Genomic DNA, 139334 nt, shown 5'->3' on the forward strand with positions numbered 1-139334 from the left:
ATTCTGGCAAGAAGGAGATACAGACAACACATAAGCAATTTTGCATACACGATATATACATATATATATACACATATATATATATATGTACATATGTATATATAATAGAATGCATAGGGAGAAACATATTGGGCTTCCAACCCTCCTGGTTTAGCTCCTCCTGGCTCTTAGCTCCTCCATCTCTGGCACGGCTTTGCAGGGTCCTCAGGCCATTCAATCTCCCAGGAGTCAGCAGCACGTTCAACACCACAGCCTTGGTCTCAGTAGTCAAAAACGTCTCAGTTCCTCACCACCACTGCTAACATTATCCCCACATCTCCTCCTACTTCAGGGAAAATCAAACTGAAAAAACCCTACCTCACCCCAACCAATCCTACCCTTAAAAGGGGATAAATTAAACTAGAAGCAAAATCCATTATTGTTCCCAAGAACAAAGAGCTTACAAACAAAACAAAGCCTACCTTTCTGGTAGAGGGCCAGGGAAGAAAGCAGCATGAGCACAGTATTCAGGTCAAAAACTTGTATTCGAGGAAAAATGCAAATAATCACTAAGGACAACACATGTAACTCTAGCACCCAAAGAAAATGCCCTTGACCAGTGCTGTCCAATAGAAATACAATGCAAGCTACAAATGTGAGTCTTTTTTGTCATTTTAAATCTTCTGACAGCCCATAAAAAGGAAAACAGGTGTGGGGCGACTGGATGGCTCAGTCACTTAAGCATCCGACTTCAACTCAGGCATGATCTAGCAATTCGTGAGTTCAAGCCCTGCATTGGGCTCTGTGCTGACAGCTCAGAGCCTGGAGTCTGCTTCAGATTCTGTCTCCCTCTCTTTCTGCCTCTCCCCCCCCCCCCCCCACCATCTCTCTCTCTCAAAAATAAATAAACATTTTTAAAAAAGTAAAACTGGGGCGCCTGGGTGGCGCAGTCGGTTAAGCGTCCGACTTCAGCCAGGTCACGATCTCGCGGTCCGTGAGTTCGAGCCCCGCGTCAGGCTCTGGGCTGATGGCTCAGAGCCTGGAGCCTGTTTCCGATTCTGTGTCTCCCTCTCTCTCTGCCCCTCCCCCGTTCATGCTCTGTCTCTCTCTGTCCCAAAAATAAATAAACGTTGAAAAAAAAAAAGTAAAAAAAAAAAAAAGTAAAACAGGTGCAATTAGTTTAATAGTACATTTTCTCTAACCCAACATATCTACAGTATTATCTTTTCAACACATTACCAATATAAACATTATTAATAAGGTATTTTACATTCTTTATTTCCATACTGAGTCTTCAAAATTTGTATATATTTTATACTTATAGCACATCTCAATTTGGACTACATACATTTCAAGTACTCAGTAGCCACATGCGGCTAGGGACCACCTTATCAGACAGTGCAGCTCTAGAAAAAATACTCATTAAATTACCTTTTCCATGTACATTAAAGCTAATGTTCCCCAGAATTGAAGCTTCTAGACGTCTCAATGGCTGTGACCAAGAAGCTATATTCCAGCACCCTTCACTGTTAGTCCTGGAGACACAGCCCTAGGTACAATGAACCACAAGTGAACATAGTTAACTGATTAAGAGAATATATATATATATATATACACATACACACACACACACACATACATACACATATACACACACAATGCAATGCAAGCAGGAACAAAATGATCAGCCTTGGTGGGGAAAATGCTATGTTTGCTTTGTGCCAAGTCATCTGTCCATCCATCCGTTCAACACTTACTGGGCCTACAATGTGCCAGAATTCTACATGCTAGTATCCTGCCTTCAGGGAGTTTATAGTCTTTTAGGGGAGAAGTTGAGAGGCAGAATTAAATAAAAAATAAACAAGTTCATTTAAAATAGCAGTTTTGCTATGAAGAAAATAAAACAGGAAAATACCGTTAAGTGGAAGAGAGGACTACTTTAGCTAATAGGGCAGAGGCTTCTCTGAGAAGGTGGCATTGAAGCTGAAAGTAAAGTAACGGGGACAAGAGTGGAGAAGAATGTTTCATATAGAGAAAACAGGGCAAAGAAGGTAGAAAGAAGTTTGGCATGTTTGCCAAACAGAGAGAACGCCAATGTGGTTAGAGAATAGTTAACAAGAAGAGTAGGAGATGTGGTCATAAACATAGCCAGGGGCCAGACCACTTAAGGCCTAAAGAAAAGGGTAAGGAGTTTGGATGTTATTCTAGGAAGAAATCAATAAAGCATTCTAAGGTGGGGGAAGGATCATCTGACTTACATTTTAAAAAGTCTGTGTGTGGGGAATGGTCAAATCCCTGCATGTTTTGGGGGGTGGTTTAAGAGTGGAAGTGGGGAGACTAGTTGGCAGGCTGCTGCCCCAGACAAGGCGAGAGTTGACGTGGCATGGAGTAGGCTGGTAGGGGTAGAAGTAGTGAAAAGTCAGATTTAGAAGACACTTCCAATTTATCACCAATTCCAGTCAGCTCTACCTTCAAAATTAGATTATATAAATTAGGTTATATTTTGAATCTATAGGACGTGCTGATGAGTTACATGTGAGATGAAAAAAAGAAAGGATGGCTAACAAAGAGGATATAGTTAAGCATACAGTTGAAATGGTAGTGCCAGTTATGGAGATGGGGAGCCGAAACAGGAGCAAAGCCTGCCCCTCCTGGATTTCCAATCTTGGTAAACAGAACCACCACCCAATCAGAAACCTGAGTTTCATCCAAGTTTCTACTGCCTTATCCAATCACCAAATCTGTCCCCTCCTTTCCATCCCCACTGACTTGGACAGTTTGCTAGACCAAATTACTCACCAAAACTATTAAAATTGCCTTAATAATCTCCAGTTTTAAACTCCAACCTAATGTGAAACCTACAAATTGTTCCTCTGCTTACAATTCTCCCACAATCTTTCTGAAGAGTAATTTGGCATTACCTATCAAAGTTTAAAATGAACATGCCCTTTGGTTGGCTCTCCTTTAGGATTCCATCCTACAGAAATACTTGAAAAATGAAAAGAATGAGGTTACTTTAATAGTGAAAAACTAGATACTAACTAAACGCCATTCAGTAAGGAAACTGTTACATAAACCATCATACAACTGTATTATAAAATTCTATCTGGTCTTTATTTTTAAAAATGAAGCAGATCTAAATATATTGACATGAAAAGATATCCAAGATACTTCAAAAGCAACTGGCAACATGTATGTGGTTGCATTTACTTAAAAAGCATTACAGCGAATCGGGGGGTATCGTGTGCATGTTGTTTCTAAAGGCCTAGAAAAGGTCTGGGATACACACATTAAACTATCGATAATGGTTATCTCGGTAGTGCGATGGGGATGGGCTTGGGGGGGGGTTCTTTTTAAAAAACTATATATTTATTATTGGATGAGTTTTTAAATAATTATTATATTTATATAACAACAACAAAACCGTACAACCATCCTGTGTGCCTTAACATGATTCAAGGCACTTTAGGACCTGGCACCAGCCTTCTTTTCAGACTAGTTTCTCAGACTTATTTCCATTAGGTGGGCGATAATGTACTTTTGTGTGGTGGGAAATGTGGGTTGATTGTTGAAACTGGGTTGTGTACTAGGCCTATCTGCTTTGCAAATGGAAGAAGAAAGGCATCCTCTAGTACTCAGAAGGATGTGAAGCTCTTTCTTAACAGAAGTTAAGAGACTCGTTTCTTTCCTTCAGGGCACACCATAATTACTTCATTCCTTCAGCTCTTCAAAGGAAGAAATAAAATTTCATGACTCTTCTCAATCCATTTGCTTTTACATGGCTTAGGAGTACCTGTACTTATCTTGTTCAGTTTGCTACTTTTAGAATATTAAAAGCCAACAGAATAGACAGTAAATTTACCATAATACCAATTCCTTTCTGAAAAATCTTCATTTCCCCAAGAAATTTTTAGGTATTTAAAGAAAAACAAAGTGATAGTAGCCCAGCTAGAGATCTACTAGAGATAACACACGTGAAATAGCTTTGGTGGAAACGAAATGCTAAATAAATAGAAGGTGGAATAGGGCCAATTTCTAAATTCTAAAGATTTTCATATTTTGTTTTTTGATTTCCACTTCTTTTTTCTTTTTTTTTTTTTTTTTAAAGTTTTTTATTTATTTTTGGGACAGAGAGAGACAGAGCATGAACGGGGGAGGGGCAGAGAGAGAGGGAGACACAGAATCGGAAACAGGCTCCAGGCTCTGAGCCATCAGCCCAGAGCCCGACACGGGGCTCGAACTCACGGACCGCGAGATCGTGACCTGGCTGAAGTCGGACGCTTAACCGACTGCGCCACCCAGGCGCCCCTGATTTCCACTTCTTAATTACTTATTTTAAGCTCAGGAATAAAGAGAACAAAAAGGTACATATTTAAGTCTTTCTCTTGTCCTGGCTGGGAATCTAGCCATAGAACCAACTGGTACAAGACAGAATGAACTGCTCTTCCCAATCTTGTTCCATTCAGTGTCCAATTCTCTCAAAACAATACCAAAAATTGTTATGAAATATTCAATTATTTCCTCCTCAGTCATTCAGATGATTAGAAGTGAAGTACCAAAGAAAAACCTAGTTACTAATGTTTAGGATGAAGTTGGCTACATTTTAAATACTAAACCTGCCAACTACACCAGTCCCTCATTTGATATATCCTTCACCTGGTTTGAATTGCTGTTGCTCATCAGAAGGCTTTTTGGTTTTTGTTATTAGGCCTCATTTAAAAATCTATTATCTACCACTTACCTCCATAAGATATCAGAGCAGAAAGGAATCACTGTGATCCTAGCATAATCCTCTCATTATTGACAGCTGAGAAACTGGCCCAGAAAGACTGCCTCAGGTAACAATGTCACTCTGTGTGTCTGTTTAATTGGAGCTGGGACTAGAACCTACTCTTCTGAGGTCCAGGCAAGCCAAATTGGATTGATTTATTATTTAAAAAAATTTTTTTAGTTTATTTTTCTATTTTGAGAGAGACAGAGACAGCACAAGTGGGGGAGGGGCAGAGAGAGGGGAGATAGAGAATCCCAAGCAGGCTCCACACTCTCAGCGCAGAGCCCAATAAGGGGCTCAAACTCACCAAATCATGAGATCATGACCTGAGCCAAAATCGAGAGTTGGCTGCTTAACTGACTGAGCCTCCCAGGCACCCCTGGAAAAAAATTTTTAGGTAATTTAAACTTAATACTCCTTAAGTATTAGCAATATTCCATAAGTACTATTTGGGGAAAGCAGGCAAGTAAATAAGAAAAAGGTTTCAGGGGCGCCTGGGTGGCTCAGTCAGTTGAGTGTCCGACTTCAGCTCAGGTCATGACCTCGTGGTCCCTGAGTTCAAACCCCACGTCGGGCTCTGTGCTGACGCTCAGAGTCTGGAGCCTGCTTCAGATTCTGTGTCTCCCTCTCTTTCTGCCCTTCCCCTGCTCATGCTCTGTCAAAAGAAAGAAAGAAAGAGAAAGAAAGAGAGGAAGGAAGGAAGAGAGAAAGAAAGAAAGAGGCTTCAACTTCAAGGGCAGATAGAATTAAAGCAGTTTTCTACCAGATATAAGGTAATGGATCATCTGAAGGCCAAGATTGTTATTCATCATTGTTATTCATTTGACTTTTGGCAAAGTATAATTAATAATATTTTTTAGTGTAGTGGAAAAAGAAAACTGTTCCTTTTAGAGCCAATTAACCTTTTATGCTGACACTTAGCAATGGGAAGATGGCCCATTGGTTAGGGAACCATCTTGGATAGGCCACTTTGGATATAAGCGCTTTCAAGGCACTACTTGAAATAGGAATAAAACAAGTAAGTTATTTTCTCTAATACATTTATAACTTTCCAAGACCTTTGGAAAAAAAGGTGTGATGAAGAGAGGGAAACAGGAAGCTGAAATTTCAGCAAGATTTGAAGGCAGGACTTGGGATGAGACAGGTAAGGATGGCAGAAACTCTTTAAGAACAAGGATATATATGATCTACTCTTATATTTGACACTGCAGTGCTGAGATAAAATGCCCTCTCATTGCCCATCTCCTTCCCACTACTGTAAAAACTTGAGTGAGTATATGCTACATGGACTTGTGTTGCTGGCACTGTGGGAGTTGGTATAGGTGGTGTGGAGGAGATGTGGAGAAGCCAGGAAAGCAGGGAGGCAGAGCAGGAGAATATAAACCACACTAGCCCCCTCCACAACTCTCCCCACCAGAAAAAGAGAAACGATATTGTAAGAAGTATCCCATAATATTACAATAAAAGTGTTCTTTATTTAAATCTTAATGGACAGTGAAAGGTTGGGACACCTGGGCAGCTGATACTAGAGTTATAATAACTCACTCAGAGACGATGAGTTCCTGGCCAATCCTTATTACAGGCTGTTGAATGTAACAATTCCAGCCATCCTTAGGTCAACAGACACTGACTACATCTATCAACCAACTTTGCTGGTGAGCCTGCCCTTACTACAGCTTCAGAGGCTGATAATTGGCAGGGCTCCCACGTTTGGTCATGCTGTCACTGACTGGCTTTTCTCACCAGATTACTGTGCAATTCAACACACATAAATCTGTCCAATGAAATAATATCAAACTCTATCGAATCCCTGTGTATATTATAGAAATAGGGGGTAATGTCCAAAATGTTACACATTAAATTATATTTTCCTATTAATTTTGGGCATAAAATCAGAGATATTTCTCTAAGGAAATGATAAACCCAGGATTTTAAAAAAGTAAGTCACACCTAAAAATCCTAGTCTAACATAAAGTTTGCTTTTGTCACTCTATTTCTTTAATTCTACTGCATATTTTCTACAAGAGCTTCTTTAAATGTCCACTTGATTCTTTTTACAAAATGGGAATATCTTTTCCACTATAACCCATAGACCACAGTAACTGTCATCGCTTATTATACGTATCTTTGAATACAAATATCTACCTCATAGGTTGTTATAAAGGATTAAATGAGTTAACAGATGTAAAGCACATAGTAAGTATTATATGTTAGATACTTTCTTCTTTACACATACACATGTAGAAAACCAGAATCCTTCTATACTTAACACATAATGAATATCTTTGCCTATCAATACATTCTCTTTAATGGCTACAGAACTTCATGAAAAAATGATTTAATTCCTGATCGATGCATATTTAATATATTTATGTATCTATATTTTATTTCAAACACTGCTGCACTAGATACTTATTCATACTTGTGTCTTCACTTGTGACATTCTTTTGTAACACAAATTACACACACACACACACACACACACACACACACAAAGAAAGAACTAGGCCTTGAGTTATGCTTAAAGATACAGCATAGATACAGCAGAGGAGGAAATAAAGTCTGAAGACTGAGAAAGAATAGCCAATGAACTAAGGAGATCCAAGACAGCATAATGGCTAGGATGTGAAAATGTTTCAAGGAGAAAAGATGGATTACTGAGAAATAAAGGGCTGTTACACTGGACAAAGCCATTTCAGTGTAGTATAGGGCAAAACACAGACTGTAAGAAGGAGAGGAAAGAAATATGCAACTAGTCTATGATTCTTTAAGAGGCTGGTAGATAACAGGAAAGAAAAACTAGAACAGTAGCTCTCAAAAGTAGAACATGCAAGTTAGATTCAAGAAAAAATAGCAAGAAACAATCATTCATTGAAATAAAGAGCTGACAGTTCACTTACAACTATGTTTTAAAACACCTGATTAGGGGCACCTGGCTGGCTCAGTCGAAGAGTGTGTGACTCTTGATCTTGGGGTCTGCGAGTTCAAGCCCTATGTTGGGTATAGAAATTACTTAAATAAAAACAAGTAAGCAAAAAACAGACACACAGACCAATGGAATAGAATAGAAACCCCAGAACTAGACCCACAAACGTATGGCCAACTCATCTTTGACAAAGCAGGAAAGAACATCCAATGGAAAAAAGACAGCCTCTTTAACAAATGGTGCTGGGAGAACTGGACAGCAACATGCAGAAGGTTGAAACTAGACCACTTTCTCACACCATTTACAAAAATAAACTCAAAATGGATAAAGGACCTAAATGTGAGACAGGAAACCATCAAAACCTTAGAGGAGAAAGCAGGAAAAGACCTCTCTGACCTCAGCCATAGCAATCTCTTACTCGACACATCCCCAAAGGCAAGGGAATTAAAAGCAAAAGTGAATTACTGGGACCTTATGAAGATAAAAAGCTTCTGCACAGCAAAGGAAACAACCAACAAAACTAAAAGGCAACCAACGGAATGGGAAAAGATATTTGCAAATGACATATCGGACAAAGGGCTAGTATCTAAAATCTATAAAGAGCTCACCAAACTCCACACCCAAAAAACAAATAACCCAGTGAAGAAATGGGCAGAAAACATGAATAGACACTTCTCTAAAGAAGACATCCAGATGGCCAACAGGCACATGAAAAGATGTTCAGCGTCGCTCCTTATCAGGGAAATACAAATCAAAACCACACTCAGGTATCACCTCACGCCAGTCAGAGTGGCCAAAATGAACAAATCAGGAGACTATAGATGCTGGAGAGGATGTGGAGAAACGGGAACCCTCTTGCACTGTTGGTGGGAATGCAAATTGGTGCAGCCGCTCTGGAAAGCAGTGTGGAGGTTCCTCAGAAAATTAAAAATAGACCTACCCTATGACCCAGCAATAGCACTGCTAGGAATTTACCCAAGGGATACAGGAGTACTGATGCATAGGGGCACTTGTACCCCAATGTTCATAGCAGCACTCTCAACAATAGCCAAATTATGGAAAGAGCCTAAATGTCCATCAACTGATGAATGGATAAAGAAATTGTGGTTTATATACACAATGGAATACTACGTGGCAATGAGAAAAAATGAAATATGGCCTTTTGTAGCAACGTGGATGGAACTGGAGAGTGTGATGCTAAGTGAAATAAGCCATACAGAGAAAGACAGATACCATATGGTTTCACTCTTATGTGGATCCTGAGAAACTTAACAGGAACCCATGGGGGAGGGGAAGGAAAAAAAAAAAAAAAAAAAAGAGGTTAGAGTGGGAGAGAGCCAAAGCATAAGAGACTCTTAAAAACTGAGAACAAACTGAGGGTTGATGGGGGGTGGGAGGGAGGGGAGGGTGGGTGATGGGTATTGAGGAGGGCACCTTTTGGGATGAGCACTGGGTGTTGTATGGAAACCAATTTGTCAATAAATTTCATAAAAAAAAAAAAAAAACCAAATAAGCAAGTAAATAAATAAATAAATAACCTGATTAATATTTTACTTAAATGAACTTATTCCTAGAACTATGAAAGTTTAAAAACAATGTTTAAAAGGATAAGAATAGGACCATATATACAAGATACATACATAAAAGTCATTCTTAAGGCAGCTTATTGCCAGAAAAAACTTAGACCACATACAACTGTATCTGTTATTTGAAAGAGAACTATTAAGAGAAAAAAGTCTGAAACACTGTTTTAATGGGAAGAGTATTCATTTTAATTATGCTCCAAGATGTTACAGAGCTAGAAATTAACAAATTTTGGTCGGTATAAAATAGATTTATTGTCAATATTCAATCATTAATACAACCCAAGTAAATGAAACATCACTTCATACAAGGCTCAGATACTCTAAAATCTATCTTCACACGTGTACTATAATATGATAAATACTTAAAAATTATAATGCAAGGAAAAATATTACAAAAAAAATACAACTGCTATAGACCCTTGCATGAATATTCTTTATTTTTAAAGTTCTGCCTTAGGGAATAATACCATGCTATACATCAGAACCAAAAGTAAGCTACATTCCTTGAGGTTACAATGTTCAACGATGCACTAGATGTATTCTAAAACACCATGTCGGACAAGAATCAAAAGAGAGACAAAGAAGGCCTTCAATGATGTTAAGAAAGGAAAAAAAAGAGAGGAGTAATAATTTTTATATGCTGATTTCTGCTGGAATGGCCTCATTCAACAATTTATACCACTGTAGAAGATAGGAAAAAGAAGGGAACCAGTCTCAGCTTTCCATAAAGGATGTCCAAATCAGCACAAATTCAGGCAATTCTAAAAGGCACTGTTCCCAATGCTCTCCACTCTTCAACCCTGTACAGGAACTCGTCCTATATCCATGTTTTTTTTTCCTAATTTCACAAGGGCTTACCAAGTATACATTCTGTTTTCTATCATCCAACAGCCAAACCAAAAGGCATGAAGCAAAACAACACACTATCAGTCAAGTCAGCTCGAAAGACACAAATTTTCATCGGAGTCTTATATATTGACTCCAATCCTCAACTGTGTGGCAATAAGAAGTTATAAGATTTTTTTTTCTGTCACTCATCATTGATTCGCCTGTTGCCAAACTTCTTGGCAGCAATACCAGGAACTGTTGGGAATCCTTGGTGAGAACAAAACGGAGGTGATCAGTGAATTCATATAACCTATCATAGTGGGCTTCTACAGGCAGACAGGAAGACTGCCTGCATTCATTTCAGAAGGGGAGAAAAATGGGGCAAAGATTAGGTAAATTTGAAATACAGCAAGGTATTAATACTGTAGTAATAACAGGGAAGGAAATGCTTATAGCCAACCTACCTTTGGGGAAGCTTCTGGCATAAAAATCAAACTTTCTCTCCCATTATTCTTGAGCTCTTTACTTCAAGAAAGGCAGAACACCACTTAAACACTTTTCTTCAAAGGTGGGGAATTTCTTTTTGAAATTAGCATTGGAGAAAGGAAGAAAAGATAGGGAAAGCTCACTCAAAGAGGTCCTCAAACATGCGCTGTCCCATTGCTATGTATGCTTCCTTCTCCTCTGGTGTCATCTGGGCCACTAGCTCTGGCCGCTGGCTCACTTCACTGTAGGAGAATGGTCGGCCAGCCACCATAACAACGGGGTCATCTGCTACTTCCTCAAACTCATCGTCCTCCTCGTCGTCCTCGTCCCGATGATGTACTGCCACAGCTGCTGGTCGAGGTGGGGAGTCATCGTCTGACTCACTGGTCTCACTCTCCGAGTCACTGCCATTGGCAGCAGTGACAGGAGCAGCCGCCCCCACTGAGCCTGCTGTGGCAGAGGGGGTCTTCTTCTCATGAATGAGCAGTGCTCGCATGACCTCCTCGTTATCATCTGGCCCTGCACGGCCCTCCTCACGCTCCTGAAACGCATCTATATCTATGCCACCTGGAAGGAAAAACCCAGAAAATCAATATCCTTAAATATACAAGGCATTCCTTTATAACTAATAAAATATGTAATATTTTAATATTTAAATACATTATTATAAAGTAACACAGACTTCACTGGTTCCAGTTTTTGAACAACTGTCCATAAGAGATTCAAAATGTTTCTCACAAACTGGAATTTAAGTAGCATGGTTTAAGTGCATGGGTTCTAAGAGTAACACAGTCTGGATTCAAATCCTCATTCTTTTACATGCAAGCTACACTGCTTTGGGCAAGTTTTTAGTCTCTGAACTTTGGTACCTTTTCCTGTAAAATGGAGTGATAAAAACATCTATCTTACAGGGCTTTGGATAAGAACAAATGTAATTATGTCTGTGAAGGAACAAGCACAGTAGCTGGCAAAATAGGAAATCACAAACGTGGCTTCTCATCTTGCTTAGAAAGCAAAAGCCAAAAGCTTTACAATGGTCTTTAAAGTCCTATGTTATCTGGAACCTCTCCTGCTCATTTACTTACCTTTTCTCTTTCCCTTTGCTCATTCTACTCCTGCCATAGTAGCCCCCATGGTATTCCCTGCACATACCACACTCACTCCTACCTTAGGGCCTTTGTACTGCCTGTTTCCTCTACCTGGGATATTTTTCCTCTATGTATCTACATAGCTGAATCTTTCATATCTTTTATGTTTTCATTCAAATGTTGCCTTCTTTTAATTCACCCCATCCTATACTCCCAATGCTTTCTTCTTTTCCCCATAGCACTTATTTTCCAACATACTAATTTATGTCTATTGTCTTTGTCACCTCCTTTCCCAGGATGTAGGTTCTCCACAAGCAGATATTTACTTTTTTTATTCAATGATATATTCCATGCACCCAGAATACGGCCTATCACTTCTTAGGCACTGAATTAATATTTGATGAATTGGTGAATAAATGCAGCTTTATTTTTCTGAAACAAACTAAGGGTACTTTGAACTCTTTATAAAAAGGAATCTAGTCTTAGGAACAAAGCTCCTCTCACCACATACCTATCACTTTGTGTACACATCATGAAAAATTACACATAAAAAAATTAAAGAAAAACATTTGTATTCTGTATTCTGAATACCAAATATACTACCATTTAAAAAATATAAAAGAATTAGGGACACCTAGGTGGCTCAGTTGGTTGGGTGTCCAACTCTTGATTTTGGCTAAGGTTGTGATCTCATGGTTCATGGGATTGAGCCCCACATTGCAGAGCCCACTTGGGAATTTATCTCTCTCTCTGCCCCTTCCCCTGTTTGTGGGTGCACTCTCTCTCTCAAAATAAATAAATAAACATTAAAAAAATTGGGGCGCCTGGGTGGCTCAATTGGTTAAGCGTCCGATTTCAGCTCTGGTCGTGATCTCACGGTTCACGGGTTCGAGCCCCACATCGGGCTCTGTGCTAACAGCTCAGAGACTAGAGCCTGCTTCAGATTCTGTGTCTCCCTCTCTCTGCCCTTCCCCTGCTCACACTCTGTCTCTCTCTCTCTCAAAAATAAAATAAACATTAAAAAAGTTTTTTTAAATAATAAAACATAAAAGGATTAAAAATATTCTTTGGAACCTAACTCTCTGATTCAAATCTTGACTCTAACAGTTATTAGCTGTATGATTTTGGCCAAGTTACTTCATCTCTCTCTGCTTCAATTTTCTCAAGTAAAGAGAGGGAAAAAATAATAGTATATCGTCACTGGATAATTTTTGGGATTAAGTGAATATCTTAATATCTGTGAAGCCATTAGAATAAACTTGGCACTTGGATTAGTGTTATCTATCATCATCATCAACAACAAAAAGCCCAGAAATGGGGCACCTGGGTGGCTCAGTCAGTTAAGTGTCTGACTTGGCCTCAGGTTATGATCTCATATTCACGAGTTTGAGCCCCTCATTGGGCTCCACACTGACAATGTGGAGCCTGCTTGGGATTCTCTGTCTCCCTTTCTGCCCCTCCCCCAACTGTGTATACACGTATGCTCTCTCTCTGTCAAAGCAAATAAATAAACTTAAAAAAAAAAAAAAAGCCCAGAAATGACCAACTCCGGCCATGAATGAAGTGAAAGCATCTTCTCATTAACACACTAGGATGGATTAGTGTAACCCTGGACAATTTAGAAAGTGTAGAACTCCTGAGAGAAGAGAATAGGCAACTAAGAGACAGAAAGGGAAACAGGAACTGAGAAGTTAAAAGTTCAAGTTAGAGAAAGTTCAAGAAAAGTTCAAGAAGTTCCAAGTTAGAGAAAATAGGCTTCTGGTATCATGGATGTAAAAATGAGAATTAAAGTCAAACTTCACTACTTTAAAACACTGCTGAAGGCTGAGGCTCCCCCCCGCCCACAGAGTCCTTACTGCCAATGCAGTATTTCGATAGGAAAAAAAAGACAAGGAATTGTCTCTAAAGCAATCATTGCTTTGATAAGAATTTTCCAATAAGCTTAATATTATTACCAACATAGGATTTTGATTAATGTTTAAAGTAAATATAAAATTAGGGGCAAAGCAATTTAGTTTCATAAACTAAATAGTCACATCTAAAAGATTTATGACAAGGGTCTTGAGAGGTTTGGGGGAAAAAAGGAACCATTCTGTTACAGATGAAGACAGAAAGAAAATAAGGATAAATGAGCAAATTTCTGGATGGTAAAGTAGAAACACTAGTTCCAAGCACAGTCTTATTTAATAGAGTTATAAATTACAAAGAAGATGTATATAACAGGAAATTGTCAAGTTCACTGATGATGCTAAGCAATTCTGGATGCTTAAAGGCCAAACTAGTGGCAAAAAAAACACACATAAGAGGAGCTGAAAGTTGTATAAATGGCAGAAAACTGGCGGATTTCTTTCTATACTGGCAAGTGTAAAAAATCTGCCCACAAAAAAATAATCTAAAAGATACTGAAAGACCTGGTCCAAGCTATCTGATACAGGGCAAGGGAGGGTCTTTAAAAATCCCTGCACATGTTTCTGAAGTTGTTGGTCTTAATATGCTTCTAGACACAGAGCAACAAGCATCAGGTAAAAATCAGGATACTGGAAGTAAAACTCAAATCATTAATGATGAATCTATGCATGGACAACATATTTTGTTCTGGTCGCTGGATATTAAGTATATTATGGTTGGAAAAGGCCCAGAAAAAGACAATTAAAATAAAACAAAAAATGTAGATGAAGGTGGAATGGGGGAAGAGGACTATTTATAAGGAAAGCAGCTTTCAGTATACTAATGAGCACCTGATAGAATCTATAAAATTCTGAAAGATATTAAAATGACTTGAAGTCCGAGGAAAATTAAGTGTTGGACAAGGGGCGCCTGGGTGGCTCAGTCAGTTAAGTATCCAACTTCAGCTCTGGTCATGAGCTCACAGTTCATGAGTTTAAGTCCCCCATAGGGCTCTGTGCTGACAGCTAAGAGTCTGAAGCCTGCTTCAGATTCTGTGTCTCCCTCTCTCTCTGCCCATCCCCTGCTCACACTTGGTCTCTCTCTCTCTCTCTCTCTCTAAGATAAAATAAACACTTTAAAAAAGTGTTGGACAAAGAAGACTCACTTCACACTCACTAGACAGAGCCTATTCTGTCATAAAACTTAAAGAAGACAAATTTAGACATCTTAGTATCCTATTTTATATAGGAAAAAATATTGACAAGTCTGAATTGGGTAAACTATGACTTTTTAAAGGCCTTTATGATTCAAATTCTATCATTCTAGGAACTGAACACATCGAATGTTAAGCTTGTGAGACTTATTTTATTCAATTTTGTTTCTAAGTTCAAAGAAAAGGTTTGGTAGCTTTAAGAACAGGCAGGAGGCCAAGTTGGAGAAAACGAGACTCCTCAGTAGTTCACAGCCTCACTCCTATATAATCTAAAACAATTTGAATCAAAATAACTAAACACCAGAGCCAAGCTAATCAGCAGGAAGGAGCTAGAGAGTGCCCTATCGTTCCCAAGGAAAACTTTTTTCCAACTAGAATTCAAACACCAAAGAGAATCACAGTAGAGGTATTACCTGATTTTACCATCACCACCCAACTCCACACTACTTTTTTAATTATTTGCATACACAGTATGCTATAATTAGTAAAGAAATGCAAATCATAAAGGGAAAAGAGGTTAGAGAAATACCAAAACACAAGAGGTTTTCAGTTACTGATAATTCTTTACCATTACAGAACAATACTCAGATGATATGTTAGAAATGATGCATAACCTGGGAATAGAATCACATAGATTCTAATGCTGATGAAACATAACCAGAGGTACAGACTCCTTTTCATCTCTGCTTCCCAGTTTCTGAGTAATCTTTGTCCAGTCTGAGTCTTGTATTTTCTATATACTCCCAAACATCACCACCCAAAGTCTTTGAATCCTTAAAGTTTTAAAAAGTAAAATGCCGTAATTTTCAAACTGCTGGTTATTATGTAATTTTCAACCCTTTACGGATCACTGAGATTTCTAAAATCTAATATGGAGTTCTGTCAATCTTCTTGGATGGTAAGAATCCATAATCCTTTACTCAGGTAGCTTCTTTTTATATATTTCAGGTAGCACAAACTTTTATATATTTCAGGTAGCACAAACTCCTTAGTGTTCATGAGGAGACAACATATAAGAGTCTGGACTAGTGTATAGTTTTGGCTCCCAATTCAGAGAAATAAAAATGCAGAAGTTAGGGCAACAAGAGAATAAAGAAGAGGTGAATTTGTCCACTTTGAACATAATAGCACTTTTCCACAAAATTAAGACAATGAAATGGTAATTTCTTAAATCTGAAAATGGAGATTTAAAAAGGGTCTACTTATCATTTCAACTAAGTTGAAGGGTAATACAAATATATATTTGTTGGTTTTAATGCTTATTGCTGAATTTCTTACTTCCTGCTATAATGCACGTTTTATAAAACAAACATAACGAATTACCAATAAAACTAAGAACTGCCCACTAAGTCAAGTTCATTTTCTACTGAACCCAAGATATTCATTTTACTGACTTCTACTCTTACCTTCCTTCATCTCTTCAGAATTATATGCTCCTTGGACAGTGCTCTCTCTCAACCAAATGGGTCTCTCTTTGGCAGATTTCCCCTCTAGTGAGGCTCGATGATCTTCTTGGTCATCCATGTTAATGACAACATTCTGAGTGTATAAGTCCTCATAGGAGGGACCTTTGGTGGCCCATGCTTCCCGGTGGTGCCCACCTGCCAGGCCAGCAGCTCCAGCAGTGGTTGCTGCACGGTCCTTGCTATAAAAAAGATTAGAAGAGGGCAGAAAGAAGAAAAAGTAAAGTTTTGGTGTTGGAAAACAAGTGCAGTTGCGGGGGGAGGTGGGGTGGTTACTGAAGAATTACAAATAAATGCTATCTAGCAATCATGCACACATGCTTAAACAATTCTGAGAAAACTCTTATAACTCAGTGTATCATATTTGTATTTAACTTCCTCAAACACTAGATCATCTGATATATATACAAATTAATAAGGTTTCATAATTTAAGATATCTCAGTAAATCTACTTAAGGAGAAGAGACAATAATAAAGGTGACATAATCCACTTAAAGACACTAGTCTGGCAAAAATCCCTGTTATACCTTTCATGAGTACTTTGTTTAAAAACAAAAAAAAAAACCCAAACAAACAAAACATGTTACATTTTTAAAACACTCTCTCACCTGAACCAAGAATGATTCAAAGTGGTTCTGTGTGTTTTTCCTCTGTGTGTGCCGAGAAGCTAGCAAAGTATTCTACAAAACCAGCCTCAACTTAGAATTAATGTTCCCCTCTTGCTATTCACCAAATAAGGCATATCATTATGCACAATTAACTTCTTTTCTACTGAGTTGTATCTTTCCATTTCTGTACCTATGCTGACTCTTGTATCCATCCCCAACCATTATTTCTACCCTGCAGTAACCATGATCTATTTCTCAGTCTATTTTGTTTTGCTTTTTACTTCTGCCACCCATGATCTTCTTAGCCTGTTCCAGGCCTGATCATTCCTTATCTTTCTCTAGTCACTGATGTTATCTCCTATTAGTTAAGTTTTCAGTCTTTCTGCTATTCCCTGTTTTATCTGCTTGTTTCACTTTCAGTCCATTCCACATTCTTTTGAATGTACTTGATTGTGTGTCTAGGCTTATGCCTGGTCTTTCTCTGCCTGCTACTGATACTTTTTTTGCATCAGCTTCTATGCATAGAACTCCCTCCATCTCTGTTTAGAAAGCTATGTTTTATCCCTATGAACTATCTTCATGTTTCATGAACTACCTGCTTATTTAGTGCCTGCTCTGTATCTTTTCTGACACCTTTTGCTGTATTCCCTCAAGTATCTATTGACAGATTCTTGTAGCCCATTTTTCCTTTACTTCTCTTCCATTTTCCTCTGAATCTCTTCCATGGATCCTAGACTGTGTGGAGCCCTGTCTCATCTCAGCCTAATGAACACTTCTTCATTGGCTTTATGTCCTGTATTTCTCTCTCTCAGAAATCATTCACTATTTTCCCTTCTCTTTGGTCCTACATCATTTCTGCTTACTACATTGCTCTTCTTCCTGGGCCCGCTAACATCTACTTGAGTTTTTTGTTTGTTTTGTTTTGTTTTGACTACATGCTTATGCGAGATTTCTGTGATGTAGATCTCTGCTTGGCCCATTACATCTCAACCTAGGAACACTGTGTCTAATCACCCTCTGGAGGTAATCATGGGCTTATTCTATCCCTCCTGTTCTCCCTCTGGATATTTACAAGCTCACTGCCACTTTTGCTATCAAAAAAATGTGCTCTTTCCAGTTGTCCAAACCATTCTGATCCGTGCCTCTGGCTGTGCCATTCTGTCTCACAGACTTTGTCCCAGTTATCTGCTCTCCCACTCTGACTCTGGGGCTACTAGGCATCTCTCTGTACCCAATCTGTCTATTTGCACCTTGTAGTTTAAAAGTCTTGTTACGGTTGCAATTAACTGGTTTCTTCCTACCTTTTCTTTCTTACTGCATTCATCTAATATTACTTTTTGCACTCTTTACTATGTATGTCTCAATTTAATCCATATCTGTTCCTAGTCACTCTCATAGCTATCTCCTTCCTAGTTCCATGTTGTCTTCTAAAAGGCTATGTCACTGCCTCCGCTATAATCTGACTCTGCTTGCTCTGGTATATAAGTTGCTTTTTGAATTTTGGTCTCCCTTGTGCATATACTTTCCTTTCTCATCTCTTCTCTCTTCTCTGAATACAATGATCTTCATTTATATGTTTCTGTGCTCCCTCTATATTCTGACCCTCTCCTTTCTCACTTAGTTTCCTGGACTCCTTTTAATGTCTCTTCTGTCCTTAGCGAAAATCCTTATCTTGCTGTACTGAGCCGGTCTGTCCCAAACGTGCCTCCCTGAGCTAGCCTTATGCCTTTTCTGTCTCCACGCACTCAATTTTTCTCTAGCTCTGGTCTGGCCAACTATATCCCTGCCCTTATCTGTCTCCTTCATCCAGACTCTTAGATGACTTACTCTTTCTGAAGCTATTGTTTCTTGCTATAAAATCTAGAATACATAGTATTCATCTATGCTCTATCTTTAGCATTAAGTCTGAAACCTATCTTCTGAAGGTCAACAAGTATTCAGTACTTGAGTAGAGAAGAACAAGAAGAGTGAAGGAAAAGAAGAGGACATTTAAAACAAATATTAGCAGGAGATTACTTTTAAAAAGTCTTTGTTTTCAGTACTTCATTGTAGAAACTAAATATCGGTTTTACTCCAGTTTGAAGCAGGAAGTATTTGACCACAAGTTAAACCAATTTTTAAATTTGGAAAACATTTTTTAAAAGGTATTTTTAACCAGAGAGAATTGACTGTACAGATTTTTATCTCTACCTTCACCACAGTTACAGACAAATCTAAATTATCAGCAAATGTGACACTAAAGAAAACCCAGATGAGACAGGTAGGTTCACCTCTTCTGCATATTTAAATTTCGTCTATGGAAAAAATGTACACATTCTACTTAAAGATGACAAAAGTGACAATTCAGTTTTGAATCTTTTTACATTATCTAAGAAATTTTAGAACTTTCAAGACATATAACTCACTCGGGTGAGGGAGGACTATTATTTCAAACTAAAATTTTAAAGATCTTCAAGGTGACTGTTAGGTAACATGACAAAAAAAAAAAAAAAGAGATTACTGAAAAGAATTCCACTTAAGAAAGACAGAAAGACTTTAAATATCACCAATGGGTTGACTTGCTAAAGGGCTATAACCGTCCATCAGCTCTTAGGTTAAGTCTACCCACAGCCCTTCACAGGGGCCTTCAGTTTTCTAACCTGGGGATAAGCTAGAATTTAGTTGGTTACAGATCAGTAACCAAACTAAATTGTCTTTTTTTTTTTTAATCAATGAATTACTATCATCTCTGAGCGCTCATGCCACTCTACTGATGTTTCTTTTCTTATGCCTAAGGCAAAACAGCTATTACAGAACCGTTATCCTCCAAAACAGATCCTACAGTACAGAAATGCTAAATCCATACCCCTTTCAAGATGTCATATCCAGGCAGTGGAGTTTGTCAAATGCGTGGTGAGGCCATCTCCACCAGGGTAACACCTTTTAACCTAGTTCCAATGGTCCTTCTCCTGACCACATGGAAACAACTGGACTTAGTTCTGGCTGGCAGTTCCAGATATCCCATTCTATCTCTCTTGCCTGCCCCCATTTCTGCCTTTCTTCTCTAGTGACCAACCTGTTGGAGAGCCTTTCCTGATCATTTATTTCCTTTATTTCCTGATCCTTCTTCATCCCTGAAGTAACCATCATTCCTAAGGAGAAACCAGGTGACTAGATACAGAGCTGCTGTTGGGCCTCTAGCATCACTGTACCACTAAGATTTGTCTCTGGTATGGAGTGAGGGATATCTAAATAAATGTCCTGGAATGGAGGTGAATTGCAGTAGGAGGGGAATATTAGAGGCATGATGTCAGTGGTGGTGGTGAAAGAATGCTATCATAGTGGGAAAGCATCTTCATAAACAGGAAAATAACTGTACTCAGAGGAGGAAGCACAAGAATAATCTGCAGATAGAATTACATTGTGTAGAAAACAATTAGAGAATGTTGAGGTATATTTCAACATGAAATAACCCACAGGCTTAGAAAATTACGCTTTTGCAAAATCAATTTGCCTCATAGGCTTCTGCATCAGAGTTACAGTATTACAGAAGTCAACAGAAAAAGATATACAAAATAAATACTTGATAAGAGACCAAAGGCCAGTAACAAAAATTTAAGGCTATCTGTGATGTGGATGATACTAGTTGCCTACCAATTGTGGTTTCTCTCTTTGCTTATTGGTCTTATTCAAATACAGATGGCTGTTTGCTCCAAAGGACTCAGGGGCCTTCCCCAGCCCTAGGAGGTAAACCTTAACTAGTCTAAATACCAATCATGTGATCTCACTACCTTTGCCAGATTCTGGTTTAGAAATATACATATAAATAATTCTGGCTAGTGAGATGTTAGGATAGGGTAGGATGAAGGTTGTACTCTGGGAAAGCCTTCTTCAATCTTAAATTAGGACACCAGGAAGAAACAGTCTCTCTTTCTACATTTGGACATTTTCTTCTACATGTGATACCTATAAAGACACAGCCATCTTAGGCTAGCTCCCCTCATGGTTCCATGAGGACAACCAATAGGCCGAGTACAGCAGAGTATAAACATAGATCCTTGAGGATATAACCGAGCTGTGAAATTAATTGAACTGTACTACCTCAGCACTTCTGGTCACACTAGACAGATTTTTCTTACTGAATGTTCAAGCTACTTTTTGTTTGGTTTTCCATAATCACAGGTAAAGGCATCCTAACTGACCCATGATGCCAGACTAGAAAATTAGTAACAACATATAAATACAAAAGTTTCTATACAATTGGATTGTTTTTTAACTATCCAAAAGAAACTCAATTTGCTCAGGACTCCAGAACTGGCTTTTCTATAATATTAGCACCAGAGCATATAAAATACTGAGAGCACTCCTGAACAGCATACAGTTATAATTGCTACGCAAGGGTATAAACTCTAAGGCCTTAGGTGGACACTAGAAAGAAGAAAGAAATGCGGTAGAGTAGGAAAACACCCCCTAACTCCAATTCACATTTATGATTTTCTTATAAGAATATAAACCACTTTCTGCAGTATGCCAAAACTAAGGTTGCTTCTGTAATTCAAACATTAAGGTATACTAATAAAAACAGGGAGCCACAGTAAAAAGTATTAACACATTAAAAAGAAGGTATTATCTCATATGTCACACCTACTATACTTTACTTTCAAAGAAGTTGCATTGAAAACTAAGGAAGGCAAGAAATGTAAGGTTAAAATGCTTCAAAGAAAAAAAAAAGCTGGGGCACCTGGGTGGCTCAGTCGGTTAAGCATCCGACTTCAGCTTAGGTCATGATCTCATGGTTAGTGGGTTCGAGCCCCACATTGGGCTCTGTGCTGATAGCTCAGAGCCTGGAGCCTGCTTCAGATTCTGTGTCTCCCTCTCTCTCTGCCCCTCCCCTTCTCGTGCTCTGTGTGTCTCTCTCTCTCAAAAATAAATAAATATTTTAAAAAGTTTAAAAAAAAAAAGAAAAAACAAATGCTGTATTCTTTAAAGAACTTCATCCTTCAGAACTTGGCTAGGAAAATTCAAATATCCCCAAGAGGCACCACCAATTTAGGATTAGCTAACAACTGGCTGAGTTGCAGCAGGTCAAAGCCGAGTGAACAGTTGAAGTCAAACTTGACTATTTAAAGATTTTGCCTAAGGCCCACACTGCTCTGCATTCAGTACAAACAACTTTCATCACGGGCACAATAAGACAAATGTGGTAGAGCTGAGAATCTATGTAACATGCGTCTTTAGTCTCCTGGGTAGATTACTTACTCACCTCTGCTCCCCAAAGTACAGGTGGTTAAAACAAGGGCAAACTTAAAAGTGTTCTTCGTAAGAGCACAGGGCCTACATTCACTCACCTTTGTTTTAAGGCTGGTATTTCTGTGGGTTCTGGCTCAAGTATTTCATAGGCTAAGTTCACATCCTCTGTTTCCCGAAGCAAAGCATAAATGGGCTCAATTTGTTCATTAAATCTTGCCAAAAGTGTGCGTGCATCTTTTTTGGGCATTGCTGATTCATCTTCTTCTACCTCTGTATGGCAAAAAGTACAGCGGAAAGTTCCTACAGAGAAAACAAAAGTCTCAGGTCAGGCAAGATAAATTCTCAAGACTAGCCTTTAGCAAACAGTTTATATCTCCATCCCCCTCTAGCATGTTATTATTAAAACCTTCAAATACAGAGAAGTTGAAAGAATTTTATAGTGAACATCCCTGTGCCCACCAACGAGATTCTACAATCAACATTTATCATGTATCTTTCCATCTATCATTTTTTAAATCCATTTTAAAGTAATTTCACCTTTAAATGCAGCACAGCAAAGTTTTTAATCATATTTATAACATGTTTACACTTATTTTAACTTAAAACCAAAATCTTTACAACTGACCACTGAAACCTGCACCCTTCTCCAACAGCTTTCCTTTTGCACATTACAAACTGGGGCCTGCATTATGAGGAAAGCCAGGTAAATATCTAAAGCCAAGTCTCTAGGCATCCTGTACATTGTCAGAGGCTATTTCTTCAAACTTATTAACCATTTGTATCTAACAAATTTAACCTATCCCTTTCCAAATTAAAGTTCAAGAAGTCTTTATTTTTCTTATTTCTATATCCCTCACATTGAACTTGTAACTAAATTAGTAGTAATTCCTTAGAATTCCTTAGAACATCTCAGATTTTTCATTTCTGCTGTCATTTCACTAATCTAGGCCCCCACGACTCAGCCTGAAATAGCTGCCTTGATCTGGTCTTTGGCCCCCCCACCCCCACGTTCTTGACTCTCCAACTCCAAGAACTTTCGTCCTATGCCACCACTTTTGTCCTCTCATCCTCCTGCTCTTCTTAAAGTCTATCCAGTGTCTGAATTTCTAAAGTCCACAGCATCCAATCTAAATTTCTCATCCTAATACTCAAACCCTGTATAATTTGACCCCAAAACATCAAAACCCAACCACAGTCCTTGACCTGCCAAGTAAATTCAAACACTTGAGAGATGATATCCTAGACATTAATATTTATTTTATTTGTATAGTGCTTTCTGTATATAAAATGCTTCCGTGTACACTTTTTGATCTTATACTAATTCTCTAAAGTGATATCAGAACTGAGGCTCTGAGGAGTTTTGTGACTGGTCTGAAGTCACACAGCCAATAAAAGTAGTTACAGCAGCTGTTGTATATACCTTGTACTTACTAAATTATTGCCAACACTGTAAGGCTAGTGTAATTATTGACCATTTAAATCTAAAATTCAGAGATTCTAAGGTGTTAAGTAACTCGCTCAAGATCAGACAACTACTAATTGTGTGTAGGGGGCAGGATTCAAACCCAAACTATTATGCTGAAACTTATATTCTTACACTACATAACAGTCCACACCACTAATCCCACTTGGATCTCCAGTTTGGTTCTTATCCCCAAAGCCAGAGATATGCATCCTTCATTTCTAACCCAATTTATTTGCGGGATTAAGAGAGATCACCTATGTCCTTAGTGCCTGGTGCACAGTAAGCACACAAACATTTAGTTTTAAAAAGCTCTGTATGTGATTGATACATAACCCCCTCCAACCCCTCTTTTCCTGGTAAGGAATAAGTAAACTAGGTATCTCTGCCTCAACATAACACTAGATCCTACTGACATATTTCAAGTAGAATAAGTTTCTTTGCTGCTCCTCACACACAAACAGCCAATATCATGTAAATTCTTTGTTTACATACCCTGTCTAAAATACTCTTCATCCATCTTCCTACTGCCAAAATGGTACCCGATCTTTTACATCTATTCCAAATAAATGAGAAAGAGAAACAAAAGCAGCTCCTCACAGCTGGGACATGGCCTAGCACTCATAGCTAGGTTGTGATATTTTTCTGTCAAACAGAATCTCACAGATCACCAACATCAGACAAGGTCTTCTGTGTCCATGATGGGAGTGAGGCAAAACCAAGCCTGTCTGAGTCTGAGTCTGAGTACAGACAAAAGCAAGGTCTCTGTACAACCATAAAAAAATCCCAGCTAACATGAATGAATGCTTCTTTACCAATTACACTTCTAGCTTCACCCTGTCCTCTTCTCCTAGAAAAGATTTCTTAAAACACCCAATCACAGAATTATCCCTACTCTTTAACAGCACCCAAAGCAAAGCAAAGCAAACCAAACCCCCACCATTTCCCTAATCCTCCCCAAATTACCTAACAAAAACCCAAATTCTCTAAGTCTGTCCAGCTTGGTCTTACTGAGACACTCCAGGTTCCTCATGATGTATGGATTCCCTTGCTACAGAAAGCATCAATAAACCCAACTTTGTTTACCTATGGGTGTGCACCTGATGGTCTTTGACTAATGGACACCAGAATAAAGACTCTAGCTTAAGTAACTAGACAAGGATACTATTTACCAATTAAAGAAAGAGAGAAAGAACAGGGTTTTTTTTGCTTTGTAGGGAAAAGATTAAAAGTTGCTTTTTATATCTGAATCCATATATACCAATGGCCATCAAAATGGATATGTTAGAAGCCAACTTATAATAACTGCTTAGAGCTCAAGAATGGGGGTTAGAAATTCTGACAGGAGAATCAACAACATGGAGGTAACTAAAGCCATTAAGCAGATCTGAGTAGCCAAAAAGGGTAATAGGAGGGAGCAGCATAGAAAGTCAAGGTATAAACCCAAGGAAAGAAGAAGCCTTGAGACAAATGGTACAACCAGAGGGACAGGACAGTGTTTCAAGGAGGAAATGGTGTGGTGTTAATTTTTCAAGATCAACAAGAATAGAAAACCAGCTTTTACATTTAGTAACAAAGGATAATGAGTAACCTTAGCTAGAGAGGTTTTAGTTGGTATGCTCTCTTATTCTCTGACTATTCCTGGCTGCTTCAGCCTCTTCTCTTCAACAGAAATATAAATATAAACTATGTGAAAGTGAAAAATCATTTAAGTGAGGTCTAAAATCAGCTCTCAAATACTTGAATTAAAAAAAAAAAAAGAAAACCACACTCAGGGCACCTGGGTGGCTCAGTTGGTTGGGTGCCCCACTTCAGCTCAGGTCATGATCTTGCAGTCTGTGAGTTCAAGCCCCACATTGGGGTCTGTGCTGACAGCTCAGAGCCCGGAGCCTGCTTTGGATTCTGTTGTCTCCCTCTCTCTCTGCCCCTCCTCCGCTCACACTCTGTCTCTCTCAAAAATAAATAAACATTTAAAACAAAAGTTAAGGGGAAAAAACACACTGATGTAGGACTTCCATCACTGTTGAAAGACTGGCACTTACAGAGACCACCACTGAGAACTAGAGAATACTGCAGAAAAATTATCTAATTCAGTAGCTTTCAAAAATACTTTTAAAGGAAAAAATCCCCTTCCGTAAGTCAAGAAGTACCTAACAGATAAACCTAAAAGCAAGTGCTCTGGTGAGGCGCAGAAAGACATTTAAGACAAATGGGAACACTATAAATCCTCTCAATGTATGTCTTCAAAGCATCACTACCCAGCCTCCTCAATGTCTTGCACCAGACACTTTGTTTACTCTGCTGGGAATGTTTTCCCTCCACATAGTCAAATGGCTAGTCTCCTAACTTAACTTCAGGTCTTTACTTAAACGTCACCTCAGTGAGGCCTTCCTTAGCCAACTGTATCTAACATTTCACCACTGCCCTATCCTTTTTTTTTTTAATTGTTTTTCTCCTTTTAATGTTTATTTTTGAGAGAGAGAGTGTGGGGGAGGGGCAGAGAGAGAGGGAGACACAGAATCCGAAGCAGGCTCCAGGCTCTGAGCTGTCAGCACAGAGCCTGATGCAGGGCTCAAACTCACAAACCACAAGATCATGACCTGAGCTGAAGTCGGATGCTTAACTGACTGAGCCACCCAGGCGCCCCATGCCCTATCCTTTTTTTCCCCTTAACATTTGTCACCATCCAACACATATTATTTATCTAGTTTATTAGATTATTTATCATTAAAATTATCATGTTACAACCAAAGTTTTTAAAAAAATCCTCACAAATATCCCATTTCTTTTGAAGACAGCATATATATTCCAAACTTCAGCTTCAAGTAAACAAATCAACACGCTTGTCAGTGTAGCTCCTCCATATAAAATAGCAATGCTTTTATTTGGGGAAAAGAGAAAGAAAAAAAGATTACGGTTATAGAATATAATTTCAGAATAACAGTCTTTTAACCCCCCTAAATGGGGGGAAAGAGAAGACAGTATGTAGCCATAAGGAATTCTAGCCTCACCCAGGTAAGTTTCCAGAGCCAGGCTTAATTGAAACCAAGATTTAACAAGAGTTATTTACAGCAGGGCTATTTTGCAGTTCTGAAAAGAGTGCCTTTTATATTACTGTCGAGAACTGTGGAAGATCTGAGATTTTTACCCTACTTGTAAGCTACCAAGTTACCCTGTGGTTTCATGGATGCTGGAGAAAGACATAAGACTTCTAGGTCAGAAACAAAGAACTTTATCACTCATGGCAATAGCAATAGCCAGTGTCAGCTTTTGTGCCAATTCCCTGAGCCCCAATTCCCACTGGGTGATGCAAAGAGGGCCAGGTGACAACTGTACAGGCAGTGGGTTATGTTACAGGAGACTCGGAAGTTCCTGAACTATTTTATATTGGGCAAAAACATGCCTGTCCTCTGCTCTAGAGGGTGATGCTATATTTATTATCTTGGACACTAAGAAAGCATGGTGTGGAGAAAGACTCTATTTTTATTATTCTGAACAATAAGCAAACTTACCCTTGCTAAGGAGAGAAGCAATATATATTCCAAGGCTGCTCACTATATAAACATCCATGGAAAAAATAGTCCCAAAAAAAGGCGGTTGGTACCTCTGCTTGGAAGACATGCATATCGTGACAAAATCATGAAGTACTGTTTCCCAACAATTATCATGTCTGGCAAACATTACAAGAGGAAGAGTTGCCTGACATCTTGAGTCCTATGTTTACCACAAAACACAGTTGTAAACAAGAACCAGCCTGTCAAAAGCCAGATCTGGCATCCAAGAAGAAAAATAAGAAATTCTGTATTTTATGGGAAAAGACTTAAGACTACCTTAACATACCAGCAGCATTTTTATAAATTTCAGGACACATTAAAAAATGCAAATCAACTTTCCAAAAATCAGAGGTGGCAGTGGAGGAGGTTCGTGGGGGGTTACTTAGTACACTTAGTAGAAGGGTATTTCTGAGTGGGTGGTGGTAAACACACATTGACACAAAATCTACCCTCAAGAAGCTTAAAGTTTAGTAGAGATGAAAGATATCTGGAGATAAACATCTGGGATCAGTGTGAAAATAAAGCACATTAAGTGTCCGGGAGTTCAAAGAACTATGACTTCTAGCTGAGAGCACAATGGAAGGTGGACCGTTTAAGGTAGAATTTACAAGAAAAGCAATTGTTACAGAGATCAAGGGAAGGGGAGGAGAACAGGACATTCTAGATCATAAGAGAAGGTAGTTGAAAATAATACTCAACTGTAGTTTCAGTATAGTTAGGAATAGAGGTAATAAGAAGAATGGTAAAAAACAGAATTAACAAGATAAACTAGGGTGGTCATAGTGAATCTTAAATGCCAAGCTTCATTATGACTTTATTCTTGAGTAATAGGAAAGTGATCAAAAGATTTTGAGAAAGAACATGAGATCGTCAAAACTGACATTTATAAATATTGATCTTAGTGGCTTGAGATGGTCTTCCAACAAGCAGCCAGTTCTTAACTGAGTGTTAACATAAAAATTATTTTTAAATAATAATAATTTTTAAATAATACCCAGGCTCTGCCAAGAGATGCTGACTCAATAGGTCTGGAGTGTGCTCGGGAATATAAATTTTAAGAGTTCCACAAGGAATTTTAACAAATACTCCTGGTGGAGAGCTGCTGTTAAATAATCAATATGATAAATACCCAACTCTTCTTGTAACTGGACCACTCTGCACTATGTAGTGTGTACAGAAGGTACTACTTAAGCGTGAGAGAAGAAACAAGTTGAAACTCAGAGCTCTGTACCACCTTTCCTTTCAAGACCAAGGCAAAAATTGGCAACAGCGAACCAAGCTACAGAAGAGGGAACATGCAAGCAAGATTTAAGAATGTGGCAAGAGGGTGAAATGAGTCCTCAAAGACTCTTAGGCAAAGCATAATAAATGATGGGATTAGGAGAAAAATAAGAGTTCAGTGATAACACATTTGATCATCTACTCTTAGAAACCACAAAAGAACAAAGACAACTATTCACAAATATTCCCATGTGTTCATCACAGCCAAGTCTGTGACAACAGTATTTTCCAAATAGAACATATGAGGGAATAAAGACTCAGAGTCTCAAGTTTACCAGGTCATAACTTAAAAATAAAAATCACTCAGCTTGGATTCAAATATAAATTTCTGACTCAAAAAACTAAACGAACTTCACCATCCTGAATTACGTGTCCCTTTCCCTACCTTCTATTATCCCCGCTGGCTACAATTGAGCAAACTTCCTCCAGGTACATACATAGGCTCTAATTTCTTAAAATACAAAACAGAAGGAGAGAAGATTTGTAACAAATAATTTATTTAACAAACATTAAGTGCCTATCACATGCTAAGCACTTACTCAGCTAAGTCTTTTTTCTTCTTTTTTTTCTTTTTTTTAATGTTTATTTTTGAAAGAGAGACAGAGCGCGAGCAGGGGTGGTCAGAGGCAGCCCTAGACACAGAATTAGAGCCCAGAGCCCCATTCGGGGCTTGAACTCACGAGCAGTGAGATCATGACCAGAGCTGAAGTCAGACACTTAACCAGACTGAACCACCCAGATGCCCCTACTCAGCTGAGTCTTAATGCATCAGCTTCACCAGAGAATCAAAACACATCCAGTTGTAGATAACTAAAAGGAATCGAAAGTAGGGAGGAAAAGGTCTTTTACAAATAGATATTTCAAAACTATATTTTAGGGTTGTCTATTTTGTAGTACATGAATGACTCAATTCTATGACTCAGGGCTCTTCTAATGAAGTTATCACCCCAAAATGAGAAAAGAAATGGAGACCTAACTGTGGGCATGAGAGGGAGGAGGAGGAAGAAGGGAAAGAAGTGGTTTATATCATTTTAACTTTCTCCCAAAATAACAAAATGTAAAAACAAATATGAATTGAGGGCAGGGGAAAGGGTTAGGGAGGGGAGAGAAGGGCTGGAAACAAAAGAAAAAAAAAAACAAAATTCAAACAACGTTTTTCTTTTGCTCAACACAGGAGAAAATTTATTATGCTGGCCAACGTCTTCCACTTAACTGCTTCCAACACATTACTCATTTTAGCAAACATCATACTTATTTTAATTATGTGAGTATTCAACTAAGGGTACAGTAAATACAAATAAAACCAAAGTGAAAAAAATGTTTATCTTCCTTAGTCTGAAAAAAAGAAAATGTTTTAGAAATGTATCATAATTGAGGAAAAGGGCAGAAGATATGAGTCAACTCCCTAAACAATTAGACATTATTTAGGATTATGTTTTTTCCTTCTTCATTCTGGTATACATCATCAGTTTAATGCCCAGAATTCACTGTCAAAGATTTGCCATAGTATTAATTGCAAATGGAATATTATTCAGCTATTTTTCTATTAAAAAAATTTTTTAAAGTCCAATTGCTTTGATATAGCACAGGTGCTGCAACACTGAAGCAGGAGTCATGTTGCAGCCCTCAAGGGGCTAGTCATGTTGCAAGTCATGTTGCAAATCCTCAAGGCTAGCCAAGGAAACAGAGATCAGGTGGGTATCTGCTGTGCACAGCCCTCACCGCACAGCCCTCACCCCAGCACAGTGGGACTGATGTCCAAAAGATTTCCTACCTTTTGGCCTTCCTAAGTCTAGGAAGCTGCTTTTGTAGAGCTCACATTGTAGTGAGGAATTAGTCAAGACAAAAAAAAATAATAAATAACATGAGGTGTTGATAAGTATAATAAAGAAAAAGCAAGAAAAGAGGATAAAGATAAAGGAGGGCAATGGAAAGGGGTATGCTCTATTACATATGAAACTTGAGGAAGGCCCCTCTGATACAGCAAGTGAGATGAGGTTTGAAACATGTAATGGAGCCAGCCAGTCATGCAGATATTTGGCAAGAGAAAATAGCATGAAAAAGGCAAGTAAGTTGTGTTAAGGACTGTGACTTTTCTGAATGAGGGGAGAAGCCTTTGGAGGGTTGTGAACAGAAGAGTGATAGAGTCTAATATGCTTTTTAAGAAGGGTCACTGGCTACTATGACAATCAGTCCAAATGGGCAGCAAGAATGAAAGCAAGAAGACTAAGAATGGTGCGAAATCTAAGCAAGAGATAATGGCTAAGATAACTTTTCTGGACAATCCTGTGAAAAAACTAAATAAGGTCCTTTCTCACTCAAAAAACTTCCAGGAAAAAACAAAATAAAATAAGGGGCAATTAACAGTTCCATGTTAAAACCAAGTAACTAGTGAGATAAAGAGGAAACTACAAAACTTCAAGACATATCACTAACATATGGGATTAATTTTACCACAATGTAAGAATCCAACCACCATATACCCTAGGAAGCATATTTGGGCAGTTTCCCTTCCCACTGAATATTTTATGGATTACGTATACATGGGGAAAGGGAGTGAACTGGAAGCTTGGGAAAATAAAACTGACAAAAAATGTAAATATTATTCTCCATTATGCCATAAAGTGTTTCTGAAGATAGCATAAACAAAGCATATTTTCTACATGAACACTACTATAAACCAATAGTTTCAATTCTTAACCAAGGGCTTTCAAATTAACCCAAAGTGACCAACATTATCCTCTAAAAGAAATGATAAAACCCTAGCCTCTATATACTTTAAAATATCAACTATTCGGGGCACCTGGGTGGCTCAGTCGGTGGAACATCCAACTTAGGTTCAGGTCATGAACTCACGGTTCGTGAGTTCGAGTCCCCATGTCAGGCTCTGTGCTGACAGCTCGGAGCCTGGAGCCTGCTTCGGATCCTGTGTCTCCCTCTCTCTCTGCCCCTCCCCAACTTGCGTTCTGTCTGTCTGTCTGTCTCTCTCTCTCAAAAATAAACATTAAAAAAAAATTCGTTTTAAATATCAACTATTCTCCAAACCAAAGGGTGCTCTGAAATTAGAGTTGAGAGGTTTCTCAACCATATATGGTATAGAAAAGACTGAACTTACCATTTTCCACATGCTAAAAAAAAAGGCCTAGAATGATTATAGGATTCACCCAAGCGAATAATTACTAACATCATAACCCAAGACTAGAACTCAAGACTCTGGAATCCTAAAACATTGTCATTTTACTGTTTTATAGCCATTGCTTAAAAAAACTAAACAAAACTTATGAAAATGACATGGCAACTGAACACACTAATTTTGCAAAAGGACCCAATGTAATAAGTATCTTAAAAAACCCTGACAATACTATCAGAAGTTGACCAATATTTATTAACCATAAGCTGTTAAAACGACAACATACTTAATCACTTAAAAAAAAAAGAATCACTTTGCTTTCTTACATTTCAAAAGGGGTTGAGGCAGTCAGGTGGGGTTGGGGTGTGAGGGAGAACTGGAAGGGTAACCACAAAACAATAGTTGTTAACACAATGAAAGGTGGTGTGAGTGGGGACTGGGTCGAGTGGAAGCGCACAGAGTGGAAAACCTAGATGTGCCATTTTATTTGACATATTTTTCTACTATTTGGATCCTTAATATGTTTACATTAACATATTAGTTATGTATTTTTAGAAGAAAGGAAACAAATGTTATTTTTAATCCTCCAAAACACTCAACTCCCTCTTAACTAATATGCAAAAGTCACACACTCTTGGGTTATTCTTTGAAAGCATCAAGTCCTTTGTTATAACTTTTATAACTCAAAATATTCAGAGGCAAATGCATTAAAATGTTAGTCTCAAAAATCACCTTTTATTCTAATTTCTAAACTTTATTTCATAAAGCAAATTTCTTCAGTTTAATTGGGCAAGGGGAAATGTATGGAAAAAGGAACTGCTATTATAAAATAGCAACAGACATAACAAGAACATAGTTATATATTTCCTATAATTATTTGACCTTTAATAAAAAGGTACTTAAAAAACTATCCTTTAACAACTCACTGCAGAACATGTATTAACGCTGTAAAATACTCACTGCTTTGCATGCAGAAGAAAAAAAAGCAATTTTAACAAATTTTTTAATTCAGAAGATCTCAAACATATTTGTGATGTATCTAGTAAAACCCCACACTCTATAACTCAACTTATCAATGAAACTGGCTTCTGTCCTTCCATAAATGGGCACTTGTAGATTTGGTATAATCATACAATATTCTCAGATTCTGGAACTCACTATGAAGGGGAAAAAATATACTATGCCTGGGAGGGAAAACAGCAAATTGAAGTATAGTACTTACATAAATACTAAAGTCTGCAATAAATTATCTAAATTAGGCTTAAATCGAATCCATCTCAACATGCAGTGAGCAGGCAAAAAAATCTGTGGTTTTGATACAATTCTTTGAAAGACCATAATCAATAGGATATTATATGCCAGCATCAAACTAAAGTGCAACTTTTCACAAATTAGCTTCCATATAATCAGCATCAAAATACAAGAAGGATACAACTCACCAAAAGTTTCATTTAAGAAAAAAGCCCTCAAATCCTCATGATCAAAGCAACATAATTTTTTTTTTAATCAGACCTAAAGGTTTTGAAGAGGTGAGAGGGGTAAAAGAGAGAAGACACTTGTTTCTTTACTATCTTTTTGTAACTTTCTGTAAATTGCTTTTATTTTTTAACTTAATAATCGCCTCCCCTTACCCAAAACAAATCCACACTTCTGAGTTTTCCAGTATGCTTTTCTAATGAAACTGTCCTGGGCAAGATTCCAAATCAGCAAATGAGTCAAATAATCCTAGAAATATTTGTGTGTGTGTGTGGTTGGTTGTGTTATTAGCATCTCAGGAATTGAAAATACTGCTTATAAGACATCTCCTGTCCTAAGTAGAAAGAGGTAAGGACAGGAAAAAGTAGCCTGCTGTATGAATATAAACATCATTAACAAGTCTTAAGGAGTCTCACAAATACAGGACCCTAACAGTTGCAAAATATTGGTTAAGGAAATTGAGGAATTTTAATGATATGGGGATCAAGAAACTGATCTGCTTATAAACCAAAAAACTTTACCTGCAGTCACAAGGCAAGAAAGGACTCATGATTTAACCCCAAATTTATATATGAAGATCCCAAGTAGATACGGAGTTTACTTGATATTCCAAGTGACCAGAGACAGTGGAACATTGTAGCTGTTTTTAAGAGTTATTTACCAGACACTTATTTTCTTTCACAGTTAGTTATTAAAGACTCCTTTAACACTAATCCGTCTCTTCTAATACTATTAATACTAATGTATCTCTATTTTCATGGAGCCACACAAAACAAGCTGAATATTCTTTCCTGATACTCAACCTACAACATCCTAGAAATCTATACAGCCCCAGATTTATTACTTGGTACGATCCTCCAAACCCTAGAGTACAGCACAGGCATGTGTAAGTGTACCCACACACACATCATTAGATGAGTTGAGCCAGAAAAATTAATCTCTAAATTCCTATTTCTAAAAACGTATTATATACATAGTTATAAGATTCTTTTTTTAATTTATTCAAAAGTTTATTTAAAATGTGATTCTCGGGGTGCCTGGGTGGCTCAGTTGGTTGAGCGTCCAACTTCGGCTCAGGTCATGATCTCACAGTCCGTGAGTTCGAGCCCCACGTCAGGCTCTTGTGCTGACAGCTCAGAGCCTGGAGCATGCTTCGGATTCTGTGTCTCCTTCTCTCTCTGCCCTTCCCCACTTGTGACCTCTCAAAAATAAATAAATGTAAAAAAAAAATTTTTTTTAATAATAAAAAAATAAATAAATAAAATGTGATTCTCAGTCTCTAGGTAAATTCAGTAATAGGGGCTTCCAAACTATTTCTAATTCAAACACTTAATTTATCTCCTTGGGGCGCCTAGGTGGCTCAGTCGGTTAAGCATCCAACTTCAGCTCAGGCCATGATCTCTCGGTTCATTAGTTCAAGCCCTGTATCAGGGTGTCTGCCATTGCACAGAGCCCGCTTTGGACCCTCTGCCTCTCTCTCTCTCTCTCTGTCTGCCCTTCCCCTGCTTGTATGTGCCCTCTCTCTCTCTCTCTCTCCCAAAAATAAACATTAAAAAATTTTGTTTTTAATTTACATCCTACTGATCCCCGACAAAACTACAGTGCCACATATGCCTTTAAAGAAATACAAAAACCAGGGGCGCCTGGGTGGCTTAGTCAGTTAAGCATTTGCCTCTTGATATCTGCTCAGGTCATGCATGATCTCATGGTTAGTGGGTTCGAGTCCCACATTGGGCTCTGTGCTGAGAGTCAGAGTCTGGAGCCTGCTTCAGATTTTGTGTCTCCCTCTCTCTCTGCCCCTCCCTGCTCTCTCTCTCAAAAATAAACATTAAAAAAATGTTTTAAAAAGAAGTATAAAAACTATATTCTTTCACTCACTATTCCCACTACTGAGAATTCTTCTCAAGGAAAAACTTAAACATTAAAATGCTATATACATAAAAGTGTTCAAAGCATCATATCTATATTAACAAAATATAGATAAAAACAAAGTGCCCAAAAGGGGTGGAAAGGAAAATGAGGGGGGAAAATATCACACCTAGTAAAGCATATTTTGAACACTAGATAGAAACAGGAGAGTTTGGTACATTAAGGAACCAAGAGATTACAAACTATTCTTGGTTACCATTATAATTATAGGTCATATGCAAAAGGATAGTGGTTTGCAGGTAATTTTTTTTCTCTTCAAAATTTCCTCTGGCATTATGGCTGCATTAATTTTTAAATGAAAAATATAAAACTACTTCCATATCATCGAATCTTAAAGGAGAATACAATCTTCCCCTTCCTTTTGGGGAAGCTTGTTGCTGACTTTAACTTAGAAGGGCCATTAACTGAGGTGCCTGGGTGGCACAGTTGGTTACGCGTATGACTCTTGATTTTGGCTCAGGTCGTGATCTCATGGTTTGTGAGATGTAGCCCTACAACAGGCTCTGCACTGACAGGTGCAGAGCCTGCTTGGGATTCTCTCTCTCCCTCACTCTTTGCCCCTCCACTGTGCGTGAGCACGTACCCTCTCTCTCTTAAAATAAATAAACTTTAAAAAAAAAGTGCCATTAGCTAAATCACCCATGGTTGAGACTACTAAAGTAGAAATAGAAATACTAAATCTACCTACATGGCCAGAAAGCTTGCTAAATCTAAAAGATGCTATTTTGCTGATTTGAGGGATTTCATGTCATATGGTCTTTGTTTTGATTACATAAAATTCCCATATTTCACTAAAACAGCTGGTTTTGCCTGATTAAGCTTCTGAAACCAGAGACTAATGGGCAAAGGCTAAGCCATTCCATTTTAATGAAATAAAGTATCTATACATACTGTAACGGAAAAACCTTAGCCTTTTTTCTTTCCATGTAGCAAGAAGCCCAGTTCTTCCCTACTGTGTATTCCTTCCCTGTGTGTCTCCTTTACTAGTCACACACAACACTTCACTTCTGACACTTCTGGTCCCCAAATGTGTGGAGGTTTTACCCCAAGTAATTCCCTGTGACACCAGCTGGATGTCCTAACATTCAACTCAGTTATGGCTACCTGGAGAGAGCATCAGAACCCACAGGCTGAGGGCTTAGTCCTACAATACTGTCCCCTCACCCCAACTTCAGATGCCAGTCACAAGCCCAAGTTACCATGGGTGCTTCTGACCAACCAGCTATAGATAGAAAGTTCCAACGAACAAGCTCCTCCTTGGATTCAGTTAATTTGCTAGAGCAGCACACAGAATTCAGGGATATACTTACTTATGTTTACCAGTTTATTAAAGGATATGATAAAGGATACAGATGAATATCCAGATGGAAAAGATGTGTAGGGCCAACTATTTAGCAAAGCATACCAGGCTTCCCTGTCCTCTCGGAGTGCATCACTCTCCCTGCACCTCTACATGTTCACTAACCTGAAAGATCCCTGAATCCCATACTACTGAGATTTTTATGGAAGCTTCCTCATGCATGGATGATCACTCATCAACTCCATGTTCAGCCCTTCTCCCTTCTCAAGAGAATACGGGGTGGGGCTGAAAATTCCAGGCTTGGTCTTAGCTTGGTCTGTGACCAGCCCTCATCCAGGAGCCATCCAGGACCCACCCAGAGTGACCTCATTAGGACAAAAGACACTCTTATTACCCAGGAAATCACATGGGTTTCAGGAGCCTGTGTCAGAAACAGGGGTCAAAAGCCAAATATTAGAATAAAAGATGCTATTTGTGCTCTTATTACTTAGGAAATGATAAGAGTTTTAGCAGCTCTGCACAAGGACCTGGGAGCAGAGAGCTCACACAGACCAAGCATCAAACATTTGGGGAGAGTTCAACCCAAGAATACTAATGGCAAAATCTAAATGGGAAATATGGAAAGAACCTAGAATCTTTAGGGAAAAGAGAAATGGGGTAAGGAAAGGCTACGAACTGAAGCAAAAAGATCACTGGCTTATGTGAATAAACAATGGTAAAACAATTCTTGCTGAATTCAGAATTTCCTGAGCCTAGAACTTCTGGATACTCATCTAGGAGTCATTATCCTTTGTCCAGTGGCAGGGAGCTGCCCATACACTTGAGTTAAAAACTTTTTTCATGGAAATAATTAAGTCTAGAAAGCTTCAAATCTAATTCCTGAATGCCCCCTAATTACTGATATAAACCACAGTTCAACCTAATAATTGTTGAGATGGAAATGGAGACAAATGCCTATCAGATTCCCCCATCATTTACTCAGAAATATCATCAATCTCCAATAACAACCTGGAAGAAATAGAATAGCTTTGTACAAGACTGGGCTTGAATGAAAACTATAATTCTATCAATTTAAAGAGAGCATAAATATTACAATAGAAAAAGTTCCCTCCTTCTCCTCTGATACACATACCAAATGTTTATTTCCCATCTTCTTTAAAATGGGGGTGGGGCATGAATAAAACAGAGGAAGGGAGCAAAGAGAAAAAGAGACCAAGATTTCTCAGGGGAATGTATAACCAAGGGATGATGTCAAGGCATTACTAGTGAAAAAACAAAACACCAGAACTGACACAAAAACTGGGGCCTAATATCACCCAATCAGCACATTCTCTCCTTAAAGGCAAAGTCCACATGAAAAACCAAATTATAATCAAAAAGCAGGTATATTTTCAGAATGAAGTTCCCCAATGACTAAAAATTTTCAATCATGATACCTTAAGACACCTTCACTAGGGAGACATAAATGGCAATTAAGTTGACTGTACTGTCTGATCAGTGACTCAATATCCTTGATTCAAATAATCTTGACTATATTTTGATATTAGGCCATCTCCCACACAGTCCAACTATTGCTGACAACTAGTTTCATTCAGACACTAACCCTAAGTGAAATACAAAGAGCATTATAGATCAATCTCCTACATACTGATTTATAAGTAGTGGAAATACTTCCCTTTAGAAAGTCTCATGAAATTAAATAAGTATCATATGAATAAATGTAGAAGCACATTACTTTAGATTACCCTCTCTGAGGGACTGGATTACACCTACTACTGTAGTCAAGAGTGACAAAGACAACCACTGTAACACCAATATCTGCCGAGAATCACAAAACCAAAACCCAGAGCTCCTTTAAGAAATCTGCTAGAGCGAATGGAAAAAATGATGAGAATTTTCTAGTCTATTCTGAAAGAGCTCCAGATACATTTTATAACATTCCTCTATAGCACACTCAAGCAATTCTTATATTCAGGGTGGTTGAAATTTTCTTACAACCAAGATCTCTTCCTAGTTAAGCCCTTTCAAGGTAAACAGGCTCTGACAAATTAAACATTTAATACAAATGTGACTTCTTTAAATTACTTTTCATCTAAAATGACTGCTTCACAATAAATAAGAAAAGTCACCGGCTATTTCTAGTTCTTTAGGTTAATAATCTTAATTGATATTTGGATTATTTCTCGTTAAGAAATAATTGCAAAATTCTCTTAAATAGACAATACATAACATATACAAAAATTAGAAAATTAAACATACATAAATCTTTTTTTTCTTGCAATAGAACATTTCATGTGTGAAAGTTTACATTTTTCAGATAGTTTTTTAAAAGGCAGATCTATGAACTAAAAAGTACCCTATACTCCTGAATTCTACCATAACAAGGGGACAATCTAACTTACCAGCATTGGCTCTCTCTATAGATTTTTGCCTCTAGAAAATAATACAAAGTTAATCCACCGAATAATTACCAAAACTGTAGACTCTTTTCCAGTTTACAAATGACAACAAGACAAAATTACTATACAACCCAGCACTTTAAAGTTTCTGATGTTGGGGCACTTGGGTGGCTCAGTCAGTTAAGTGTCTGACTTCGGCTCAGGTCATGATCTCACTGTTCAGAGTTTGAGCTCCACATCAGGCTCTGTGCTGATGGCCCAGAGCCTGGAGCCTATTTCAGATTCTGTGTCTCCCTCTCTCCCTCTGCCTCTCCCCCAGTCGTGGTGTCTCTCTCTCTCTCAAAATAAATAAACATTAAAAAAAAAATTTAAGTTCCTGATGTTAACACTAGGCATATTGTGTTTTTTAGAAAATGCATGTTTTACAATCCTGTGTTGATAAGAAAAATCCTTAAAACCTAAAGAATTTAATTAGATGAAGCAAATTACAGATCATGTTGACAATTCTCTTCCACTAATAAACCTGCAAAAGGTGCCCCTCTTATTTCATCTGGCTGACCCTGATCTTTTAGGTCTCAGCCAGTACTTCTTCCAGAGGCCTTCCCCAAATGCAGATTAGAGGCCCTAAATACTCCTAATAGAACTTTGTACTTCCACTAACAAAGCATTTAGATACATTGTATTATAACTTTCTGGCAGTGACTGATACAAGTAGACATTCAAATAAATGTTGAAGGAAGAGGTCAAAGAGGTCAGAATGGCTTCAAAGTGATAGAGAAGCCAACCCTTCAGATTAGGCTACAGCTACAAATAAGGGGTTGAGGGTGGGAGCAGAGGTAGGAGGGCCATGGGTGATAGAGGACACTTCCTTGTGAATGAAAAAGGCAAGCTTCTAAAAGTAGTATGACAGTCAAACAAGAAAGTAAGACTAAGAATGACCATACACGGACTTACGAATCCGTTCAATTTTATAATGATATGCATGATTGGTTCAAAAATTAAACCAGGGACGCCCGGTGGCTCAGTCGGTTAAGCATCTGACTCTTGGTTTCAGCTCAGGTCATCTCACAGTTCATGGGATTGAGCTCCACCTAGGGCCCCAGCTCCACATCGGGCTCCACACTCTCAGCACAGACCCTGCTTGGATTTCTCTCTCTTCCTCTCTCTCTGCCCTTCCCCAGTTTGCATGCATTCTCTCTCTCCCTCTCTCAAAATAAATAAATAAGCTTTTTTAAAAAATTAGATAAACCAATTTAAGAAATACATAGTTTATTTTTTAAAATTACTTAAAAGGAAGATTCATAAATTGGAAAAAAATCTCACCTGTCATAGGATCAAAGAGCTGATTAGCTTCTAAGTCCGTAAAAGTACTACTACAGACAGGACATTTGAAGGAAGCCCGGTTGGTGGAATCTCTCTCATCAGTTTCAATCCTCCTTCTCATGTGGTCCAATTTATATTTTACCACGTTAACAAGAGTACGATAATTAATAAAGTAGTAGTTATGGCGAGTGGTTTTCCCATCTGCAGCAGTCTCTACCCTCATTCTGCATTTGATGAACTTATCTCCCTTTAAATTATTCAAAACTGATCGAAGTTGCTTCCGATCAAACTTGAGCAGCTCCAACATATCCTCCTCTTTCACACAGGGGTTCCGGATCAAGATGTCCAAGGCCAAAGCATGCTCAATGCCATAAAACCCCCGGATCACGTACTTGGCTAGCCTCTTCAATGCTGCAGGAACCTCGGTGAGGACATCTGGGTCTGCCATCTTTAGCAGCAAACTTCAACTTTAAATAAACCAAATTCAGAAAAAAAAAAAAAAAAGGGATCAGAAGGACATAGTAATCATTTTAAATCTAGAATTATCAACCCAATAGGGAGCTGGTAGTTACCACCCTTTGAAGTGCCACAAAGGTATCTGAGACATTGTTTCAAGACTTATAGGGGCGCCTGGGTGGCTCAGTCTGTTAAGCATCTGACTTTGGCTCATGTCATGATCTCGCGGTCTGAGTTCGAGCCCTGTGTCGGGCTCTGTGCTGACAGCTCACAGCCTGGAGCCTGTTTCAGATTCTGTGTCACCCTCTCTCTCTGACCCTCCCCCATTCATGCTCTGTCTCTCTCTGTCTCAAAAATAAATAAATGTTAAAAAAAAAAATTAAGAAAAAGACTTATAAAGCCTAAGCATTTAACAGAAAACAAGATTTTCCTTTACAGTACACAGATTATACTTTAAAAGCTTCACATATTCCTTAAATGGTCATTTTCATGATCTACTGTGCTTGATTCTAAAAAGAAACTTATTACCAATAGCAATGTTGTATTATATCAAGCCCACTTTATTTCAGAAAAAGAAACAAAAAAGATAAATGAAGCCTTACTATTCTTAATGCTATAATCTTTGGGAATGCTGGGAAACCCCTGAAAAATCTATCAGCATATCCTTAAAGTGTCTTTATTTCTTTTCTTGAGAAAAATTTTCCTACCAAAATCTATTCTAGGAGGTTTTACATAGTCATGCTTTCACAATAAAATCACAATAAACCAATAAACACATAAGTAATCACCAGATGGGTGTTTGGCAAAATTACTGTTATAAATCTGAAAGAAATTAACACTTGGATCCAGATAGCTTTACCAACCTTGCAAAGTTAAATCTGATGATCAGTTGAGTAAACAGTCAAAAAAAACAAAACAAAAACAAAAACAACTCAAGATATCTTTAAATACTGGATCCCTTCTTGCAGGACGAAGTACCCAGTTCTCACGTCATGACCCATAAGGCTATCTTCTACAAGCCCACACTGGCATGGGCTAGATTTTCACGTGGCTGTTAAAAAGCCTGTGCATTGGAATTCAGTTAGCCTGAGATTTAGTAGCTGTGTGATCCTGAGCAAATTCCTTAAAACAACTTCAAGCCACATTTTACTCTCTGAGAAATAAGGATATTAATTACCTCAGTGAGGTTATTGTGGTGAATAAATAAGAATGTGAAGCAATATGTGTATTAGGAAACACTTGTTGATAAGGGTAGCTCCCATGTTGGTTTAATCATTAAATCAATACGTGACAGCCAGGCTATCCACACTATGTCAACATTTCCCTACACTATAGGGAAATTTTTAAGAGGCTATTGAACTCTTTCAATAGAGAATCACATTCTTTTATTAATATTAGTTTCGATTGAACCTTTTGTTTATAATCAGTGGTTATCAACAGAATCAGATTTAATACCTTTTTTAGAAGAAATGTCTTTATATCCACAGTACTATACTATCAAGGTATTCCTAAACAACCAATCTATACACATATTTTGGGGGGGGGGGAATATAATGCCCTATGTGTAATAAAGGAAAGATAAAAGGAAAGTCAGTTACAGTATTTCAGATTGTAAATAATCAGGCAGGAATGACTATATATAAGAGACAAAGCAGGACCTAGATCCAAACCTATTGTAGTCCTAAAACATTCCTGTCATCCCAAGGCTGAAGGATGCTGAGCAAGTACCTGAGTTGAACACAAAAGTAGTATCATAGCATACTACCAGATGTATTTTGTTCTCCTTTCCAATTTGACCCCAGTTTTTTGTTTGCTTTGTTTTACACGCTCAACAGTTGGCAACAGATACAGCCTCTAAAATATCTAACAAACGAAAAATGGCAGACAAATGTCAAAATAAATTACTTTTCCAGTATTATTTCCTACTGTTATATTGCCCTCCCTGACCTCCCACTCCATAAGCTCCATATTCTAGACCAATGGTTCTCAACCCTGGCTGTAAAGCAGAATCATCTGGGGAGCATTTAAAAACACCCATCCTGGGCCCCATTCCCAGATATTTTGTTTCAGCTGGTCTGGGAGAGCCAGGTTAGGCATAGTGTTATTTTATTTATTCTGTTATAACCTGTTATTTATTCTGTGTTCCAACACACAAAGTCTCTGACCACTGTTCCTGACAAATTTGGTGAGTGGCTACTACATGTCCCCCCAGTACACATTATCATTTTGCCTGTCTCCTTTGCCTGAAACACCTTAGTGGGCCCTACAGATTTAAGCAGGGAGTGACATGAGGGACTCTGCAGTACAATAGTTTTGGTTTAGAATCCCGGCTCCACCATTTCCTACTGGTGACGTTGGAAAATTCTGTTTCCTCATCTATAAGTGATTGATAGCACCCTCCTCATAGATTTGAAGTACAGATTACCTGAGATAATTCATGTAAAGTGTTCTGCTTTCAGGGCTAAAAACAGAAAAGTGCCATTAAATACGGGCATTGATAATAATACCCTCTAATTAGAAAAGTGACTCTTGTAACAATATGAGAAATGGGCATAAGTATTGAAGATGGAGCCACTGCAAAGCTATTAAGAGCCATGGTAACCAAGCCTAAACTAAGGAAGAAAGGACAGGATGAATGAAACTTACTACAAAAACAAAATTAAAAGAATCTGATAATTTATTGGAAATGAGTTACAGAGTGGGAAAATTTTAAATAGCTATTTGGGTTTGTTTGTTTGTTTGTTTGTTTGACAACACTTTTTATTGTGGTAAAATACACATAACACAAAATTTAGCAATTAACCATTTTGAAGTATACAGTTCAGTGGTATTAAATATATTCATACTGTGGCACAACTATCCCCACCCTCCATCTCCATAACTCTTTGCATCTTGTAAAACTGAAATACTGAACCCATTAAACAACATGCTTAATATTATTAAATAATGACATATAGTTATGTGCTTTGAGCCAGTGTAGCTAGGAAGAGAACACTACTACTAAGAAAAATGAGTTAACACCTGAAAGAGGAACAGGTTTGGAAGAAATGAGGCATTCACTTTTAGATGCTTGTCTTTGAGGATATACCACAGAATATTCTGTGAAGATGTCCAGCAGGTAGCTGAACAAATGAAACTGGGGCTCAGGAAAGAAGTCATGCTGTTCCAGCTTATGCAAAATCTCTACATTCTAAAATCATCCTTCCTGACATTTTGTTCTCTCCTCTATCATTTCTACTTCCCCACTTAAGCTGAATCTCCTACTCAGTCTCTGGATTTATCATGTTACTTAAGTCAGAGGTCTCAAACTGGCAGCCTCTGTCACATTGTTTGACCCAAAGAACGTTTTGAAGATTTTCTGAATTAGTCATCAACACTGAAAAATCGTGAGATTTCACATAAATTTCAACTTTAAGCTTGAAAGTTGGAAATATCTGAGGAAAAAAGTGAGATCATGTTCCCACAGGGAAACAACCTGAAGCTGAAGAACAGTTGATGGTTTTAAACAGGGAAGGAGCTTGGCTGGCCTCTGGAGACTTTTGAATGTGTGACCTTTCGGCACCAACCTGTTTCTTCTTTTTTAGCCTCACAGTCCATCAGTCACCTCCCAGCCTCACATACCTCCCTAACACAGTCCAGACCCCCAAGGGCAAGTTGGTTTGGTCTTTGAACAATGTATTCTTATCATACATTTAGCCAGGCACAGAGTTGGAGAAACAAAGTTGAAATGCATCCCTTCTCTGCACTGTTGACCCTTGTCAGCCTCATCCCCAGCCACACTGGCATTCTCTCAATTCCAATTCCATAAGCCACACATGCTTTCTCCACTTCCAGGCCTTTGCACATACTGTTCATTCTGCCCACAAAGCTAAGCTCAACTCCCTTCTCCTAATCATCTTTCACATATAAAATGACGTTTCTCAGGGAGACATTCCCAGATTCCCCCGAGTAGCTTAAATGTTCCCCTTTCACACACAGCGCTTCCCCTTTACTTCTCGCAGTAAATAGATTTGTACTGTCTTCATGTCCGTCTCTGAGACCAGGGCCTTTATCTTGTTCACCACTTTCTAGCACCCAGCACAGCTAGTCTAGCACTTTCATAAAACTTCCAGGAAGTCTCCTAAGCACGTGTTCAAAATGCCCACCCTGCCAGCTTCCCCCAATTCACTTCCTCCACTGCTGCTTCCAGAGTAGAAAAAGACTACTGAAAACCCTCTCCTTTAACCTCAAATGGTTTTAAGCAGGCGGTGACAGGATTGAAATTCGCTGTTTTAAAAGGTTATGCTACAGGATGTAAAACAAAGGAGAAAGGAGCGGATGTGGGAATCCAATTAGATTATTTCAGCGTACCACTATTCCGGTTCTAGAAAACCATGGATCCTATACGTCTGTGCTTTTTTTCAGTTACCATGTTCCATGGCACTTTCCATACCTTCGTACATAAAGCGGCATAATCACCGCAAAAACTGCAACCGGCTGCCCTCCACGAGCTCGGTTCTGAGCTCGGTTCTGTAATGTTCACTCCTCCCCGCTGAGAGCCCCCGAGCCCCTAAATTCCCTCGGACTGTGCCAGGTGAGTCCTGGGGCCACACTCGGCGCAGCCAAGCCCGTCCTACCCGAGGTCGCACACGGGCCGCTCCGGGGTCAATGGTTCTTTGGAGGACCACGTCAAGGGAATAGCTAAGGGGATGCGGGTAGCTAAGGAGAAAGGAGAGAAAAGGGGGAGAAACCCTGAAATGCGACGCCGGACGAGGGAATCGAGAACAAGGAACAGGGAGCAAGGTTTACCAAAACGAATCTTCGAACACTCCCACTACAGCTTCCCTCAGCGCCTCAACTACCGGCTTAAACGAGCCACGCCACTAGTGCGACAAAGACAATTCCTTATTCCTGCGACCAGCTTTGGAACCCACCCACCACTTTTAACCGTACCGGCCAATCAGCACAGTGAGGCCTCAGATCAAGACAGTCACACCCCCGATTAGCCAATGAAATTGAAGACTCTCTCTTCCATACCCAGCTCTGGTTGGCCTACCATCCCGGAACAGGCGTTAACTCCGGGCTGTGGCAAGATGGCGTCCCTGGATCGGGTGAAGGTACTGGTATTGGGAGACTCAGGTGAGCGGCTTAATCCACCTCTAGAGTTCCTGACACTGTTGAGTTATCTGATAACCCTCTTCCTTCGCTACTCCCCCGCTTCTCCAACGAACTGGCTCTGACCGTGGCTGAAAGCCCTCTCAAGGTCTAAAAACTACACTTCCCAGAGGACTTTGCTCTGACGAAGGTGGCGTTGCAGGTGGGGGGCGCGGAGCCCCGACCTTTCTCCGCCTTCGCAGCTTTCCAAGCCGGTCTCCCGGGCGACCGCATCCTAGCTTGTATTGCCGATTCCTTTGTTTTAAGAGATATGCAAACATTGAGTATTGTATTGGGCGCTGTAAGAAAGATACAGAAGCTGGGATCGTGCCTTCAAGAGATTTTGTTCATTACGGAATTCAAACATGCACTAAGAAAAATGACACTGTTCCAACTGCTTTACAGATATTAACTCATTTAATCTGAGACCAGCCCTATTAACCCCATTTTACAGATGAGAAAAGTGAAGAGGAGAGATAAATGACAGAAGCTGTTTGAACCCAGAGTCTACGCACTTAAACACTAAGTCATGTTATGAAATGAAATATTGGGTTGTAGTCCTGTTTTAGTCCTGTTTTACTCTCAGCTGTGCTTCTTAATTTCTTTGTTCTCTTTAATCCTAATTGAAAACCTATTATGTACTAGGTTGTAAGAAAAAGAGCAATTAAGATAAGGCTATATTATGAAACAGCTAGGATTTAATGCTGAGCTCAATTTAATCCTAGTGTTAAAATTCTTCTTTTGACACCTTGGACTTTTGAGAACTAGAAGTGAGGTCTGCATTTCCCCCTCTCACCTCACTACCATTCTCTTTCTTACCATAACTTCCAGCCCTGTGCTCATTAAGAACTTGGAATAAATGCTAACCTTGCATTTCGTGGATGTCCTTTTCTGGAGTTGACCTCTGAATGTGTGCTGTAAGCAAAGACATTATGCAAAATGCATGGAAGATATACCATGGAGAGGATACACCCTAAACAACTTGAAAACTAGCCTTACAGGGGTGCCTGGGTGGCGCAGTCGGTTAAGCGTCCGACTTCAGCCAGGTCACGATCTCGCGGTCCATGAGTTCGAGCCCCGCGTCGGGCTCTGGGCTGATGGCTCAGAGCCTGGAGCCTGTTTCCGATTCTGTGTCTCCCTCTCTCTCTGCCCCTCCCCCGTTCATGCTCTGTCTCTCTCTGTCCCAAAAATAAATAAACATTGAAAAAAAAATCAAAAAAAAAAAAAAAGAAAACTAGCCTTACAGACTGTAAACAGTTGTGGTGGAGAGGAGGAAGTTAAGAATGTTTCCACATTGCCTGAAGATTATTTGCATTCCAAAATGTTTTATAGATAGCATTATTTAATATCCCCTTAAGAAAGTTGCATTATGAAATTCTTTTCATATAATCCAAGTTATCAACTCCAGTTCTTTAGCTTGAAGTGATGCTGAAGTTAATGAAGTCACTCAGCTAGTAATAATGGTCTAATGGGACTTGGCAAGAGTATAACCAAGTAGAATTTGAGACAAATTCAGAGCTAACGTGGTTCATGATGTATAAAGTGGGCTTTCTCCCTCATTTTTAATTCACTTTTCTATCACATCTAACCAACGCTTGATGCTCCATATTGTTGGAATTAGTTTTTTTCTTTTTCACAAAAATACTTAAGTACCTGCTACATAGCAGGCACTATAGTAAGTGCTGAGGCTGTAACTGTGAAATCGATGCATTACATAACAGGGTTGAATTGGCTGCTGCATTAAATGTGGAAAAATGATCAGGCAATTAGTAAGCTTTTCTTTTTCCTGATAGCCTGGTTGTAAAACAGAAGACACAGTCACGCCCACTTGATTGATCTTGTCACACATTCACGGACATTAGGCTATGTATGGAAAGTCGGTTATTGCCTTTTTGTCATTTCCCTTTTAACACTGATTTAATAACAGGTAAGGATATGCTTTTTACACTTCATCTGCCTTTGTATTCAGACTTCAAAGTTTATTTTTGAATAAAGTCTTATTTCCCCTGTGAAATGTTGAGGATTTCACAAACATATAAAAGAATGACTTGAAATGTAGAGATTTGTTTTATATCCCCTAGAGATAGTTGATAATTTAGTTAGGAATCCTGAAAGTCTCACTAATACACACATACGTTTTTCCTCTTTGTTCTTTCAGAGATAAGAGATAAGCTTGACACATTACCAGCAACTATATTTGGAACTGGCATTTATTTAATTATATTGGACTTTTTCCCCTAAGCAAATCAAGGGCATTCTTTTGATCTAATTTGATTCTAATGGTAAAAGCATAGAATTAGTACCTCCCAAAATTCTTAAAGAAATGAATAGTCAGCCAAGTTTCTTGGCACTTCAGTAATTCTTACTGCTGACAATCTATCCAGGGTTAGTCAACTCTTCCCACCCAAAGCAGTTAATTCATGGAGAGCTATACAATATTAACTGCATAGAGATGTTTGCTGACACAGTTAAGCTTAACTAGAAGCTCAAACCTTGCATCAGGCTGGTAACCAAGCGTGTAGATATATGTCTCCAACATAGACAACCTACATGGAAACACCAATCAACAATATGCCCTAAAGGTCACAGATGTCAAATGCAGTGCAGTAAATACAAAGACAGAGCCAAATTTGGGTACTCAAAAATCTAAAAGTCTGTGTTGAAAAAAATAAAAAGAATTAAAAGGAAACCTGAGAAAATGTTTGATTCAACTGCATGAGACAGCTAATATATAAAGAGGTTATGTAAATTGATAACCCTAAACCCATTAGATAAACGGGCAGAGAACATCAACAGATAATTTCGTAAGAGAGGAAAGACAACTGATTAACAAAGATTGTAATGGATATTTTTACCAGAAGGTAAAGAAATGCAGACTAAAGCAAGATGTCACTTTTTTTTTTTTCTCAAATTAACATAGATGAAAAAGCAACAACATACATACTCTTGAGGTGCAACAGGATCTGCAGGTTTATATGTATGGCTGGTGGCAGAGTAACCAGATGAAAGTTGTCAACATATATCAAGAACTTTAAATGTTCATTTCACTTCTGGAAGGGTATACTATGGAAATCATTTTAATTTGAAACAAAAATTTAAACAAGTCTTTTCTTAGCATAGTGAAAAGTTCAAAACATATCTAATAATGAGGGAATGGTTAAGTAAATTGTTATGTCTACTCTCTGAACTACTATGGAGACATTAAAAATGTTTCTGAAGGGATACCTGGTTGGCTCAATCAGTTGACCATCCGACTTCAGCTCAAATCATGATCTCAAGGTTCTTGAGTTTAAGCCCCACATCTGGCTGGCTAGCAGTCTGTCAACGCAGAGCCCGCTTCGGATCCTCTGTTCCCCCTCCCTGCCCTTGCGCTCTCTCAAAAATAAATAATTTTTTTAAATGTTTATGAAGATTCTGTAATAACATGGAAAAATTTAACCCCTAAATAAATATTAATTAAGGCACTGTTCTGGAGACTGGAGATGAAAACAATGTGTAAAACCTAGTCCCAACCCTCAAAGAACTTAAACTGAGTGAATAAAAACTATAAACAAAGAAGTGTAATAATGTGTTTTTTAAGTGCTTTGTAGAAAAATGTACAGGGCACACAGGAGACCCAGAGGATGGTGGATAGTGTGCTTAGTTCTACCTCTGTGTAGTTCAAGAAAACTTTGTAACTAGAAAGATGCTGAGTCTTGAAAGATTAATTCACCAGGCCAATTTGGGAGCGAAAATGAATGAGCAGGATGGGGAGAATATTTCAGACCAAACCAGCTATGTAAACAAAGGCGGGTATTGTCTTTAAGTTCACCATGTATATATTCACAATAACAACCTACTTTTAGAAACCCCCTGCTAATGGTATTAAATAAACCTACATGTTGCTTATAGGGCTCTTCAGGCCATTTTTCCTTTTTTAAAATTCATTCCAGATTGTCTGTAAATATAACTCTTTATAATAAAAAATAAACATAATTAATAGGTTCATACACAGTAATGCCCACAAACAGGTGGTCTAAATTTTTGCTACAACTAGTGTTACATAAAGATTCACCAGCTATGCTTGTTACAGTGGCATCCCAAAATGCTGTTAATTGAATGAGTGACTCTACATACAGGTATACAGAAGAACTCATTCTCTTTCTTCTTCATCTAGATCTCCATATGCTAGTTCTAGCATTAATAACTACATTATCTTGAACCCAGTGGGTCTACAAGAAAATAAAGTTCTGCCTTAAGGTAAAGGACCATGATGTAGAAGAGGGAATAGAGTAGTTCTATTTTCCCAAAGGGTCAAGTCTGAGCCAGGTTGTTGACTGCCTTTTAAAAATCACTATATAGGAGAACTACAGGGTCTAAATATGAAATTGTGAAATGGTGAATCCCTGTCACAATATTCAAGCACAATTTGAGAGAACCACTGTCTTTAACCATCTTCTCTGTATCAATAAAGCTTATTAAGTGGTTGGTATGGTATGACCACCCTTCAGCCAACCATACTTTACCTATCATTATTACTGCATATGCTCAGTCTTACTTTTGTCATAATGGATATTTCAGCATGTCTCTTACATGACTAGAGTTCTTAAATCTTTTACAGGTGTTGGGAAATCTTCACTGGTTCATCTTCTGTGCCAAAATCAAGTACTGGGAAATCCATCATGGACTGTGGGCTGCTCAGTAGATGTCAGAGTATGTGTTTCCGATATTTTAGTTTTTCTTTAGTCATATTAAAGATCAGTCCTTCAAACTACATGATCAAATTATAGTACTGTAGTCAAAACTGATACTAATAGCTAGACTTTATTAACTACCTACTCTGCGTTAGATACTATGCCAAATGCCTTGTATGTCTTTTCTTATTTAATCTTTTTTAAACTGAGACATAACTGGAGAAACTAAGACATGGAGAAGTAAACTACCTTGATCAAATTCACTCAGTGCAAAAAAAGCAGAGTTAAGATTGGATCCTAGACTTAACCCAGTCTATGGCCATACCACCCTGAATGCACCTGATCTCTATCTATCTAAATAGTCTTAATCCAGAGACTTCTGTGTTAATTACTGTGTTATATACCCAGAGTTCACTTAACATGCTCCATAAATAATTCTATCTAATCCTTTGGCACTAAGACTGACAACTTGGGGCTAGAAATATAAAGTCAAAAGCTTCTGGAGCCTTATGTCTGGGTCTTCTTCTCTTCCACTTCACATTTAGCAAACTTGGGTGCAGTTTCCTAACTCTCTATCTTCCCAGATACTGTTGGTCTTTGCTAATCCCAACTAGTCCTGTCCAAGTGTCTCTTCTGCTAGCATACATCTCTCCATTGACTTAAGAAATGAAAAGGGAAGGAATTGTTCAATTGAATTAGTTCAATTGACAGTTATTTTCCTTCAGTTCTTTGAAGCTGTTGTCCCACAGACTGTGACTTATATTTCTAGTGATTGGAAATCTTTTGTCAGCCTAATTATTATTCCTTTTTAAGGTAATTTCTTCTCTCTAGTTGCTTTTAAAAGATTTTTTTTTATGTTCTGTAGTTTTGCTAACTTATGTCTAGGTATGTGTTCATTTTTAGTCATCCTGTCATAAGGTTGTGCCTCTCCTGTCTGTCTTTATTTTTCAAATTTTTTAGCCACTATCTGTTGTCTTCCCTCATTCACTCTGTCTTCTCCTTTTGAACTTGTATTAGATTTTTTTTAATGTTTTATTTATTTTTGAGACACAAAGAGACAGAGCATGAGCAGGGGAGGGGCAGAGAGAGAGGGAGACACAGACTCCGAAGCAGCTCCAGGCTCCGAGCCGTCAGCACAGAGCCCGACGCGGGGCTGGAACTCACGAACCGTGAGATCGTGACCTGAGCCGAAGTCGGACGCCCAACCAACTGAGCCACCCAGGTGCCCCAGAACTTGTATTAGGTTTTTATTCTCTGTGTCTTTTAATTGTACTTACATGTTTTCTATTTTTTGTTTCTCCTTTGTGTGTTCTGGATCATGTATTCATATCATTAAGAATTTTGGGGGGCGCCTCGGTTAAGCGTCTGACTTCGGCTCAGGTCATGATCTCAGATTCGTGAATTTGAGCCCCGCATAGGGCTCTGTGCTGACAGCTCAGAGCCTGGAGCCTGCTTCAGATTCTGTGTCTCCCTCTGTCTCCACCCCTCCCCCACTCACACTCTGTCTCCATCTCTCTCTCAAAAAATAAATAAACATTAAAAAAAATGTTTAAAAAAGAATCCCTTCAATTATGTCTAATCTGCTTTTCAATATATCCACCAAGTTTTTCATCTCAGTAACTATAATTTTTTATTTCTAGATATTCCTTTTGGTTCCTTTTCAAATGTCAAAATCTTTCAAAATATCCTGACCTTTCATTATGGTTTTACTTTTTATTTTATTAACATAGTATTTTATGGTTTCTTTTGGATTGTTTTATTTTTTCTGAGTGGGTGATAGATATTCAACTTGCTGTGTATGCTGACTATACCTCATGAAAATGTATGTCTTTGTATGGTTTATAATTCTTTGAAGATGATCACATCTTCAGCAGGATATTTTTTTTTCTTCTTCCCTGTGGAAATTTTGTGTGCTTGTTGTGTGAAAGTACAGTACCTTTTCATTTCTGTTGCTGCCAGAGCCCTAGGGATTTCAAGGGTACTTACAATTTTACAGCTAGGAGTCTCCATGCCACCTAGATAATGTATATTCTTTAAGTTTCCGATTCTAGTACAGTCCTGTGGTTTTCATTTTTTGTGGACCCTCTATCTGTTCTGTACCACCCCTACCTGAAGTCCCTGACAGAAAGTTTTTCCTACTTTCCTGAACCAGTGGACAGTTCTTCCTACTCTCTTTGACTGGGCAGCTCACCAAGGGTCCAGATTTCATGAAGGGAACTGTAGTCTGGTCTTTGTCACCCACTCATATATATTCTGCCTTAGAAGCCAGAAAACAGGGGCACCTGGGTAGCTCAGTCAGTTAAGCATCCAACTTCATCTCGGGTCATGATCATGAGATTGAGACCCATGTCGGGCTCTGCATTGACAGCACAGAGCCTGCTTCAGATTGTCTGTCTCCCTCTCTCTCTACCTCTCTCTCTCAGCCTCTCTCTGTCTTTCTTTCTCTCTCAAAAATAAATAAACATTAAAAAAAAAAAAAAAGCCAGAAAACAGATCTCTATTCCTGGATGGACACTAAAACTCCAGGGACCAGCCCCTGAAGCTGTCTCCTCTGAATCTGGGTCAGTTCCCACTTCTCACTCTAATTTTAAGTTCTTCATTTCTGGCATCTCAGGATTTCCCTTTATTTTCTTGAACTTGTCCTCTTTATTTTATAAAAATATTTCTATGGCATTTCTGTGAATTTGAAGTCAGAGGGGACCTGTATGTGTCATTTCAGCCTGCTATGTTCCCAAATTCTTGGATATAGGAGAAAAACAAATACTAGATAATGAGTTCATTTGGCAGCTTGCCAATAGCAAGTTCTGGACCGAATTTCCTTTTGGACTTTTCACAATCCCTTTCTGTGGGAAAGCATAATATTGAAAAGAAACTTAGATTTAAACTCCCACTTCCTGGGTCAGTTCCCATATTGCCTTTTGCTTCCTCAAGAGTGACTTTGGAGTAATCAGTTTACTTCTCTGAGCCTTAGTTTATCCTCTACAGAATATAGGTAAATAATGCCTGCTTTAGCTAGCCTTCAGGTTTGTAGGTTATGTTATACTGTGACTGATTTTACTGGAATGAGTCTGGTACTAACTGACTCCTATAAAGCCAGGCTGGCCTGAACTGCATTATTGTTGAAGAATAGGGCATATGGAGGTGAAAGTTATAACTCTTCACTGTGTCTTGAGCTAGTTGGTCTCTGTCTTTCATCTTTGAGAAGAATGCATTTCTTGAATGACAACATAAGTGAAAGGCATTTGTAAATGATAATCTTAAGGAAAGTTGTCATAGACATGTAATGTTTTTTGACTACTGTTTTGACTACTGTTGTAATAAAGTAAACAGTTCTTCCCTCTAGCAAGAATGATTAAATCTGATAAAAACCGTTACCTAAATAGCTTGGAATACTTTCTTCTGTAGCAGCTTTTGTATTGCAGTTATAGCTTCTATGTTATTGAAACCAGAGAGAGGGTATCTCCAGAATCCAGGTAGATGTGTTAATACACTCTTTTCAAAACTCTTAGAAACAATTGCCTATTTTAGCTCATTTTACATCTAAGAGCTTACTAAAAATAGAGATAATAAAGGTGATAATGTAATTGTTTAATTCAAGTATTGGGTGAAACTAATGAGCTTAATGTATGTACTCAGTAATTACTAACATTTTGGATTTAGTATGCATTGGAGAGGTATTCATAACTGAATTGAAGGGAAAAGGGAAAAGTTTTATTTTACAGTGTTCTTCATTCATGACTGTCTTCTAATTTTGTTGCCCCAAGTCTAATGGGACTAATATAAATGCATGGCTACTCTTAATCATGAAAACAAGACTTACAGAATTTTAATCTTTTCGCAAATTATAAATAAGGAAATTGACGTGTAATTTATTGTTCATTTTAATGGGATTTTAACTCTCTAATTTACACATTGCATACAATCAATATTTATTGACTTCCTCTTTGGGCAGCATAATAATGTGCAAGCACTGAGGAGAAATTTAAAAAGAAAAGACAATCTCTATCCTCACTAAGAATGTGAAGTAGGATCTAGTAGGTGGCACAAAGTTCATATATATGAATAATTTTAAAAATAACATACTGGGGTGCCTGGGTGGCTCAGTCGGTTAAGTGTCTGACTTCAGCTCAGGTCATGATCTCATGGTTCGTGGGTTCGAGCCCCTCATCGGGCTCTGTGCTGACAGCTTGCTCAGAGCCTGGAGCCTGCTTCGGATTCCGTGCCTTCTTCTGTCTCTGTCCTTCTGCCTCTTTTGCACGCTGTCTCTTTCTGCCTCTCAAAAATAAATAAATGTTAAAAAAAATTTTTTTAAAGAAATAAATAACAATAGTACTGAATGATGGCTTACTTTGCCTAAGCACCGATTTTACAAACTAATTCAAGTGATTCCCACAACAACCCTTCCAGATAGGTGCTCTTAGTGCCCCTATTTGATACATGAAGCAGTAGAGGCACAGAGGTGTTAAATGTCTTGTCCAAGGTCACATTGCTAGTTAGTGATGGGTTGGAATTCAACCCCAGGTGGTCTGGTTCAAGAGCCTGTGCTCTTGAGCACTATTCTGTACTGCCTCATGTTCCAGAATGGTATTAAGAAAAAAGTATTCTGCTGTTAAATACAGTAACCACTAGACTAATTGTGGCAATTTAAATTTAAATTAAATTAAATTAAAATTTTAGGGGCGCCTGGGTGGCGCAGTCGGTTAAGCGTCCGACTTCAGCCAGGTCACGATCTCGCGGTCCGGGAGTTCGAGCCCCGCGTCGGGCTCTGGGCTGATGGCTCAGAGCCTGGAGCCTGTTTCCGATGCTGTGTCTCCCTCTCTCTCTGCCCCTCCCCCGTTCATGCTCTGTCTCTCTCTGTCCCAAAAATAAATAAACGTTGAAAAAAATAAAAAATAAAATAAAATAAAATAAAATAAAATTTTAGTTCCTCAGTTAAACAAACTAGCAACATTTGACCTGCCCAATAGTAACATGTTGCCAGTGGTTACTGTATTGGACATTTCCATCATTGCCGAACATTCTGAGACAGCACTGATAGACAACATTTATAGAGAAGGTTAAGTGTTAATAGCAGTTCAAGAGAAAAAGTTCAGGTGCTTGTAAAGAATGGAAAATTATATTGAGTGTCAATGATTGAACAGGTGGCCTGGACAATGGACAAATGGACTGACTATTCCTCAAGAAGGGGGATATATATTATAGGTGAAAGAGAACTAAATGATAATAAATTCACTACTGGACATGATGAAGGGAAGTATCTATGAGCTCTCCAACTGAAACTGTCCAGAAGGCATTCAGAGATGAGGTAGGGAAGCTTAAGAGAGAATTCTAAATTGGACTCATCTATATAGATATAATCCCAGACCGTGAGAGATGGTGAGTTTTTCCAAAAAGCAAATTTAGAAAGAGAAGACCTGAGAGAAAACCTTGGGGTATATTTGGAGAGTTGAAGATGAGAAGAGAGGTCAGAGAAAGATTGATCAAAGAGGTAACAAGATAGCCAAGATGATGAAATACCACAAGAGTAAATGGAGATGAGAATTTCATGAAGGAGAGAATGAGTTTTGATATGAAATGCTATAGAGGTGTAAGAACTGAGAGAGAGGGAAAAAATGATGATGATGAAGTCAATCCTGACCTTTGACCTTTGACCTTGCAATGGAAAGTTAGTAGTAGAAACCAAATGATGTGAGTAGGCAAAGAGGAAATAGAGACAAGTTTAAATCCATCTTTCACAAAGTTTAGAGGTTAAATAAGGGAGTGAATGGGTACAGAATAGAAGGGAAAGCAACAGTCTTTTTTTTAAATAGGGGAAATGAGCTTGGCTAAAGGAAAAATAAGATTACTAGAAAGGAAGAGGCAATTAGCAGTAACCTTTATATTTTTCATTCATCCATTTGTTCCTTTAGTACATATATTACATGCCTCCCGAGTTTCAGACACTGCAAGGAATTGGAAGTATAGCAGCAAATTAGACAAGTTTGGCAGTATACTTTTTTGATGGTACATGACAAGGTAGGGGTCCCCAAACTCCTCCCCTTCTTTGGGGGGTCTGGAATGGAAACTGTATAGAGGTCAGAAGATTCTCAGTGTGTTGGGGAATGGGTTGGGCCAAGGACTTCCCAGCAGCTGAGGGCCTCTCTCTTCTTGCTTTCATTGGTGCTGGTGGTCCAGGGAGCTCTTACTCCTTAGAGCCCATGTGGACCATAAGGTCTACCACCCATTGCCATAGCCAAATTCATTGTCATACCAGGAAATGAGCTTGACAAAGTGGTGATTGAAGGCAATGCCAGCCCAGCATTGGAAGAGTGGGTGTCACTGTTAAAGTTGCAGGAGACAACCTGGTCCTCAGTGTAGCCCCAGATGCCCTTGAGGGGTCCTCTGATCCCTGCTTCCCCACCTTCTTGATGTCATTGTGTTTGGCAGGTTTCTCTAGGTGGCAGGTCAAATCCATGACTAACACGCTGAGGGTAGGGACATGGAAGGCCATGCCAGTGAGTTTCCCATTCAGCTCAGGGATGACCTTACCCATAGCCTTGGTGGTGCCAATAGAAGCAGTTATGGTATTCTGTGCAGCCCCGTGGCCATCATGCCACAGCTTCTTAGAGGGACCACCCATGGTCTTCTGGGTGGCAGTGATGGCATGCACTATGGTCATGTGTCCCTCCATGATCCCACAGTTGTCACAGATGACCTTGGCCAGAGGTGCAAAGTAGTTGGTGGTGCAGGAGGCATTGCTAACAATCTTGAGGGAGTTGTCGTATTTCTCATGGTTCATGCCCATCACAAACTTGGGCACATCAGCAGAAGGGGCAGAGATGATGACCCTCTTGGCCCTATCCTTCAAGTGAGCCCCAGCTTTCTCCATGGTGATGAAGACCCAGTGGACTCCACAACATACTCAGCATCAGCATCACTCCATTTGATGTTAGCGATATCTTGCTCCTAGAAGACAGAATTAGGCTTTTCATTGATGGCAAGTTTCCCATTCTCAGCCTTGACTGTGCTGTTGAGTTTGCCATGGGTGGAATCATACTGGAACATGTCCATGTTGTTAAGGTCAACGAAGGGGTCATTGATGACAACAGTATCCACTTTGCCAGAGTTAAAAGGAACCGTGGTGACCAGGCGCCCAATATGGCCAAATCCATTTACTCCAGGCTTCACCATTGTGTCTCAGGGATGTGGCTGGCACTGCATCAGAAGATGTTGCTGTCTGTCAAAGGGGGAAGAGCAGGGGCACCTGGATGGCTCAGTTGGTTAAGCGCCTGACTCCTGGTTTCGGCTCAGGTCATGATCTTACAGTTTGTGCAGAGCCCGCTTGGGGTTCTCTCTCTCTCCCTCTCTCTGCCCCTCCCCTGCTCATGCTCTCTCTCTCTCTTTCTCTCAAAATAAATAAATAAATAATAAATAAATAAATAAACTTAAATTTTTTTTTTAAATAAAAGGGTGGAGGAAGAGCAGAGAGCCTCTTCATGCTTTATAAAAGTTACAAATAATAGGGGCACCTGGGTGGCTCAGTTGGTTGGGCATCTGACTTCAGCTCAGGTCATGATCTCACAGCTAATGGGTTTGAGCCCCGCATCTGGCTCTGTGCTGACAGCTCAGAGCCTGGAGCCTGTTTTGGATTCTGTGTCTCCCTCTCTCTCTCTGCCCCTCCCCAACTTATGCTCTGTCTCTCTCTCCATCAAAAAATAACTAAACCTTAAAAAAATTTAAATAAAAGTTACAAGTAATAGGTAAACTCCTCAAATGAGGTAAAGCCTTTCGTACTTAGTCTTGATATAGTTTTTTTTTTTTTAATTTTTTTTTCCAACGTTTATTTATTTTTTGGGGGACAGAGAGAGACAGAGCATGAACGGGGGAGGGGCAGAGAGAGAGGGAGACACAGAATCGGAAACAGGCTCCAGGCTCTGAGCCATCAGCCCAGAGCCTGACGCGGGGCTCGAACTCACGGACCGCGAGATCGTGACCTGGCTGAAGTCGGACGCTTAACCGACTGCGCCACCCAGGCGCCCCAGTCTTGATATAGTTTTTAATAAAAAATCAAAAGGTGAGTAAATGAGAAGTACCAAAGTGACAGCAGCATTGAGGAGTCTGGTTCCTTTTCCCACTTAATTAGCAGCATATACTGTTGCTACATTTTGAGAAAACCCTTGCTTGCATAGCTGTCAAGTCTTTAATGACTTAAAGTATCAGATACTTGATGACCTGATTTAAATATAAAACATATTTCTTATAATTTGCCATTACTCTCAGTCATGCTGGGCTCTTAGCATTGCACCAATTGACCACTTACTGTATCCAGAGCAATACTTGTTGTAATGTCAAGTTTTCCCTTGGAGACCACTCACCCATATGAAAGATATGTCATAGCTACAAACTATAAGCCACTGGTTTAAAATTCTTAGGACTCATTCCATTTGAATTAAGTTAAGCTAAATATTAGTTGAGCAAGTTGGAAAGGAAGAAGGGTACCTTCTCTTGTAATTCTGGAAGGAGACAATGAAAGAATTGATTAGGGAAGGTATTCTGTGGTAGGAAAGAGTATAGATGAGGACATCCATGTGGCTTGGGAGTGAGGATATGTAGCCAGAGCAAGCTGGCTAACAGACCTAGTACATTGCAAGACTAAGAGGGCATGCTACATATGTATTACATGATTGCTATTCTTGGAAGTCACTGTACAGTCTTTTAGGGGAGGCAACATTAGACATTTGAAATAATTTTAGAGAAAAAAAGTGATGTCCTTCATTGATTGCCAAACTTAATTATATGTCAGAATGACCTAGGGATCTGTCTGTAAAAGTACAGATTTTTGAGCCCCATCCCAGAAGCTTCAGGGACAGTCTAAGAATCTAATTTTTGTTTAAGAAATCAAAAATGCAACTTGAATCTAATTTTTAACAAGGTTTCTATTCGTTCTGATTTAGTTCATTTTCAGAATTGTACTTGAGAAGCACTGGAATTCAGTCAAATAAGAAATCCAATGTAATAAACCCTTGGAAGATGAAATATTCTGAATTTATTCATTGATTTAAACAAACATATCCAAGCATCTAATATGTGCCAGGTATTATGCTATTTTCTTGGTCTACCAATATGAATAATGCATGACTTCTTCCCTTAGGCTTACAGTCTAATAGAATATACATCAACAGATAAATTATACAATATGGTTAGTGAAATGATAGATGGATAATAACTTCTTACCAGGGTGTTATGGGAGCAAATATAGTATCTAACTGGCTCTGGTTGGTTTTAGATGGGGAAAGGAGGCAGAATCAAGAAAGGTTCACTAAAGTGAAGCAGCTTTTCAATAACAGATAATTGACCCTTTCCAGTGGCTTAGCTTGGAAATATTTATAAAATATACATTTCCCTGTGTTTTCAAACAAATCTCACAGAGTTAAACTTTCTTTTAATGTTTATTTATTTCTTTGTTTTGAGAGGGGAAGAGTGGAGAGAGAGGAGCAGAGAGAGAGAGAGAGAGAGAGGGAGAAAATCCCAAGAGAATCCCACTGTCAGTGCAGAGCCCAATGCGGGGCTCAGTCTCATGAACCATGAGATCATGACCTGAGCCAAAATAAAGAGTTGGATGCTTCACTGGTAATCCACCGATGCCCCTAGTTTAACTTTTTTATTGATGACTTAGCATGATCACATATTATCAGTTCTTTCACCATACAGCAAAATAGTGATACCTTTTATCACAATATACAGGAGTAATTTTCATCATCCACAGGGCTGCACAACTGCTATGATTTTGTTATTCTCATTTTTTTGTCCTATCCTCTTTGTTGTCAATCTGATAATGGTCTTCTCTTGTCAATGTGACGGTATGTAGAGTATCTTACTTAAATTTTTCCTTAAAAGTATTTGGACAAAAATACGTGAATAAGTAAAAAGTGTGATGCATTCTGTTAAATATATGAGTTTTAGTACATTTTATGACATCTATTTTTAACCACTTAGCTATCTTGCTTTTTATTATTTCACAGCCACTAAGTGTATATAATACAACTTCATTTTATAGGCAAAGAAACTGAGGATCAAAAATATCAGGGATAATCAGTGGCAATCAAGAGTATAATCTAGGCCTCCTGATAACCAAAATAGTTCCATTTTATAAAATCAGCAGTTCTTAACTAGGGGTTATGGCAAAATCATTTGGAGAATGGTTCAAATTATGCATGAGCTAAATCCCAAAGGTCCTGATTCAGTAAGTCTGGCTTATTCTTTTTTTTTTTTTTTTCTTTAAGGACTTTTTTCTCTCTCTTTTTTTTTTTTCATTGTTACCGAGGTATAATTAACACATAAAATTGTAAGATATTTAAAGTGTATATCGTTGGTGATTTGATAGACATCATGAAAAGATTCTTCTCATCTACGTAGTTAACACATCTGTCACGTACTTGCTCACTTATTTATTTATGTATTTATTTGGAACATTTAAGTTCTACTCTCTTAGCTTATTTCAGTTATATAATGCAAAGTTATCAATTATAGTTACCATGTTTTAAATTAGATCCTAAGATCTATTCATCTTATAAACTCTGTTCCTTTTTCCCAATCTTTACCCATTCCCAACTCCTGGCAACTACATTTCTACTGTCTGTTTCTAGAAGTTTGACTTTTTATTTAGATTCCACATGTAAGTAGTGCCATGCACGATTTGTCTTTATCTGACTCTTTTCACTTAGCGTAATTCCCTTGAGGCCCATCCATGTATTTGCAAACGGCAGGATTTCCTTTCCTCCTGGCTGAATAATATTCCAGTGTCTATGTATGTGTATGTACACACCATATCTTCTTTATCAATCATCCATTGATTGACATGCACTTAGATTGTTTTCATACCTTGGCTATTGTGCAGTGAACATGAGAGTCCAGATATCTCTTCAATATCCTGTTTTCATTTCTTTTGAATAAATCCCCAGAAGTGGCATTACTGGATTATGTGGTAGTTTAGTTTTATTTTTAATTTTTTAAGGAACTTCCATACTGTTTTTCATAGTCGTCGTACTAATATACATTCCTACCAGCAGTGCACAAGAGCTTTTTTTCATCCACATCCTTGCCCACACTTGTTATCTCTTATCTTTTTTTGTTTTTAAATTTTTTTTAATTTATTTTGAGAGAAAGATCAAGAGAGCGGCAGAGAGAGAGAGAGAGAGAGAGAGAGAGAGAGAGAATCCCAGGCAGGCTCCACACTGTCAGTGCAGAGCCGGACATGGGGCTCAAACCCACGAACCTTGAGATCATGACCTGAGCCAAAGTCAGTAGTCAGATGCTTAACTAATTGAGCCACCCAGGCACCTGATCTCTTGTCTTTTTTATGACAGTCATTCTAACGGGTGTGAGGTGATACCTCATTGTAGTTTTTGATTTGTATTTCCCTGATTAGTGATGTCGAGGACTTATTCATGTACTTGTTGGCCATTGTATGTCTTTTTTGGAAAAATGTCTCTTCAGTTCCTTTGATCTATTTAAATCAGATTGCTTGTTTTTTTGCTATTTAGTTGTGTGCGTTCTTATATATTTTGGACATTAACCCCTATCAGATATATGATTGGCATGTATTTTCTCCCATTCCATAGATTGCCTTTTCACTTTTTTGATGGTTTCCTTTGCTGTGTAGAAGCTCTTTCATTTGATGTAGTTCCACTTGCTTATATTTCCTTTTGTTGGAACATATATTTTTTTAAAAATTCTTGGAAGATTCTGATGCACACCTCCCAACCACCACACTATAATCTGGCTCTTAGCTATATTCTAATACATATAGTTCCCATATATCAGAATCTATTTCTGAATAGTTATATAGTATAGTCAATAAATGGCTGTAGAGTCTAGATCATGAGAAAGGGAGAGACTTTATTTTTTTTATTAATGTTTATTTTTGAGAGAAAAGGAGAGAGAGAGAGAGACACAGAGTGTGAGTGGAGGAGGCACAGAGAGAGGGAGACACAGAATCTGAAGCAGGCTCCAGGTTCTGAGCATCAGCACAGAGCCCGACATGGGGCTCAAACTCACAAACTGTGAGGTCATGACCTACGCTGAAGTCTGATGCTTAACCAACTAAGCCACCTAGGTGCTCCTGAGGAAGGAGAGACTTTAGAGTTTACTCTAAGAATGTCTCCTAGAGGGTTTTTAGCAGAAGGGGATGTGATCTAACTTGCATTTAAAAGGATCATGCTAATTACTATATGAAAAACAAATGGGAAGAGGGGTGCAAAAGGGGGAGAAATGAGTAGGCAAGGCTGTAGTGGGGAGATCATTTAGGAGATGATTGCATTAATTGAGGCAAAGAGATGGATCAAGGCTTTGACCTGGATGCTAATAGTGGAGATGGTGAGAAATGAACTGATTTTTGATATATTTTTAAGACAAAAGCAATAGGATTTTCTGACAAATCAGATATGCAGTATGAAATGAGTTAAAGATCACTCTTAAGTTTTTGGTCCTTTGAGTAATGGGAAGGATGGAATTGCCTTTTACTGGGAGAAGAATAGTCTTAAGAGGAAGATCAGGAAATTATTTTCAGATATGTTAAATTTGAGGTGCCTGTTAGACATCCAAATTGTAGTCTAGTGGATATGGTAGCCTGAAGTTCAAGGGACTAGTCCAGGATGGATATAAATTTGGAATTCATCAACATAATAATGACATTTAAAATCATAAGATTAGGGGCGCCTGGGTGGCGCAGTCGGTTAAGCGTCCGACTTCAGCCAGGTCACGATCTCGCGGTCCGTGAGTTCGAGCCCCGCGTCAGGCTCTGGGCTGATGGCTCAGAGCTTGGAGCCTGTTTCCGATGCTGTGTCTCCCTCTCTCTCTGCCCCTCCCCCGTTCATGCTCTGTCTCTCTCTGTCCCAAAAATAAATAAACGTTGAAAAAAAAAAATTTTAAATCATAAGATTAAATGAAGTTGTCAAGAGAGCCAGTATTGATAAAGAAAAGAGATCCAAGAACTAAACCTTGGGATGCTCCAACAATTAGGGAGGTAAAGATCACCCCAATGGAGACTGAAAAGGATTAGCCAGTGAAATGGGAAGAAAACCAGGAGAGCACAATAACCTGGAAGCTATGTACTTCAAAGCCAAAGAGTAATTATTTGTATCAGTTGGGAAGGTAAGATGAAAACTGCTCATTCGTTGATCTTTGGATTTAGCAATGTGGAAGCCATTGGTGACCTTGACAAGGAATGTTTTAGTGGAGTGATTGGTGCACAAGTGTGACAGGAATGAGTTCAAAAGAGAATGTAAGGAAAAGAATTAGAGACTTGAGAATAGACACCTCTCTGGAGAACTTTTGCTGTAAAAAGGAATAGAGAAGTGGTATGGTAGCTGGAAGAGGACTTGAGTTCAAGAGAAGCTTATTTTAAGATGGGAAAAATTATGGCATGTTTGTATGCTGATAGGACTTATTCAACAGAGAGGGAATATTTGATGATAAAAAAGGAGAATTGATAGAACTACACCTTTGATAAGAAAAGGGACATAGGATCTCAGGCATAAAGAAGAAGGGGATTTGGCCTTGGGGACACAGAGTTTCTCTGTAATGGCTGGAGGAAAAGCAGATTATATGGGCACAGATGCGGGGAGGTGGATAGATATGTGAAGAACAGGCTGTCGAAATTCTCTTCCGATTGCTTCTGTCTCAGGAAGCAAGGTTCTTACCTGTTCTTAAGGATAGGGAAAAGATTTTGGAAATTTGAAAAAGAAGAGAAATTGTGAAATAGTTATCTAGGAAAGGAAAAGAGGAAATGGACTATGAAACTTATTAAAGGGCAGCCCCAAAGGTAGACTGGAATTTAAAATGAATCCAGTCAGCTTGAATGTGTATTTTTCTGAGTTTCACATTCAGCTAAGCTGGGTTACAGGCATGGAATTGGAGAAAAGGTGGATATAGTCAAGGTTGGAATTTGGTCAGATGAACACAGTGCAAGAGAGGGGCAAAGGAGTGACTGAAGTGATGAATTATGGCATTTATCCACAGGAAGTGAAGATTTGGAAATGGAGGGAGAGCTGTAAATGTTAGGATTGTTGTATGAGAGAGTATTAGAGGGAGGACTCTTGAAAGACAGGTGGTGATCAGAGAGAGGTGGTATGAGAATGATACGAAAGAGCCATGCTGAAATGGAATGTCCAGTACTTTAAACTGGAATGAGGGTGCTCCTAGTGTCTTTAGTGGTTATAATAATTATTTTGATGGATTGATTTGTTAGGTTCATGACTACAAAGAAGGAACCCCAGAAGAGAAGACCTACTATATAGAATTATGGGATGTTGGAGGCTCTGTGGGCAGTGCCAGCAGTGTGAAAAGCACAAGAGCAGTGTTCTACAACTCTGTAAATGGTAAAGCATTTTTTATTTCTACTATATATTAATGGTCTAGGAGTACAGATAATCAGATAATAGAATATGCTATGGGATGCTAGACACATCTTATTTTAAGGAAGATCTAATGTACTGACAGCTCTTTAAGTCTGCATATCACATTTTATTTTTTTCTTAATGTTTATTTATTTTTGAGAGAGAGAGATACCTGGAGCAGACTTCCAGGTGGAGGTGTATAATCGAGGACATAACTGGAATGCACAAAGCACCTACTGTGTCAAGGGACTAAACCACTGAGAGCTATAATTTACCTATAGAGTTTTTTTTTCTTCTGCCCCTTTCTTAGTTCATTTTTTTAAAGCACTTTTTTTTTTCTTTTACTGTGAAATATAATCCCAACTTGTCTTTGATGTACAAGATTTGGTGTTTCACGGGGCACCTGGGTGGCTCAGTCAGTTAAGTGTCTGACTTCGGCTCAGGCCATGGTCTCACAGTTTGTGAGTTTGAGCCCCATGTTGGGCTCTGTGCTGACAGCTCAGAGCCTGGAGCCTGCTTCTGATTCTCTGTCCCTATCTCTGTGCTCCTCCCCTGTTCATGTTCTGTCTCTCCCTCTCTCTCTCTCAAAAATAAATAAACATTAAAGAAAAAATTAAGAAAAAAAAGATTTGCCATCTCACCCTTTTCCTTCTGGTAGATGCTTAGCTCTTAATTGCACCTCATTTATACTATGCTTAGATCACATTCAATATTAGGTAAACATTGCAATTATTCAGTACCTTCTTCGTTCTTATAGCCCCCTTTCAATATCTTATCTTCCCATATCATAAGGTGTTGTGGATACTACAACAAGAAGTAGAGATGGCCATTGAATACATACTATAAAATACAGGATGAGTTGTGTTCGTTCAGACCTGAAGTGTCACAATCTATTTGAAGAAACAAAACATTCATAAATGGAACAAAACAGTTACAAGATGGTGACACTAATATATGATATTGTCATGCAAGAAAATACATGATAATGGCATATATTAATAGAATGTATATAAATGAGAAAAACAGTAAGGTAAGACTGGTGTAGTGTTCAGTGACTTCTTAGAGAACAGAAGAGAAGGAAATGAGGCCTGGTTTAGATCTAGAATCAAGTGATAAACTTGGATTATATCAATCAAATGACTTGACAAAGTTGCTACCACTCTGATCTGGCAAAGCAGGTTTGGATATACGACACTTTTGCCGTTTAGATCTTTTTGAGAAAGAGTTAAGATCAAAATTATAAATACATAATAAAGACCATTTAAATCCTAGAAACTATGGAGTTCTGAGTTGTGAACTTACTAAGTGCTGAAGAAGTCCATCTAAATCCATATTTATTTATCTTTTTTATACCTACTATTCATTAGTGATTTGTCTCTTCCTTGAATATTATTGAAATAGTTGCATATATATTATGTTAATAATATATGTTAATTTGCATATATGACAAAACTGAGATATATTCCTCTTTCTTAAAGTTTAAAAAGAAATCCCTGTTAAGAAAGGCCAATTTTTATGGTCTTTCACCTTAGCTCTGGAACATTTCTCTTAGTAGAAGCACTGAAGATTCTTTACTCCATCTACCATCCTTGGTTTCTCAAGAAACAGAGCAGAAGGATCACTCCATTCAAATGCACAGTCTTTACTCTTAACAGTTACTTTCTTCCCTCAAACCCTACCTTTCTCCCACTGTGATGAACTAGGCTGGTGGTCCCTGAAGGAAACCTGTAAAGTGTCTGTGCCCCTTTTGAAGGTTAGAACATATTCTGATTAACTGTCACACCGACTTCTTTCCTTTGGGCTCCACTGTGGCCCTTATAGCCCATAATCTACCAAGAAAGAACTTTCAGCTCATTGGAAAATAAAGAAAAAGGGTGCTCAAATGTCCTTAAAAGCTCAAAAGCCTTAAAGAGAGAGCCTCCAAAAATAAACTCCTCCCTATTCAGCTAATAGCTCATCTAGGCCTTTGTAATCCTTGCATCTCCCAACCAAAAGCCTCACCCATAATTTTTTGAGATTTATATCTGGGAAGTTAGGGAGAGGAGAAAAAGCCACTCCTTTGACTTAATTCTGCTTTCCCCCAATCTTTTGCTGTTAGTTACCTGAGTTCAAATTCTGCCTAACTCACTTACCATGTGATTTAGAGCAAGTTGCTCAGCCTCTCTGAGCTTTAGTTTCCACACGTGTACAATGAAGATGATAATTCTTACCTAACATGAGGGATGTTCTGAAATCAAATTATAGAACACATATAAGGCACAATGTGTAGCATATAAGTGCTGAGTAGATATTAGCTATATCCTTTAATGGTAGCTCTTTTTAAATCTATCCTGTATCATGTGTCCTTAATGCCTAATAGAACCCATTATTGAGGAAAGTAGAGTGAGTACAATTGAATACAGGGCAAGTGTCAGATCTGTATTTCTCTATTTGTTCCAGATGCCAGGAGGATACAGATTTATCTGAGCAAGCTGTAACTTGCACAAGCACGTTATTTGCACAAATGTCTGTAAAAATCGGAGAAGCCAAATAGTTCTAACTTTTCTGCCCTTCTTTTTCAAATTGACATATCTCACATCTTGAAGACAGAGGAATCATCAATTTCACATCATCTCTTCATAGTAGAATCTAGGTAACATAGGAAATGGTTGAGGGTTTGAAAATCTGTAGTCTTCTAACCACATGATGATACTCTAAACTCTACTATGCATTTTCCTCTTTTGTCTACCTGCTCTGCATTTTTGTCTGCTATACCTGATTCTATTTAATTGTATTTCTGAACCTCATTACATTTTGTTATTTTTCTCAATCTCTCAGAAGTCCACCTATTTTCTACTATTCATACTTTTTGACTGGCTTTTCCTACCTTCTTCTAGTGACATAGTTCTTTTGCTCTATTAACTAAGTATCTCATAGATATCAAGCTTTCATAGCTAGTCATTAATTCAAAGAACTAAAAGATTAGACTTTTGAGTTAATTAGGCTCAGGTGATTTACATTTTGTCAGCTGCAAAATAGCAATTATATCAAATTAAATAAATACATTTTTAATAAATTTTTATTATTTAATATTTTATTAAGTAGTGGTGTATGTGTGATATCTATGATGGTACTATGCACAGTGCCGAAACAATTAGCTTTTGTAGGAATATAATTTCTTAAATACTTGAAATAGTTTTGATTCCTTTCATTGATGAGGTAGTTCTATAGTTAGGACCAGGCAGAAGAAGCACTCATCAAGTGTTTAATAAAGAAAAGCAGACCTGGAGCCTGTTTCCGATTCTGTGTCTCCCTCTCTTTCTGCCCCTCCCCCGTTCATGCTCTGTCTCTCTGTCCCAAAAATAAATAAACGTTGGAAAAAAAAAAAAAAAGAAAAAAAAAAAAAGCAGAAAAGACATTCTAAAAGTTTACTGACATTTTGCCAGCCCCTATAGAATTAAAAAGGGTTATATAACTGACAAAGAAAATTTTGTAATTAATGATTTGTAGAAATTTGTAGAGCAAATTTTAAATTAATTGTGCCTGTGTTTGTTAATCATCCTAGAATGCTAGGTTTATTCAGCAACCTTGTATTTACTTAGCCTCACTTTGCCAGTTGTAAAGTGAAGAGAAATTGTTGGAGTATTGACGTGAGTTTCTTTGATTATTTTAGGTATTATTTTAGTACATGACTTAACAAATAAGAAGTCATCCCAAAACTTGTATCGTTGGTCATTGGAAGCTCTCAACAGGGATTTGGTGCCAACTGGAGTGTTGGTAACAAATGGGTAAGCCCAGATTACTTCACTTTTAGTGTGAAATGTTACATCAATCACAGGAATATACCTAACACAGTAACACTTTGTAAGATGTCTGATTCGAAATTTTTTTTCTCTCCGTCTATAGATTGTCTTTTTATTCTCTTACCAGTTATCTTTCAAGCATTAGTTTTTCGTCTTGATGCAGTCTGATTTCTCAATTTTTTCTTTTACATATTGTGCTTTGGGTATCAAGTCTTAACAACTCTTTGCCTAATCTCAGATTATACAGGTTTTCTCCTGTTTCTTTTAGAAACTTTGTTGTTGAAAGTTTATCTTTAGATCTGTGACCTGGTTTGAATAAGTTATGACGTGTGGGGTTTTGATTGAGGTTGACTTTTGTATATGAATATCCGGTTTTTCCAACACCATTGGTTCAAAAGATTATCCTTTCTCCATTGAATGGCTTTTACTCCTTTGCCAAAAATCAGTTGACCATATTTATATGGTTCTATTTCAAGACTCTCTGATTCTGTACAATTGGTCTGTGTGTCTGTCCCTTCACCAATATGACATTGTCTTCATGATTGTAACATTATAGTAAGTCTTAAAAGTATATAATGTGGTTCCTTTTTCAGAATTGGTTAGCTCTTCTAGTTCATTTGCTTTTCCATATAAATTTGAAACCAACTTTCTATATTGACAAAAATTCAGCTTGGATTTTGATTGAATTGCATTTAATCTATAAATCAAATTGGAAAGAAATTTTGTTGCATGTTTCAATCCATGAACACAGTATGTCTCTCCATTTATTTTTCAAAGCAAATTCTAGACATTGTATCATATCGTCTATATATACTTCTGTGTATAACTTTAAATGATAAGGACTTTTTTAATATAACCAAAATATAATTGTTCCACATAAAATTTAATAATGATTCCTTACTATTAAATATTATTTTAATTCCCCATATGTCTCATAAATGTTGATTTGCTCAAAATAGTATCTAGATAAGATCTCTTCATTGTATTTTGTTTGTTAAGTACCTTTTAATCTTACATTCCCCTTCCCCCCCCCCCCCCTTTTTTTTTTCTTTTGCACTCTGGCAGTTTGTCTGTGAAAGATAGTTTGCTTGTCCTGTAGAGTTTCTTGTATTCTGGATTTTGTTGACTATATCCGTGTAATGTCTGTTTACCTTGTTTTTCTGAATCCTAAATCTTCGCTAAAATGATAGTTAAGGGGCGCCTGAGTGGCGCAGTCGGTTAAGCGTCCGACTTCAGCCAGGTCACGATCTCGCGGTCCGTGAGTTCGAGCCCCGCGTCGGGCTCTGGGCTGATGGCTCAGAGCCTGGAGCCTGTTTCCGATTCTGTGTCTCCCTCTCTCTCTGCCCCTCCCCCGTTCATGCTCTGTCTCTCTCTGTCCCAAAAATAAATAAACGTTGAAAAAAAAATTTTTTTTTAAATAAAAATAAAATAAAATAAAATAAAATAAAATAAAATGATAGTTAAATATAAAAAGATGGTCTAAAAGATGCAGGGGTTTTTGTTTTTTGTTTTTGCCTAAGTGGTATTATACATATAATTACAGTACCTGGTTGTCTGTCTCTTTGTGATGTTGACTTGTTACCAGCCGTATCCATCCATGATAAAATTCCCCATCTGTTTTTTATCTAATGTTTTTTTTTTTTTAAAAAAAGAGGTTTCAAGATCAAATTTCAAATTGGATATAAGATTCAATGAAAAAGCGAATAAAAAGAAAAGCTAAAAAGAGAAACAAGAGAATAAGTTAAATGTATATGGCACCATACATATGTTATGTTACATATAGAATACATGTATATGTTGATGCACAATATATATATTATGTGCGATGTATGTATGTTATGTTATATGTACAAGTATTTGTTAATGTACAAAGATTATACAAGACTGCAAGTGACAGAGATAGATGTCTATCAAAAATGATGACTGATAAAATACATACAAAAGTTTGTATGTGAGCCAGAGTTAGTATCAGAAATACTCCTAAAGGAGGACACTCTGAAAATTTTATTCTGTAATAAACCAGATTTCAATTTTGGGCTATGTCTCCTAAATCAATGTCAGTGTTGGTAAGAAAATCAAAGGCCTTGAACTCAAGCTATTATTGGCTTGATGCAGTAAATACAACGATAATATTTTTAAGGAATGGCAGGCTACATAGTTGAAAACACTTGTGTTCCAAGGCTAGGTGGTAACTGAAGCACTGTAAGATTATTGTGAAGGGCGAAAAGATGTGGTAATTTTGCACACACACACTATACACCCCCAGTTTAGATTATTTAAAGAGAAAGACAAATAATGTCAAAGGAAGAAGAAAAGCTAGGCTCAACTGGGTTGTATTGATTGTATTGTGCAATATTGATTTGCTGTCATAAAGTGTCTGCAACCAGATTTTGCTGACTATTGTAAATTGAGCTTATAACATGTCAGGAATCCAAGTCTGTTTTATTTCTCATATGTGAATAGAATTTAAATTAATTGAACAACATTGGCTCTAAATTCCTTTCAGTAATAGAAGGAACACCACTCTGTCCTTTGGGTAAAAATTGAAAAAAAAAAGAAAAAAAGGATTGTAATAGCCAGTCACCCAAGACCACTAACCATGAGTGATCCATATTGTCTGTTCTCTCTTTCCCATGACTCTTGTGTCAGCACAAACAACTATTTGGCTTTTAATTCTTTCCTTTTACTTTTCGTTTTGCATTTCAGCTGTTTCTTTTCCTTTTCCATTTGTTGAATCCATCTTGTCCCAGGCATAGCATCATCTGTGGTCAATTTTTCTGGCCTTCAGCACCCTTGTTTCTTATTTTCCTGAAATGATCTATTTTTCTTTACTATTCATAGACAAAAATATGTATGGTAGGTATAGAGCTTATGCATGCCCAGAAGCTTGTCATTTTCCCCTCTGGCAAAGGTTTGAGTGCCATGCTAGGTTCTTGCATTTTCATTCCATTGAGGTTTGAATTCACTCTGTGCATCTACCTAGAAAAATTCCTGAGCTGTTAGCCTGAGAATACAGAACTTTGGGAGAGGTCAAGTTAACCTACTTTCATATACCTGGTGGACATTCAGTTATTCAAGTAGTGTATAAAGATTCATGGAAACAAAATTTGAGTAGTTAGATGAATAGTTGGAACTCTATAGATGGTGAGGATGGATTGATAAATGAATAAGTATTTGGAAGAAATTGGGAGAAAAGTAGGTTTATAGGTGATGGGTAAGCGAGAGTCAGTGAAATCTCAGTAAAATAGTGTAAGCTACTTACATTTAAACATTACACATCTACATCAGAAGGGTAAATTCTATTCACCTCTTCATTATTATTCATTACAGGGATTATGACCGGGAACAGTTTGCTGACAACCAAATCCCTCTGTTGGTAATAGGGACTAAACTGGATCAGATTCATGAAGCCAAGCGCCATGAAGTTTTAACTAGGACTGCTTTCCTAGCTGAGGATTTCAATGCAGAAGAAATTAATCTGGTATGTGTTTTCACTCATGCATTTTTGTGTTATCGTTAGGCAAAGCCAAAATTGAAGACTTAGGTCATATATTCTCATGAAAGAAGCTTTATACTTACTATCAGTCATTTGGGTTCTGATCCAATATGTAGTGAAAATTGGAATCAACATAGACTGTCAGATAGGGAACAGTCGACTCAACCTTCTTATATGCTGATCTGTGGGAATGTTCAAACTTTGTTCTATGAATAATGTAAACCCTGGGCTTTTTCTTGAAAAGATTTTTTAAGATCATACCAAAATCAAAATAATTAAATTAAGGTAACAAAGGTCACTGACATCTTGATTATTCTTGCTTTAGAAAAGCCTCTCAGCTTCTTAAACTACAGACTTTAACTTCAAGAGCATAGAAATAGATAAATGAGAAAACTACAAACTGTGTAAACTAGGAGTGCTTCATGAGCAGTAATTAATACAAACTTGTATGTATACAGAGCACTGAGTTTCTTCCTGAGAAAATTTAGCTCAGTTTGAACTGGATGCTAAAAAGGCTAAGAGAAGTTTTCACATAAGCCAGATAATGTTGCCCAGAGAAGAATCCTGGCCAGCAGCTTCAGTCATGGTTTATATGTCATTATTCACAAGTAGGATTTCTGCAACATATTCACTGCACTGGCGATTCCAGACATATGGTGCTAGTTGTGGTTTAATAATACTAATGACTAGGGGCTCCTGAGTAGCTCAGTTGGTTAAGTGTCTGACTTTGGCTCAGGTCATAATCTTGTAGTTCAGGAGTTCAAGCCCTGCGTTGGGCTCTGTGCTGACAGCTCAGAGCCTGGAGCCTGCTTTGGATTCTGTCTCCCTCTCTCTCTGACCCACCCCTGCTCACCTTGTTTCTGTCTCTCTCTCAAAAATAAATAAATAAATAAATAAATAAACATTAAAAAAATTTTTTTAAATAATAATGACTGTAATTTACTGAGCATTTATTACATGCCACGTACCGTTCTAGTGTTTTATGTACATTATCTCATGTTTGTCTTCACATCAACACTGTAAGGTAGGTACTGTAATTAACTCCATTTTAAAGATGCATATTAGAACCAGAGAGAGGTAACTAGGCCGTGGTTATACAGACAGGTCAAACCAGGCACTCTGACTCCAGAGCCAGTGCTCTGCAATTGAGCCTGTCTTCCACTTAATTATTCTCCAACTAACGTTTAGAATCTTGGAACTGAAAAAGCTCTTAGAAATCATCTAACTCACTAATTACCCAAACCTGACTATATATTTATACTATCAATGTAGCTGTGAAAAAATTTGAATAAGTGTTCCACCACTGGAGCTTTTTGTTCATAATATCTGACAGGAGGACCAGGGCTCTATAGTTTTAGCTAATGACTCAGGTCATTCTGATGCCCTTACTCCAAATCAACAGTTGTGAACACTGGTTGGTTCAAACCAACCTCTACCCCATAACTGAATCCACTTCTGCCTGCCATTCTGTTATTTTTACATTCTGCTTTGTGGTGGGGTGCCTTATTTTTCTCACCTGCCACCATGGAATAGTCACTGTCAATGCCCCAGCTAGTTGAACTGGACCATGATATTTCAGAGGATTTCTGCTACAGAGGATATATAATGTCCTTGTTGCAGAAGTGTTGAAGTTACTTTGTTTCAACATTATTTCCAGTGGGAAATTTGCCATTGAATATACTTAATTTGGTCCAGTAATTACTTTCCATATATTTTGGAATCTATCTGTTTGTAGTGCCTGTGGGTTTTTGTGACAATCACCCAGGTATGTATTTTTCCTACTTTACTTGCAAAGGCAGCACCATCTTTTAATTGTTAACAAGTTATAAAGGTACTCAAGTGGTGGTACTTTGGCACACATGATCTCCACAGAGTTCACATACAGCATACTTTTGCCCTGTTATCAATGTACAGCTTCAAGAATACAACAGAAACAAGAGGGTTTTGAGGATTCAGGGCAGAAAAATGAGGAGGAAAATTTGATAGGAGTTTCAAAAAGAGATAGCAGTCAGAAAGACTCAGCAAGTAGATATTAAGCCTCAAGTAAAAATGTAATGTAACAATATTAGTTACAATATTGAATTCACTTAAAACTGTTTTAAAAAGTAAGAATCAACGTAAATGTATATATCAAAGGTGGAATCAAAGTTACTATCTTGTGCCTGAAAAAAAGTAAATTGGTTTAAATTATAAAAAGGGAAATGATTACTTATTTTTTAAAATCCTGTTAGGCTTATTGTGTCTAGGACAGATTTTCTCTGTTGTGTGTTTACTTCAAAGTGATTATATTGAAGCATCTTCCCTAGTTTCCTTCCCTTCCTTTCTCAAGTTTTGACAAGCTATTTTAAAGCTATTAATCTTTGGTATTTGCCCCCAGCCATGATCAATGGCAGATGGCTCTTTCAACTCTAAAATTGGCATCCTAAAATCATAGGGTTTCTCTAGCCCGGTCAATGTAAAACCGTGAGCCTTAGAATTAAGCTTTGTTTGCTGTTTGATTTAGTTTTTGTATTTAGCACTATAGCTCTATCTTGAATCATCTCTGAAGTCTTTTGACATTGTGATGACTATGTAATCAATATCCATTTTGGAAAACATGTCTAACATAAGTCTACCTAAGGTTTGTGTCTCATATGCCCCAACTGCTGTATAAATGTGTTTATACATTTTTTCAAGTACAACAGTTTCCACGATGATGTTTCAGTCTCTTTACCCCATACATGGAATTAACGTTCATTATGTTAGGTGCTTTTGTGCCTGAAAATTCAATCCGATAGCATTTTCTTAGAATGAAGAGAGAACTAATATTTCAGTATCTGCTATGTATGTGCCAGACATGCATTATCTTATATAACTTTCACAAAAATCCTGTGGGGTAAGTATTGTTATGTTATCTTCATTTCACAAATTAGTAAGCTCAAGTTGAAAGGCTTAGTAACCTAACCAATGCTACACAGTCTAGAAATGTTGGGACAGATATTCAGATTCAAAACTTGCTGGCTAATTTACTGGTTTTTGTAGTACTCTATGATTTTTGAAAAGCTTGTTATAGTCTCTTTTTTGGTGTGGTTTTGGAAAATGCATTATAGTTTCCAGCCAAAATGAAAAATGTGAGTCTTGAAGTGTTATATATGAGTGAAAGAGGTGATTATTACACAGTTTACTACAAAGGAATCATGTGGGTTTAGAGATTACATACAAAACACAATAAATGCAACAGTAATTGCAGTAATTGCCCAAGGGACATAGACCATCTACAACTGAAAGACAAATGCCATTTTTGTAAAGGAGCCTGTCTGATACCCTTATAGTTTGGCCTTAGGTGGCATTTGAGGTAAAAATCAAAGTGCTCTATCTCTTGAGGTGGCAAGTTAATGATGACAAGCAAAGGCAGCTTGACACTGGAATTCCAGGCAAAGAATAATAAACCTTCTGAGATCTTTACTGATTATTGTAATTTACTAGTTATTTCATTGTAATGTTCCAAATTGTTTTGTCTCTTCTGGGCCCCATTTTTTTTCCTATTTATCAAAATCCTGTTAAATAGTAATAGATTGTTACTTAATAATAAACCTACTGTTTATTTTTTATTATCAAAAAATATATTTATTGTTTATTATTATCTTTATGGCTTACCAAGAGATGTAGTACTTTGCATTCAATGAGTGAGAAATCCCTGGCAACTGTTTTGTTTGTTCTTTGCTCCTCTAACTCCTGTTTTCATGATTCCCGCTTTGTGTATGAACTATATACTACTTGATTAGATGATGCTGTTGAGTAACTCGTACTAAAAAATGAAGTGTTGTTTTTATTGGCTCTATTTCTGCTTTTAGGGTAAATGTAGGTAGGTCACATGATTAGTGTCTTGGTTTTCTTATTAGTAAGATTAGCAATCCTCTTTTCCTTTATGAATTATTTGATGGTGAATACATTGGTTCAGTGTGCTCTATATAGCATAAATGACAAAAAGCGCCCTTATCTTCCTTTAGCACTTTCCGCTTAGCTTTGTGCATTGTAATTTGAAAATTACTTGAATATTTCATGAGAGTGTTATGCCTAACATTTTACTATAGAAAAGTGCAACAGGAACAGTAGTGACTAACAAGAAGCTGATGTTTCCTGACATATGTGGATCTTATGTTTTATCTTCTAGGATTGCACAAATCCACGGTACCTCGCTGCAGGTTCTTCCAATGCTGTCAAGCTCAGTAGGTTTTTTGATAAGGTAATAGCTTCAATTAAGTTATTTTTAAACTTAATTTATATATTATGAGAGTTTAAAGTTTTTGGAGAATGCTTTGCCCTTTTATTCCTTCATCCTGAACTTCATAGCCTGAACATTTGTGTTGATCTCTCTTATCTGTTGATATAATTGCTCAAGGCCTGCTGACGTATTTATTTTATCACTAGTGTTCTCTAAGCAAAGGATGAAAGCTACTGGATTTAAATGAGTTATTTTAAAAGAAACCTAATTTCCCTCCTTAAAACATATTACGTTTTCCTGTTTTCCAGCTCTTCTTGTATTTATTCACATCCCCTCAGCCCCCACAAAAGGCACTGAACCCAGGAGATTCTGCCTAAAGCCCTGCGTTCTTTTTGCTCTCCCAGCTGTTGTTATTCTCCACATAAATGTTATTATTACTTTTAGGGTATGTCATCTTCTTGATTCCGTAATTTTCCCTATCAGAAACCTTTGCATTCAAGTATTGACTCTTGCTAGCATCATCTTATTGTCCTGAACTGGAATGAAAATGTAGAATGACTCAGCATACTGGTAATTTAGAGCACTGTTTGTCCTTCCTTCGCAAGGCCATGGGGCTCCATTGCACATAGTATTGACCAAGTTTAAGTCGTTTGCCTCATGTTGACATTGCGTAAAGTAAAAGAATGTATTTCTGTATGTATTATTGAAAAAGATTGATTCGTGTATTACATTTCCTTTTAAGAGGACAAGAAAAACATTTCCCTCCTCATAGCTCTTCTTTGTGAATCATTTTTCTTTTATCTATTTAGGGATCTAATATTTGGCCCTTTTGTCCATTATGTCATAACAAGATAAGCCCCACACCCCTACCCGTTTAATACGAGAACTGTTTGCTTCATTGCAGAACTTCCCAGCTGGAGTGTGGCAAATATGGTACAAGTGTGCCGAGATAGTGATGCCCTCAGTTGAAGCAGCCAGAGCCCCCCAGGCTAACTGATCGGCAGCCTCTTTCATTTAACCCAGTGTGCTGTACAAATATTAGCATTTTCTAAACGTGCCATAACATGAAAAATGTTGGGAAGCAGTGCAAGGAACTGGATTTTCCCTCCACATGATTTTCAAGCTTCAAACATAAGAACTTCCATTTAGTTTAGATCCATGGCCTCCATCAGATACACTGTTCTGCCCCGAGAGAAACAACTTACAGATCTTTGTCTGACACAGAAAGATCCTACAATATATTGCTTAATTTGTTAATAATTTATTAATTTGAAAATTGATGAAGGGGATAGAAAGCTACAAACTTTCAGCTGAAAATTGAGTAAGTCACAAGGATGAAGAGTACAGGATAGAAAATACAGTCAATAATATTGTAATATGGTGACAGATGGTACCTACACTTATTGTAGTGAGCATTTTGTAATGTAATAATTGTTGAATCACTATGTTATATACCTGAAACAACTATAGTATGTCAACCATACATCAATAAAAAATAAAAAATGTTTTAAATGTTAATAAGTTAGACTCTAGAGAAACAATGGGTTATAGACTAGCGTGACCTGAGTTGTCAGGCAAGACTTTATTTTAAAAAAATCAGAGGGAACTTGGTTCATTTTAAGAAGAGAACAATATTTGGTAAGAGAAAGACACTGCAAGTTGAGAGTAGGGAATTAGGAGCAAAAGCAAAAAGTAGCATCATTCTTCATCACCACAGTGAAAGGTATATGGATCAGGAAGTTGGCCAGACCTCCAGACTAACATGGTTGCCTCAAAACACGGGACCTGGCAACTAAATTTTGCCCAGTTTTCTACCATATCTTCCAGAATTTAGTATAAAGATTTATTTACCAAGAGGGAATCTAGCTCCTTCTCCTGACTCCCTTTAGTAGTAATTCTTCCCCACTCTAGAATGATAGGGTTTTCCTGACCTGCTGTGGAGGAGTCAGCCTTTTCTTGGTTTTTGTGGGATCCAGTATTTTGATATATGTGCTAATCACAAGCCAGGTTTTCTACCTCTGTGGCCAGTGAATGCAACCTACACTGGGTCTCTTGTGGCTAAAAGTAACCCATAGTCTCAACGGTAGAAAGAATCCAGATGATTTGGTTGTCAAGCCAGTGAGATCAAGGTGGCACAGCCCTGGAAGGAGACGCCATGCTCTTATTCAGGGGAATTCTTAGCTTCATAATTCTGGATTCCAGTGTTTTAGAGAGTTAATCTGCATTTAATCTGTATTCTTATCCAATTGGCTTTTCTTAATCACAACAGCTCTGTGTAAAGAAAATCATACCGCCTTCACAAACAGTGCAGTTTCTCAAGTGTTAGAACAGAATTCATTATTTTTTAAAATTATTTTCTATCATCTGAAAACATGGTACTCTTAAATTATATTAGGGCATGTATTTTTGAGAGGTTTTTTTTTCAATAGTAGCGATGGATTTGTGTGGATACATCCACTGCATTACCGCATTTTTCCTGCTGACCAAATACAGTTCTGAAACTACTGAATTAAGGATGCAGATTAAGTCCATAGAAAGAAGCTAATTGAATGCCTTTGATGTTGTGTCATCTGTCTCCATTGAGGACCTACCAAATTTATCACTGCGTTTACTCAAGGGATGTGGCAGTTCACTACATTACACAGACTTGGCTATAAGGAATACCTGTACTATTGTAGTAGTAAAAGTGTTCTGCTTTTATCTTATGGGTTCTGTTTTGTATCTTTGAGCTAACTGCTAGGAAACTTTGAGCCAGATTTGCTTCCGTACACTTGGAACTGCATGAGTTATTATCCCATTCTCTTATGATTTAGCCATTTTTGTGGATTCATTTAATTTTTAATCTATTATTAATGCCTTTGGGAATAAGGCAAGCTTTTATGGAAATATGCCCACAATCCTGATCTTACTAGCATGAGATTTAACTTATTGTACTAGATGTCCATAACTATTGAAAAAACTCTTCATTTGGGTATATGCCTTTTCGTCCCATTAGTGTTAACCACAGTGAACCACTTTTGCTAAGCCCTGAAATCTTTATTTGTTTCTCACAGGTCATAGAGAAGAGATACTTTCTAAGGGAAGGTAATCAGGTCTGTATCTATTCTTGACAAAGTGGGCTCTTAAATTTGAAGAGAGGTGATTTCCAAATTTATTTTCAGAAGTGGCTTAAAAAAGGGTGAGGCGGGGGGGGGGGGGGGATCCTTTGTAGGCAAAAGCATTTTCTTCTGTCCTGCTAAATACAAAAGCAAAAATATCAGATTAAGGGAAAATAAGGTTCTAAGAAACAAAAAGAATGCAGGGATAAGGTTATATTATAAAATCATAGGAGAAAATCATTTGCTTAAGACTCCAGAGGGTACATATCCCAGACCTATCACAATGTAGACAATTCATGTAAAAGTCCAGTAGGCGGATGTTATGAGATTCACCTTCATCTTCCCTGATTTAGATGACACTATCACCAATTTGTTGGCAAATGTTTTCCATTTTGGGAACATTTATTTTATTATTTGAGTAAAAGCTCAGAGAGATGATTCTGTAAGGGACAACAGGGTGACATAAAGAAACAGAAAATAAAGGGAAAAATTTATAAGGCTATTAGCACTTGAACTCTGCTTGCTTGAGACTTAACGTGATTATCTTTCTTGCCAACAGATTCCAGGCTTTCCTGATCGAAAAAGGTTTGGGGGAGGAACGTTAAAGAGCCTTCATTATGACTGAATTACACCCATCCTGGAAGAGTGAGCAAGCGGTGGCAGTTCTGCACAGCTTTCTTCTTGCTGTGTTGATTATTAATATTTCAGCCTTTTAACAGAATCATCCTAAAATGCCACCCTTCAGCCTCACCCTTTAATGGAAAGCTGAAAGGAAGTGACAGCGTGGGAGGTCCAAACTTTGTCCCCATTCTGTTCCTCACCTTTCTGTCCCTGTTTATAGATTATGTAAAAGCCTTGTGGAAATATGAGATGTTGTCAAAATGATGCAGTAAATGAGCAGTGACAGAGTGCTACAGAAAAAATTTACTCTTCCCAGAATTGGAAGGTTTTTTATAGGTCTGTAACTTTCCCACACTCCTTGCTGAAGGCTTAATTAAGTACTTCAAAAATGTATCTCTGTTGTTTTACCTTCTTGAGGGGAAAGGTTATGTTAACCAGCCCTGGGTTGTCCACCCCAAACAATCTCTGTCGTTTTCAAAGAAGCAAAATGGTGTTATTTAATTGTCTCCACTCTCATCACACACAAGGATGCCTAATAATAGCAGCCCTTGTCTCCCTCTCCTCTCCTTTGCAAATGGTTCAGTGGCTAGAAGAGGCAGACTAATAGCTGGAGTTAAATATAAATAGATTAATAATACGTAGAGAACAGCAGTACCAGCAAAGGAGAATTCTCCGAGAAATTGACAGCTCACTGAATCCTTCACTCTGGGTTACAGATGTCTGCACTGTCTTATTGTTTTCTATTTGGAAATAGGCAGGGTGAAATCTAAGACCTGTTCAAGGGCAGTAAGAGAGATTTACAGCCTCTACTGTTTTTATTTTTTTAAAGGAAAAGTCAACTCCTGAAATGTCTCTTAACTATAGTCGGTAAACTAAGAATGTTATTTTCTGTGTCAACAATGTATTTATGGAGAGAAGTAAAAATAAGTTCTACAGCAACACATTTACATGAATTATGGACTAGGATTCTTAGATTTCATAATCCAACATTTTGTGAGGGTGGTGGTGTATGTGCGCGTATGCATAATTGTTCATCGTTCCTTTTTTTACCCATCTTTTTTGCTTGTTTAATTCTCTCTGCCCTGGTTCTTCTTTAATATATAGACCTGGTTTCCAAAAACTGCAATTTGCTGCCTTATTCAGCACCACCTTTTTACCCATAACCGCTCTCTGGCTCTGAGGCAGGTCTTTGCAGTCCTGATTTTGCTCCATATTAGAAAAAAATAGTAAGTATACACTTTCAGCTCCTCATTTTAAAACTAGGCAAAAAACACTAAGTTCACTTTCTATTCCATTTTAATTAAATTTCAGAAGTACTTTGGAAATCAAGGTATGCTACCAGAAGATCTTAAAATAAGAAGGTTAGCCAGTGCTTTTAGAAAGGCAGTTGTAGGAATTTGGGGAAGGATTTTTAAAGCACTTTTGATCAGCTAGCATATTCTCCAGTCTGTCTTCATATCCTCAGCCATAAAACCGAGGCCTGATTTCTTTTTTGACACAAAGTAGAGCTATGCAAATCAGGATCTGTACGTGGAGTATGGCACAAGCGAGTTGTGACAGAGGCTGCACAAATGCATGCACAAAGACCCAACTAAAGCTCTTTGTAAACAATAAATTAAAAAAAATTATACATACATTCTGAAAAAATAAAAGAATAATACAACGACACAGAAGCGAAAATACATATAACCCTTTCCTTCTCTCCCCTTTCTTCCTCTTTCTTTCCCTTAATTAAAAAAACCTCTCTCAATTTCTTTATTTTCTCCCTTGCTAAAAAATAAAAATAACCCATCACTGATGCCTTTCAGGGTCAGCCTTGAAAACTTAGCAGTACCCCTCAACTCCATTTCTTCTTGCTTGTGAGGCTTGACTGAATTATAGTTTTCTGAGAAAAAATAATTTTTAATAATCTAAGGTAAATTTGTTGCAAAGTATTAGTAGCAGCAAAACAAGGCTGTTTGCCAAGATGAATGTTATTAGCCAAAGTTCTTGAAAATGAATGTTTTGAAGAATAATTTTTGCTGGGATTTCCTGAGATCCGCTCATCAAAATTGCTTTTGGATAATCAACAAATGTAAATACCAAAATACTTCCTAAAGAGTATTAATTAAATCTTTAATTTTCTTGATGGAACAGGTAATTAGCAATAGAGGTTCTTTTGGGTTTTTTTTTCCTGTTGTGATTTAGATGTCTAACCAATGTTGTTATTTATCATGGAGGCAACCAGACGTGAAGGCATACAGTCATTCATCTGTCGCTCAGGTGGCAGGGCCCTTCGTTGAAATCCAGCCCAAGATTTGGGTTGACCTCTCCACTTCTGTGCTCTGAAAAGAATTGGTGCTCCCAAAGGGGTTGATCCGTATCACTTTATCTTAGGTTCTCAGAAGTCCCTAAACTTGAGGCATCCATAACATAATCCGTGACAGTGCCTTGACACTGCTATTTTTCTGTCCATTCTGAAAATGGACTGTGTGGAACTGATGTGCTGGGCCATCAGACGGAGATGAAGAGCTCCTCACTGCTGCTATGACCAGAGCTTTTGAGTGTCCATTTCAATAGTATATGCCATAGCACCCAACCTAGGGAGGACCTTGTGTGGGTTTTTAATAAATGTTGTTCAATTGAAATTTTTAAAGCACAGGTAGCATCTATTTTAAGAAGTTTGAAGGTCTAACAGGATGTCTGCATTGATTTAATATCTGTTAAAATTCAGAGGAGGATACTGTTTGCGGGGAAGGAGGAGAAGGAAATAAAAAATCCATTCTTCTGTAGTCCCCAGACTGAGTGAAATCACTATGGTAGGAGAGGAAAGGTTCCAGGCAATCTAGCCCTAGGAGAACCCTGAGCCTCAAATATTCCACAGTATGTTTGCCTGATGCAAAATTGGAGCCGAAGCCTACCAGGGCTGCTCCATAGAGTAGGAAGGGGGTCCGACTTCCAGTTACTATTAGTACCTCCATTTAAGGACTTAAAGCAGTGGCTTTCGGACTCAAATGTGCATAAAAATCCTCTGAAGTGCTTAAAAATGCAGATTCTGGGATTTTATCAGCCCCCCTCTCCTTGCCCAATTCTATGTATATAGGATAGAGCCAGGATTTTGTATTTTTAACAGACAAACCAGGTGATTCTGCAGTGAGTGGCCTGGGATCCACACTCTGAGAAAGATAATAAACTCCTATCATAGAGAATATGCAGAATGTACTTAATGGCACCATTATATAGTTCATCAAAGTTCATCTTGGGCTTCCTTAAATGATTTCGCCTTCATGAGCTGAGCCACTCTTCCCTCTCAAGGTGATACATGCCACAGCAATCATGACATGATTGTCCCATTCTCTATTGGCAAAACAGGAGATGTTTGTTTTTAATGTACTACTGTAATTTTTACTACCACCATTGTTCTGCATTCCAGGTGTATTTATTTCTAATAAGATGCCTTGCCATCTCATACACGGTCCCTCCCTTGTACCACATTTGTTTTCTCAGCTGGCTAATCACTAAGCCTTACCAAGGTCATCAGTAAGTATTGGTGAAGGATGAAACCCCTGCGTTCCCACAAAGACATAAAATCTTGCTCAGTACCAGCAAGTACATTTATCAATTCCATCTTTTTTTTTTTGGAGACCCTCTAACTGTAACTTCTCTAACTCCATCCTGGGGTGATTGCTCTCCAGACCTGTCACACTCCTTCACATTACCGTGTAACACTACCCCAGCTCCCAGGATGAAATGTTTGCCACTTTCTCGGTGTGGATCTGTGGTCTTCCAACTGGGATGGGTACACATGTCCCCTCCAAGAGGTGCATGGACACAGATAGTTTTAGGGGAATCATTTTCCAGGTCATCCATCTCCATTATGTATGTTAAAATTGTTCTTGTGAATGCAGCTCAGTGCTAGTTCTTACTTCCCACCTGTGCTTTCTTTCTCAATTGTCCTTTTCCCACAGTGGAAAAGGAATATCTTGCTTATGTAGGAATGTGGTATATTGGCCCAGGGTGTAAATGTCTTAGGATGCCAATAAAAGGACAATTCTAAATATTAGTTTTATTTAAGGACTTTGTTCCACTCACAATTATTAAAAAAAAAAAAAAATGCAGACCTCTCAAGGAAGCGGTTCCTGAGTTCCTGAGAACACAGCGAAGAGAGTTTTGGTAAGAAATAACCAAGGCTATGGCACATTTCTTCATGGCAAGTCTTCTTGCTTGGTCTATCAAAATATCAAAATAACATTTTTGTGAAAAATAATTATACAGGCAAAGGAATATAAAATTAACATTTATTTTCTCAACCCTTTCTAAGTAAAATGAGTTAGAAAAGGCACATCTAAGTGAAAAGATAACATTTAATTAAAGTCATTGATTCCAATAGCTGGGTAACCAAGCCTTTTCCAATCAGATTCCCAATTATTTCCTTGCAAAAAAATTAAAGGAGAACCTGAGTTGTTGATAGGTTACTAAAAATGATGTTTATGATAGATTGCTATGTGATTTTTGATATTTGATTCAGGAGAAGTGAGGTAATAAAATTCCTTCCATTCATATCTACTTATCTATGTGAATGAATTTTCTTAACATGTCTTAAAACCAAAAAGTAAGATTAAATGATGTTGAATCATGTCTTATTCTGGAAATAAGAACTATAAATGAGAATTACTAATTCGTGGATATACGAACTAATGGGGGAGGCATCCACTTATTAAAAGAAGCATTTCTGGAAAGACTTTACCTTTTATATTTAATATTTATCAAAATATCCAGTATGTATGGATTACTGTCCTAGAGAAGAATCTTTCCAGTCTGCTATCTGGAGGGTGAAACGTTTCCTGATAGCATTCTCAGGAAGTGCAGTGGAAGAAGGAGGCTGGAGGTTTCATCACTTACCTACACGTGGTTTTGGTCCTACTCCACAATCTGGTGGTGTGAATCTGGAACTCCTCTGACTTTTCTTCTGAAGCTTCTGCAGAGGGTAAACCTAATTTCTACTAGAATCTGGGAGAAGCAGATACCTGCTGTCTCCACTTCCTGGTCCTTTTCAAATTCTCCCCCTCACGCATTCCCTGTATTGTTTCACCGAATCTATCCTCCTCTACTGGTTTTTAGCATCTTTGTTCTTGTTGCTCACAACTTTGACAGCGTGACTCTGTTCTGATCCAGTGTGTGTTTGCCTTGTCCCTACACAACCTTCTCCCTCCACTGGGTGTCTTTTTGACACCTGCCCAGATGGCATCCCTCAATCCCTGCTTCAGATGTCTGCCAAACTTTCCCTTCCCGGTCTTCCCTCACTAGACCTCTCCACTCTGCCCTAAACACAGCTCTTTGAATGCACTGCCCTTCCACTTTTCTGTGTTTGCACACACTCTTTCCTCTGCTCAATGCCCTATCCAACTCATCCTATGAAGCTTGGCTCAGTTATCGCCTCCTTTGGGAAGCCTTCCCTGCCCTCCTGCTCAGGACTAGGTGCCCTTCAATCCCTCCTGTAGCACCCTGGGCTCGTCTCTGTCACAGCAGATACGGTTCTCTGTTGTTATAGCCTGTTTATTTCAGCCTTCTCCAGTATGCTGCACTAGTAGAGAACAGGACTGAGTTAGTCATCTTTGTATCTCCTACATCTCACACAGTCTGGCACATAGGAGGTCCTCAATAATTGTAAGATAAAGAAATGAGTGTGTGATTACATTAATTAAAGTGGAAAACCATCAGACCTCAAATCAGAGCTGTTGCTGAGTTTTATTTATTCTCCTATCCCTTGTGTGTTATAAAGCACAGTGCCTGGCACATAGTTATACAAAGCAAATACTTGTTTTATGGAATCACATTTATAAAAACAAAAAAGAAACACAGTTAAGTCAGGAGAAATCCATAAAGTTTGGTGATAGGTTATTCAATTTCAAATATTTTCAAGCTCCTGAAAGTAATTTTCGTCCAGTCAAGGATCTGTGACCACTTTCTTACTCTTTCAGAAATCTCCTACACCCTAGGAAAGAGTTTAAACGCTTCTTGAATTTGCCTTCAAAGCTGATTCAATGGAAAGAACATAGGAAGCCTATGGAAAAATAAAGCAGTAAAGTTTTTCCCTTGTCTTTTATTGACTCCCATTCATTTTTTTCCCTCTAACCACCAAAGACTCACTTCCAGGATAGATAGATTGAAGACAAAGTACTCATAAACTCAGATGTAAGAAATATTTTTTCTGGAATTCATTTTTGATTTTGAGTCTGCATACTGCAGGAGTAACAAAAACTTAGCCTCAGTAAAACCAGGGCCTCCCCCAACACATACCACTTCCTCCAGGGTTTGTATATAAATTCCAGGGAAGCAAGCTTATGTAATACCACAGTGTCATCTGTCTATGCTCACATATGCTGAGATGTCCTATAACTGTCTGGAACTCAGGCATCAATCCACACAGGTTGGTTTGCTACCAACCTGTCATTTTTTTCTGGCCCTCTCTGTGCTAACACCTCATACACAGGCAAATCATCTGCTGCTACTGCAGTATGTTGGAGCCTGGGGACCTCTGGCGGTAACTTAGACCCATTTAATATAGAGCAGAGGGTCTAAGCTGATGGCCCATGACCTTTTCAAATCTGCGTGTATGTTTTTTATATCAGTGTATCAGTTATCTCACCAAACCACCCCATTAAATACCATAAAATACACCATTCCATTTGCCCACAATTCTGTGAGTCAGCAATTTGGACTAGGTCTTGCTGGGGGTTCTTCTGCCATTTTCACCTGGGATCATTCATGTGTCTCCAGTTATATGACAACCAGACTGCATCATTCAATATGTCCGGCAGTTGGTGCTGGACTAACTTCTCTCTTCATGTGGTTTCTCATTCTCAAGGAGATTGGCCCAGCTTCTCTGCATGGTAATTTCAAGTAGTAAGAAATGGACAAATCCTAAGGCACAAGCACTATTCACGCCCCTGCTTGTGTTGTGCTTGCTATTAACAAAAGTAAGATTCAAGGAGGTAAGAAAAAGACTACATCTCTTTATGTGAAGAGCAGCGAAGTCCAACATTACAAAAGAGCATGCATACAAGGATGGGAGAAAATTATGGACATTTTTGCAATCTACCACAATGGTTTTATCTAGTCATTCATTCATTCATTCGCGTGTTTGTTCTAGTTTCCAGTGTTTTTGTTTTTTTTTTTTAATTTTTTTTTCAACGTTTATTTATTTTTGGGACAGAGAGAGACAGAGCATGAACGGGGGAGGGGCAGAGAGAGAGAGGGAGACACAGAATCGGAAACAGGCTCCAGGCTCTGAGCCATCAGCCCAGAGCCCGACGCGGGGCTCGAACTCCCGGACCGCGAGATCGTGACCTGGCTGAAGTCGGACGCTTAACCGACTGCGCCATCCAGGGCGCCCCATGAAGCTCCAATTTTTAAACACTGGAAACTAGGGGCGCCTGGGTGGCGCAGTCGGTTAAGCGTCCGACTTCAGCCAGGTCACGATCTCGCGGTCCGGGAGTTCGAGCCCCGCGTCGGGCTCTGGGCTGATGGCTCAGAGCCTGGAGCCTGTTTCCGATTCTGTGTCTCCCTCTCTCTCTCTGCCCCTCCCCCGTTCATGCTCTGTCTCTCTCTGTCCCAAAAATAAATAAACGTTGAAAAAAAAAAAAATTGGAGCTTCATTTAGAAGTCTTATCTTGAAATACCACCTAGCCTACATTTCCTGCCTGGTCTGTTGCACTTAAGTTTGTGATGATAAAGCCTAGTTTACAAGACTGTTCTTGTGAAATTAAATGAGATAATTTCTATGGAAACACCTGGCATGAACAGGCACTCAATATATAGTTTCTTTCTTCCTGAGTACAATTAGCCACAAAGTGGATATCTAACCATGGCTAAGGAGAATAGCCAAGATGAAGGGCAGGGGAGTCATGGAAAAGGTGGCTGGAAAGTAATTTCTTGGTCCGCTTTTAGAAGGATAAAGGTATTAGAAAACAAGATTTTTAAAGAATTTATTTTAAGAAACCACTAAATATATTTAAGAAATGAAAGGAACAATAGCAAACATCTCCGTTTGCTTTAAGTGAAGCAAAGCACTTCAGACTCTGGACAGTTCACCCAGCTCATCCCTTGGGGGCACCTCTGGACAGCTGTCCAGACTCAGTCCCTGTTTCAAGCAGCTGTGTGTAAACACCTGTGCCAGAGCACAATTCATTTTGTCACTGCCCAGCAGAGAATGAATACCCTGCCCTGTTCCTTCCAGACCTGAGTCAGGACTGAGAGAAGCCTCTGCCTCACACAGCATGCCTTAACTACCATGGTTCCTTTCCCAGAGAGCTTTCCATTCTCTGTCTTCAGTAATAAGCCTCCTTCTTTTCACTGGGACATATAATTGGCTAATCTTTACCTCGGCTGGAGAGGAGATAGGCTCTGCAAACTCTTCCAGAAACAGCCTAGATTTAGTGAAAACCAAAGACAATTGTGTAAGCAGTTTGAAAACAAGCATGCTGGACTTTCTCCCTAGTTGATCAGTTAGGCAATATTTGTGGCTAGTTTGAGCCGCCTGCTAACCAGTGAGCACGGTGAAGTGGTGGGAATAACATTCAGAGGGTGGATTGGAGGAGAAACAGAAGCATTTTAGCTTCATACCCTCTCTGGGCCTGTGTTTCCTGAAGTCATCACACCTGCAGCAGAGGGAAAATGGCCGAGTTGAAGGTAAGAGACTATCTGCCAAGTTTGCTGTGGCTTCTTCAGCCAGAATTTATGGAAGCTTCTGAGAACCCCAGAGTGTCAGAGTCAGGAAGGACCTAGAGAGGCCATGTTCTAAACCCCTGTGTTCAGAGGTTTTGCCATGGTGTCCACAGGCATGGCTGGAGCTGGGGGTGTTGATGGAAAGGTGGTAAAGAAAAGAGATGAAGCCTTCATTGTCCATCTTTTGCCTTTGTTCATTTCAAATATTGTCTTGGGAATCTGTAGACATCATAAGGGCTCCCCGCCCTCCCCCCCCCCAACGACCATGGGCAGACATATATCTCACTGCCTGCTTCCCAGCCCCTACTCCCTGATATCTTCCTGTTGCTACAGCTTCCTGGACTGCCTCCAGCCAACCAATTAGATCTGCCGTATCTATTCAGTTATTTTGAGGATCCACAATTGGCCCTTGGCCAATAGAAGCCCTAGCAATTCCTCTAGGAAGTAATTCCTTTTTATTATTTAATGTACAATTGAAAAATATGTGTGGGTTATGTGCTATTAATGAATTCACTCATATTGTAATCCTCAAAATAGATCTGAGATGTAGGCACTCTTGTTTCTATTTAACCAAAAAGGAAAAGAAAGTTTGGAGAGATTAAGTGACTTGCCCAAGGTCACTGCTTATAGGCGACAGAGACTAGATCAGAACCTGGTTTGTCAGAATCCAAATCCCAAGTTCCAAAAGGAGATTTAGTGACATCTACTGGACCGTGTGCCTTAAGTCCAGGGAAGGGGACTGTTTTCCCAGTGTCTAAAACCACACCTAGTGTCCAGCCTGGGCTATATCAGTGCCCAACACATGCATGTGGAACTGAGGAGAACTTTCCAGAACTTGACTCAAGTCAGGTGAGCCACACTCCGGGCTTCTTTCAGGAATTCAGAATTTGAACACTTTCCTAATGCCCTTCAACTGATGCTGAGTTTGAAGAATCAAACATCGCCCCAGTTGATAGGGATCCTGAAAACACACAACACTGAAGTAAACGTTTGTTTCTTTACCTTCTTGTGTGACCAAGAGTTGGAAATGCTGAGAAAGAACTCTCTTTCATTCAGCAAATATTATGTGTTAGTACTGATGCCACAGGTTGATACTGTAAAGGAACCGAGTCTGGGCTAGGTGGGGTCAAGAGAAACCTCTTGAAGAAGGCTGTTCCTCAGCTGAGTCGTAAGAGAGAAGTAGAAATTGGCTAAATGAAAAGAGGTGGGGGGCAGAGAAAAAACAAGTGCAAAGGCACGGCATACACAGACAGCCCAGCATATTCTGGGAGCCAAGAGAGTTTCAGCTAAATTTGAGCTGCTGCAGGGACAGCCAAGTTGACATACCCAGGAGGCAGTGGGATGTATGGATCTGGATCTCAGGAGAGGGGGTAGGACCAGGTTAATAGATACAGGAGGTCATTCTATCAATGGTGGCAGCTGAAGTTCTGGGAAAGGGAGAGTGCATAAGAATTTTGTTTCCTGATGAAAATCCTATGGGAGAGTTCAGCAGGGGCTGGAAACATCCTTACCATTTATAAATAAATTATATCTAAAATCCTATCCTGCTGAAATTTTTAGCAACTTATTATGCACAGCACCAGCAGACCAATGTAAATTGCATGCTGGTCTTTGTTCTCAATTTCAAAGGCTTTCTTCCCTGCCTGCTGTCTAATCTGCAGGAGCAAAGGTTAGCTCTAGAGATCAGGAATCCAAACACAGAAAACCAGATTGCATCATTCTAATCAATAAACATTACATAAGTTAAAAAATATACTTCTCAGCTTTTATGTCTTCATTTTAACGGATATATCAACACAAAGCCTAAAAGAAATCACATTTATGTAAAAGCAGCACAACTGGGGGAAGAAAATTCAAAAGAGAAAATAATAAGGTTAAATTTCAAACAGACTATTCCACATTCTTAAGTCCCTTCACTTCTACAAGTCTTGATTTCCTCATTTCTAAAATGAAGAGCTGTTCAATATCCAGATTTTGGGCCCCACTACCAAATATTTTCGTTCACTAGGTCTGGGTGTGTGTTTGATAAATTTCTGGAGGTGATTCTAATGATTAGCCAGAGATGGGTCCCACTAATATTGTGATTGTATTTGTTTCCTGTTTCTGTTGTAACAAATTACCACAAATCTAGTGGCTTAAAACCACACATATTTATTCTCCTACCGTTCTGGAAGTCAGAACTGTGAAATCAGTTTCCCAGGGCTAAACTCAAGCTTCCCCAAGCTGCCTGCATTCCGTGATTGAGTCTCCATCTTCAAAGCACATCACTCCAGCCTCTGCCTGTCACTGCACTGCCTTTTCCTCTTCTGTAGCTGTATATCCCTCCACCTCCCTGTACTAAGGCACTTGTGATTACATTTGGGGCGCACCCAAATCATCCAGGATAATCCCTCATCTCAAGATTTGTACTTCACTCACATCCTCAAAGTCTCTTTGAGTGTAGGAAGTTCCCAGGGATTCAGACATGGATATCATTGAAGGTCATTATTCAGCTCTACCACAATAACCTGCAAGTTCCCAACAATCTCTGTTCTCTGTTCCCAGCACAGTTCATTAGAAATACTGGACTCTTGCCACAGGAACAAGGTAGCTATCGTTCCATCTCCACCCTGACTTCTCTCTCCTTCCTTTATGCTCAGTGAAAGGCAGTGAGGTGCACCATCTGCCCGTCCCATCAGGGCATTACCCAGAATCAGAGTTGGGAGAAAGCACCTCATAAGCCTACTCTGACACAGAGTACGTCCCAGGGACCAGGCGAGGATTAAAAAGTGGTATGGTAGGCAGCTGCCAGACAACTGAAGTTATATGGAGCTCGCTAATTTGTTCTTTTGTTTAGAAAGGATTCATATCATTCTCTTGGAGAAAAGTGAGATCATTTTTTTATGTTGGATCAAGTTATTCAGAAATCTGGACTGAAGAAAACATACAAACTCACTTGCTTAATGTTAGATTTTCTTTTCTTCTTGCATAAGGAATATTTGTACACAGTCACTGAACCAGCTGGAGTTGCACACTTGGATTTTCACAGCTGATATAAGCAGAGTTCAGATTCTGCCCTTGATCTCAGCAGCTTGGGAAAGCACCTGCTGAATACTGCTTCCTGAAGTCAAATACCTTCGGCAGTAAGGGACATGGCATTTGAAAGCTCTAATAAACTCATCTGTAAATTCTTCTCTCGGAGGATTAGGAAAACCGACTGACTGGAGAGTGAGTCAGCATTTTCCGCCTCCTCGTCAGCCAATGCACCACAGCTAAGATGCAGAAACAGGCTCAGAACTCACACCTCTCTCAGAGCTGGGTGGCTCCCTTCCAAACCACCAGCTGTTCTTTCTACTTTCTTTTCTATTTTTTAAAGCAGTCAGAAGCAAATGCTTCAGAACTACATATACTAAGTCTCTTTTCCCTTGTGCCAAAAATACACAGAACCCTGGACTCTGTTCTGAGACCAGCAGTTGCAAAGAATGGGGAAGGTTAATAAGTAAACCCGCCCATGACTGGAGAAGGTTCAGCTGTATGCCTTAACACTTAAGACTCCCCGGCCTCTCTTGCAGAGAGAAACAATGTGGCAGTTGAACAAAGAAAGTAAGGGCACTGTCATGCTCAATGGCTTGCTTCAGTCACAGATTGGTCTAAAATTCCATTCCACAGAATTGAAGATAATTTGGGGTCATTACCATTTCTCAGCAACTCCAATTCATTCCTGTTGACAGTGAGCGTGAGGCCCATTCTAAGAGAAGAAAATTGTACTCAGTGGAGAGTCGCAGTGCTCTACCATTTCCCCAAAGAAATCAGTCCAAACTGCATGTCGCTGCAGTTAACCTATCTGTGTATAATATAACTCAGTGTTTTTAGTGCTGATAGATTTTCCAAAGTACAAAAAAAAAAAAAAATTGTGTCTGGAGGCAAAAAGAATAATTTCACTTCCATTGCTTTCTAGGTCATAACATTTCACATTTGATATTCCTTCCAAATATAGCAGTTATTGGCCTGATCATTGCTCACACATCCAGGCATATTGCATTCAGCTCATCCATCTCCATGCTGCTGAGAACTCTGGAGGGCTCACCCTCCACCCACTAGCATCCTTCTTATATCTTTTAAAGACATGTGCTCAGATGGTGGCATTTCACTCAGAGAGCAAGGCTGCACTTTCATTATCCAGAGCTAAAATTAAGTCCGTTTATTAGGAACAACTATGGGCAGAAAATAGCCATTTTTAAATATTTGAGTTAGAGAAAAGGGGGTTCTAACCCCACCTACAGCAGCATACATACACTCAGAATAGGCTTTAAGTGAAAGGCTAAATCAAACAATAGGTATCTATTGAGTACCCTCTGGTAAATCAGGCACAGGGCACATCCAGGCGAACAAGACTGCTACAGATTTCTTGGGGCTTACCAACTTGCAGAGAAGCCAGACAGACAGTGAACAAGAGCTCACAGGTATGCTAAGTGCTGTAAGAATAAATTTCAGGGGCTCCCATACTTTACTTTGTTGAGAAAGTCTTTAACTTTTTTCCCCTCTAGGTATAAAGGAAACGGCCGGCAATCAAATAGACTCCATTGTACCACTGTGGACAGACTCTGGTCTGGCACTTGTGAAAGCCACCCATATCTCCAGATTTTGTTTCCATGTAGCCACAAAAATACAAATATGTACACAAGTGTTCCATAGATGAATCAGAAAATATAGGCTTCTGCCTCTCAGCAAGGCTAGTTTGGAGATCTTTCCCTCAAGCGTTCTGCTGTAGACTGGATCCACATGCCTATTTTTAGTTGCTTGTTTCAGAGCATGGAGGGGAATGGAGCGCCACACACAGGGAGGTTGCAGTCTAGGCCCAGCAAGATCCTACTAATCTGGAGTTGAGGTGATGCCTAGTTATCTCCTTTCTCCAGAACTCCCTGGCAGAAAGATAATTAAAGAACCTGTTCTTGGGGTGGAATAATTAAGAACAAACCCACAAATCAACTAAGTATAGCTAAGGGTGGAAAGTCTATGCAATATTCAGGAGTCTTCTCCTAATTAATTGGTGGTCTTTTTTTTTAATTAAAAAAAAATTTTAATGTTTATTTTATTTTTGACAGAGAGACAGAGAGACAGAGAGACAGAGCATGAGTGGGGGGAGGGGCAGAGAGAGAGGGACACATAGAATCTGAAATAGGCTCTAGGCTCTGAGCTGTCAGCACAGAGCCTGATGCGGAGCTCAAACTCACAGACCTTGAGACCATGACCTGAGCCAAAGTCGGACGCTTAGCCAACTGAGCCACCCAGAAGCCCCTAATTGGTGGTCTTTAAAATTCACACAGAGCATATTTTCTTTCCTAGATGGTCCACATGCCAAGACATAGTAAACATATTACATATGGAACATCATACACAAACACATGTCCTTATAGAAATTCTTACCTTCATTAGACTATCAATGTTGTGAAATGCTCTTTAAATACTTTAATGACAGCCTTCGTATCTTTGTCATATGCAGTACATTTCTGGATTCGGGAATGAATGTGCCTCAGAGGACCCTCGCTGCCCAGGTGCTCTGCCAGAAGGACAGGTATGGATGAATAGAATATCAGCTTAGAGAGCTCTGATTTGTAGGAATGAATAACCAGCCCTCAGGCCAAAGTGCATCTACTCACCATTGTTCCTGAGAACTGTCTAGGAGTTTCACAACTCATTAAGATACTTGGGATACACAACAATGCCAATACAAAGATTAAAGTGGGATGGTGGTTACCTATGGCAAAGCACGCAATCTGAAATAGCAAGACTAACTGTAAGACTTTCAGGAGGATCCCCTAGGCTCAAGGTTAAGAGGACTTCCTTATAGTTCTCTTAAATGGCATGAGTTATGACAATGATGAGAAAATAATCAGTCCTAAAAATGGATCCACAAAGATGTTTACACTAGTGTTGGTTACAATAACAAAAGTATGGCATACAAAATATTTTCAAAAATTTTAAAGAATATTTTATGGCATGAAAAAATTGTTCATGATATAGTGTTTCTTCCACCAAAAAAAATTTCGTGATCATTATAGGACTACACACATCATCCATCATTGGATCCTTATTTTGGAGGATAAGAATGGAAGGAAATGTACCAGTGTGACAACATTGGGTTATTTCTGGATGGTGAGATCATGGGTTATATTTTATAAATGTTCTGTATTACACATGTATTGCTTTTCTAAACACGAGGAAAGTCACCTAAACAGTTGTTACAAAAAGTATATATGGGTTGAAGATGGTCTTGTGCAGTGGACCAGAGCATCCTCATCCAGGACAGAATTCCCCCACTGAATTGTTTGCAGGAAGGTGAGATGCTTTTCTGATTGGAGTGATGTTGTTTATTGCCTCCTTTGTTTTAGAACAATCCTCAAGTCTGCCCTTATAACCTGTATGCTGAGCAGCTCTCAGGATCGGCTTTCACTTGTCCACGGAGCACAAATAAGAGAAGGTACAGGATTAGATTAATTCTGACCTGAAGGCTGTGGGATTTATGACTAGTACTTAGTGCTGGCTCCTACATCTGGGCCATCCCTTCCCAGGGCTGCCAAAGATTCTGCTTTTCACAGGCTGTACTCTGGGTAATTGTGAGGGGAGGGCTTGTCTCCAGCTAGGATCAAGTCACTGGTGGAAAAAAGTAAGGAAGCAGCTGCACAGAGTCTTGGAAAACATGTCCAGCTCCATTTACAAATTATCACTTGTCTCCAAAGGAAAATGTCCCCAGTAGGTGCAAGGGTGGCTAAGTTAGTTGAGCATACGACTTTGGCTCAGGTCATGATCTCGCGGTTCAGGGGTTCAAACCCCGCGTCAGGCTCTGTGCTGACAGTTCAGAGCCTGGAGCCTGCTTCAGATTCTGTGTCTCCTTTTTGTGCCCCTCCCCCACTCATGCGCGCGCGTGCGCTCTCTCTCTCAAAAATAAGTAAACTAAAAAAATATTTTTTAAAAGAAAAGAAAATGTCCCCAGTAAACTGGCCTTCCCCAAAGGGTTGTCCAGTTGAGTTTTCAATTTTGATTTGTTTATTTGTTTTTAAATAATGAGTAACTCAAAATTACAGATGATTCAGTGTAATATCTTCTTCAGCTGACTAGAAATATTATTTCTTTGCATGAAAATATTGGATAACTAACCTCGGGCAGTTGAAAGGTCATCTATTATGGCCTCTTGTGGTTTGAATTAATAAGGTTTTTACTCTTTGGAATTTGCCTTTGCTGGAAACCAGCACATTCATTAGCAAAATGTGTCATGTTGCATGCTTCCTCTAATCCCACAAGCCAGGTCAATGAACTCACTCCCTTGATTTACTCCCATGGGGCAGGTTGAACACAATAGATGTTGTGGTTTGGGGAGGCAGTAAGTGTCATACTTAAACAAGTAGTGTCGAACTATAGGAATGTCAGGCTAGGGCATCTGTGGAGAGGAGTGCTCCTAATTTTGGAGACTTGGGGAGGAGGGCAGTTGGTCTGGTACTGCTTAGTGGATGGGATTGGCTTTACCTCCACAGTCTCCTCCTAGGGAGCAAATGAGGTAGTGACTACGACAGCACAATGGACCACACGAACGATAGGTTTTTGTCTTTAGTGGTTAATTATGCCCACTCTGAAGTCAGGTCCCCTGAGTTTAAATCATGCCTCCTTCTCCTTTAAGCTGTGTGACCTTGAGCAAGTCATCTACCCCCTCAGAGCCTATGGTTCCTCATTTGTCAAAGAGATGACGATAGTACCTATTTCATAGTTGTGGTGAGGATTAAAGGAAAGAGTGCATATAAAGTACTTAGCACACTGCCTGGCACATGGTGAGTGCTCAATTAACACTAATTATTCCAATCACCATTACTGTCAGCATAGTAGTATTTCTCCCTCCAATACAGGGTACCCCTAGGAGGCTGTCAGAGAACTGAGTGTGAGCTATGGCAAGTGCTATGCTACTACGTCTATCCATAACAATACTGCTTCTGTCTTGACAGATATGTGCATGGAGGGAAGAAGAGATCGTTTCCCATACTTGTCAAAACTCAGGGGTTAATTCTATTATCGTTTAATCACCTCTCTCTCTCTCTCTCTCTCTCTCTCTCTCTGCAATTCCAGTCAAGGTAAGGAAGGAACACTGACAATTCCTGTTCATTTTAATTTATGACAACCTAGCCTCCATGACTATGTTCTTGACTTTATGGCCATTCAATAATGGGACACCTGGACTCCAGATTCTGCTGCCTACCCCCATTATTCAGTGATATCTTCAGCCAGCAGGAGCTTAGCTCTGCTCCAGGAGGCTGAAAAGGAGCTGTTGGCATTTCATTAAGAAGCTGGCACCATTCCTTGAATCAGAATTAAATCTCTGTCCAGGGTAATGTAGTGCTGCCTGGGGAGTTTTATAAACAGCTAAAAAACAAGGGACACTAGGCATGGCTCACCCATCTGTTTAGAACTCTCCAAAGGTATCCACAATAATTTTTGTGAAAATGCTCAAAATCCCCGGTGGAAAGATAGAACCAGGTAAGCCTGGAATTCTTACAGTGAGTCACTTCTCATTTAAATCACAGAGTAGAGGGCCTCACAAAACTCTCAGAGATTATACCTATCAAGGGTTACTTTTTATCAGATTGTTAGCTGATCCCTCAGGTACTGAGGAGGGGAGAGTCAGGACAGAGAATGTGGAAAATTTGGACCATCTTAAAAACCCAGATGATTAGGGGTAGGCAGACAATTCAACACATATCTAGTAAGTGAGAACTTACTATGTTCCAGGCACTCTAAATACATAAACTCTGAATCCTCACAATAATCCTAGGAGATTAGGATGAGAAACATAACTTGCCCAGGGTCACACAGTTGTTTCTTAGATATGTATGCATGCCCTTAACTACTAGAAACTACAGAGGCTTGGTTTATTCATAAGCATAAAGTCCAAGGTCAGAGGTCACATCATTTAGAACTGGAGGAATCAAATGGAACCTGGACAATCTAGCCCTTTTATCTCCCAAATGGTTCAGTGTAGGGCCAGGCAAACTCCACCCCTTGAAGTAGACTGTCCTAGGGTTTAAGGGGCCAGAGGCTGTTTAAGCAGGTCTAGTCTCCCATTGTCAGAAGTAGTGTTCCTTTTTGTTCTGTACACTGCCAGAGTAATGGTCTCTGAAAGGACTTGGGTCCCACTTAGCAAGTCCAGTGTCCCTCGCAACTTCTGGACGGTTCTTCTCCTGGTGCTCTTCAGGATTCCTGCATCTTCTCTTCCTGAAGCCTGAGATCTGGGTCCTGGCAGGGAGATCTTTGGCTCAGACCTTGACATACACAGATAACAAAACTTGAAAAGGAGAAAGAAAGAAAGAAAGAAAGAAAGAAAGAAAGAAAGAAAGAAAGAAAGAAAAAGAAATTACTAACTGTAAGACTATATGGACAGATCATCTTATAATTTTGGAGCACAGAGTGTTAATGTCCTAAACCTCTTACAAATTAGTATCAAAAAGATACATAACCCAATAAAAAAAATGGTAAATGACTTGTACAAGTAATTCATAGAAAAATTACAAAGAACCAATAAACATACAGATTCTTGACCTTACTCATAATAAAGGAAATACAAAATAAAAATGAAATACTGGGGCGCCTGGGTGGCGCAGTCGGTTAAGCGTCCGACTTCAGCCAGGTCACGATCTCGCGGTCCGTGAGTTCGAGCCCCGCATCAGGCTCTGGGCTGATGGCTCGGAGCCTGGAGCCTGTTTCCGATTCTGTGTCTCCCTCTCTCTCTGCCCCTCCCCCGTTCATGCTCTGTCTCTCTCTGTCCCAAAAATAAATAAACGTTGAAAAAAAAAATTTTTTTTTTTAAAAATGAAATACTATTTTTTGCCTATAGGGCCAAAATCATTTTTAATAATGCCTCCTATTTGTGAAGACACGAGCCATCAGTCACTCACACAGTATTGTTGTGAGAATAAAGTGGTACAGTGATTTGGCAATTTTGTTTATATATGCACTGGTAATATCTGAGAGAATATATAAGAACATTGTTAGGCTCTGATGCTTCTGATAATTGGCCCTGAAGAAATTGGAGGAGAAATTGGAAGAACCATTTACCCTTAGGGACTTTTGAATTTCTTGAATTTCTTGAATTATTTCTACCATAGTCATGTATTGCTTTTATAATTTTAAAGAAAAAATTTATATTTCAAAAATAACAAAGAAACACCCTATATTCTCTCAGTCTATGTAGGATTCATTGTCCTCACCTTCCAGAATAAGAAATAGTGTCCAATGACGTATACACACTAATGCTTTTCTATGGATTTTCCTGTACAGATATCCCTCAAGATACTTCCCCTTCCTTAATAGTTGTCATTGGAAAAGACAATTCTTTATTTTTTTGTCAGTATGGGAACAACCAAGAGCCAGAGGCTCAATTTGAAGAGTAATGGGCAGAGTGGAAAGGTGGGAAGAGGCCAGGGCTATGGGCAGCAGTGGCTATTAAGAAGTGATGCTGTGTCATTGCTTCTCACATTAAAGCCCACAGATCGTTGTTGACTTGAGCATCTTCCTGATGGTACTTCCTGAGCCAGTCTGCGTATCCCTAATAACACCACCCTAAGGCTTATGTGTCCTTGTTTCCCCCCCAGCTGGCTGTATCGGATTCTACCTTCAGTTTCCCACAAGCCCTTTGAGTCCATTGACCAAGGCCATGTCACTCACAACTGGGATGAAGTTGATCCTGACCCTAACCAGGTAAAATGGTCCTGTGAATTGGTGCATACCAGGTATCCAAAGCCTTGAATATAAATATTTAGGTCAAACCTTGGTCTTTGAGAAATTAGACACTTTGTAAAAAATAAATGCTAAAGTGTGTCTGTTCTTTTGCTCATACTTGGCTGGGAATTTTGGAATTGTTTGCTGGGAAAACTGGAATTCACATGCATGAATGAGTGTGTGTGTGTGTGTGTGTGTGTGTGTGTTTATATACCCAGTTTTCAGTAATGAGACGGACCCAGTGCTATAGCGGACTGAGCTCTGTTTTTGTTTTTTTACCTTTGAGAACTCTAGTATATTCCCATTGTCTCTGAGCTTGGGTACATGTCACTGATACCAGGTATATAATGCAGGAAGTAAAACGTACCTGGGTTTGCATCCCTGCTCCTCTACTTACTTGCTGGGTCTTTGAGCCATGGTATCTCACCTGTAAACTGGGGTGATCACAACATCTGCCATGCAGTGCTGTTGTGACAATTACATGAAAGAACAGGTATGAACATGCTTCACACAGTACATGCCTGGCACACAGGAGGCAAGACCCATGACTCTGATATAGCCATTTTGATATATTCACTTAAAGGCACCAGTGGTACATATAAATCTCGGGTTTTATATTCAGGTAAATTTGTTTTTTCATTTTATGTTATTTTAGGGGTGCCTGGATGTCTCAGTCAGTTAAGTGTCTGACTTGATTTCGGCTCAGGTCATAATCTCACAGTTTGGTTCAGTTCATGAGATTGAGCCCCACATGGGGCTCTGCCCTGACAGTGCAGAGCCTGCTTGGGATTCTCTCCCTCCCTCTTTCACTGCCCCTGTCTCTCTGTCTCTCTGTCTCTCTCTCTTTCTCTCCTTTCCACAGCCCTAGGAAATCTGTGACCTCCTCTTGGGTTACCAAGACATTATGTCTGTACCTACAAATCGCCTTCCCCTAAGTGCTTATATTTTTTGTAGAAAAAAAGCCAGAATAGCCATAGTTACTTTTGGTTTCCTGCTCTGCTCCAGCTTTTCCCTCATTATGGAAATCTCAGGGAACTAAGTACCTGCTTGAATGCTACTCACCCTTCTCCAACAGGGACAGGAAGGGAGGCATTCAGAGTGGAAAACAAAATGTAAGTTAACAAAAGTTTAGCCATGTCACAGCCATTTTGCAACCAGGATATGTTATCTAAATAATTGACCCTTAAACTTGTGTGAAGTTTAATGCATGTAGCAAATATCCTCCCCATTCACCACAGGCCTATTTTTGCCTCTCAGCATATGGGAAAGGTCAGCCCCTGCTCCAACCCCCAACCCTGCAGACACAGTCCCCTGCCAAGACCCAAAGCCAGATTTTCCTCTCCTGCCCCTTCCCCCTTCCTCCAGCCAGGGCTCTTGTGCAGAACACAATTTGCACAACCAACGTGGGGTCCCTGTCTCCGTCTCCGCCTCGTCGTTGAGTCTCACCTGGCCTCCTAATCCAATCCCACTTTCTCTCCCATCCTCAAGTTAGGAATGCATCTGGCAGATCATCCTCATTTAACCATTTACCTCACACATTTAACGATTTAGTTCACCTACTCATCTCAGAAAGGGCCAGAAATCATTCTAGCGAAAGTCACCGCTCATTTTCTGGGAATCTACTTGATTCCTCAATGGGTTACATCTCAAATTCTCTAATTTCTCTCTTAGAGTTACAATGGTCATGCTTGTTTGTTTTTGACCAATAAATAGACCTGATTACTTAATAATGGAACTCTATCTTCTGTTAGAAAATATAAAGGACAGATACCTGTACTTTGGTAGGATTCCTGGTCAGGCTAAATAAATTAAGCATTTAATATACACTAGTTTGGGAAAGTTGAAAGGGTATTTGGGCCACAAGAGTTTCCCTATTCTTTTCTTCAGGCAACATAGGGAATAGCCAATTAAGTTTCTGACAGTTCTCTCAAGTAGAGCCAACTTTCATATCATACAAAGGAACAGGGTGGTTGTAGAATCAGCAAGTAAGACAAAAATTAAGGGCAAAATCCTTGAATTACCCATAAATTAAAGGATACATGGTTTCCTGTATGCCACCCCATATGGTCATTGTTATGTACACTAAATTTGAGAACAAACTACACTAAATTGAGTAAACTAAAAGAAGGATTATAGAAAAAGGCCATAGGTAAATGTTTGGGAATTCAAATCATGGGGCCTTTATGGTAACTGTCAAATAACTAGTGGTAAATAAGGAGGAGTGGGAAGTTTCAGTGCCCCTGCCTGCTCATATCATCCACACCAGTCATCAAAACCTCTAAAACCTCAATATGTCTTTATAGATTGGTTTATGGTTATTTTATATAGTTTATTAGGGGTTGGGGGTTAGGTTTTAAGCCTAACCTAAGGAAAATGTGACTATGATATGTAACATTCTCAGTAATATCCTTTTATTAGACATTATTATTTCTATAACTATTAATGATATATTTTCTTTTTCTTTAAGTTTATTTATTTCAAGGGAGAGGGATAGAGAGTGAGGGAGGAGGAGGGTCAGAGACAGAGCGAGGCAGAGAAACCCAAGCAGGCTCCAAGCTGTCAGCACAGAGCCCAATGTGGGGCTCAAACTCATGAACCCGTGAGCTCATGACCTGAGCCAAAGTCAGACACTTAACTGACTGAGCCACCCAGGAGCCCCAATTATTGATACATTTTATTTAACATGAATACACCTCGTTATAGTGATTATTTTGTGGCACAGGTGGCTTATCTATGGAAGCTAACCGCATTCTGATAGAATTTTTCTGGTTTTGTCTTGTTAAAAACATAATATATACTTACAAAACTTCAAATGACATAGAAATTAACAAAGTAAAAATGGAAGTCTCTCGTCATAGGTGAGCATCAAGTATGCCGTCTGTGTATATTATTTTATTGTTTTATAACTAGTTAGCACTTTGAGAGGGAAGTTGGAGGCAACTACATTAAAAAGTCTGAGTTAATGTAGAGGCATCAACAGTTTCTGCTTGCTTTGTAGTAGACACTCAGTATGTATTTGTTTCCTCTCCCTTCTCTGTGTTTCTTATTCTAGCATCCCTTTGAACTTCTTCTTGAACTTGATACTTTTTCCCTGTTTTGAATTCCTTCAAACACATTCTATATGGTGGCCACTGAATGACTTTCTTCTCCAGTATTTCCTCTTTTCCCATTTATGACCTGTGCTCACACATGGTGGGACAGCTGTGCCCCAGAACTCACCAGTGCCTCTCTGAGCACCAGCTCCATCAAGGTAGTGGTTTATCATCCTCTTGTTCATGACTTACCTCCCCTGCCATCCTACTTCCTTTGCCCTGATACACACATCCTAGCTGTTCATGCTGCATTGATCTTTTTGTCTTTTCATTTACACCTTCTTGACAAGTTAATATCTCTTTCCAATTACGCTTCATTAATAACCACAGCAATCTGCATTCATCACTTTTCCCGTCTTATAACCTCTTCCAAATATGGACACTAGACTCATAAAGAAAGTCTGAGACAATTATAATTAGGTACCCATCTGACAGTCCTTTCCCATTTAAGTCTGTATTGTAGGTATGTCTTCACCTGTCACAGACGAAAATAAATAATTCATCAGCTTCACCAACTCCCCACATTAGTCATCTCTGGGAATTTGAAGACTTAAGAATTACCTAATGTTTCCTCCAAGAGAGCATCGTGGGATATGCTATCATCACTGTCATTTTTGATACCTACCCAGGAAGATTGAGGACGATGTTCCTCAAACCTTTATTTTCCCTTAGCATCTATTTAATCAATTGTCTAAGAATTATTGCAAACTTTTTTTGAGTGTACTTAGATTCAACCTGTGGACATAACACATCCAATCCATTAATATCTCTCATAAGAAATATACCTAATTTTGTTCATCATGTACCTTCCTCTAACTTTGAGAATATCAGACTTTAACAAATCTGCATCCAATTTAACTGTGATTTTGCAGATTTCAATTCTCATTCCTGAATCAACATTCCCCTTTAAAAATCAGAGTCCTTTAAAGTTTATCTTTCTTAATACTGCAGCCCTAACCTTTGGACTTTTGGAAAGCCAGACTGGAGCCAGTTAAGCCTCAGCTGAAGGAATAACTCTTAGTTCTCATCCAGTATAATTTGGACCAAATGATAAACACCTCATAGCTAATTGAAGACCGAACCATAAAATTTCCTTTGCCTCCAAGACATGCAAATTACCAAAAATGTTTCCAAAACCTATACCCCCCCAGGGTATTTGCTGTTTAATTTGTTAAACTATTCAGATCTCACCATTCTAAAAGCCCCCTCTCTGCAAAAATGTCTTGGGTTTCCCACCTCTTTAAGTTTTTGACCAAGTCTCTCCTATTCACACCATATTTCTTGCACTTTATCACCCCCACTCACTCCTTAACCCTTTGCAGTTCAGCCTGCCCAGACCACTCGATTGAAACTACTTACATCATATGTTATATTATATATTTTAAACAATAATGCACCCCCATTAATATATTCAAAACCTACATAAAAGTGTTAATGCCCAATAATAGCATCAATGCAGAGTTAACCACTTCTAATGTTTTGGTTTCTTTCTTTTCAGTTTTTTGGTTTTGGTTTTGGTTTGGTTTTTGTTTTGTTTTGGTTTGGTTTGCTTTGGTTTTGGTGCATATATGTAAATAAGATCTGGGTCCTATGCAGCCAGAAACCAAAAGTAATTGAAAATAATTCCAATCTTCATTTGCTTCTCTGGAGAGCATTAAAGAATACCCAATATGTGACCTACAAGAACACTTGGTAAACTCCCCTTTCCCCAATTTCCCCAGACTCCAGCCCCCTCCATCCAGAGTCCTCTCTCAGCTACCGCTCCCCAAGCTCCTCAGCCCCACCCACCGCTGGTTCACAACTCTGGTCTTCCTCCCCTCCCTTTTGCCTCTGGAGCAAGAACGGACAGTGTAGGTCTCCACCCCCTTTCCTAGGAAACTCCCAGGAAAGATGGATCTGTATGATGAGGCTGCAGTTCACCAGACCCGAGAGGAGTGGGGATGGGCAAATCAATTTTCCAAAGGAGCAGGGAAGGTCAGAGGAAGGGCTGTAAATAATCTTGTATCAATGCTGTTTAAGAAATCAGTTATTCAAACAAACAAAAAGCAGAAACAGACCCATAAATACAGAGAACAAACTGATGGTTGCCAGAGGGGAAATAGGTGGGGGAATGGGCAAAATGGGAAAGGGAGGAGCACATATAGGCTCCTAATTATGAAATGAGTAAGTCACAGGGATAAAAGGCACAGCATGGGGAACATAGTCAATGGTATTGTAATAGTGTTGTATGGTGACAGATGGTAGCTACACTTGCAGTGAGCATAGCATAACACATAGACTTGACAAACCACTAGGTTTTACACCTGAAACTAATGTAACGTGTGTCAACTACACCTCAATTGAAAAAAAATCAGCTACATATATATTAACTATAATGAAATCATGCTGTAATACAGTTTAACATTGTGTTTTTTTAATTTAAACATATTTTGTGCCTTTTCCCATGTCTTTTTAAACTCCTTGAGTATAGATAATTTTTTGAAATTATTTATTTATTTATTGAGAGAGAGAGAGAGAGAGAAAGAGAGTGTGAGCATGGGAGGTGCAAAGAGAGAGGGGCACAGAGGATCCAAAGAAGGCTTCGTGCTGCGTGCAGAGAGCCTGATGTAGGCAGGGCTCAAACCCATGAACTATGAGATCATGACCTGAGCCCAAGTCAGAAGCTCAACCAACTGAGCTGCCCCAAGTATAGATAATTTTTTTAATTTTGTTTTTTAATATTTATTTATCTTTGAGAGAAAGATGACAGAGCACGAGCCAGGGAGGGGCAGAGACAGAGAGAGACACAGAATCTGAAGCAGGCTGCAGGCTCTGAGCTGTCAGCACAGAGCCCGACGCGGGGCTCGAACTCACAAACCATGAGATCATGACCTGAACTTAACTGACCTTAGCTGGACGCTTAACTGACTGAGCCACCCAGGTACCCCTAGATAATTCTTAATGTGGCATCATAATCCAATGTATGTTTGTAAGATAATTCCTCTATTATCAGATAGAGTGTTTCCATTTTTTCTATTATAATCACTATGGCTAAGTACAATCCTCATCTCCTCAATGTACCGAGCCGAAAACAGTTGTCTTCCCTCTTTTCTTCCTGTACAGGCTTCCAAGATAGGCAGTTAAGAGCCCTAATTTACTATCATATCTTTCAAATCCTCCACTTTCTTTAATATCCCCTACATACCAGCCATATTGGAACGTCTGCCATTTCAGGGCAATACCCTAAGTTTTTCTTCCGTAGTGATTTATGCTCTTTCATCTACCTGGAATTTTCTTTTTCCCTCACAAATATTCACTCATCCAAATCCCACTCATAATTTAAGACTCATCTTAAATACCACTTCCTTCATTTATCCCTTTCAATATTTCCCAGAGTATTTGAGAATAGGATCTATGTCTCCATCATCTTCATATGACCTGAAGTGTTCAGCACATGCCTTATTCCAAATAGTAGAATCACAAGCATTTATTGACTTGACTCCCTGACAGTTCAGATCCCATCATCCCATAAACAGACTAGACTGCATTTTCCTAAATTCACTTACTTGTGTTTACCAATATTACAGTGCATTTTGCTCCCTTCAGCCCTTTGGGACAGCTTGCTGGCTCTTTTTAGAGTACATCTGCATCAGCTTACATTTCACTCCTTGGAAAAATGTTGGAGCTTTCTGAAAACCAGATTATTTCATTGTGCATATCTTTTATTTCCCATGTATAAGAATGTTAAATAGACTCTGTGTCAGGAAACATCTTTGAGTGAACATTCCTGTTTATATTTCTCTTCCAAAGTCATTTCTACTTACCTATTTCCTTATTTTCCTATCAGAAAGTGCCCATACTTCCAGGGTCTTCTGTAATAGATTCCCTAAGGGCAGAGACTGTCATGTTTATCTCCAGCACCTAGCATAAAACCTGACACACAGAGAGGTCCAATCAGTCATTTGATTGAATTAATATAAGGGGCTTGAACAATAATACTGACACCACAGGACCTTAGCAAGTTTTGGGTCCCAGGAGTTAGATTGGCCCAGGGCAACTTAGCACTGAAGGAGCAGTAAATTAGGGTGAGATTGGAAGACCAAGTCTAAGACCATTAAAGGAAGGCAAACCCTGAGTTCAGGAGCCAAGCAGAGCACGAATAGTTTGGGAAGCAAATCAAGAGAGGCTGAGACTAAAGGGCTCAGGGTATAGGTTACTAAGAGAGACTGAGAGAATGTTGGTATCCATTCTTAGCAGAGAAAACTTCTCTAAACCACCAATTCTTTCATTTCTAAAATAGAGATGACAATCATAGGTGTCTCAGAAGGTTGTTGTGAGAATTAAATGTCATCCAACAAATATTAATTGAGTGACTACTATGTTTCCTGCTCTACATGAGGTGCTGAGTAATGGATATAATGCTCTTAGTTTTACACTCAAGGGCAAGGTCAAATGGGAATCCAGGTTTCTATTTATGAAAAAAATGTCAGTCAAATCTCATGAAGTCTCATCATTTTTGTGGCTTCACGAAAGACTTTGGAAAGTCTAAATAAAGTATAGTGACTTGAATCCTCCTTACCTGAGCTCTTGCCTATTATCTCAGAGAACTCCAGTGGGCCATTCAAAGCCTGATTTTTCTCCACATAAATCATGTTGGCTTTTCCCTTAAATTACTAAATTTGCTGAAGAATTCAGTGAGCCACTGTTTTATTTTATTTACCCCACACACAAATACACACACCTTCCCTAGTCTGGACTAAAACTCACTGTAGAGTAATAGCCCGGGCCTCTCCTAGCCCATGCCTACTGGTAATAATTGCTTATACACTGTGATCAATCTGTATCTACAAGTTACTCCAAAATTCTTGGATAGACGGTATAGACTTCTAAAGATATGTCTACCTCTAGTCAGCCATTGTTGTTGAGAGTATCTAACTCATCCAATCTAATTGAGTCCCAGGCAATTTTGGAGGAAATTTAAATAAATAAAAGAATCTTAGTGTTGAAAGTGATATTCAGACATTCTAATCCAGTCCAACTCCTGATCTTCTGACTCTGGAAACATTGAGGCCAATTCTCTAATTTTCTTTTCATTCTTGAGTATGCATTTCAAATTTTGATCACTAAATGTTGCCACTAATTCTCTGTTTTTCTCCTTTGGTGACCTTAAAAAATATTTAATTCTGGGGTGCTTAGTCACTCAGTCGGTTAAGTATCTGACTCTTGATTTCAGTTCAGGTCATGATCTCACAGTCGTGAGATCAAGTACCACATCAGGCTCTGTGCTGACAGTGCTGAGACTGCTTGGGATTCTCTCTCTCTACCCCTCCCTCACTCATGCTCTCTCTCTTTCTGTTTCTCTCTCTCTCTTTCTCAAAATAAATAAACTTAAAAGGCATCCATTTTTTTAATGTCTAATTCTAAATTTTTAATTCCCTTGAAGATGCTTTTCAAATTATTTCTAACCATCTCATTTCTGGTAAGTAAAAGTTTATTTTCCAATGGAATTTGGAGAATACAGTACAAAATATGTGGAGCAATGTTAGAACTGAAAGGAGAAATGGATAAATTCACAATTATAGTTATAAGCTTCCACATCTCTTTCTCAACAATTGACAGAACAACTAGACAGAAAATCAGAAAGGATATGGAAGAACTGAGGATTTCTCACACATATAAAAATTGACTTACATTCTAGAAAAACATCTTTAGACTTTTAGAAATGTTTGCCAATTTACTAACTATTGCCTGAATGTCATTTGACCCAAGTAATCTTACAAATTTGCTTTAGTCTTATTCTTTGACATTTTGACAATGTTCTTAGTGCCTTATATTTATTTATTCATAGATTCAACCATTCAACAGAAATTTATTAATATCTTCTATAGTCAAGGCATTGCATTGGGTACTATAATTGATTTTCACTGTTTTTGAAAAGTTTAATATTTAAATTCTGGGGGGGGGTTATTTAGCAATAATATATAGTAGAATAAAATTGTTAAAAAAATTTATGGGACTAAATCAATTAACAAGCACTCTTTATCACTTTCAGAAGCTCCTCTCTGAAGAGAATTCTGGAATTATAGTTTCCTCTAGCACCCCACTGTTATATGCAAGAAGAGATACAAAATCCAGAAAGAGAAAATTACTTGACTGAGGCCACAGAATAAATGGAAACAGAGGCAGTAGCAGGATCCAGGTCTCCTCGCTGGCTCAGCCCAATGCACAGCCCCCTTGGTCTGGCCTTGGATCAGTGGGTTATTTTTCCACACCATGAAATTAAGCTCAACATCTAGCTTTAGCAAGAGATATTTCTACCCTCCACTTCATGGGTTCTTCCCGTTTATCCTCTCCCCAAATCTCCCTCCTCGCATTCAACAACATATTATACTGAAGCTCCTGACACAAATCTCTAGCCTGAAGATCAAAAGCTTCTTCTTGTTGGCACTGGGTTTATCAGAACCAGCTTGAGCTTTTATTATCCTTCATAATACATTGAATATAGACCCTGTGCAATCTACTGCCATCAGACTCAGCAGATAAATTACTTCTTTCCCATACCATCTCTATCATTTGAAGGGTATTATTTTGTGCATTAGAGAAGGTCCTTCAAGGTAGTATGAAGGAAGTAGTTCCTCATCTAGTATGTGGGTCCTGTTGAAGCCATGCTCCGCACATCATCATATAGGTGCCTTTACACCTGCCTCCCCCAGCTCTCTCCTCATGACTTGAGAGCTGATATGCTACAGAAAACTGAAAAACTGACCAGCACAAACCACCCAACCAACTTCTCAACCTCTCTGGTTCAGTTTTTCCCACTCACAAAAGATAAACCTCTTCTTTAGGGGTCAGGATTTTATTTCTACCCACAACAGGTATTTCAATTTCAGTAAGATCTACAAAGGTGTTGCTTCAGTGCAACGAATCAGACAGTTCTCCTTTACTGGAATTTCTTCTCTCTCTCCTCTTTCTTTCTTTCTTTCTCCTTTTTTCTCTTATTTATTTCTCTTGCTCTTTTTTCTTTTTTTTTAACATTTATTTATTTATTTATTTATTTTTCAATATATGAAATTTATTGTCAAATCGGTTTCCATACAACACCCAGTGCTCATCCCAAAAGGTGCCCTCCTCAATACCCATCCCCAACCCTCCCCTCCCTCCCACCCCCCATCAACCCTCAGTTTGTTCTCAGTTTTTAAGAGTCTCTTATGCTTTGGCTCTTTCCCACTCTAACCTCTTTTTTTTTTTCCCCGTTCCCCTCCCCTATGGGTTTCTGTTAAGTTTCTCAGGGTCCACATAAGAGTTAAACCATGTGGTATCTGTCTTTCTCTGTATGGCTTATTTCACTTAGCATCACACTTTCCAGTTCCATCCACGTTGCTACAAAGGGCCATAGTTCGTTCTTTCTCATTGCCATGTAGTACTCCATTGTGTATATAAACCACAATTTCTTTATCCATTCATCAGTTGATGGACATTTAGGCTCTTTCCATAATTTGGCTATTGTTGAGAGTGCTGCTATAAACATTGGGGTACAAGTGCCCCTATGCATCAGTACTCCTGTATCCCTTGGATAAATTCCTAGCAGTGCTATTGCTCGGTCATAGAGTAGGTCTATTTTTAATTTTCTGAGGAACCTCCACACTGTTTTCCAGAGCGGCTGCACCAGTTTGCATTCCCACCAACAGTGCAAGAGGGTTCCCGTTTCTCCACATCCTCTCCAGCATCTATAGTCTCCCGAGTTGTTCATTTTGGCCACTCTGACTGGCGTGAGGTGATATCTGAGTGTGGTTTTGATTTGTATTTCCCTGATGAGGAGCGACGTTGAGCATCTTTTCATGTGCCTGTTCGCCATCCGGATGTCTTCTTTAGAGAAGTGTCTATTCATGTTTTCTGCCCATTTCTTCACTGGGTTATTTGTTTTTCGGGTGTGGAGTTTGGTGAGCTCTTTATAGATTTTGGATACTAGCCCTTTGTCTAATATGTCATTTGCAAATATCTTTTCCCATTCCGTTGGTTGCCTTTTAGTTTTGTTGGTTGTTTCCTTTGCTGTGCAGAAGCTTTTAATCTTCATAAGGTCCCAGTAATTCATTTTTGCTTTTAATTCCCTTGCCTTTGGGGATGTGTCAAGTAAGAGATTGCTACAGCTGAGGTCAGAGAGGTCTTTTCCTGCTTTCTCCTCTAGGGTTTTGGTGGTTTCCTGTCTCACATACAGGTCCTTTATCCATTTTGAGTTTATTTTTGTGAATGGTGTGAGAAAGTGGTCTAGTTTCAACCTTCTGCATGTTGCTGTCCAGTTCTCCCAGCACCATTTGTTAAAGAGACTGTCTTTTTTCCATTGGATGTTCTTTCCTGCTTTGTCAAAGATGAGTTGGCCATACATTTGTGGGTCTAGTTCTGGGGTTTCTATTCTATTCCATTGGTCTATGTGTCTGTTTTTGTGCCAATACCATGCTGTCTTGATGATTACAGATTTGTAGTAGAGGCTAAAGTCTGGGATTGTGATGCCTCCTGCTTTGGTCTTCTTCTTCAAAATTACTTTGGCTATTCGGGGCCTTTTGTGGTTCCATATGAATTTTAGAATTGCTTGTTCTAGTTTTGAGAAGAATGCTGGTGCAATTTTTATCGGGATTGCATTGAATGTGTAGATAGCTTTGGGTAGTATTGACATTTTGACAATATTTATTCTTCCAATCCATGAGCAGGGAATGTCTTTCCATTTCTTTATATCTTCTTCAATTACCTTCATAAGCTTTCTATAGTTTTCAGCATACAGATCTTTTACATCTTTGGTTAGGTTTATTCCTAGGTATTTTATGCTTCTTGGTGCAATTGTGAATGGGATCAGTTTCTTTATGTGTCTTTCTGTTGCTTCATTGTTAGTGTATAAGAATGCAACTGATTTCTGTACATTGATTTTGTATCCGGCAACTTTGCTGAATTCATGTATCAGTTCTAGCAGACTTTTGGTGGAGTCTATCAGATTTTCCATGTATAATATCATGTCATCTGCAAAAAGCGAAAGCTTGACTTCATCTTTGCCAATTTTGATGCCTTTGATTTCCTTTTGTTGTCTGATTGCTGATGCTAGAACTTCGAACACTATGTTAAACAACAGCGGTGAGAGTGGGCATCCCTGTCGTGTTCCTGATCTCAGGGAAAAAACTCTCAGTTTTTCCCCATTGAAGATGACGTTAGCTGTGGGCTTTTCATAAATGGCTTTGATGATGTTTAAGTATGTTCCTTCTATCCCAACTTTCTCAAGGGTTTTTATTAAGAAAGCGTGCTGGATTTTGTCAAAGGCCTTTTCTGCATCGATTGACAGGATCATATGGTTCTTCTCTTTTCTTTTATTAATGTGATGTATCACATTGATTGATTTGCGAATGTTGAACCAGCCCTGCATCCCAGGAGTGAATCCCACTTGATCATGGTGAATAATTCTTTTTATATGCTGTTGAATTCGATTTGCTAGTATGTTATTGAGAATTTTTGCATCCATATTCATCAGGGATATTGGCCTGTAGTTCTCTTTTTTTACTGGGTCTCTGTCTGGTTTAGGAATCAAAGTAATACTGGCTTCATAGAATGAGTCTGGAAGTTTTCCTTCCCTTTCTATTTCTTGGAACAGCTTGAGAAGGATAGGTATTATCTCTGCTTTAAATGTCTGGTAGAACTCCCCTGGGAAGCCATCTGGTCCTGGACTCTTATTTGTTGGGAGATTTTTGATAACCGATTCAATTTCTTTGCTGGTTATGGGTCTGTTCAAGCTTTCTATTTCCTCCTGATTGAGTTTTGGAAGAGTGTGGGTGTTCAGGAATTTGTCCATTTCTTCCAGGTTGTCCAATTTGTTGGCATATAATTTTTCATAGTATTCCCTGAGAATTGTTTGTATCTCTGAGGGATTGGTTGTAATGATTCCATTTTCATTCATGATTTTATCTATTTGGGTCATCTCCCTTTTCTTTTTGAGAAGCCTGGCTAGAGGTTTGTCAATCTTGTTTATTTTTTCAAAAAACCAACTCTTGGTTTCGTTGATCTGCTCTACAGTTTTTTTAGATTCTATATTGTTTATTTCTGCTCTGATCTTTATTATTTCTCTTCTTCTGCTGGGCTTAGGCTGCCTTTGCTGTTCTGCTTCTATTTCCTTTAGGTGTGCTGTTAGATTTTGTATTTGGGATTTTTCTTGTTTCTTGAGATAAGCCTGGATTGCAATGTATTTTCCTCCCAGGACTGCCTTCGCTGCGTCCCAAAGCGTTTGGATTGTTGTATTTTCATTTTCGTTTGTTTCCATATATTTTTTAATTTCTTCTCTAATTGCCCGGTTGACCCACTCATTCTTTAGTAGGGTGTTCTTTAACCTCCATGCTTTTGGAGGTTTTCCAGACTTTTTCCTGTAGTTGATTTCAAGCTTCATCGCATTGTGATCTGAAAGTATGCATGGTATAATTTCAATTCTTGTATACTTATGAAGGGTTGTTTTGTGACCCAGTATATGATCTATCTTGGAGAATGTTCCATGTGCACTCGAGAAGAAAGTATATTCTGTTGCTTTGGGATGCAGAGTTCTAAATATATCTGTCAAGTCCATCTGATCCAATGTGTCATTCAGGGCCCTTGTTTCTTTATTGACCATGTGTCTAGATGATCTATCCATTTCTGTAAGTGGAGTGTTAAAGTCCCCTGCAATTACCACATTCTTATCAATAAGGTTGCTTATGTTTATGAGTAATTGTTTTATATATTTGGGGGCTCTGGTATTCGGCGCATAGACATTTATAATTGTTAGCTTTTCCTGATGGATAGACCCTGTAATTATTATATAATGCCCTTCTTCATCTCTTGTTACAGCCTTTAAATTAAAGTCTAGTTTGTCTGATATAAGTATGGCTACTCCAGCTTTCTTTTGGCTTCCAGTAGCATGATAAATAGTTCTCCATCCCCTCATTCTCAATCTAAAGGTGTCCTTGGATCTAAAATGAGTCTCTTGGGGCGCCTGGGTGGCTCAGTTGGTTGGGCGACCGACTTCGGCTGAGGTCATGATCTCACGGTCCGTGAGTTCGAGCCCCGCATCAGGCTCTGTGCTGACAGCTCAGAACCTGGAGCCTGTTTCAGATTCTGTGTCTCCCTCTCTCTCTGACCCTCCCCCATTCATGCTCTGTCCCTCTCTGTCTCAAAAATAAATAAATGTAAAAAAAAATTTTTTTTTAAATAAAAAAAAAATAAAATGAGTCTCTTGTGGACAGCAAATAGATGGGTCTTGTTTTTTTATCCATTCTGATACCCTATGTCTTTTGGTTGGCACATTTAGTCCATTTATGTTCAGTGTTATAGAAAGATATGGGTTTAGAGTCATTGTGATGTCTGTAGGTTTCATGCTTGTAGCGATGTCTCTGGTACTTTGTCTCACAGGATCCCCCTTAGGATCTCTTGTAGGGCTGTTTTAGTGGTGATGAATTCCTTCAGTTTTTGTTTGTTTGGGAAGACCTTTATCTCTCCTTCTATTCTAAATGACAGATTTGCTGGATAGAGGATTCTTGGCTGCATATTTTTTCTGTTCAGCACATTAAAGATCTCGTGCCAATCCTTTCTGGCCTGCCAAGTTTCAAGAGAGATCCGTCACGAGTCTTATAGGTCTCCCTTTATATGTTAGGGCACGTTTACCCCTTGCTGCTTTCAGAATTTTCTCTTTATCCTTGTATTTTGCCAATTTCACTATGATATGTCGTGCAGAAGATCGATTCAAGTTACGTCTGAAGGGAGTGCTCTGTTCTTGCTCTTTTTTCTTAGGTGTATAAATCCTTATATTATTTAAACATTCTTGCTGTTTGGTAGCTGGCATGTTACTACCACATCTGGCCAAAGTACCACAATTTAGTTGACTGATTAATTGGTTGATTGGTTGACTTAGTGGACTTTTCTGAACATGATGCTTGGTTCAGCAATATGAGAATCACAGAATCTCTGGCTGGGTGTGCCAATTCTTAAACTGTAGCTGCCCCATTAGAAGAGCTTTTATAAAATACTGAACAGATTCTGATCTAATTTGGTCTTGGGTCTCAAAGACCTTCTGGGTGACTTATGGGTAAGCAGGTTTAGAATCTCTGGATAGGTCTAAAGGTTACCCAGGCAATCATTGATCTGATGGTTAAATCCCTTCCATTGGGAAATCTGAAATGATAACTCTTCTTGAGACAAAGATGCTCAGTAGTCTAATCTTCCAGACAATCTTCCTGGGTTTACAAACTCTGCACACTGCTACTATAGAGGGAAGCAGCATGTAGTGGTTAGTAGTAGATCAGAACCTCCTCTCAAAAAACTAGCAGTGCTTAGTTGTGGCCCTTCTTAATGTCAGGGGACTATCCTCCCAGGTCAGTGGTTTTCAACCAGGGGAAATTTGTCCCCCAGATGACACGTGACAACATACGGAGACATTTTTGGTTGCTACAACTTGGGGAGTGCTACTGGCATCTAGTGAGTAGCAGTCAGGGATGCAGCCACACATCCCACACTACATAGGACAGCCTCCCACAACAAGGAATTATCCAATACAAAGTGTCAGTAGTGCCAAGGTTGAGAAACCCTTTCCTAGATCCTTGCTCTCAGGTTCTCCCTCCTGCCCCAGAAAACATCATCTTTAAAGGAATTCATCCTAAACCTTTTCCTTCTTTCTGAGACATGATTTCAACAATGTCTTCCAAATCAACATTTTACAACCTTTTTAAGTAGTCCCCAAATGAGATAATTCTGCTTTGCTTTTAAAAAATAAAGACTCCTGCCCAACTGTGTATGTCAGAGAGACAGAATAATCCCAGTGCCAACTTTTCCACTTGCTGCTTCCTTTCCCACTTGGCTGCCTTTCTGAAATACAAAATGAGCTGAGCCTCATGACCGAGCAGAGGCCCTGCCTCACCTGCACTGACCAGGTGCCACAGCCAGTGGAGCCAGCCATCGGGACACAGGTCACCCCATGCAATGTCCTGAGGCTCCTCAGTTTATCCGCTGCCAGCCTGGCTGGGTCAGGCTTGCTGCCAAGTTGATTAATAAGTGCTGGGCCAACACTTCTAGTAGGTCCTAGACCTGCTTAGTTTTCTCCCCAACTTCCTTAGATCATTTCATTATTAAATTAAAGACTGTTGTGATTTAAACTGAACTGTCAGGCAGCCTGGAGACAAACGTGGGGTTTGGTGAAGAAATTGAACCTTGGTGCTGCATTTACTAAATCCAGCCTCAGTTGGGTGCTTTCTCTTTCTCTTAAAGAAGTAATTCAAACCTCCCAGGGCTGGAAGTAGAAGCAGAACCTTCCCCTGCAGTGTCAGGAGCCCACACAGAGAGGCTGGCATGCCAGGAAAGGAAGCCGATTATAAATAGCAGAAAAAGCAGCATCAGTCAAAACTCACTGATGTGCCTGAGAAAAATGTTAAGGGAAACAAACAGCTTCTGAAATAAGAAGCAATGATCTTTTTTTATTTTTTTTTTAAATTTAAAGTGCTAAAGAATGAAAACAATATATATACATATAGGTTAAACACACATACACACACACACACTGCATACACACAGAGAACCCAACTGAGACCCTTTAGGAAATAATGGGTAATTATTAATTGTAAAAGAACAAAATTACAAGTAGTCAGAGCCACACAGAAGAAACAGCTGTCCTTTCTCTGTGTAGTCGATGCTATTTGTTTAGAAAGTCTATGGTTTCCCCTTCTAAAATAATTTTCCTGTTATGTGTATCTTTTTTCCAGCTTCGATGGAAACCATTTGAGATTCCAAAAACGTCTCAGAAGAAAGTGGACTTTGTGAGTGTAAGTCAACAGCATCCACACCTGCCCTCTGCTCTTTCTTCCCCAGTGAGTGATCCGGCCATCTTCAGGCTGAATGCCAAGCGGAAGCAGACTTAGAGGCAGGCAGCAGAGACAGAACCACCTGCCTCTGTTTTCAGGGCTGGCCGAGCGATGTCTTACTTAGGCACCATATGGCCCCTGACACCAAAGGGCACTGGTAAGCTATTTACAACATCTCTGAATGGCCAGCGGAAATTGAGCATTGACCTACCTGAGGTTTTTTGTTTTTGGCTAGAAAAGGGTTCTTAGCCTTTTTCCCCCCATGGACTCCTTTAATAGTCTGGCAAATCTTGTATTTTTAAATGCATAAAATAAATTCCATAAAATTACAAAGAAGCTGATTATATTGAAATACAATGATTAACATATTAAAATAACAAATTTGGTTTGGTTTATAGTAACATATATGCTTCCTTATTAATGCACTACATCACAAGATCTATGAAAATATCTAATAACTATGGTTGTTAGAAGTATGAACATAAATGATACTCTGGAATAGCCATAATAACTATAATGTGATATAAAGAACCCATGATTTCTATCAGTGGAAAGGTTACAGGCACTTCTAATATTTCTGTGGGTTTTTGCTTACATTCATATTAATTGAAGCAAATGATACATTTCAGAGATTAGTCAAAATAAATATATAATTTTGTCCCCATCCAAGTTCATGAACTTTCTGAAATGGACCCTTGGGCTAGAATAGCATCAACTCAGGTCGACAACTCATGCAATGCTGGTCACAAGTTCTGCTTGGTAGTTATAAGGGCTGGGAGTATTGGAACACTTGTGCTCAGAGCAAACATTGTAGGGGAGAAGGAAGGGAGCTACGAGGAGGGGCTCAAAGAAGCCAGTGGAGGCCTTTGCAGACCAACCTCAGCCAATGGCTTACTTAGGGAGAGTCCAGGTGCCCAGCCATAAGCCAAATTTTCTGGATCATGCAAATTCCTTGTCTATATTCAATGCTCCAAGCTCTGTGTAGACTCATCTAAATAGACCCCAAACGGGCAAACTGAGTTAAAATACAAAAATAAATCCCCCACTGTGGGTGAATTGTGGATATCTGAAGGAGCAGAGCTCCCTCCTTTCAGGCTTCTCATCTGCAGGTTGGGGCTGAGAGTTTTGAGAAGACCCAGGTGTTAAGGTTTCTTGGACTGTGGATTATCAGCAGAGAGGATTACAGTTGGTCAGAATGCTTTCACTTCCCTGTTCTGGAAACTATAGGGCTGACCCTATGTATAAGCACAGGGCTGCCTACCTGGTAAGGTGTATTTGGGGAACACTGATGTGGCAACCTTCCTCCCTAGGCCTCCTAGGTGCCTAGTTTTACCTCCAAAAGAAACTCTCCTCTAGGTTGATCTTAAGCACAAAACTGATAAAATGCCAAGTAAAGTGATCTTAGCCACTGAGACAGTCCAAATCTAGGGCCATGGCTGGCAAATAGGGTGAGCCACCACCTACTAAACATAAACAGTAAACCTCAGGCTCCCCAGAGGCAGGCTGGACCCCAAATGTCTCACTTGTCCCACAGGGCAGACCCTGGTAAAACCTTGCCACATGGCTCTCAGGGACCAGGAGGAGGGCTGGCGTCTTGGACAATACTCACATTCACCCCTCCTTCTCCTGCGGTCTCTCCCAGGGCCTGCACACCTTGTGTGGAGCTGGAGACATAAAGTCTAACAATGGGCTTGCCATCCATATTTTCCTGTGTAACACCTCCATGGGGAACAGGTAAGTGGCTCAGTACTGGGGCAGAACATCCCCATTCCCTAAGAGCTATTGGTGAGAGGGTGAAAGCCAAGTTGTTGTTTTATGTTATTTTTTTTTCCCCAGAGCAACATTGATATACATTAATTAATAAAAATAAGTGAGGGCTTCAAACTTGACTGACTCCTATAACATAAACAAAAATGTCACATAACAATGTAAATAGAAAACAGATGATGGGCATTGGGAAGGTGGAGTAGTCCAAGAGGTATTTTGACTTTAACCAGGTTTGGGTCAGAATATCTTTAATTTCTTAAAGTTCCCCAGGACTGTTTTTGAGCCCAAAGTCATACTGCATGAGAAGCCATTAAGGGCCACAAGTTGGTGGTAGGTCAGGCTGACAGTCTTTGGCTTCAGGTAATAATTGTGCAAACTTAACATTCCTCAACAGAGGAGCTTAAATTTTTGAACCAGAAAAATATATAAATGGCATTCTGCCTTTTCTTGGGGAAGCAGAATCTCATGGCAGTTTTGCACTCTACCTCTGGAACCAGAATGTTACATCCAAACCCAATTCCACTCTTCCTAGCTGAGTAATCTTGGGCAAGTCATTTAAATTCTCTGAGCCATGACAAGGCACTGAAGATGTACCTTTGGGTCCAGCCTCACATCATTCCACCTTCTCTCTTTTCACTTGAGCCACAGTAGTCTTCATACAGTTCTTTCAACCTGCCATGTGTTCTCCTGCCTCACAGCATTTATTTGCATGTGCTGTTGTTTCTGTCTGGAATGTTCTCCCCACTCCCCAAACTCTTGCCTAGATAATTCCTCCAATGCTCAGGTCAAATATCTCTTCTTCAGGGAAGCTTTTGCTGACCCCTCCCATTAGAACAGGTTCATTTTTCTTCCATTCTCCTGAACTTGACTTTCATAGTGCCATGACAGTTTATGATGATATTCTATAATTATTTGATTGCTATCTGACTTCCTACTGTAAGCTTCCTGACTGTAAGCTGCATGAGTGCAGAGATTGGGTCATTTTACTCACCAGTTTATACCCAGTACTGAACCTGGCACATGGTGGGTAGTAAACAATTTTGTGGTGTGAGTTAATTTGTCTGAACATTGTTAAAACTGAAAAATCACAGGGGCGCCTGGGTGGCGCAGTCGGTTAAGCGTCCGACTTCAGCCAGGTCACGATCTCACGGTCCGTGAGTTCGAGCCCCGCGTCAGGCTCTGGGCTGATGGCTCGGAGCCTGGATCCTGTTTCCGATTCTGTGTCTCCCTCTCTCTCTGCCCCTCCCCCGTTCATGCTCTGTCTCTCTCTGTTCCAAAAATAAATAAAAACGTTGAAAAAAAATTTTTTTAAATAAAAAAAAAACTGAAAAATCACAGGAATTATTCTTTATGTTTCAGATGTTTTTACAATTCAGATGGGGACTTCTTGATTGGTAAGTTCTGAAGATTTCACTGTGAATTGGTCCCCAATCACAAGCTACTTTTCTATTTTATACATATTATTTTCCTTTATCCTTCAGTCTGTCTTATGTAGTCCAATCTGCAGACTGAGGTCTAGAGGTCATTGGTGGTCTGGAACAGATTCCTGGTGTACCTCAAAGCCCCTACTCTATTCCATAGTCTCTCTGCCTTTGCCTATCTCTGCTGGGCCTTTATAACATGGGAGATCTGGCAACTAAAAGGAAATAAAGAGTAATACCAACCTGTGATTAATTTACTAAGATAACTCTATTTGCCTTCAAACCCACTCAATAATATACCATCTGTTATCAATATCTGCAGTTTAAATAGAAATTTTCATGATGCCATCTAAAACAGAATGTCTTTTAGAGATTTCTTTGGTCTGCCCATTCTATTTGATGGTTTCAGTATTGATATTTTGAAGTCAACATTTTGGTGTAGACATTAGATATGCAAATACCAGACTCTTGCTGGAACTACCAGAAATGAGTGGTTTTCCATCCTATTTCTGCTGCCCTTTTTGGTCAATCCACAAAACTGTGCGTATACAAACTGTTTTCCTGGCAACCAAGAGTAAACAGAGTCAACTTTTTTCTTTCACTTTCTTCTAGGTAGTAAAATTGCTAACCTAAGTTGTCAGAATATCCATTTCCCTCCATGAGACTCAATAAAGCTCTTTTCTTTTGGAATGAAAAATCAAATGCAGCCCTTAAGCCTTTTACTCTTCATGAAGTGGTCCTCACATGGGAAGAATTGCTCACTGCTGCCCTGTCTTTTTTGTTAGTTCCCCAGAAAGGGAAACTTCTCATTTACACTGAGTTTGGCAAGATGCTTGTGCAGCCCAATGAGATCTGCGTCATTCAGGTTGGTGATGTGTCCCCTCTCCCTTGCCTCTCCCTAATTTGGGAGCAATCAGATGTTGCAGCTGCTGTTATTTCAAACTCTAAAATTTCTTGGTGGATCGTGTCTAAGCAAGGAGAGGGAGTTTTAGTCATGCAGAAGGCTCTTGTGCTGAAGGGTAAGCAGGCTTGGGTGCCTGGTTTGTTTTAAAATAAGACACCATCACAAAGCAAAGAGCATTGTCAATTTGCTTTCCGAAATACTTATATATACTTTAGACAGGGTTCTGTTCACATGGATTGGGGGAGGGGGTGCAGTGAAGATTAATTTCTTAAAACTGTGGCTATATCAGAGCACTGGGATCTCTGAGTCCAATGAGAGATTAGATTAGAATTGGTTTGGGTCATAGATGTGATTAGGAGTTATACTTTTCCTTTTTTGTTTGTCTGTTTTAAGTAATTATTTATTTATTTTTAATTTTTTAAAAGTTTTTATTTATTTTTGAGAGAGAAAGAGCATGCGCAAGTGGGGGGAGGGGCAGAGAGAAAGGGTCTAAAGCATCTAAAGCGAGCTTCACGTGGACAGCAGAGTCCGATGCCGGGCTCATACTCAGGAACCATGAGGTCATGGTCTGAGCCGAAGGTAGATGCTTAACTGAGCCACCCAGACGCCCTAAATTTTTCGTTTTAACTCATCTTTGAGCTGGTCACCTCTCAAACATACCTCAACAGACTATAGCTGTACTTTTTGCATGTGGGGCTGGCTGTGGCTCTGGGGCGTCTTCTTTATAGCTACAGGTATGATTTGGGAGTGCTCACCAGTGTCTGCTTCCCATTCCAGAGAGGAATGCGGTTCAGCATAGATGTCTTCGAGGAGACCAGGGGCTACATCCTGGAGGTCTACGGCGTCCACTTTGAGTTGCCTGACCTGGGACCAATTGGTAAATCTTCACTACAAGCTTTTAGGCTCCCTTGAGAGATAGGGCAGATAATCTCATGAGAGTGACACACCCTTCTCCCCTCATTATCTCACTCAACTTTCAACTTTCCTCTCCAGACAACTTCTCTAGACCAAGTGTAGTTGAGAAGTTCAGAAACCTATTAGAACTCCCTAAGCAACCCCAAATATTTTTTTCAGACCTCTAAGTTCAGGGATTCAGTGTCATGGCCGACCCAACTGATGAAATAAAATCATTAATTAGTTCATCGGTATATCAATCCATCAGCTAGTCTTGGCTCTTGTGTTGTGCTGAGGGTACTGACAGGAATCTCATCAAGGGTAACACAAGCCTTTTCCCATAAAATACATACATAAAAGTGAACAACCAAAGCCAACATGTTCTAAATCTCTCTCTAGAGTAGTATATAGACCGTTGAAGAGCAGACAATGTAAAATAGATTTCTGGTTATACAGTGTATATCCTGAAGGATGTAGAAGTTTGGGTTACTGGGGGGCCAAGTCACCAGGAACAGCTTTACAGAAGACATGAGATTTGATTAATCCTTGACGAAGAGTTGAGGAAAAATAAAAGGAAAGGGAACAGCTTAAGCAAAAACATACATGTGGGAATGAGCTTTGTGAATAGGAGGGAGATCATCTTCTTAAGTCAATAGGGTGTGTGTAGACGATAAAGTAGAGAAAAGCTATAAGAAGGGCTATACTCCTATGGAAAGGGGACACAGGCTGAAGTGCAGATAGTCTACAAACTTCACATTCCTACTCATCACATTCCACAAAATCTACACAGTTAACTCAGAGCTATGAAGGAGCTAGAAACCACAGCCTCTATGAGGCAGATTAAAACTTTCAAAAGTGAATCAAGGTCCCCACCCCCGATTCTTCTGGCAAACTGGAGGCAGAAGATGCAGGAGAGAAGTGAAGGTGGTAGGAGTTGTTCTCAAAACATCTCTTGGAGTGAAAGGAGTGGCTTGGAAAATGGGCCCTTGGTTTCATCTTTGGCATGTTTGCTGAAGGTGGTGGCCATACCTCCCAGTTCTTCCTTTCCTTGTCAACAGCTTTTTTAAAGCAAAACAGGCCAGGCCAGCATGTGCCTTCTGGTCACTCCCCTGGGGAGATCCAAATAGTCAGAGGAAGGTGGGAGGCAGCAGAGAGGCAGCTGGAGCCACGGTGGGCCGTCTGTCATCCTGCTCACCACCCGCTCTTCCCACTTCAGTCTGGCTTCCTGCTGCTCTACAGCCAGCATAGCCTCCAGGTTCCATGGAACACGTACCCTCTGGAAAATATATATAATTTACTAACCAGCTGGGGGCTTATATTTTTTAACCCCAGGAGCTGGAAATGATAAAACACTCCCCAGGTCTCTCCTCTCAGAGTTAAATTATGTTTTTGCACTTATACTTTTTATTTTTGGTCTTTTGATTTATTTTCCTTCTCTGGAGGGAACACTCGCTCCTAAGCAAAGGTAAGCAGGCAAGTCCTGAATACTTTTTTCCTGAGTGGCAGACAGATTTGTCAGGCTGGAGAGCAATTCTGCAGATTGATTCTGAGTTCTGTCTGAGGAGCAGAGGCATGCCTGGGGCAACAGTATGTAACCCTTCCTTTTTGAGATCAAGGACTGTAGATGAGTTCTAGAATCATCATGGTTTTCTTAACAGAGAAGTTCTAGTATTCTACCAGACCTTCCCTTTGCCTCTTTTCTAGCCTCATCCTCTCCCTCACCTGCAGTGATCCAGTAATGCCTGTAACATGGTTGATAAGCCATACTTACTCTACAACTTTAGGAGGTGATGCTGGTGATGATGATGATGATGATGATGATTTTCATGATTCTTTTTACTAATCATGTTTCCTAATCTTTTTCCTAATCCTTTACCTTCCTTTTAGGAGGTAAAAGGTAAAAAGGATTCCAATGAGCATTTGGACAATGAAAACAAATTATGGAATGGCTTTTGACATGGAAGAGAGCCCTTTCTCTTTGTGCAACCGTAGGCATCTTTCCTATAAGATTTCACAAGTGTCTAAAAGACTTTTGGGTTGCTGTGTTCTAGGAGCTAATGGCCTGGCCAATCCTCGTGATTTTTTGATACCCGTTGCCTGGTATGAAGATCGCCAAGTGCCAGGTGGCTACACTGTGATTAATAAATACCAGGGCAAGCTATTTGCTGCCAAACAGGTAAAGTAAGAGGATGATTGGAAGACAGGAAGGGAATATTAAGCACCTACTGATTGCTAAGGCCAGTGTTAAGTACTCGACATATATTCTTTAATCTTTATAAGTACTTGACATATATTATATTCTTTAATCTTTACCATATCACTAAATAATTACAAATAAGGTACTATTTGTCTCATTTATAGTCATGAAAAGGGAATTACAAATAATTTGCCAAATGCCATAGTAAATGGCAGAACAAGCATTAGTACCTATATCTCTTTGACTCCAAAGGTCATGCTCTTTCTACTCACCAAGCAATAAAAATCCTGGCAATATAGTAGATCTCTATAAGTGGTGTATAAAATATAATATACAGGCAGGATAGTTTGTTCTGAAAAGGGAAATGAGTAAACAAGCAGGTCACCCAATATTTATATTATCAATGGCCACCATATTTCAAATACAAGCCATGAATGATACAAAACAAGTAGAACTCAGTTCATTAGCTTGACTTTGTTTATACCAACAGCCTTGTAAACTCAAAGACAAGCAAAGGCTTATCCCTTATTAGGGATATATTAACAAATAATAACAATATGTAATCTATAATATATCAGATATATTATATTATTACTTAATATATGGAATATATATTAGCAGAAAGTAATCATATAAACAAAGCAATCCAAAGATTTCTTCTGTTTACCATTATCTATTAGCATTATTTTTGCCCATTTGACATATTGCTTATATTTTTCAAGGCATATTATTTTTCTTGGACAGCATCTAGAGGGTATGCTAACTAGCAAAGGCCAACTAGTTTGGCACTTAAAATTAACCCTTGAGAGTTAATTGTCTGCCTTATTGACACATTGTCACCTTGATATTGTCTGGGTCAGGATTTCTCAGAATGTGGTTCAGAGATCATTTGCATCAGAAATTCTGAGGGAGGCTTGTTTAAAATGCAGGTTCTTTGATGTTACTCCAGCCTAGCAAAAATGATAACTTCTGGGAACGGAGTGTGGAAACCTTCAGTCATTTTAAGCATGCTCCCCATATTATTTTTGACATACAGTTGAGAGAGAGCCATCATTCTAGAGGCAGCCAGCAGCTCCATGGGTTTCCACTTCCCAAGTGAACTCTGTGCTGGTTATTCTTTGTGTGACCTCCTACATTGATCCATTATCTCTTCTCTGCCACGATCTGTCACCTGAGAGCTTGACCTATATGGGCTCCCTAGGCTTTTGGTTAGGTTCAACCTGTGAGAGGTACTCACAGGAAATTGGAGGGCAGGAGGAAAGACAAGTTGGGGTTTTTCTTCCCCTGCTTCTTCCCTAGTTGGGACTTCATCCCTCCATGATCTCAGCTCCTGTTGGGTAGCCTCGGTGGTGTGCTGAAACCAGTTCATACTGGCATGAAAGAGCTAATATACACATTCTTTCCAGCTTTGTGTTCAGCAACATCATGTTAGTAGATGAAAAAATGATCATGGTGAGAGTATTTATACCCCAGAAATTAGCAAATGCTATAAAACAGAGCTTTTTAATTTTTTCCAGAGAGGCAGTTGGTGTGATGTATATACCACCACACCACTGAACAGCCCCTTCTTCGTGGTTCTAGCTCTTGCTTGAATCCTATAACAGCATTTTCTTCCCATATCCCTCAGGCCTAGGAATGGCAATGTTTTCCCACTGTTGCTAGACTCAGAAACCTCACCATCTCTAGTCAGTTCACTTAACTCTAATCATATCTGTCTGAGTAGTCCCTTCAGTAAAGTCTTTAGAACATTCTGAATTGGGTTCCGTTTCCAGAACAGATGCATAACTACAATGGGGACTACCTTCCTGTAACAGAGCACTGATCCTCTCCTACCCCAGGGCAGGCCCAGGAAGCATCACCTTAGGATTGTTCTGGAAACTCAAGTCCTTGAGTCCTAAGGGAACTCTTAGATCCCTTCTCACCCTCCTGCACTTACCAACCCAGGCACTGCGTGTACCAGAAGCTCCTCTAGACAGCAATTACCTGGAGAGCAGTCACAGCAAGTGCACCGGGAAACCCAGACGGTGGCCCAGATTGTCTGAGAATTGCTGACATTCACAGATTCTCACAACTGTGTTAAAAATTGTTGAAAAGGCACTACTTGGAGAATGCATTGTGCTTCTGAAGCTGCACATGTGATCTGAGGCAGCTGCAGCTTATGAACTGGAAAAATAGGGTTAGTGGCTTAGCAAGGGACAGTCTGTAGGCATGTGAAGCAACCACAACATGATTCAGGGTTATACTTCTCCCAAAGGATGGTATTATTAGATTATGTGAACAAAATCAAATCAGGAGAGACAGTGATGCCAAATACAAACTGTGGAATCACAGCTACAAAAGCATTAAGTACTAAGATCACCCTTTCCTGCTTTTTTTGTGTTTGTGTGATCAGGATGTCTCCCCATTTAACGTTGTGGCCTGGCACGGGAACTACACCCCCTACAAGTACAACCTGGAGAACTTCATGGTCATTAATTCAGTGGCCTTTGACCACGCAGTAAGTCTGAACCATGGAGGGGCCTGGAGATAGGGTAGCCCTTGGATGGGAGGGGTCCATAGTAGTCCCCTGACGTTCACAGATTTAACGTTTCCAGTGTCACCCTTGGAAGGCCACGATATAGTCATTCATCACTATGCTGACAGGAATTTGAATCATCTACAGCAAGGCTTTGGTGAAGGAGTAAATAACAAGCTAGTGGGAGAGCCACGCCTTCCATGTAACACTCACCCTTGAACACAGCCCGGTTCTCACACAGAGGATCACAGCAACCCCAATAGATGGCTAAAAACTTAGTTTCTTCTTGGAAAAGGCTAATATTAGTGATAAAGTGATAAGAAAGGAAAATCTCTGGATTTGGAAAGTTCTCTGTCCTGCTTACAAATGCTGAGTCTGCTTGGTCTAGCTGCCTATTCCAGTGCTTCTACTCCTGGCTGTTTTCAGCAGTGATGGAGCAGACAGCCCTCTTCTAAAGTTCCTCAGAATGTTCAGTGCTTGAATTTAAACCAAAGAAAGTGAACTTGGTCATATTTTTCACTCAATTAGAGGCCCACAAATAGGTCCCCGGTCTACAGGGCAAGCTCCCAAAGCCCCACATTCATGATAAAGTGCTAGCTCTGAGATCCTGGGGGAAAGTTCATTTTGCAGCCTGGTTCATAATAGATTAACTTAACCCACAAGCTGACGGGATAATTAGAGCAGAAGCCAGAGAACCAGAGACAGGAAGATTACTCTGAGCCAGTTCAGTTTATCTCTAGGGGGACAAAACTACCTTTCTGAAGAGCAACAACTCGTAACAAAACCAAAAGGGAAAAGAAAATGAGGCATCAAGACCAAAACAGCATGAAAAAGGACGCTGAGACACTGATAGAGCTTTATTTGAGCCTCACTACCTTTTCTTTAACAGTTTCAGATCATTTCTCATGATGGATGAAGAAGTTTAAAGTCTCACGGCAATAGGGTTGGGTTTTTGGCTTGCCTTTGCATAGTTTCAATCTCTGTGCTGCTGCCACAGTTATTTTTCCAAAATTTTTCCAAAATCCTATTTTATGACTCCTTCAGCACCCCCCCACCACCACTACCACCACTAGCAATGCTAAAGGGGTAAGGAATAGACAGATCTCAACCATCTTTGAATCCCAGACCCTAGAATGGCATGTGAAAGCAAACATGATCATTGATTTTTTCCAAAATTAGCTGGTGTTAATTCATTTTGCTTCATGCACAGCAAGAGGGGAAAGTCAGATGAGTGATTACTGCACCTTATCGATAAGCCAAAATTCAGGTCTGGTCATTCTACCACTGCATTAGAAAACCTTTTCAGCCTCCCTGTGGTTTAGGATCATCTGAGCTCTGAAGCATGGTATCTGATGTTCTCCACCATCTGGCCCTGGACTCCTTTTTCCAGTATTAACTCTTAGCCCCTCTTCCCTTTGCCAGTGCACCCTGGCAATGCTTTCTTGCCTCTCGACAAAATCTCTGGCACTTTGATGTATTTCTTGTTTTCTATGCTTCAAATGCCTTTTCTTCTCTTTCCTGCCTCCCTCCTTTTTCTTTCTTTCTCCTTTCATTCCTCAGGACCTTCCTCAAATATCACCTCCTCTTCGAAGCCTCCCCTGATCCTCTCAGGTAGGCAGGCACTCTCTATACTCCCTTGGATTTCTACTTATAAAGTGAGATTATCCTTGGCACCTTGCTAGGATTAGTTGTTCATGCACCTGTTTTATGACTCCTTCAGCACCCCCCCCACCACTACCACCACTAGTAATGCTAAAGGGGCAAGGAATAGATAGATCTCAACCATCTTTAAATCCCAGACCCTAGAATGGCATGTGAAAGCAAACATGATCATTGATTTCAATTAAATTGAATCTCAATCTTTCCACTGAAAGATTCTAAAGTTCTTTTAAAATCACAATATTGTTTCCCTCGACACTACCACTGTCCAAACTAGTCATGTAAGTGGTGGATTTTAGACCTGAGAATCAAACAGGGGTAAGAAAGCAATGAGGATGGCATCTGGAATCTCTGCGAGGCCCCCAAAGAGAAGCACATTCTACATTTATACCAAAAGCTAGATACTATTTTATTGCTGTTTCAACCTCACTCTGAGCATCTATTCTGCCAAGAACTCCCTGAAGCACATCCCAGCTCTTCACCCTGACCTGAGGTTGAGAGGCAGACACGACTGGTTCTCAGACCCGCATGGTAATATTTGCATGAAATGGGGGCTCAGCAGGATGAGAAAGGAGTTCCAAGTCTTCTTAGCTGGTATTAATTCATTTTGCTTCGTGCACAGCAAGAGGGGAAAGTCAGATGAGTGATTACTGCACCTCATCGATAAGCCCAGAACACTTAGCCTGGCCTGTGTGGTTTGATCAGAATTTAGAACATCAACTTGGAAACCCCTTCCAGTGTGGGGACACATGTGCCATTGTCCAGCCGCCTCCTTTCCATCGTGGGCTCAGTGTCTCCTTGCGCTTTCACAGGACCCATCCATCTTCACAGTATTGACCGCCAAGTCTGTCCGCCCTGGGGTGGCTGTCGCTGATTTTGTCATCTTCCCACCTCGATGGGGGGTTGCCGATAAGACCTTCAGGCCTCCTTATTACCACAGTAAGTCTCTCTTTTCCCAAGCCACATTGGAAACCAAAGAGATAGCAAAGCAGTGAACCTTATTACCCATTGGGAATACCACCAAGGAGTTTCCAGACACCATGCTCTGGCTAGCTTTCAGGATCCTGCCTCCTGAGACCCAGTGCTGCTCCTCAGACTTGTAGCGGCTGAAACAACACAGATGGAGATGGCAGTGATGTGTTGACTCTGAGAAGGAAGTAATTAATGCCTACAGCCCAGTTTCCCTGGCCCTGAGGAGAGGCAGAAAGGCTGATAAAGTGTGAAGCAAGACGTTTCTTTACATGTCAGACCCTTCTTTTTAGGGGAGAGAGAATGGTGGGATGTGGTTGGTAACTTTGTTGTTTTTGGAAAGCTCTTGATCTAAGTCTGGTTCGAGAGCCAGGAAATGTGCCTTCTCCAATTATTTTGGTGGGATGAAACAGACTGCCATTCACACTAGGGAATGGACTCCATTCTGGAAGCAGTTTCTGTGGAGTATTAGTTACCTAGAACAGAACTTACTAAATCTATTATTTTTATTTTATTAATATTATTACTAGCAGCTAACAATTATTAACCATTTTCCATGGCTATACGTTCCTTATAAGAATTAACCCACTTAATCCTCAAAACAGTTGTAAGAGGGAGGTAATATCATTATTCTCTTTTTTTCAGAAGGTGAAATTGAGGCATAAAGGATTAAGTAATTTGGAAAGATTGAGTAACTTGCTCAAGGCCCCACATCTAGTTAAGTGGTCGAGTCAGGGTTTAATTGAATTAAATGTGTGCCAGAGCACACATACACTCGTTACCAGTAACTGATGTGCCTAGCCCAGTGCCCAACATACAATGTGCATCTAATAAACATTTACTTAATTAGTAAATGCATCACCAAGAATGAATAAGGTATTTCATGGCTATATTTAATGAAGTTGGCATTTTTAGTTGTGCAATAGCTAGCTGTAAATCCAACCTAAAGGTCAATGTACAATTCCACTTCTTGGAGATTGCATTTCTGTACATAGAGTTCTGAAAAGACTCTGAGGTACATTTCAGCTAGAATATTCTTTTTTTTTTTTCAAGTTTATTTATTTTTGAGAGAGAGAGAGCAAGTGGGGGAGGAATGAACACAGAGAGAGTGAATCCCAAACAGGCTCTGCGCCCTCAGAACAGAGCCCTATATGGAGCTCTAACCCACAAACCATGAGATCATGACCTGAGTCGAAGTCAAGAATCAGGTGCCTGACCGACAGCCATCCAGGCACTCCACAGCTGGAACATTCTTAAAAATAAATCCCTTTCCTTAGTCAATCTCAGGGCTTTCTGTCTATATAAGGTTCCTCCCTATATGTACCAGCTCCCAGGTGCCCCAGCTCAACAAGATATAACAGTGCACTGAATGGGTAATTTAGGCATTTATAAAAGATGGAGAAGTAGGGCCCTAAGGATGGAAGAAAGCCATTTTATGGTCTAATTCCAGCACCACATTTTTCAGGTGACATCATTATGGTGGAGAAAAGGATACAATCAGTTACCACCACAAAGATACTACTTTGTCAATAGAGTCAAAATAAACTATCATCTTTCCTGAAGAGTATCAAGCCCATCATAGGCCCTGACTGTTCTGGAAATCAATCCCCTAGAAGACCTGCTGTCCAGGAGAACTGCTTTAGCTTAGCCTGTACCTCACATGCTAGCCCTTGATAATTCACTATTTCACAGAGTTCTTGTTTTGAGGCTGCTATGTACCTCTATGTGCCTGATATGGTAGTTTTCAAATTTTCATATATGTCAGTGTCACCTGGAAGGCTTGTTAAAACAGATTCTTGGGCCCCACCTTCAGAATTTCTGTTTTAGCAAGGTCCAGGCTGGGGCCTGAGAATTTGCCTTTGTAACAGGTCCCCATGTGATGCTCATGCTGCTGTTCCAGGAACCACACTTTGAGAATATTAGGGAGATAAAAATCACTTAGAATGACTCTTAAAAAAAATGTATCCCCAGCACCCACTCTTGGAGAGTATAATTAGTTGGTTCTGAGGTAGAACCTCAGAATCTGCATTTTGAATTAGCAAGGCAGCAAGACCTTCTGATGCGGAAGGTCTACAGGCCACATGTTGAGAAACACTGGCCTGTGGCTTACCTCCCTACCCAGAGAGAAGGATAATAGAACTGTCTAACTTAGACAAGTTTGCTGTTGTGCTACAGCTCTCCAGCCACTCCTAGACTTGAGCTTGTAGTTCAGCCTGCCTGAAACAAATGACCTTGTGAAATGCCTCTTATAATTTTTTAAAAGTCTCTCAAGTACATTTGGCCAGGATAGATAACAGAAAGGTATGGTTGCCTGATTTAGTTGGAAAAAATACAGAACCCCAAGTTAGAAATTATTTTTTCCAGATATATTAAAACTATTGCTTTAGCAATATTATCAAAATCTTTGCTACTTTGATGTGACTTTATAGGAGAAGTGAAGAATTATTTCTGTAGAAATATTGCCTCCAGTCATCTTAATGTACTTTAGTCAACTGGATTCAGCATTAATCAGAGAGGCAAGGTCTACCCTCCCCCTGCCCTTTGAAATATAGAAAATGATATAGAAATGTCATCACCAAAGTCATTGCTACCTAAATTCATATTCAGATCAAAGCTGAATTCTGTATTGCGCTCTTCTTAAAATTAAGCCATGAAGGTGACTCTGAGGACACATACTAGATTGAGGAGTGTGACAGCACATTTAAGTCATGAGCAGACCTGCTTTTAAAATATAGACACTTTATGCTTACAGTTGCTTCTTTTCCTCTATTTCTGCTTCATGGAATAATGAGTAGAGCTATGATTCGGGTCTTACCTTTTCTACGTGTGCCTGCAGCAGAATTTTGTTTCCTAGGCAGGATAAAAATGACTGCCTAGTCAATGACAGAAATATTTTGGCACTTGATTATACTTCACATGTAAGGAAATTATCATGCCAATGTCCAGCTTTGCAAGGGTTGCCAATGTCATAGCTCTCTGCTCTGCTCATGATTTTCACTCTCGGCACTGTCACAGAAGGGACTATGAAAGTAACTTTAAAGGGGCTATTTCTTACTCCATCACAGAACTTAGCAGAGTGTTCAATTACATCTGTGGGATGGATGGATCGGTAGACAGATGGGGTGGAGAATGGACAGATGGATGGGTAGATGGGTGAATGGATAGAAAGACACTTAAATTTGCTCAGGTGTTGTATTTCTTTAATTCTTGCTCTAAATATGTTGCTGTTCCAATAAAGAGGTTTATTTCAATAGAAACATGATTGAAATAGTAGGCACATGGTGATTTTTTTTGTCAAATTTTTTGACTCCAGAAAGCACAAAACCAACATACTTATATTAAAGCAAATTTCCATTTAATGTGAGAGAAATTTCTAACACCCAGAGCTTTTCAATAATATGGTAGACTGCTTTGTTGAGTAGAAAGCTTCCATTCACAGGAGGCATGCAGGCAGACCCAAGAAGTAATGCCAGGAATGACACAGAATATTCTTCTGTACTGAGTAGAAGTAGTGATCCTTTCCAATTTAAAAATTTTAGGATTCTATAAAGAGAATATCAATGGAAATAGAAAGAAAAGAATGAATCTCAGAGGCATTTTGGAGAGTGGAAAATAAGATGGTAGATTCAGCTACAGAAGATAGTATTTGTTAGACTATATAGCATTTATGGACTGTTTTTTACAGATACTAAGATCCTTTCACATGGATTATCATTTGATAATAGACTCCAAGTCCAGTGTTCTTTCCATTATATGACCCTTCCATCAACACACACACACACACACACACACACACACACTCTCCATCTCAGTTTTCTGGATTGGGAATCAGAAATATGGTGATACCATGTACTACTGTGGGGCTATTTGGAGGAGGATTAGATAAGATGTGGGAAAAAAGATCATTTTAATATGGGGCTTATAAGCCTAGATGACAGAGTACATCTATTCTTTATTATTACTTTCATTTTAATTATTATTAAAATCGTCTGGCTATGATTTTCTTTAGATTCAACATCATTTGTTTCAGGCAATGGAACTTAAGACCTCTGACAGTCCACATGGCCATCAAGTAGAGTTTTGCCTACCAAGGGTTCCACATTAATGAATGTTTTGTGGGTTCCTCCCGCCTCTGTATTCTTTAGTAATCCTAAAAATGTATCATATTCTCCTATCTTCTTGGCAGTGCACAGAAAAAATGCTTGGGAGGTCTTGGTATTTTACAGGTTTTGCCTTAGATAATTAAAATAATATTATTTCAGGGGTGCCTGGGTGGCTCAGTTGGTTAAGCGTCCAACTTCAGCTCAGGTTACGATCCCATGGTCCATAGGTTCAAGCCCTGCATCGGGCTCTGTGCTGACAGCTCAGAACCTGGAGCCTGCTTCAGATTCTGTGTCTCCCTTGCCCATGCTCTGTCTCTCTCCATCTCTCAAAAATGAATAAACATTAAAATAATACTATTTCAACCCTCCTAGGGAACTGCATGAGTGAATTCATGGGACTTATCAAAGGTCACTATGAGGCAAAGCAAGGTGGATTCCTGCCAGGGGGAGGCAGCCTGCACAGCTCAATGACCCCCCACGGGCCTGATGCTGACTGCTTTGAGAAGGCCAGCAAAGCCAAGCTGGCACCCGAGAGGATTGCTGATGGCACCATGGTAAGCAAGTTAAATGCCAGGCTCTGGCAGCCTTGGGGGTCCCCAACCTTGTTGAGAGGAGTAGCTGCTTTTGTATTTCTCCAACGTCAGAGAGAAGGAGTCAGGAGAGGAGAGTGTGTGTCTCTCTGTGTGTATATGCCCGTGTGTGTATGTACACACCCCTAAATGTATACTAGACTTCTGATGTGGTAGGGTAGAAAGATATTCGGACTTGTGTCAGACCTGGGATCAAATCCTAGCTCTCTGGGGACACCCAAGTGGCTTAGTAGGTTAAATGTCCAAATCTTGATTTTGGCTCAGGTCACAATCTCACAGTTCATGAATTCAAGTCCCACACTGGGCTCTGCACTGATAGTGCAGAGCCTGCTTGGGATTCAGTCTCCCTCTCTCTCTGCCCCTCCCCTGATTGCTGTCTCTCTCTCAAAATAAATAAAAATAAGCTTAAAAAAAATCCTAGCTCTTAGTTCCTACAAACCCTGAATAAGTTACTTAACTTCTCTGTGCTTCATTTCCCCCCATCTGTAGAATGGGTGTGGTATTCATCCCAGCAGGTGGCTGTATTTAACCTTGCGGACTGTCCAGCACTGTTCAAATATAAAGGAATATTATTAATACTATGTAATAGGTCTTCTCTTATCTGTATGCAGCCCAGAGTATATATGCTGTGTCTCAGAATCATCTCCTGCTTTTTGAGGTAATCCTCTAGGGCCACAGTACCCAGGGATGCAGGATGTCACCTTCAGTGGAATTCTCAAGCCAAGGAGGATCAGAAAGCCTTTGCCTCACTATAGTCAGGGCTTGTGAGAAGCAGTTCTCAGCTGTTTTCTCATTTTCTTTTGCTCTCCTTTGGCATGGGATGAAATTGATGGGAGGGATTTAAATTCTGTTTTGCATTCTTCCTGTGTCAAGCTATAAACATTGAGGCTGAACACAATTGCAGTTGACTGCGGTACTTAGTTTTACTTTATTTTTGCATTCTTGGAGGTGGAGTTTATGGACCACAAAGAGTAATTTTATGCTAAGTCATATGAAAATTTGCTTTACATTTTTAAACAAATGCCTTCAATGCTACCTGACTTTAAAATCAATAGCACAGGCCTTCCTGACTCCATGCCCAGCTTGCAAACAGCATTATCTGTCTCTCTGTCCAATGCAGTTTGCATTGAACAGTTCCAGGACCAGAGCTGATAGAGCTGATCTGCAAGGGGAGGGTGCAGAGTCCCATCTGCTTGACCTTGGCTCTCTTTCCCTTTCCAAGGGCCTTTGCAAAATTTCTATGGAACTCTACATCTCTTTGAGATGTGGTTTGACAATCTCAATTAAGATATTGCTTCCAGGGGTGCCTGGGTGGCTCAGTCAGTTGGGCGTCTCTGACTCTTGATTTCAGCTCAGGTCATGATCTCAGGGTTGTGAGATTGAGCCCCATCTTGGGCTAGGCACTGAGTGTGGAGCCTGCTTGAGATTCTTTCTCTCTCCTCTTCCCCTCCCTGATCTCTCAAAAAATAAAAATAAAATAAAAAATAAAAAAATAAGCCAAGGGCTCTTTGAGGTACATGGGCTACCCCACACTTGCCACTCAGTAACCTTTGGTGCCCAACGTGGCTTTGGATGTCAGTGTTATCAGGGAGCACTGTTCTACATCAATGAGGCAAGGCCAGAGCTGTTTTTATGAGGAACAAGACTCTGGGAAATGCATAGGGCCTGGAGCACTAGCCAGAAAGAACTCTCCTATGTAAGGGATTAAGGGCAGGGGAGGCCTTGAGTAGCCAGACAACCCAGACTACCTGGCAGGGGAGGGTCCAGCACTTCACTTAGACCTAACTTTGGGTCTCCATCACCATTTTCCATTATATAATTGGGACCCAGGCCTATCTATACACCTCATCCTTATTCCAGTTTGGAATAAATGAACTTTGTATAATACCGTCTTCATAACTCAGCTGGGATGGGGTTTTGTTACTCTGTTCAGACAGCAAGCTTCTTAAGAAGCAGGCAGCAAAGAGGCAACAACAGACAAGAACGACCGTAATAACAACCCTTATATCTGAATAGGGCTTTATAATGTGCACGGTGGTTCCACACAATCTGATACGGTCCTCATATCAAGCCTGTGGTGAGAAGTCAGGCAGGGACAATCATCTCCCTGAAGCTAATGTATATTAGATACCAAACATTAACATGGGTTCTCTGGGTTGTGACCCAACTTTTATCTTCCTTTCGTCCATCTATATTTTTAAAATTTCCAATAATGTGAACACATAAGAATTGTAGGGTTTTATTTTGTTTTTGTTTTATTTTTAAAAGCCACAATGGTAGGAAACTCAGCAATTGGTGAAGCTAGAATGTCTAAGCTGCACAGAGCACTTGCATATTCTTTCTGTTGGGGACAAAAACCTCCTGAACACAGAGGGACATCAACCATTCAGTCTTCTGGGATAGGTTTTTTTTTTTTTTTTAATTTTTTTTTTTTCAACGTTTATTTATTTTTGGGACAGAGAGAGACAGAGCATGAACAGGGGAGAGGCAGAGAGAGAGGGAGACACAGAATCGGAAACAGGCTCCAGGCTCCGAGCCATCAGCCCAGAGCCTGACGCGGGGCTCGAACTCACAGACCGCGAGATCGTGACCTGGCTGAAGTCGGACGCTTAACCGACTGCACCACCCAGGCGCCCCTGGGATAGGTTTTTAAAAAGTACTACAGCCAGTCCTACCTCCTCCTTCCCTCCTCCTCCTCCTCCTCCACCTCTTCTTCCTCCTCCACCTCTTCCTCCTCACTCTCTCTTTACCTCCTTCTCCTTTTCCCAGGCCATCTCCTGGTCAGAGTCCTTAAGAACAAAACTCAAATCTCAGCTCTGCCACCTCTTGTTACTATCGCTTAAGACAAGCCACTTCCAGCTTTGAGCCAGTTTCCTCCTCTGCAAAAATGGGGGTTATGGCCTCCCCACAGGGACTTAGCCACAGTAAGTGATGGCTCCTAAGAAGATGAATATTCCTAAAACTCTTCCACCTCTGCCCTTGGATCTAGCATATTTAGCTCCATAATGCTGCAAGGACAATGTGATGCTTACATGCCCAATTCCATTGTATAGAATGAAACTTGGAGCTCGGAGAAGGTAAGGGTCTTGCACCAGGTATCACTCGCCTAGAAGTGGTAGGGCTGGAGCCAGAACCCAAGGTGTGAGCCTGTTGTCCTCACCCTGCTAGCACACATGATTCATTATTCAAAGATTCTGCCTACCTACATCTTTTCTCTTGACATCTAATCAAATGTATTTTATTATCCACCTCACTTCTTTTTTGTCCCCTCCCCCATTTCCTACAGGCATTTATGTTTGAGTCTTCTCTAAGTATGGCCGTCACCAAGTGGGGGCTCAAGACCTCTAATTGTTTGGATGAGAATTACTACAAGTGCTGGGAACCTCTCAAGAGCCACTTCACTCCCAATTCCAGGAACCCAGCAGGACCTAACTGAGACTGAAGCAGTGCTATCATCATTGAGAATGGATTTGTGTGGTTTTGTTTAGAATATCATGCCTTCTGGCAGTATGGGGGAGGGGGTCGGTTAAAATGAGAACTCACTTTTTCACAGGCAAATAACTCAGACATTTGTAGAAATGTTTTTGGAAAGTTCTATGTCAGCTTAATTCCTCAATAAATACTTGACTGGTATTCTGTGGAAGTAGCAATTGGTCATAATCAGGTCGTGATGAGACGTACCTATAGTGGCCAGGACTGGCGGCAGTCCATGAGATTGGCTCAAGATCAAGAGTCTTTTCACATGAGTTTGCCTGGATACCCTTATTCCAGGAGCGCAAATCCAGGGTGTTTACCACAGACCACAAGGAAGGACAGGCCAACATAGGGACCATGAACTGAGGCTGAAGCCAAGGCCAAGGTCCCAGGCATAGGGAAGCACAGGGGGTCAGCAGAGCTCCAAACATCCAGTGTCTTCCTAAAACAGATGGGCAGCCAGAACAGCAGGCTAATTATGATAGTCATGTAGCAGCCAGTATAGTTGGTTGTGGACAAGAAGCCCAGCCACCAAGAGTGAGCATCATTCAGTGAGGAGACCAGCAGTCCTGTTTTTTCCACTGAAAACCCCATATCTCATGAAACCCTCAGGCCCGGTCAAACCAGAGTGGTTAGCCCCCCTACTATTCATTCATTGATCATACCACTTGAGAGCCATTCAATGAGTCCTTGCTACGTGTCATCTACAGAGTGAGTCCCTGGGGGTGAGCGATTGAGAAGGAAGAAGTCATCTCTCCCCTTAGCGAGCTCACAGTCTGGGGACACCAGAACCAAAGAAGATCAAGGTCCCAGCACAGAACCACAGCAAAAATGAGGCAGTGAGGTATACAAACACTATGCCCAACAGCTCCCTTCCTGTGGCCAGCATCCCTCCCAAGGACTGGGCTGTCCAAGGCTCTGGGGTGAGCTGATTAGGTTCTCTTGGAGAGAGAAAACAGGCAAATCAGAACAGAAAAGAATGGCAAGTGTATTTTTCACCACTCTAGTTCTATAGTTTTAGCACATTCTCTCCTCTGTGTTGCCCAAGTATCAATTTTGATATGCTGCTACTAAGTTTTTGTTTAACAACAGGTAGTGAGAGTCAGCTATGTACCAGGGCCTAGGAACCAGGGCTGCCAAATAAAACAAAAGATGCCCAGGTAAATTTGAATTTCAGATAAACCCTGAATAATTTTTAGTACAAGAGTGGACATGGAAACCTGTCTTTTTTTTAAGTTTATTTATTTATTGAGAGAGAGAGAAAGAGAGAGAATGAGCCTGGGAAGGGCAGAGAGAGACAAAGAGAGAGAATCTCAAGGAGGCTCCAGGCTGTCAGTGCGGAGCCCAATGCAGGGCTCAATCCCACAAATCATAAGATCATGACTTGAGCTGAAATCAAGAGTTGGATGCTTAACCGACTGAGCCACCCAGGTGCCCCAGAAACCTGTATTTTTATTTGATAAATCTGGCAACTCTATGAGGGATATGGTGGTCCAGGAGATACATATGGTTCTCGCCCTGACAGAGGTTACATTCTAAGAGGGAGACTGATGAAATAAACAAACAAAATAATTATAAATTGTGAAACATGCCAAAACAAAACAAACAGGAACTGAGATAGGAATAGCAGATGGGGAGGGGAGATCATTCTTTAAAAGAGATCTTCAATGAAGAAATGACAGCCAAACCTAAAAGATAGGAAGAAGCAAATCATTGGAAGGGTAGGGTTGGGCTGGGGTGTGGTAGAGGGAAGGAGCATTCCGAAATAAAAGCCTAGTGGGTTCAAGGAACTAAAAGAAAAGCTAGTGTGGGGAGCCCAGGAGCAGGCCATTGCAACAGTCCAGGCAAAAGACAGCACTGTCCTGGACTAATGAGGTGGCAGCAGAGACAGAAGTGGATAAATTCCTGAGTGCTTTGGAGTAGACCTGAAAGACGGTGCTAGGGATCTGTATGCAAGGGGTGAGGGAAGGAGGAGTTGAGGACAGGGCCAAGATGATGGGTAGGCTTCTGGCAGTGATATCTCATGGTCTCAAACAGTAAGGTGGGTATCTTTGAGGGTGACAGAGGTCAGTGTGCCTTCCTGATGTTCCTTGTCTTTATATTAGACATTTTTATTAAAAATTAAACATTGTTGGGGCGCCTGCGTGGCTTGGTCGGTTAAGCGTCCGACTTCGGCTCAGGTCATGATCTCACGGTCCGTGAGTTCGAGCCCTGCATCAGGCTCTGTGCTGACAGCTCGGAGCCTGGAGCCTGTTTCAGATTCTGTGTCTCCCTCTCTCTCTGCTCCTCCCCTGTTCATGCTCTGTCTCTCTCTGTCTCAAAAATACATAACGTTAAAAAAAAAAAAAAAAAGATTAAAAAAAATTAAACATTGTTAATTAGCAAAGCAGTTAATAGCTTTAAATAAATTTTTGAAACTGACCACTATGGCAGAAGTTGCTAGTGGCCCACCTATATCCCACCTGCAAGAACCATCCAGTGCTGACCAGCCGCTTCTAGTTGCCTGCACCACATTGGCAACTCTGCCCGAGGACCAAACCAAAACCCAAAAAAACTGCTGGAATTGTGTGGCCCTAAGCACAGCCATCAACCAGTGACAAATGGGAATTCATGGATAAACACACCAGCTCTCTTGGCCCACACCTCTGAGGCTTGTGCTCAGCCCTGGCCCTTGCAACTTCCAGAAGAATTAAGCTCCACTGCCCATGGTGGCAAAGC

The 139334-nt window shown here is 39.5% G+C and overlaps 3 protein-coding genes and 1 pseudogene across 4 annotated transcripts; 2 read left to right on the plus strand and 2 right to left on the minus strand.

Annotated features, from left to right (window-relative positions):
- Positions 1 to 1132: 1132 nt before the first annotated feature.
- On the minus strand, positions 1133 to 45236 carry GTF2E1 (general transcription factor IIE subunit 1). 2 transcript variants are annotated; one of them, XR_006965705.1, is made up of 6 exons: positions 45163 to 45236; positions 39919 to 40385; positions 22163 to 22364; positions 16171 to 16409; positions 10555 to 11143; positions 1133 to 1528 (listed from the first exon to the last, which is right to left on the minus strand). XR_006965705.1 is itself a non-coding variant. In XM_047099712.1 (5 exons), the coding sequence occupies exons 2-5, from the start codon at positions 40364 to 40366 to the stop codon at positions 10716 to 10718; spliced, it is 1317 nt and encodes a 438-aa protein (XP_046955668.1). In that variant the 5' UTR covers positions 40367 to 40385; positions 45163 to 45236; the 3' UTR covers positions 9425 to 10715. The 2 variants fall into 2 exon arrangements, 1 of the variants encoding a protein (XP_046955668.1); XM_047099712.1 differs by lacking the exon at positions 1133 to 1528 and having other exon boundaries at positions 9425 to 11143.
- A 200-nt stretch (positions 45237 to 45436) lies between these two features.
- Positions 45437 to 85464, plus strand: RABL3 (RAB, member of RAS oncogene family like 3). The gene is made up of 8 exons (XM_047099461.1): positions 45437 to 45492; positions 50108 to 50199; positions 64408 to 64537; positions 68208 to 68322; positions 71668 to 71818; positions 75987 to 76058; positions 79091 to 79129; positions 79695 to 85464. Exons 1-8 carry the CDS (start codon positions 45447 to 45449, stop codon positions 79758 to 79760), a joined length of 711 nt encoding a protein of 236 aa, XP_046955417.1. The 5' UTR covers positions 45437 to 45446; the 3' UTR covers positions 79761 to 85464.
- LOC124526448 (glyceraldehyde-3-phosphate dehydrogenase-like) lies at positions 56362 to 57380 on the minus strand (annotated as a pseudogene).
- Positions 85465 to 93923: 8459 nt separating the features above from the next.
- HGD (homogentisate 1,2-dioxygenase) lies at positions 93924 to 136766 on the plus strand. Its single transcript, XM_047099602.1, has 13 exons — positions 93924 to 94016; positions 94834 to 94922; positions 99076 to 99181; positions 116025 to 116084; positions 117766 to 117857; positions 119250 to 119284; positions 120097 to 120176; positions 120993 to 121092; positions 123161 to 123285; positions 125699 to 125803; positions 128293 to 128419; positions 132925 to 133106; positions 136429 to 136766. The coding sequence occupies exons 1-13, from the start codon at positions 93939 to 93941 to the stop codon at positions 136576 to 136578; spliced, it is 1329 nt and encodes a 442-aa protein (XP_046955558.1). The 5' UTR covers positions 93924 to 93938; the 3' UTR covers positions 136579 to 136766.
- The last annotated feature ends 2568 nt before the right edge of the window (positions 136767 to 139334 follow it).

Source organism: Lynx rufus, unplaced genomic scaffold (assembly GCF_022079265.1).
Source record: "Lynx rufus isolate CCGP_SWC_20201006 ecotype Redwood Valley unplaced genomic scaffold, mLynRuf1.p SCAF_5, whole genome shotgun sequence".
Classification (NCBI taxonomy): Eukaryota; Metazoa; Chordata; class Mammalia; order Carnivora; family Felidae; genus Lynx; species Lynx rufus.

What these genes read in the sequence shown, in the direction of transcription:
- HGD (XM_047099602.1), top strand. Translation starts at nt 93,939, where the DNA reads ATGCAGTACATTTCTGGATTCGGGAATGAATGTGCCTCAGAGGACCCT. An exon ending in TTGATCCTGACCCTAACCAG is followed by an intron (nt 99,182 to 116,024) that starts GTAAAATGGTCC and finishes TCTTTTTTCCAG; the next exon opens with CTTCGATGGAAACCATTTGA. An exon ending in GCCTGACCTGGGACCAATTG is followed by an intron (nt 121,093 to 123,160) that starts GTAAATCTTCAC and finishes GCTGTGTTCTAG; the next exon opens with GAGCTAATGGCCTGGCCAAT.
- GTF2E1 (XM_047099712.1), bottom strand. Translation starts at nt 40,366, where the DNA reads ATGGCAGACCCAGATGTCCTCACCGAGGTTCCTGCAGCATTGAAGAGG. An exon ending in GCTCTTTGATCCTATGACAG is followed by an intron (nt 22,365 to 39,918) that starts GTGAGATTTTTT and finishes TTTTCTCTGTAG; the next exon opens with GAACTTTCCGCTGTACTTTT. An exon ending in ATACCAGCCTTAAAACAAAG is followed by an intron (nt 16,410 to 22,162) that starts GTGAGTGAATGT and finishes TCTTTTTTATAG; the next exon opens with CAAGGACCGTGCAGCAACCA.
- RABL3 (XM_047099461.1), top strand. Translation starts at nt 45,447, where the DNA reads ATGGCGTCCCTGGATCGGGTGAAGGTACTGGTATTGGGAGACTCAG. An exon ending in ACTGGTATTGGGAGACTCAG is followed by an intron (nt 45,493 to 50,107) that starts GTGAGCGGCTTA and finishes AATCTTTTACAG; the next exon opens with GTGTTGGGAAATCTTCACTG. An exon ending in GTTCTACAACTCTGTAAATG is followed by an intron (nt 64,538 to 68,207) that starts GTAAAGCATTTT and finishes TGATTATTTTAG; the next exon opens with GTATTATTTTAGTACATGAC.